Here is a 141,975-nt window from a genome sequence, read left to right on the forward strand (position 1 = left end):
ACACAAAGAATATACACTAAGTAGCCAAAACTTTGGAAAATCTTCAAAATGTGTAATTATGCTAAGCCAAAACTAGAACAGATTACGTCAGATTAGTTTAGCAGCTTTCTTGTTACAAAATATATAGGTATGTATATATATATATATATATATATATATATATATATATAAGACTCAGAGATTTTCACACCGCTAACTTTGAATGTCTGTAAATCTTAAGCCTAATCAAACTTACGGGACTTTAATGCGATGGAGTATAACTTTCAATTGTTTCTGTAATGCATTACAACTTTATCACCAAAATATTATTCAAGCATATTTTCGTTTAGCATCGTAGTTACAAGTTTTAAGGTATGTTATTCTGTTTTTTTCTTCCTACATAGGAAATATCGCATAAGACGACTGCAGTGTCAAACGTCAAGTTACTATCTTTTACTATCATAGAGTTAACGAATAAAAAATGCATGTTTTCAATATGCATTAGTATTGCCCGAGCAAATTGATTACTATTCGAAAGCATTCGAGTAACATCTGCAGTCCGACCTGACTGAGACCCTGGTTAATGTAAATTCATACATTGTTGTAATTCAACCGTACATACAAAGCGAGCTATAACGTAATTTGTATAACTATATTCTAAATTGATTAATTAGTCGTACTTTCACTTGTAACGATATTATTATTATTACTATCCTTCTCTTATCGACATCATAACTACACTATATTTACTGTTATTGTTAATATTAGCATTATCATTTTTATTAATGTTGTTGTTATTATTGTTATTGTTATTATTATTTCAATTGAAATTACACTATTATTGATATTCGTGTACGGGAAAAAAAAAATACTTGACAAATTTCATTTATGTACTTATTGAACTGGGACTTCCTACGGAGATGTCGTATTTATTAATTAGTTTAATGAATTTATGGTAGGCGAATCGCAGAATTTGATTCAGCTTGCAATTAGATAAACTTGCCATTGACTAGAATTTTGAAAGATAAGCTGGTCACCTCGCAGACCATCAAGTAATAATTATCGAAACAATTTTAATTGGAAAAAAAATTCACGATGTACATTGAAAAACAAAATTTGGCACACATCCGTTTGTGTGTGTGTGATTTTCTGACTTTTTTTTATGTGATGCGTGCATTCACATAATTACTATAGACATTTGCGTAATTTTTTGACAATCAATAAAATACGGTAAATATGACACCTTCCTATGTGTACCAGCAAGCAAGTCATTTCAAACTGTCTACATTCGTATTGCATAAATTTTTACTCTCTATTCTGATGATTTAGAGATTCAAGTCCGCAGTATCGTTTTTATTTTTCTAATTTTCTTTAGTAAATTTCATTTTCTGCTTTTTTTAAAATCACTCCGCCACTGAACTTATTTTTGGTATCGATATAGTATCTATATTAGCGCAGAACGTTCGGGAGTGAAATAAGATTAATGAAAAAAATACCAACATTTGCAGGAATGTCAAATCACTTCATCTTCCAACTCATTATACGTTATACACATAATAGTGACCGGTAAATGAAAAACAATTGCGTAGAATTGACACATTTCCCGTGTGAAAGAGAAAGTTTTTTCACCTTTTTTCCACGTCACAGCCCCTTGTGAAAAAGGAATGTAAAATAACTTAAATACGTTTAAAAAAATTAACAATAAGATAGTACGTAGACATAGCGTGTATATATTATGTAGCACGGAAAAACGACTGGTTTATTTTTTTCATCTCTTATTCTCTTAGCATCGATATATATTAAAATTTTTTAACTAACGTTTGTTTCGCATATTATCAGCGCATTCGATAATATCGCATTCTGGTGTACACGGATCTTTGGCTCGCATCTTATATTCCGTTTCTTTCTTATCATACTTTCTATTAACTCTCGAGTGTTGTACGTGAGGTCTCCGAATTGGTATGGAAAAAAGTGAAACAACATGCAACGTAAAACAGGAAAAAAGTAAATAAATAAATCAATAAATAAGTCGAACGAAACCAGCGATTCTATTCTCTCTTATATCGTATTTTCTTTTTGTTTTCCTTCTTCTTTCCTTCGCGGAATGAATTCTTCAAAGAGGCAAAAACTTGACAAATTATACGTCATTAATTGGATATATATATACATATATATATATATATATACAATACGTAGCAGGATCGATTAGTATTGTTTGCGACGCGTTTATGCACAATTTATTGGCGCCGAGACCAAGCTAATATACAAATTGTACCCTGATCGACCACCTCTAACTTTCGGACAACTTGTTCACACATTAAACTACAATATTAAGAAAGCTTCGAAAAGTATGTTTCAAGTAAAATTTGCATAATTTGCGAATCACCGTGCGCAAGAATTCTGATGATAAAAATTATACAAGTTACGCTAAGAAACAGGCCTATTTTTCTGTTCACTGTTATTATCCGGATTCGAACGAATTTTTTTCATCGTTAATGAGGTAACCGTTTAACGACACTCGTGAGATTGCAAGGATCACTTTTTCCCCTCTACTATAACCTTCGTTCAATACCGAAAGTAATAACGGAAATTGGCCAGCAACGCGCGGTCCTCATAATTGTGCAATCAAACATCGAGTATAAAGATCCATATTGGTTGGATATACTCTGGAATACGATGTAAAGATATAACGAACTGCAGTATTTTGTACTTGTTCACTCAGAGCACCGAACAACATAGACCAAATAGAAAAATCAAAGAAAAAAACAAAGAGAAACAATTCTAGACCCTCAATAGAAATATATTACTTTCACATGTTCTTCGTTAGAGTAAATATAAAGTTTTTAGAAGCCTGTATAGGGGCAATAGCAGCAGCCAAGGTTACCAATTAAATATAATAATTTAGATACATTAAAAAGCCATAGGACGTGATGATTGAGTCTATGATTGGTTTAAAAACCGATCACCGCGAAAAAAACCGTTGTTCGAATTTTTTTTTTTTTTTTTTTTTTTTTTTTCTTCTAACAAAAATTATGTGTATAAATAAATATTGTACATCAATAATTTGTAAAGATTATTTATATTCTTTGAAGAATAATAATAATAATAATAATAATCGAATCAAATCGAGGCTTTGGCAGTGGCAAAGGCGAAATTTTTTTTTCCTTCTTCTTTTTTTTTTAACTCTCTATAAAATATTAATACATCGGAAGGTAATATATAACGTATAATCTACGTTATAAGAGTATAAAAAAAAAACAGAAAAAAAAAAAAAATTATAGACGCATAGAAAATACTTCAAGGTACGCGAGAAGAGTACGTAGGAAACAATTGACGGATAAACTAAATAATTACAAATTAAATAAAAGTTAAATTAAAGCCTAGTTAAAAATACAAGTTGATTATAAGAATAAATAGGTTTAATTAAGTATATATAATTTAAGCAACCAAGGTATATAAATATACATACAACACTCGTATGTACATAGATACACAATGTATATGTATATGTATTTATAATCGTATATTGTACCCGCGCGCGCTGCAAAGATATGTATAATTACGTGTTTGGGACGAGCATTGTAAGCTGCTACTTTCCTTGGACCCCCAATATGCAATAATTAATTTGCGTAGGTTTACGGTGAATTAACTCACGTCGTTCATTGTATATCCAAACATTATATATCGCAAATTCATAATTATATTATACTTATCTACAATTTTTCGCGTATCTAAAATAACGTTATTATTTTTATTTGATAATTTTTTTTTAATTTTTTTTCTCGTCTCCTTTTTCATTTATTGATTTTTTTTTTTTTTTTTTTTTTTTACTTCATTTTTAATTTTTTTATTCGTTTAGTCTAACATTATTAGATAGTGATTATTCATTTACTTTTTTTGCGTGTGTTTTGTTTTTCGTTTTCGTTTTTTTTCTTTTCTCCCCAGTTTTTAGTTTTTCCTCCTTTTCCTCTTACTATCGTTCGTCGTGAGGTGTTTATAGTCTTTGGATCGATATATTGACGTCTTTGGTGATCTTACCTTTAGTATCATTACAAATATGCAACATGTGACATTCTACATGTGTATACACATTCAATCATATTTTCGCATTATAATATATTGTTATACGCATCTTGTCATGCTTTTTATACTTTCATTAATTGCAGTTCATAGATATGCATGATGTGTGTAAATTGCGTTGTTTAGTACATTACAAAAGTCGAACGGGCTAAAACCATATGTTGAGTAAAAATTTGCAAACAAAAAATCTTCAACCGAACCGCTTCTCAATTATATCGATAGAACGGATATACACATTATACGATAAAAATTCTTTCTCTACGATACAAAATATCTGATTGACATGCAGACAACTGTTCTCCTAGTTTTTATTCTTCTTCGATTTCATTTGTTTTGGTGGTTTTTTCCTTCCTTTTAATCATACTCCAATTACGCTAACCGTACTATATGTATATAACTAGATACCCCATCATCGCATGTATAGCTGTATATACTTTTTATGTCTATGTGTATATGTATATATATATACATATATATACATATATACGCAAATATTACCACTCTTAACGCTATTTAGCCGTTACTATGTCTACTGATATGAGTTAGTTCACTTGTAAAGCACTTTAAATCCAACCTATGTTATATATATATATAATATACCTAAATTTAATTCACTGATTGAATATATGTATAATTACTTTCCCTATTCATACGCTATTAATTATTGTTATTATTTTGTAATAATACATAAATTAACAAGTTATATGCAAGATACATATATAATATTGTTTGAATACAATATCTAATATGTACATATTTTTCTTTCACATTGTTTCAATTTTTTTTTTTTGTTTTTTTTTTTTACTTTCTTTCTTTCTTTTCTTTGCATCCACACACATGTACAATATTTACACGTATATAATGTACTTGTATTACTTATATAATTCCTGTCGGATGTATTCACATACTATGTCTATACTTGTACAAGTGTGTCAATAGTCTGAACACAACCTCTGAAGATATTGCTAATTTAATATACATATTTATATACGTGTACATGATATTTGTCCATGCGTGCGAGCTTTGTCGTTAATTGTGTGATGTGTTTGTTTTTTTGCGTACGGTTTTTCTGGTGTATTTACTTCCATCTTTCTTTGTTGAGAAACTTTCGTTTTTACCTCCGAGTAATCGTCTAGATTGTACATATGCAAATTCAGTCGAGCTTAAAAATGCAAGATAACAATAATTGGGTATAACACAGCGGTTAGCTGAACTCGAGTAATTAACTGTGTAAGTTGGAGGCAGGCCGAGTTCTCGCTTATAAGATATAGCTATATATATATATTTGACAGTTGTTTGTAATTCAGTTAATTTGAATAAAAACCAAATGGAGTGTAAGTGAGAGAAGATTGAATTATTGTTTCATTGCAGTGTACGTGAATGGTTAAATCATTATGTGGTATAATGTATATACCTGATTGAAATTTTATCAATATTGTTAAATCAATTATGTACTATCATTTCAGAAATAATTGTTATGAATTCTGCCATTCGGTGCTCTCGGTGTGTAATTAATTAAACAAAATGAAATTATACTTCGCGTGGTGTAACTGAAGCTAAACGTTTAATTGACTAAAATTGTACGTCTGCATAATTAGCTCGGATGATAGCAAGTGGCTGAAATTTATTTCAGCTCGAGGTACAGTTGAGCCTATATAATCGTATATAATTTATCGTGTATAATGTATAATAACTCGTCAGAGAATCACCTGCCCCGATAGCGTACTGTCTTGATTTTTAGTAATTACGATATGTAATGTAAAATTGTAATATTGTTTATAAATAGAATACATTCATATCCCTCTAAGTGTATATATTCTCTTTTATACTTGTCTGCCTGCGATATAAATGTCATAAGATCCGCACGCAACATTACCCAGCTGAAAATGGTCACCCGTTAAATCATAAAATATTTTGAATGAATACATAGTGTAATTTTTTTAATTGATAATCTTGTGAATTCGATAAAATATATAAGAATATAAATATACATCAGATATACTGAATAAAAAATCATACAATTCACTATATAGTTGAGTGTATGATTTTTAATCTAGTACACCTGGTGATTCGTGTTTTTGTAATTTATTATGTGAAATATTATACATATTATCGAATTTACAAGATAAATAATGTAATAGATTGCATGTTAAATTTTCTCAAAAGATTTTATGATTTAACACATGAACATTTTCAGTATGGTAAACTGATAGTCAATTTCATTATCGCTGCATCTTGGATAATAATAGATTAAAGTTGATATTTAATTTTGCTTTTTCCTTGTCTACACGTCACCGCGAGTATCCGAGTATCGTTCGAGTTTAAAAATGTTATAACAGAGCATACTGACATATGCAGATATCGTTTCATTCATAGGTAACAGCTAATTGTCTTCGACGAGGACTGATTCTCATTATTAAACAAAGAGAAAAAACAAACAGACCAAGAGGCATGAGTAAAAAACTTTCTACAGTTTTTTCTCAATGTCTATATGTAAAATGTTATCAGGAATAAGTTAGCTGCAAAATCATCATGTCAGGACTGAGCGAACGCACGAACAATGAGGTCTTTTGACATGTATGCTTTATCAATGCGTTCCATCAAGATATGTAGACGTATATTTATTAATAATTAACGCGCAGTGAACATAGGTGAAAAAAAAAATGATAAGAACTTTGGAAAAATATTGCAAATCAAATGCAACGAGTCTAAATATTGAGGACGGTATTGAAATGGAACCGAACAGTTGCATTGCATAGTTGGAATTTTTTTTTTTTTTTTTTTTTTTTTTTTAAACTTTTGTTTCACTTTTATCTCATTCTTCTAATTATTTTATAAATTTAAAAGTATATTATCAACCGATGCGATCCGCAACACGGAAACGATTCATAAGTATCACATTCGTAAAGATTGAATAAAAATTGTACGGACACGTATAATAATGAATGCCCAGTATTCTGCGAAGTCGATTCGATATACCTGTACAATATGTGGTGTAATTATAACACAGTAATGAATTTCTCTAAAATCGTTCAACAATTTTTCCCATTTTTCTGCCAACTTTCTTTTTTTAACTAGTTTTGAAAAATTCTACAATGATTCAGAATCATACGTAAAATTTCCGATGAAAAAAACTATCGACGCTAGAAATAAATATTCAAACCAAATTGACTATACATCTTGTAATATTGCTTGATCAAAATTTGTGAATTTATGTTTACTAGTATAAGGTAATAGCTGCACAGTTACAAACGATGTCACAATAGAATCTTGCATTTTCCCGTTACCTCGTGTATACAATAGAAGTGATTATGAAAGTTGAAAAAAAAAAAAAGTATCTGGTTAAGTAAAAGCGACGCTGTCGCCTGACACATTGGTATTTAAATATACGCAAATTACGGGTACCATGACTTCGACCAACAGGAAGGCACTTGGGCAAATTACGTGCCGAGTTGGCCATCGTTCTAATGTATAACTCTCGGGGCACACCTCTGCTACTAACATAGATCATATACAGTTATGCTTAAATACAATTTTTGCTACCCTTAACATTATGATATGTTCACATTCGTTATAATAATATAATTATTATTATTAATTCTGTAACCATCTCCCGACGTCATATTCCTCGATCGCGACGATATTACTTATCGATATATATATATATATATATATATATATATTTTTTATATATATATCTATATCGTCTTCGAACAGATACAAATTCGTACTATTCACTTTAGTGTTTTCAATCCTTGCTATTTTTTCTTTATCTTTCTTTTTCATTTTTTCTTTTTTTTTTTCTTCACTTCTGCTCCCTCCTCCACAATAATGCTGATGATAAACATAAATACACGTTTCTTAGGGCACCTTTGGTATTAAGCTTGTTTTTTGAATGTTAATATATATGAAGTGTATATATAATATACTATATATAACTTTATAATAATACAATGTGCTTTCGGTTAATAAGATCAATTGTTATTATTATTTTTTTCTTTCTCTCTTTTTTTTTTCCACCTATAATTTCATAACGTGTGTTTTTTTTGTGTTGTGATTTTAACAGTGCCTTTTTACATGTAAACTGAAGACTAATCGTACAAGATCCTCGAACCGTAATCGATATATCCTTATATCCGCGAGCCTCTCAACGGCGGTTATACTGATTTCAAAATTAAAATGAAAACAAAAGGCGGGACGCGTTAACTACGATCCGCAAAAACCTTTTTCAATAAATTAAAAAATTATAAAATTACACAATTAAATATTACACCAATGAATAAGTTAAAAAATATATATATAATATACATGTATATAACCTACATGTAAATATAAGAAAACTTATTCCCGTACACACGTATATATTATATATACATGTGTACGGATATATTATGTATAGAATAAAATGTCGCCGGGCCTTCCGCATGATATATAATAATAATAATAATAATAATAATAATAAGAATAATAATAATAATAATAATAATAATAATCGCTGTACGCATTTCTGCCCGCAGTTAGATACACCTTACATATCGAATGAGTTTTTCACGGTCGTTCATAACATCCGCTTTGCCGTAGCATGCCTGGTACATACATACATACATACATACATACATACATACATACATACATACATACATCAATGCATAAATACGGCATATCGTTTTACACCGTATATCCTACCAACGCGCAAAACCGCAACTGCGAACGATTCTATGCCCCCTGATTTTTCTCCACAATCATTTTTCATCAGTACGTCGATCGTTCGATAAATTTATCGACTTCACTACTGGCGTACCTGTCACATTCCGCTCACGTCAACTTTAAGACTGCCCATTTTCATCTCCCTTTGTTCCCTGGAATTAAGAAATAGAGAGAAATATAAAATTAGAGACAAATATCATATATAGGTATGTCTGCAGAATATTCTGCATGTAACGTAGTATGTTTAACAGTATAATAATATTAAATTAGAAAGAGAAAAAAAAAAGAAAAAAGAAAATTGCATTACATCTGTTTTCGGTTCAAGCCTGCAGTATAGTGAGGAGGTCGGACTTAGTTTTTCATATAGACGCAGAGACCCGATCGTTTTTTGGAAGCAGACTATTTCGTAAACATGTTTCCTTCGTGAATATATATGTGTACGTGATATATAAGACGACAAACGAGTGTGAGACATACACATGCAGCGACGAGAGACTTGGCTATCGGTTTGAAGGAGGCTTTTTTCCTCCCTCCCTGCGAGGTGGAGGAATCGAAGGATGCAGGATAAAAAAAAGGAACTGTCCTCTCCATTTTTCAACGCCTCTCGCATGACCCACTTGAACAGTCAAAGCGCGACCTCATGATAAATTCCGGTCGTTTCTTCTTTCGCAAACCTACGCTTCGACCCGTAGATGATAGGTGAGAGGATACTTTAGGACTCAAAGTTTAAATGCATAAGTTCAACTTTGCAAGCTCACTTATAGTATACCGACTACAATCATCGTTACATCATCAGGAGATCCGTTTTTTCGAAGCATGCAGTCAATTTGCCAAGTCGCTCGACTATATACAGCGAGACAGAGAGAGCGAGAGAGGTCCGTTAAATCAGGTGTATAGTACAAGGTGTGCGGTGTAATGATGATAAAATAAATTTCACACATAACAAGGTGTATTATACAATTAGGTATAATAATCGCATAGAGTGTACGTATATACGTATAGAATAATGTGGAAAAACATATAGCAAACAGATAAACATACAATGGGTATAAAGTGAAACCTACTTCCGTCCATAGGTTTGTAAAGCCCACCTCGGCCATTTTTGACTTTGCATACTCAATTCGAATCGCCCCCCGGTCAGAAGATAGGAGAAACGATCCCTGAAGCGTGGCCATCGCCTGGGCCGCGTAGCGAACATCTTGATATTCGACGAAGGCAACCGGCGAGCCTCCCTTGGTGTGCATACGGAGGCGACAGAAGCCGGGGAAACTGTGCACAAACAAGGGTTAGTTTACAGGCTGGGTTTCAGTGAATCTTTCTTTTCTTTTCTTTCTTTCTTTCTTTTTTATTTAATCGAGGTGTAGCTCGTTGCGGTGCGCCAGAGTAATTGGGTTCAGCTGGGTAACACGCTGCAGTTTTGCATAAAGATGATTCGAGGTGCGTGGTGCGTGTGCAGTTTATCTAGTTTAGGTACAGAGGTACGGGTACGTATGATATTATACATGTCTCAATGCAAGCGTGACGATGATGAAGATTAATGATGATCAACTAAATGGAACAATCGTGTGATGGGAATAGTTATTCATTGCCGTATAGTTGTTAGATATTTTTGTTCTGCTCAAGTTCGACTAGGTCATTCTGTTCAGTTGAATTTTGATGAGTAATTTCACGAGCTCATTTATTCGTGTCGCTTTTAAATTCCCTGATAAATCAAAGTCGGTTAGAATAAGATTATCCAAAACTTAAATATCATTTGAAAGGTATTTGGTAGTTTGGTACTCTTGGTTTCCAAAATTTCACTGAACATCGACGAACCTATGGAATTAACAGATTTTATATTTAGTCAGGGTGGTCGTAAAAGTTACACTGAGAAAAATTTCATTTGCCATATGGGACGTTGATAGATAATGTCCGTAAAATTCTGGGTTATTGCTGTAACGAAGGTTTAAATATTGTTAAAATTGCAAGAAAATGTAAAACAAGTAACTATTGTATAATTGATGATTATGGTGTCAATCCTGCATTTTCTGTTTACTCCAACAATAAACCTCTGTGTTTAGTTTACTACTTTTATTCAGTTGAATAAACCCTGAACACTCGACTTATCGTTCCACCATCACCAAATTATCCCAATAGCTACAAGAAAATATAGTACTAATAACCACAATGGAAAATAATAGTAACACATACTAGACATACAGACAAGCGCGTTAGTAATTTTCATTTTGTACCCATAGCTGTATTTTTCATTTATGGTAAGGAGTGAAAATAATCAAAGTACTTTGTGCAGTAACCACAACTAGAAATTTCTCTCAGTCTAATATTTGGAATTTCGTGATTTTTCCAGCTTTTCATTATTGTTCCTGCAGGAACAGTTCCGCTTCGATAAGAATTCAAAGGAACAAATGTTAAAGATTTCCACCTTCCATACGGCCACCCTGAACGATTCCAAAGTTTCTACGATGCCGTAGAGCCTGTTCCTCGATCCTGGCGATCGATTAGGTCACCTCCTCCTCACTACCCTACAGCTATCGTCCGATCCCCCTTTTCCGACACACGCACTCTCCAGCTGTCTCTCTCTGACTCATACCTAGTCATCCCACGTTCCGCGTCGGCATAATAATCAGCAACAAACCGAGTAATTAAAGAAGCTGATTGCGTATCCACACGTCGTTGTTTTCCTCGGTGTATACGCCTACTATACAAAGTGTATAAAAAAAAAAAAAAATAAATAAAACACCGCGATCAAAGGTATCCTACAATTTAACGCTCTTTGAATGGACGCTGATCAGCATATCTCGTAGATACTATATGAAATACGTTATCCGTTGCATAAATTGTCAATTTTCATCGTCGATTGTTCGACGCTCTATTTTCATATATACTTTCAACCTTCCAACTGACCTGTTGAATATCTCTTTGAGCTCGTGCTCGGAGACGAACTGTCCGAGGTTGGCGACGAAGAGGGTTGAGCAGGGCGCGTTGCTCACCGCGATGCTTGGCTGCGACGAGGACGAGCCTACCGGTGACGCCAGCGCCGGCGAAGGCAAGAAATGCGGCAGCGACGCGTGGATCGATGTCAGGGTGGTCGGATGTGGCAGGGATATCGGTGCCTGCGGTACACAAACACCATAAATCGGATTACTCCAGGTGCCTTCTGCGCTGCCGGTCATCGACTTCTTTGATACGGGCAGAAGTACATAAATCCGTGTAAAAACATTGTTAGAGAAACATAAATATACATACAGAGAAGGGCATGCTCAATTTTTTCACCTCACATTCATCGTGTATCGGTTCATGTCTGAATATCAAGGAAAACGTCCTTTTACCTAGACTTTAAAAAGTCAAAATACTTTTGCTTCGTCTCGTATATTTGACTGATCAGCCCAGTTATCATCAATGTCATCATCATCAAGTATCATGTATATCGATTGAGATAAGAACTATCGGTATAATACTTTAGAAAATTTTTTAAATCAAGTGTATAAATTTTGATTATGAAATTTCTTTGTCGTATAATATGGAAAATCGAATACGAATAAAAATATTTCAATCGCTATATTTCCACGAGCATCGTCGTAATTACAACACAAAAGCTAGGGATGAAAACAATTTGCGAAAAAACGGACCAGCTTGAGTTAATTTGAAAACAAGAACAGCGAAAATACGCAAATTCGTAATCGAATTTGAAATTGCAAAAGCTAAAAAAAACTTCCGAGGCGGTTGAGGTGAGGGCTAAATCCGTCGGTTGAGCCCGGAGGACAGGCGTTGAGAGTGGAGGACGATTTTGAAACCTCGCTAAGCCCTAATAGGAGGGAGTGTCGAGAGTCTCTCTGCAGGGTGCCAAAGTCATATAACAGTCGGTGCTAATCCGGCAAAGATTGGCAGTGATCTCTCTCGACCTTATAGAAAAGGTGCTCAGCTGCCGGAGTTCGTCTCGATGAAGTCACCGAGCGGCTGTTCTATCGAACCGGGGTAAAAACGTGTGTAGAAGGGGTGCACGTGTCGGGGAGGAATCGAGAGGGCAACCCAGCTGTGGGGGTGTCGAATGGGGAAGACGTTGATAAAACGCAAGGGTGTAACGCAGCGTCGAAGTTTCGAAATTGCAAAAATCCATTTCGCTTTATTTCAAAGCGTGGAAAGGTCAAAGTGTAATAGAAAGGGAAGATAGAGGATCTTTATAACAAATAAAAAAGTGGTACAATTTTGAAGGTTCTACGTTTTTGTTTTCTACACACAGGGTGGCCACAAATTTTTGGCGAAAAAATTCCATGACTTTTCTAAATTTTCCAGGAGCTAAAACCTAGTTTTCCCTGACATTTTCCCAGTTCTAGTATTTACTAAAACCTAAATCTTTCAGCTCATTAACTCTATATTCGGTTGAAATTCAATTCGAATTGAAGAAAAATATAATGTATGTACAAAAAAGTCAGTTCAAGTCAATTTTAAAAGTCCAAATTAAAAGTCCCCTGCGAATTTCAGTTTTTCCACGACCCCTTTTAAATTTCCTGACATTTCCAGGTTTTCCAGATTTTTCAGGTATATAGCCACCCTGACACACCTTTACCTACATTTTGATCAATTTCTCGTCCCTACTCCAATTTTCTACACAATTTTAAATCCTCTATAAAAGAGAAATTTTTGTTTTTCAAAATTCAACATTGTCGCACTTATCCCGTGTTTTTTGAACCCACCGGATTTTATCAGGGTACGGCCCTGAGCCACCTACACGTGTAGTGCATACGTGGGGCATATACAGGCCTATATCACCGGCAACAAGCCTATCCCAAGGGGAATTCCCGCAGGACGAGTATATACGTGACTTTTATGACAAGAGAAGGGTGCTAACAAGCGAACTCCGGACACACAGAGCCTGCAGCGCAGTGTAATAGAGGCTCGGCTTGTGATGCTGGATTCCGTGAGAATTACGACGAGTACGTCGTATGTACGGTGTACATACATATATATATTGCGTGTTACATATGTTGGCGAAATTTTATTATTATATACTACACGGACACCCGGACTCGCTGATTATAATTATCCAAGTCGACTAAGGGTTGGGAAAAAACATAATAGCCTCGGTTTTTTCAACCCCATTCTAACGGGGACTGGATTCAATTGGATTTTTTCTCTGTTTGCGAGATTAAATAGAATCCCGATATTTGCGATTCCATGAACGTTCTTTCTTTTTTCCCTTTCCCACGCTTTCATTAAGTAATTATATAATATAAATATATATATATATATATATATATATATATATATATATGTACATATACATATACCCGCATTAGACTTGAAGGTTCTCGAATTCCCCCGCACACGTTTGTCCCAAACGAAGAGTGTTTCACCGAGAATTAGACTTAGCCCGCGGTAATTAACTCAAAGCACAAGACTATCCGACTTTCATAAGGTTTCGATCCTGTTTAAATATACCCTGCTTAATATCTTAGTGGCCCAGAGATATTACCGTTGTAAAAAACGCTCCCATGTTTGAACAAAAAAGTTAGACTATAATGATAGACTGCATATATCTGATATACTATACGCGAATTGCAATTTGACTCGCATTGTGCGCGGAAAAAAGCTATCATAGCTGGATGAGAAAAAGAAAGAAAGAAATAAAATCAAAAAAACATCTATATATGGTATAATATGGCAAAAGCATACACGTCAATATCACACGGAGCGGGATTTTTCGCGTGTTGCAAAATTTATAACCTGTAAGGCAAGTTGTGCAGCTTGTGGATTAGACTGTTTGTATATTAAGGCAATATTTGCTTTTTTCTTGTTGTAACAAAGTCTAAACGCTGGTCGGTTTTTACCGGACTATAAAAAATCCCACCGAGAAATACAATTTTTAATTCAACAGTCCAAAAGTCTGTTGAACTGGCTTCGTTTCAATATAAATAATAACATACTCGTTTTCGTAAACCATATAGAAGGTCTGTTTCACTCCATGATTTTAAACAAAGAGTACAGAAACCCCTGATTTTTACGAGGTAAAAACACCAAACGTTCAGTCCTTCAATCTTGGGTAAGAAAAGAAATACCGCCATGATCCGAAACAGTCTGATAATTAGCCCAGTCGGAATGCACGAAAAAAAAACAACTAAAATTGCACTTTTAAGATACCACAATTTTCTTATTCTGCTCCTTGAAAATATCTTCAGCCGCCATTTTTAATTCATGATTTATGTCGAAAAATATCTGTCGTATATAAAAATTTGTTTTAACCAAACTTGTATGGAATGAAATTGAGTTAAATTAAACAAAAACAAAATGTCGGCCAAAGCTATTGCCGAATCTGGTCAAAATTCTGGACTTGGACGAAGAAAAGAAAATGACGGATTTGAAAAACAGCAATTTCGAATATATATTCCGAACGAGACTGAAGTTATAACGTAACCAAACATTGGCGGGGAGGGGGGAGGGGGGGGGAATAACTATTTCGCAAGTATATATTGACTCCGAAATGTTTAGGTTAGGTTAGGTTACTTCAGCCTCGTTATTCCGACTGGACTAGTGTGGTGAATACGTGTAAACAGACACAGGGCACTTACTTAGACCTATATCTAGAGTTAAACGAGGTATATAACGATCATGTATGACTAACGTGCATCGGGGCGCTCGTCGGCGGCTCCAGAGCTTTTTCTGCAGATAGTCAAAGATAGGAACGTACGGGAACCTGAGGATGTAACGCCGGATGAACGAGGGTGGCGTGTTGCAATGCGCCAGGCAATTCGCCGGCAGTTGAGTAGGCCAACGGATGATGCCAGAGCTCCGGTCCTCCAGGGAAAAACGGACTCCCAAGGTCTGAAAAGTAAATTCATCTTTATCACCACCACAGACTGACGATAATCAAACTTTGTAAGTATAAGGTACATACATATCGATACGATAATTATTCCTTATACGTCGACCGATAATTTTGAGTCAAGTTATTTATTACCGTATACGGTATACCACGGTATGATGGATCGTCATAATATGTGTCTCGCGTTCGCAAAGTACCGAAATAACGATCGTCGTTTCCAAAGTCATAATAAAAATACTCGCCAAAGTTATTGTTATCATTATTATGATTGTTTTTGTTATTATTTAGGTATAGAAACGGCGAACACACAACTTGATATACCAAAGTGTAATTTGACATGACAATTTCTACCGACGAATTTTATGCACATAGTTACGACATACAGAGGCTGCTGCTGGCTGCTGCGCAGGTGAATATCATCGTCGTGTGCATGACAGGGAAAAATGCAGAATTGGAATAAAAAAGAGAGTTCGAAGAGAGTCCTTCCATCCGAATAATTGACTTTCCCGGAGGGTTTCGTAAGTGCTGTCGGCGGAATTGCCAATTTCAAATTCGTCAGCCGGCATGCATTTCGTCTGTCTCACAAATCGATATATGTATATACACGATAATCTAGTCGACAAGGGAAGCAGGTGAAGCGATTTTCTGTCCAATATGGAGAAAAAAAAAACAAAAAAAAAACTGGTGCATAATTTGCGCGAAATGACATTAGCATGGATAGAAAAGAAAAAAAAAAAAAAAAAAAGAAAGAAAACAGAAGAGCAAAAACAATATCCATATAACGATGAAAAATAGGTCGTTCTAAATTCGTCGCCGGTGTTCAGAAGCGACGAATCTTTAATATGCATATAGAATATGCACAGAGCAAGAGTCGATTGACATTATTCCGTTTGACCTTTAACTGCAGGTAATTGGAGTGATCGTCTCTGTTCCGTGAATTTAACCCGTTTTATATTTACTTCCTGCAATGTATAATCGGTAACACTGTAACTCGTTGTTCGATATCCGCTGTGATAGAGCTGACAATTAAGTCTTTCTCATGCACCTGACGATCGACGTCATTGAAATTATTTATTATAACGTATACATTAATTGCAACGTACATACATACATGGAGGCATGCATATGCAATTACGTACGTATTCCGATACTATATATAAGCTGAAATTTTCCATCTCTTACAATTAATCTAATCTCTTTTGCAGGCTAACACGAAATGCGCAAATCACGCTGACAACGAGGCACAAAAATAAGAAATAATAAGTAGGATATAAAAAATAACAAAAAAAAATAAACAAACATCCACTCGGTGTCAAAATAGTGTTGGACACGGAGAGACAGGTACGTTTCTTGTTTCATATTATATAGTTATATAACGTACATATATAATACGTATAGGTATATCAACGGAGGTGCGACACGGGGTTAGTGGGTTTCAAAGAGCGAGGGGAGGCAGGGGGTCGATTTTGTGGGGTTGTGTACGAAACAGTGATTAATAATAACCAGCGAGTGTGATTCAGTGGCGGTGCATACTTACGTCCAGTTAGAGGGTGCATCAGAGCGGGGTGCGAGGTGGTGGCTGCTGCAGCGGCTGGTTGCTTAGGTTTGCTAACCTTTGTGTTACTCTTTGCAAATTCCAAACGAATGGTTTGAGGCATATCAGGGTCGAATCTAACTCCCTGCTGCAAATAGATCCCCCAGAAATTAGTTCGACTTGTATATAGATATGCATATGCGTTACATTACACATATCTATCTTCTTTTTCGTTATTTCAATTGTTATCTTTTATTTTTTCATTTATTTCTTTGGTTTTTTATTTTCGCAATTATTTAAAGAAAAGACAATGTCAAACGCAAAAAAGTATATACACATCCTGACCTAATTCTCTTATTCATTATACGCTGTGTAATATTATTATCAGTTACTTTTAATATCGAGAAAAGAAGAAAGAAAAAATTTATATGTACGGATGAAAATATGGAAAAAAGCAATATAAATTTAACGAACAAAATTCAAATATCTCCGTTCGCGTATAATTTTCATCATTTCACGTGTAGAATTATATTTAATATTCTCAAAACCATAGTCGGGGTGATCTCTGTGTTATACCACGTTAAGAATATCCTTCAAATACTTCTTCAAAAAGCGTGATGAGATTGATAATAATTTGAATCGCAGAAAGAAAAAAAAAGACATTACAAAAAAAAAAAATACAGATAGAAACATATTCGTTCATTCTACCGAGCCTGTGATATATCTATAATGCGGAAAAATCCACGCGTGTGTTTTTGTATTTGTGTGTTCCGTGTATAATTGTGTGTGTGTGTGTGTCAAAGTGCTTCAAACCAAATCAGTGATACGTTTTTCCTCACCTCACATAGATTATACCTACTGCACTATAATTTATTATTACACGTGCTGTGCCTGGAGTCTAAGACTCAATATTTCAAAGTGGAAAATTCTTGACAGACATACGAAGCGTTCGATTTTATGAATTTATAATAGAACTATACCACCTAGGTATATATGTATACGTAAATGTCGCGCGATTCCCAAAAATTTGAAGCTTGGCAGTTTCTCTTCGTAAAAATTTTGCGAATGTGAACATCGCGTAAGGTAAAAAATAATTTTTAGCAAAAAAAGAAATGAATAAATAAACAAAAAAGTAATAAATTATTTAAAAACTCTTGCAGGTTTGTTATGCGAGAAGAGGAAAAATGATGACTGATTTCTTAATAACATCCATCCCCCCCCCCCCCCCCCCCCCAAGTATACGATATGACCTATGATGATACTATAATCGGAAGAAAAGGTTTTACAGTATTGGTATATAGACAAAAGAAAAAAGAAAAATATCTTTACAATATGCCTGGGGATCGAAGAATCCGAACAATCGTATACACATGACAATGCGTGTATATATAATATAATATATACGTAATATATTAAAGGAAATTGCAAATTGCGTGACATCAGTTGCGTGTGGCAAATAGATGAGGTGATGGGCTTTTGGCAGATGGGTTCATTTATAGGCAGAGGAACACCATATTAATGTAAGTATGTATATTAAAATCACACGGTGCACCCAGCAGATATATAGGTATATAATAGGTTTTGTACCAATTACAAAGTTCCTTAATTAACAATAATCATACACCTATAATATGGATAGATAGTAACATTCTACATGACAATGATGATAATATTATATCATTATTCTGCAACTATGTAGCAAATAACCCGTGCCGACTAATCGAGGGTGGTCAAATAACGAGGAGGGAGGGGGTGGAGGAATCAAGATGGAAAAAAATATGCATGTTAAAAATTACAGGAATTAAAAATCGTAAGAGAGACAATTTCGCCTAGTTTTTCAACATTATTTCATGAAGTACAAATATTACCTGCAAGTCTTGTTTCGCTGCTTCGGCACCGGCTCTCGTATGAAACGTGACAAAACCCACCGGCTGAAAATCAATTTAACGCACGTTATTACTCACAGATATACATATAAACAATAACAATAATATTGAATTAATTCAGACTGGAGCACATCCCATTGGTAACCATAATACACCTATAAACCAAATCCCCTATGAATGGTTGGATTGTTTGAAAATAAGAAATATCTGTTTCAAAATTATTAACATATTATATACCGCATTATATTGTAGGTAAACAATTTAAGACAAAGTTCGGCTGCAGAAAGTGTTATAGAAATTGTCGAAAAAAAGCTCTATACATGTAAAAAAGATGTTTAAAATATTATTTCGTTCAATTTTTTTTTTCATACGGTATTTACATTTGAATATAACAATATGAAAATCCTGCGAAGCGTGCAGAGTCTGCATAAAAATGTATTTGAAAAATGCTGCGAACAACTGCGACATGGTGATATAACTCCGAGTGAACAACTGCGCGGCAAAAATAGTCGTCGCTGATCAGTAGAGCATTAAACGATAATTGAGCCCGCAGGAAATTGTATTTTTCCTCGACACGCCGTTTGCTCGACGTAAAACGTGAAACGAGCCCCCCGTTGTAATATAACGTACATATATAAATTATTACACGCGTATACAAGGTACATACATACATATTACCTTATTACTATATACCTGAATGTATGTAGTATAGTACAGTAACATAATCGAGGGGAGGGGGAGCAAAGAATGTTTCTGGAAGTGGATTTTCATTTAAAAATATCATCACGTGTCGTATTTATCATACGCGGCATAAAAACAATATTGATTCATTACAATAATAACATTAACGATTATAATAATAACAATGCTATATAGACCGTAGAAGGAAAATAGAAAAGGGAGAAGAAGAAACAGAGAAAGAAAAGAAAAGCAAGAGGACATGAATTTGGAAGAGGAAAAAAAAAAAAAAAACTACACACGAAACGAAGGAGAAAGCGTCGTTACTTGTGGAAACGTATATCTCTGAGGTTGTTAACGAAATTAACGCGAGAACAAAGAGCTTTGACTCGACCTCGCGGTGAAATCAAGGATTACAAGTAGCATAGGGGTGGGAAAGACTTTGACGCAGGTTCTGTCTCAATGGACTATAATATGTATGTATTTGTACATAGGTATATACAAATGGTATGTATGTATAAACCAGGGTGTTGCTGGAGAAAATAAGTTGCGAAGTTCCATCGTGGAAACCTCTGAAAAGTGTGTTTGGGTTGAAAGAAAGATTCTCTCCAAAGATGAGCGTCTGCGTTACGTTTGAAATTCATTAAAGGCTTAACATCGGATAATACTGAAGTTAGTAACGTTAATGTAACGAAATTTCATGGAAAAAATCATTATTGCGCAATTTTAGAACTCTTTTTAGACTCTAGTTTAAAGTAACAATTTTTCATAAAAATGTATCGTTATAATAGTAAGGTTACTAACTTCATTCTCATTATATCGCCTCGTTCCGCGTATCGATATATGGGGCATTCCACATCAAACCAACGGGTTTACTTTTGAATTAAGAAGAAAATTGAATTATACCAAGAGGAAGTTTTTTTTTTAATTTTTGTTTTTCATCTTATTTTTTAACACAACAAACCATCATTCAAAATAAATTCCAATAAAAATATTATTCAACATTTTCATCCCATTTTCAAATCACGATGAAAAGATGTGGTTTCGAGTCCCCAATTTACAAAAAAAGTTTCATAGATTTAAAAAATGTCCATCTTCATATCAAGGATATTTCACGTCGCCACACTTTTACGAAATGGTGGAAAAATTGTGAAAAATTATGGGTATCATTTTTGACCGAAGCAAGCAAAAAAATTCATTGGAAATCAGAATCCTAGGTGATCAGGTTGATAACCCGTTGGTTCGCCGTGGAATGCCCCATGTATATAAATATATAAATATATATTTATGAAATACAGTGCAAATCGAGTGAACTGAATCATCTCGACGTTACAATATATACGCAGATGCAATTAGCGTGCAAATAATGTACATCGTTATTGGTGTAGTAAATGAAAGAGTGCGGTTTTGTAGTTTATAAATGACTTACAAATAGATACAGTAAATATAATGAATACATATATGCATATGTACGATTTTACAAGACTCACCGATGCGGTTTTGCCGTTTTTACTCGTCACTTTCAGCAAGGAGCCCTCGTAACCCTGAAACGCGTATTAAACTTGTGTCCAATTAATTGTTACATATATAAATTATAAATGATTTATAGATATTATTTCTTATTATTATACCTGAAAGTGTATAAATGATGCGAGAGAAGCAGAGACAGGCGAGGGAAAGAGAGAGATTGAGATGTAGAAAGAGATAGATCTATATATATATATATACATAGAGAGAGAGAGAGAGAGAGAAGAAACTCGGAGTATCGATTAGGTGCAGTAATTACAGCGTGACTGACAATGAGAATACGGGAATGGATGCTGTAACCGTCGTTACATCCTGCCGCGTTGGCCTCTCCTTGTCCAGAAAACATGTACATACATACAATGTATATGTATAATATATACGTATAGATATAATATAACCGATTGCAAAGCCTCTCCTGATCCTGAAAAGAGGTTGCTTGTTCGCCGCGATAGGCGGACTCGATTCGATATGTTTTACACCAGCGGCCAGCTAATTCTCTCTCCGACTCGACATGGTTCGCTGAAAAATATTATTATCCGCTCTGGTTTACGTTCTCAGAGTCCCGGATCGATTCGTCCTGCCTAGGCACCTCTTCTGCTCCCCGCCATTGTACCAACGTTGGCTCTTCCACGTTTAAATTTTTCAAACGACGAGACTGGGCATGTATAAAGCATCATCAGGTACCTTTGTTTAACATTGTACAACTCGAGTGGAAAGAGAGTCTTGGATGAAATTCACGACGTTGGCGTAAGTTACACGATTCTTCAATTACGGAATGAATAATTTATCCGAAGTTTCGATCGATGAAACTCGATCAAAAACTTCATTTTTTTTTCCAGCCTTTTTAATTTCGAAATTAAAAAAAAAAGGGGTAAAACTGTTTTTTCTTCTCTGCGTAGTTATCTATAGCTTGAATTGGAATTGTTTTCTCGACAAAATGGCACTCTCACCGGCTTTTTTAATTTTCATCTTCGATTATAATACTTCATTCCGATAATCCCTGTTTAAATATAGGTTATACGAAACTCGTATAAATAATAATAAAATTCTACAATCGGAGGATCTAATCGGTAATAAGTGATCTGGCCTAGATTTTAAATATTAACCACAGTTCGTATCGATTTCCGAGCGGCGTAAAGCATGTCGGGAAATCCGACCGAGCTTCGCCGAGTTCTGTATGCGAATAATTTAAATAATATATGAAAATAATTGTTGATAAAAAATTAAAAGATTGTCAAGTATTCGTCGCATTTCTATTATAACATCGATCACTCGGCCATCTCGTAGCTAAAGTTAAACTGATCAGACGTCTCTCTCTGAATACTGCTAAAATCAATTTTCACACACGTACCTCGTACGCTCTGAAGAGAAGGTAAAGCTCTCGCGGTTTTGCATCCATTGGCAAGCCGCTGACGAATAGAGTTCGCACCTGAAACAGAACAATTTAAATCATTGAATTAATACAAGCGAGCATTGAAGTGGTTAGCGACTAATTGCCTATGTAATCGAACCCTCTCCCGAACAATATTATGAAAAATTAAAGGGTCGGGATGTGGGGCGATATTGAATTAGCATCGGCTCGCCGGCTCGGAAAGAGAAACTATATATACTACCTATAATGTTAAATTCAAGAGTCCCGAGTGCGCGATTCCCGGTGAACCGAGTCACAATTTTCGTCATTATTTCACCCAGTTTTAATCCATTAATAGCCCCTCGAAGCAACCCCATGATTTTCCCAGAAACATCAGATATCTCTCCGCAAATTATCGCGTGCACAAAGTCTGCTCAGAGAGGTTTCAACTACGTGCATAAATACCTTCCTTCAGGTATAATACAAAGGTCGAGAGTTTCATCAGTATATGTATATGTATATGTATTGCAGTTCCATTCGACGAGGAAGAGAAGGATGAAGAGACGGAAATTGAAAAACACGAAGTTATATCAAAATGAGAATCTCGAGTTTGAATTCAAAACCAGTCCTCATTGAGATAATTAGTGTACGCTGTTCAGAAGCGGAGAGGGAGGATCATTTCCTTTCTATATTCAATATCGATTCAACTTCACCAGCATAATTAAGGAGGGACTATAATACAAGAGTTGCTGGAGTAACGCCTAGCTTGATCGATTGGTAAATCTTCCCAATTGCGTTTAACCATCGATCTAGTATTGTACCGTTATTGAATCAACTTAAGTCTGAAGTTGCAGCTCTCAGGTTCAGGTTGAGCATCGTATCCCGCCACGATCATCCCAAATGTCGAATATTGAATGCGTAAATGCGAAATATTCTATCTCTTTTGCGCTGCCAAGTTCTTGAGTAGCGAAGCTTCTCTCTCCTAGTGAGTTTTTAACGCCATTTTCTAATTTCGGAACGCACCTTATACCGTCTCCGCCTCTGTCCTAGGGAGTTTGTAATGCTTCCAGTAAATTTCGAAACGCAGCCATGATTCATTTGTTCTGAAAACGTTTGGAATGTTCGTGGCGGGATGCGATGCTCGCAACAATGAAATGACAGCTGTAACTCCGGTTGCTTGAATAAGGCGCACGCATAGTTCCGCAGATAAAGAAGCTCTCTGTATACGTAATTCCGTTAGTCCTAAATGTGGATACCTTTATTAAATATCATCACGCCTTCTCGACGTAATAACAAATTTACAGCGTTGCAATATATATACGCGGCACTGCTCGTGACAAAAGCAGCGATTGTTCACGGACAATCAATTTGCCCACTCCCTGTCGCTGCATCATCCATCTGCTGGTTTCCTTTTAGATGTATAAGGTACTGTCGCGTTGTTCACGGTTCGACAGAGTCACGTCCGGCCGTAACGCCCGTTGAAATCCGGTCGTCTCTCACGGGTCGGATCGTCTATCGGCGAGAAGATGTCGACCCCGTTTTTTTCCCTCAATTTTTTTTTTTTTTTACTTCTTTTTACTTCTTTTTAGTTATTTTTCTCCTTATTTTACTCACAGCTCTTGAACTTATTCACGCCCTGCACCGAGTTAAGCTTACAATTAAAGATAGCTTCGCGGACCGCTAAATTCTCACGTTCGAAATTATGTAGACTCGATAATAACTCTCTGATAATCGATAAACGGATCGAACTTCTCGCAGATCGCGTTAATTAGTAGAAAAAAAAAAAAAAAAAAAAAAAATTTGAATATTAATAATCCCAATGCGAAGTGATTCGTCATGAGATATAATATGCATAAATTCGGATAAATGATATATTATACAAAACCATAGCGATTATGTAATAGCTGAATAGTTCGCGTCTGCCACAACGTAATGCGCATGCGCTAAAATCCGCGACTAGTTATTTCCCAGGGCAGCCAATCGTTATGAACATAAGCTCAATAATTTTTACAATTACCACTGACAGTTGTGTGGTCAACACCGACCAGTGTCAAAATTTTTTAAGTTACCTACATTACGGCGCCGATCATCTGAATACATTACACTGTAGCAGACGACGCGACGGACCATTCGGCCATTAGATAATCACTCCGTATGCATATTATAGGTATATATTACAGGTACGTAGGTATAATACATCATGGAAACGAGAATACCGGGCATCGTTGCGGAGGTAGCGTAAAATCACGATGATAAACATAAAATAAAAATAAATAAAGCAGGAAGATGAAAAAGCGCGAACGTAGAGCCGCGGAAGAAGAGGGCGCATGAAGATGAAAGAGAGATACACGCTCTTGGAAATTCATGAATCAGATGTTCGCTGAACACGCGGACAGGATGCACACGGACCGTGGAAAATGCTGCAGGGCTCTTGGTATACGATACAGCGCGCTTCTGCTGCATGGTACTTGGAATTTAACCAGAACTGCACATCAGCTTACATAAAAGTACTTGTCATAGTTTAACTTCGGCGCACGTTGTGAGTTTATGCAGCTTCACATTACGTACGTGCCGCCCATAATAAGATAACGAAGAATAGCATTATTCATTCAACTATTACTAATAGCCGCGAAAAATTAGTCAATCTTTACCGATTGTGAGTTTGCAAAATTGACGAAACCTACGTATTTTTGTTTTCTCCTGTTTTTTTTCATTTTCTTTTTTTTTTTTTTGTCTTAGAAATCAGCAAAGTTTTATTCTTTCTCGGGAGAAGATTGTTGACTCATATCATTTGGTTTATACCGGTATACAAGTCGATCATCACTGCTCGATAGAGTTGATTGACTTTCTGTTTTTCTCTCAAGAAATTATTGTGATCTAGCGCGTAAATCCCGTTGAGTTCAATTGACGAAAAGTTTCGTCATCCTACTGCCGCGAAAAAGAGGATAAAGATAGAGAAGAAAGAAAAAATGGAAAACGAAGACATGGGGAGGGGAGGGGAGGGGAGGGGAGGGGAGGGGGACGAAAAAAACTTGCCGTAAAAACGAGACTAGGTATACAGGTATATACATTATATGTATACATGTGTATATACTGTATGTATCCGTTCATATACCGCAAAAGAGCTCGGAGGAACTTTTACTTTGATTAAAGATTTCCCAAAGGATTATCCCCGAAAAATAACTACAAGACAAATTTCTATATAAAAATGATTTACGAGTAACTATTGTTGTTATTATTATTGTTGGTTTTGTTGTTGTTGTTATAGATCTACGTTACAGGTAAAGAAATTTCAAACTCGAAGAAAGATAATTGATTTACACAACAACGAAAATCATTTTAACTACGCAATTCGGACGATGATAAATGTATAAATTGAACTGAGTTTAACTGGAGGTGTCTGACGATAAAAACTCGGAATTCCACATCGTTGTAGAGCAAATATGTAGGTACCTGTGGGTATATGTAGTAAACTATATAACATAAGATCCATGCAGCGATTCGCACGAGCAGCTGACTTACGGGTTTCCATAAGTGATTTTCACCTGTACAAATTCCGCGTACTTTTCTCGATATCACTGTACCCCGTTATATTATCGCTGCAAAGTCTAATCAAGATTTATATGCTAATGATTTATACTTCGGAGTCACAGTTTTTCTTAACCGATCCTTATAATTGCTAAAATATGACAGATAAATGTCTTTCTCATTCGTCTGAAATTCTCCTACATTTGATAGAATTGAAAAGTATTTAGAAAAAACTACAACAGTGATTATCTTGAGGTGAATTTAAATAAAGTACGCTTGATAAAAGAGGAGAATTAAGGTAGGACGCCATAACCCAAAGGGGGCACTTAAACGTTTCAAGAGGCACACCCCGATATTTACTTCAAAGCATGGCATGGTTTAGATTTTTCTCATTTCGAATGATTACACAGGATCGTTTCGTCGTTATGCGGATTATTACAGAGAGTTGAAAGGGTTCGCTTTGTTCTACCTAATCGAGTAATAAATACCACGTTTCTCCTCGTCTAATGTACGTAGCATACATCATGCGTAAATTACGCCTCAGATTCCTCGGACACGGACAGCCGGGTTATTATCTCGAACGATTTTGTTGGAGCAGTTTAAAACCATTTTTGATAGAAAAAAAAAACTCATATCCGACGTTGGGAATTTTTATTATAACCGTGCAGTCAAAAGTAAAAGCACTAAAATTATTATCAAGCCTCGATCTAATAGCTTGAATTTTATTTACCGTCAGTTAAACTGAAGTAACTCACAGTGAAAAAAAATTATCAGCTTTTCACTTTTTACAAATCTGGTTTTCATGTATTCCAAGTGTTGAATGATATCAACAACGTTCCAGCCTTTATGCCGTGCAAATTATTATTGGAAAAAGTTAACGATTTTACTTATTTAAAATAAGTTTATAATTTTTTTCATTCGAGAAAAATAAGTGACAAGAACACATTGAGAAACCTCATTTGTTACAGTTACTGGAAAATGATTCTTACTAGTATAAAATGGGTAGAGTTATAATAACGGTTTAAATATTATTGATATTATAAGCAAGTGTAATACAATTAGTAACTATTCAGTGTATAATTATAGTTGTAAATACTAAATTTTCAGTCACAGTTTTTCTAGTAAAGCATATAATTAATAAACAGATTTAATGTTGTTATATATAACGCGTACAGATATCATTTTCAATTTATTACGCCCAGAACGATATTTTTCGGTTATGACAAAAAACAAAAAAAAAATAGATTATAACAACGATTAATTAGCGACTGGCTATAATTTTTCGCAAAATCTGCGGTCGTATTTCCTGCACTTCTTTTCTAATTATACGACGACGTACATACGTCGAGTATGAAACCGAGCTTCGACCCCGCGTGGATGTTTATAACTGACGGAGCAAGTTTTGCACGTCGTTATTCGGTTTAGCGGAGCGGAATTTGTCGCATTTCCGGAAACGAACCTCCTACGGCTAATCGCAAAACGGTGCAGCAGCAGCAACCACCCCGAATGAATGAAAAACGACCACCGCGGCGTTTTCTTTGTGGGTCTATTTTATGCCTGTAGTTACGTACATGAGGGGCTCGTTAAACGACCAAAGTAAAGCAAAGCAAAGCAAATCAAATCAAAGCAAAGCAAAGCTCAGCTCAGCTCATCTCTCCTCTCTAGTCGCTTTAGGATTATGCAAAAACGATAGATAGTTGTTTCATCGCAAGAAATAATTGTTAGAATGAAATTCCAGGCGACAGGTCGACCGACGACGACAATTGCGATACAAATGGAAGAGAAAAGCATTTTCGTGTCCCCAGTTAATGAAACAGTTATGTGGGTGTATGAATATCTGTTTATATCTACAGGTAAGTTCAAAAGTTATCTTTTCTCTGCAAATCTTGATACCCTGTAATATGTACGAAAATTCAAGAATCCCGCGGAATCATGAATTCCAAGGATAATGAACTTCGGAAAATAGTTCGAAAAATTCGAAAATAATCATATTCTCAAAATTCATCGTTTAATAGATTACATTATACATATCACACACACGAATCAAGGTACAAGTTTTTCTCCTCAGTTTCTAAATTTAACAATTATTACTAAATCGTTGTAGTTGAAAATGATACCTACTTAATAAAATACCAAAATCCGAATATTATTGTAAACAAATTATAAGCTGTGCGAATAAAAAACCATTCAAGCATCGACAAAGATAGAACAAATTGTATAAAAATTTGTCGCAGTATCAAACGAATAAAAAGTAAGTTTTCTTCGACGAGCATAAAGGTAGCGTACAAGAAAAAAAGCCAAAAAACCGTTCAAACATGCACAACGAGGAATTTCCACGACGAAAAAATTCAACACTAAAACCGATGGACGGAGCGGTTAGGTTTCACCCTTTAATCCCGTAGCGTATAAAAAACGGTGTAGGTATAAGTAACGATTTTTTAACAGGTATGTAATTAATTCTTTGGCCGGACTGTACGCTCACGGATATACTTACATCTTTAAAGCGGAACCCCGCGCGTTTTTCCTGAAAAATTAGCGAAACGTCGAACAGAGGGGTTGACGCGTCGTTAGAAGGCCCCGGCTCGCGGAAATGAATCTCTGGGGGTGCAGCGAGACGGGGGAGGAGGATGAAGAGGGCGAGGAGGGTGGGAAGGGTGAGGAGGAGTAGTAGGTCAGGTCGACGGAGATCATCTGCAAGGCTGTATAACGAAAGCTCAACGGAGAGAATGAAAGAAAGCGGATCCGTAAATATTTCAAAATTCAACTACTATATACTCGTGTTATCACGTGTTCGTAAAATATAGAATTTCCTACGAAACTCGATACGAGTCGACTCGACTCGACTCGACTCGACTCCACTGCTCGACCCTCCCCGCTTCATGACGTCGATCAATAATATCAGACTTGTTATATATGTGTATATACATATAGTACACCAGGCACGAAAATTGGAACGATCTTTTGACACGCGGCGTATATAGACCTGTACGTAATGTGTGCGTGTGTGTGTGTGTGTGTATACATATAAATATACATAAAGGTATAATATCCGATACTCGACATGGTCATTGTTCATTAGGCAGAAATTTGTATCGTTAATACAGTATCAACAAACTCAGATTTTGTAAATTCAATTTCATCAGGTATTCTAAAGATGCAAAATAGTAATATTTGTTTCAACATTTCGATACGTTAACGTGACTAACTTCAACCTCGTAATTGTTTATAATTTACAAAATCATTGAGATAACGTATAAGTCGGTATACCACAAGAATCTTATACACTTTTTGTTGATAAATTTTTATTTATAAATATTTAACGTGATGTCAATATGATGAGAATAGGAATTTAGTATTTCGGTGAAATAGTAATATATTTAAAATAAAATTCGAATAAAGTTGGAATAAAAATCGAACGAATGTATATCAGATTTTTTAACTCAAACTTAATTTCAAAGCGATTTCAACCGAAGCATCGATATCTATATAAACTTATATTTCTGAATCCAGTATTTGATATTTCTGTATTTTTGAATAGACTTTCCCAGTTCAAGAATAAAAATATGTAAAAATTTTACAAATACTCAATGTATACCGACTATTTCGTAATGTAATCAATTAGAAGTATCGATTCCTCGTCTAAGCAACATACTAAAACCGTAATTAACTTAATTCCGCAATGCAGCTGCAGCTGCTGAGAACTTCATACAGAAACCATACAACCTCTTCTAAAATCATGTATAAATCACAAAAGCTTCGATGTCTGGTAAACGTTTATTTGCTTTGGTCGTTATTACGATAATTTAATTAACCAGTATTATCTCAAAGCAATTTTACTGTTCTTATACGATACAAATATACGAATTTCCGTCCATTCCTTTTTCGCGTGTAGGCTGAACTGTAAAAAAAAATGAATTGATAATACGGAAAATCGTGATGAATAATAAAATTGGTTCACGAGGTATCTGCTGGAACCCAACGCCAAAGCCAAACGTGTCAATATGATATATCTACTATTTACACACGCATATATTGAATGTATAAGAATATTTGTATAACGATATAATTTCGGAATGTATAATAAAAAAAGGGAAATCAAATCAAATCGCAAAAAACTGTATTATATTCGCAATCGGTATCCATCTATTTTTCCGTTCTTAAGCTTTCCGGTATGGCGAGAAAAAAAAACGGAGAAGTGAAAATTTAATTCAATCGTGAACAATCCGACAAGCAAAAAAATTCGTTCAAATCTGGTGAAGAGGGAGCAGCAGCAGCAGCAGCAGCGCCCGAGTGATTCCACATGGATTTTCTCACGAAGGATTTATAGCATATATAAGGTATATAAATACGTACACATTATACATACAGTATAAGATATAATGAAATTAACAGAGATTTTTGATCAACCAGAAAACTACTTCTAGCATTCATGAATTATTATAAAAGTTACATCGATCAACACAAATTTTGAATCTTGATTTTAGATGTCAAATTTTCATTGCTTCCACGTAATTGATGAAAGAAAAAATATTTTTATTAGATAAAGTTGGCTTTTGTATAAAGCAGAATGATATTACGCATTCTAAGGATTATTAACTATTTTCTCAAACGTTTATTGTAAATAACAATTAATCAAACTTCAGTTCCGCATTTAAATCACAACTATTCAAAAATATGGGATTTAATTCATATTTCTTATATCATAATTGTGCCAACTTTAAAACATGCTCGGCATTTCTTTAAAATTTCTTCCTTGAACCGTCATTTCTATTGACAATTTATCGAGCTCGAAAAGTTTTATGGCAGGTGTAATCATGATGTTGAAGAGTGTCTGAACGAACTTTTGTTCGATTTACTTCACCGCTTTTGAAAAAATAACGTTAGCTGAAGGGTTTTCTGAATTAGAAAAAAAAAAACAAAAAAAAAAAAAACCTCAGAATCGTTTGAACACGTTTAAAAAAAAAAAGAAGTTCATTCCAGCTTTGGAAATTCGAGTCGAAATTATCATCAACTCCCATTCAGCACACACTAATTAAATTCACTTCTCTCCTTTTGCTTCTTGTTCTTTGTTATTGTTGTTTTTTTCCTTTTTCACGTAGGTATCGTTATAGATATTCAATATTACAATATTGCACAGCGAATATCGGTTATAATCAACAAATCCGACGATATTGAAACAAAGATAAAAAAAATTCTATACCATAATGTGTATCAGTGAATTTGTGAAAAGTATTATTCCGAAAAAAATGAGACCGTGCAGGATCGTATAAAATAAATTGAACATTATCAGATTCTAACATATCCGTTAGATGTTTATAAACTATTTCTCAACGATTTGAAAATGAAACGTATCGACGTATCTAACAATTCCAAGTTGCTAGTTATACATATTAATTCAAATATTCGCAGTTCAAGTATTATTAAAGGAATAATCTTCCCCTCTCTGGGGCACGTAATAAAAAAAAAAATGTAAGAAAATTTCTTACGATAAAATGAATAAAGAAAAAAAAAGCATCGACGCTCGATGAAACAATATGAAATTCACGGAGGCGACTAGATTATACGAAAGAAACACGCAAATGTATGCGAGGACGAAACACATGGCGGACATTAAAATTGCTTTGACCTCGCACGCTTTTATTATTGATAGGCACTCGCCTAGCCGAGGCGAGGAATAGGTATAATAAAATACACATGCATGCATGCAATGTACAGGCTTACACGGGGCAGCGATACCTGTACGTATAACATTACATGTATGTATCTACATTGTACCTACAGCATGTATAATAGAGTTGCGGCGGCGACAGAAAGTCTGTCCGTCGGAAACACTGTGCTTTTTCTATACATACATACATACACATACACGCATATGGGCTATTCCACGCCAACTCGAGCAGTGTTAAACCCTGACGATGTGAAAATCATTTCATATTTTTTTTTTCTAACATTCTACACGGTAAAATACGGGACCTGAATTTTTTTCCTATTTTTTTTTATCACCTAATTTGAAATTTTTGAATTTTCAAACCCGAAACTAGAGTGGCGCATCATCGAATTGGTAAAACTTTTTGATTCGATTCTGTGTTAATTTTTTATTTCTACCTCTATACATACACGATAAATTCTACGTAGGTATGTATAAATTGTAGCGCTAAAAATGAGTCAAATCGCGTCGTATATAAGATTGATTTTCGATTATAATTTTTTGCCACCATTTTTTCGCGTACAATCGATTTCCCCCGTTACTTTCTGTCAACTTGTAATACGTAAAATAATCTAACAATTAGTAGCGTTAAATTATGCATATTACATACGGTGCAGCATAGCAAAATTCGATCGAATACCGGAAAATTTTCTGTATATAGAAATAACCATATCACAGCCGTATCTTTTGTGTTAAACGAAGCGACGCGACGCGACGGAATAAATTGCTTAGAAATTCCACTACGTATAATAATAAATTAATCGGTCAAGATGTCGTATGTATAATTTAATTTGTCCCAACGCTCGAACAATTAGAGAAATTAAGCGACCTTCTATGACGAAACTCTGCCGTCCTGCAGCGGCATGGCAGCTTCATAATACCTACTTTTCTCCGACAAGTTCGCGCGTGGGTGAAACACGCATATATACTAATACACATGATGTACGTGTCTACGTATGTACGTAGATTTATATGCATAGGGAGGACGTGTATATATATATATATATATATATTGTATATATACAGATATAGGTATATAGGTATAAGCCAAGTGTAACAACTCTCGTGACGATGATCGCTTATACGCGACGATATAAGGAATACAAGTTACATATGTATAATATACGTGTCACTCAGGGTTATTAAAAGCTTGATATACATTTTAAAACTATGTTAGGTATTATAACGTTACATATACACGATTGGCTAACTGCAAACTGCGGAGTGTATAACAATAATAATAATAATAATAATAATAATAACAATAATAATAATATACCTAACACGAATAGAGACTACAGTAATAATTATTTTAACGGAAAAAGTGAAAGAAAACAAGCACAAAGGGGAACAAGAATTAAAAGGATAAGGGAAGAAAAAAAAAAAAAAAAAAAAAACTCAGCCACGTACTGCGTGAGTAAAGTAATTAGATGGAAAGTATAATATTTTCTTGGTAAATGATATAATAGGATTTCAATATACCAGGAATACCGTGAATGCGTAAAACTTTTTACGGGAATCCATATGTTTTTTTTCCCTTTTTTTCATAATTTTCGCAGAAAAAAGAAAGAAAAAAATAAAAGAAAAATTTCGCAGGTCGTTCTTCGGATACCTACGTCCTTGAACTTTCGCTGTCTAAGATAATATCGTGAGCATGGGATACACGTTCCGCATACCCATTATAAGGGGCGTACTTCAAGGGGTGAGAAGAAAAATTGGTTACACCGATATTACATTTTTTGCAAAGCAGATTTCCCTCTGATTTTCTCATGCCTGTTTATTTTTCGTTTTCTTCGCCTCCGACTCCCAGGAAACGAAATAACGGGAAAACAAAAATCGCACATGATTCGCAAGCCGTAAAAGAATCTCGGTTTAGTAATACAAATTACTGATTTTCAGATATGTGCTTTCGATAGTCATTATAATCATATCCCTACAATACTTGCTGACAGCGTTTTTCAATTTTTATTAAAACGGCCAGATATCATTTGTCAGACGGTTTAAAAAATAGATTTTTTACCCTTTAGTCACACATTCCTTTACTCAAATGTTATAACAAGATAATATTCTACGGGTTTTCAGATCGCTGATTAGGAATCTGAAACCAGAATTTGAAAATTCAAGATAACCGAGCCAATTCGGTGAACGAAAATTTAAAAATTGATAGAATAGGGTCAAAAAATTGATTTTTCGGGATGGCTGATTGAATTCGCCATACTGAATTTTCAAAATCTGACTTCAGATTCGTAATCAGTAACGCCAAAAAGCCATGCACAAAGTTTTTACTCCGGATTCGATCAAATTTAAAATTTTCGTCCGTCATATTGGATCCGCAATCTTGAATTTTTAAAATCCGATTTCAGATTCGTAATCAGAAACCCGAAAAACTTATAATTTATGTAAAACATATATTTGTGTAGAGGGATAACTTTTTCGGACATGAATTATTCCTTCAATTTTCACGTTTTTCTTCAAACAATTTGTATTTAACAACAATACCTTACATTATATCGCAATAATTACTCTCGAGTATTGAAAACCTATTAGCGTACTATCAGAAATAGCAAAAAAAAAAAAAAAACCGCAACGAAATATATTGAAAAGTTTTCTAAATATACACAAAAACTGGATATAAAATATGTGGCAAGTATACTTACCACTATGACTCCAAGGGTTAATAAATAAAAATAACGTTCTAATCGACAAAAGTAGAGGGCATGAATTATGCGTGAAAAAAAAAAAAACAACCGCAGAATAAAAAAAGAGAGAATATTTTCCGCAGATTTTCAAACTTTTCAAACAAACGCGACGATCTTGCCGAGGCCTAGAAACTCCAAAACTCCGAATCACGAATTAAGAACTGGGTTCAAGCATCCTGTAGCAGGTTTTTAGATGCCTAGGTAAAACCTGGACGATTCTGAAAACTGTGCCTGACACGTTTCAGTAACAGTTTCTCGGTATCTTGAGGCTGCTGCGGGCAGCCAACTGGTATGAAAGAAAGGCGAGCCATTTTTTGTTCAAGTTCATTGCTGCGCTCTCATTCGACCGTTCGTACTTCTACTTCACACAATATGATACAAGAACGGATAGAAGATCACTGGCAACCGGTCCAGAGTTACATACCTTTCGTATAACCTATTAAAAGTAAACCAAACCACATTTTTTACGCTTCGACATAATAAATTATTCGTCACGCAAGAGAGAAAAACGGACCGAAATTAAAAACCGAAAATCTGAGATACTGATTGTAAGGAAGGGAAGAATCAAACGCAGACGGTACGTTGTACGCGTGCATTAAAAAGGGTGAAACACTACACGCGTGAATTATTTTCAACGATTTGCACAGAGGAAGAGGCAAAATGTTACACAACGAGCCCAATTATCACACGATCAATTATAAACTTGGTCAACGTGTCTAGCGTGTGAATATTAACGAGAATTATAGCGATTTCTCGTTTTCCACACGACCATAATAATATATGTTTCGCGACTCCGAATTCGCAGCAGCGCAAATGTTCGCACGTGGAAAATCACTAATTAGGGAAACGATGCGAAAGACAACTTTATGTGGTATCAACTAAGTTTATACAGAGAGGGAAGAGGTTAAAAGCTAGATAGATGATAATTATTTGACCACTTGAATAGCATATATACATATATCGACTGCTTTCCGAAATGCAATTCATTCGTTAAAATGTTTGTAAAGAAAATATTGATTTTTTCCATTTTAATTTAACAATTTTTATGGTTTTTGATTACTTTGGTTACCCATAATTGTCATTAAGAGTGTCGAAACGATTAAACGAAAATTTCGTGAATACAAATTCACGATAGTTAAGTATAAAATTATACATGTGAAATATTGTAATCCTACGACACACATACGTAAATCGATTATAATTCCTACAGTGTAATTGACGATCATAAAAAGCTGCCAGATCTGATCTCTCATAACTTTTCAACGATATAATATCTATTTTTTGTCATCCCACTCCCGACTCTTCATAGATCAAAGAAACTTCCCGTCAACTAAAAATTGCTTATAAATAGTATTTTCCCAATTTGTCAAGATCGTTCCCCCCTTAGCGAATGACAGTTGTAACATATCGCTGATATAACAGTATCCGTGAGAATTGAAGGAAAGGGAAGGGAGGAGGGAGGAGGAAGTAGAATCGACCTGTCATAGCCACTGACGATATATTTCATGAATCGAGGTATCCATGGGTAAAAGGCTGGAGAGTCTGACAGCAGCAGGCTGGCAGGCAGAGAGGAACGGAAGGTACACACACAACACAGAAAAGGAGGAAAAGGCAGAAGCAGAACCTGCACAGAAGTAAAACAATCGCTGACTTTACGGTTTGCTGCTTCCACCGTTCCTCTTGGCTGCCTAACCGTTATACAACATCCGTTCCGCCATAATGCCGCTAGAGTTTTATTCTATTGTTCGTCAAACTTACATAACTATGGTAAAATAACACAGGTACAACGTATGTACAATTGTACACGTACGACACATGCATGTACCCAAGAATAGAATGAGTTTAAACTAATTTATAACACCATTAAATTTGTTTATTTTAATCAAAGGTGAAACAAATGGACGCGTACGAGGCTATAGCGACAATTTTATCGACATAGATATAAAAATTCGTTTGCTTAAGATCCCTATCCCTTCCCTATCTCACGATAATTTTTCCTTCTTTTCTCAACAGTACCTACTTTAGCCTTTACTTTGGTTCTTTGTTCGTTTATTCTACTCGTTAAATTATTGCAAAATTCGTTTTCACAGCAACACTTACAGGGATAAGAGATCGAACGTCAAGCCTGGACGAATGTTGTTGCGAAAACAAAAACAGAGAATAGAATCAAAGGAAGGTTACGGGCGTCTCGGGTCATTCGTCCGCATTCCACGGGCACTTTTAAAACCTCCGAGTCACACCGGAAGAGCCAATAATCCGCTGCGCACCCCGGTAACGATCTAACGCGAGGAAAGTAGAGGTAAAAGAGCGGATCACAGTTTCCTCATCGATAAAACTTCTCGACTCCTTTTCGCGAGGAATGCAAAAAATATATACAAATATAATAAATTATACATGTACCTGCATCGATATCCAATTAAAAAACAAATTCACCTCTGTCTTTCTCTCTCTTTAGTTGAAGCGAAGGGACATATATATATATATATATATATATATATGGGGCATTCAAAGTGAAATCATGGAGTCATTACCCTCAGGTAATCAGATTTTATGCCTAATTTTTTTTTCAACAATTTTTCTGTAAAAAAGGGATAGCAAAAAAAAGCACCATTTTTTAAATTCTGCCATTTTTTCCACAGATTATCCACAGACATTGCACTGTATTAAATTCGTAAGGTTAAAATTGACCCCCCTCACCCTCCACCCCCGGTATATAAAATTGTTCTTTGTCCTTCATCCCCAGCGTCGCGTCGTCGTCGTCGTCGTCGTCAGGGAACGCAGACACCGGACGGCCTGAAGAAAGACCTGTGTTTTAGGCTCGCGGGGTCTCTCATTTGTAAACCAGACGATGAAGCCCGGGATGCCAACCCCCGTTTCTCAGGTACCGAAACGGCGTTTCCTTTCTCTAGTTTTCGAACGAGAAACTGGCGAGAACTTTTCCACAGTATCAATAAAATACAAGCTGCAGCTCGTACCTGCTGCGAATGAATTAATTGTACCTTTACTTGACTGCATTCTGCACCGCAGGTTACACACGTGAACGAATTATCATTCCGTGAAAGTTTATACAAGACATGTTATAGGTAATACGTGCATTCTACTTGCGACCTGTCCTACGGATTTATTTATTATATTTATTAGCGGAAATTATTATGTGTAGAGAGGCGGTTTTCAGCACCAGGCACTCCACTCGTCACGTGATGTAATGCGAAATTTCATATGTAACATGTGCAATTATACTTTATATATTATGTACAACAGCTCGCCAATCGAATGCTTTTCATGTTATATTATTATATGAAACAGCATTCCATTCCAATCCGCTGCTATAAGAGTATAATATCATGATTTTGTAATACATTCACACGAAGTATAATTGATTAATGATAAGAATGAAAAATAAAAAATTTCTTTATACTTTTTATCATTGTAATAATGCTGTTAAAAGTGTTATTCTTTAGAATCAATCGATTTTTACGAAATCCATAACGTAATACTTGTGAGAAATGAGGAATTAGAAAAAAAAAAAATAAAGCAGCAACAACCAGCAAAAATCCTAAAGAACAATTATATTAAAAAACTGCAGTATTATAATACATATATGTAGGTACCAACATATTATTCTGAAATAATGTTTACATAATTGTTCACAAAACAAGAAGAAAAGCAAATTAAGAAACTCAATACTTATAACCAATATTCTAAAAAAAAAAAAATGAGATACGACTTATCTTCACGATATTCGATATCGGTGATCATAGATACAGGATAAGAGAAAAAAAAATATATATATATATATATATATATATACGAGCCACTCAGTGGTCAGGTTGCAGTACGAGTGATCCGTGAAATAGGATTATATAGTAACGGCACACAACTTGAAAATTCATTGCGATATATTGCAACATGGCGCCAGGTAATTGCAATGATCATGTTCAGGAAAAGCGATACCGCGTGCTTATCCCTTTGAGTTACAGTGGTAAGTATTTTAACCGCCTCTTTTATATCCTTTTCTTGTAGACTTAGTGAACTTTTCAACATATAACTTTGCGGTTTTTTGCTATTTCTGATAGTATACTAATAGGTTTTCAATACTCATGAGTAATTATCGCGATACAATGTAAAGTATTATTGTTAGAAACAAATTGATATAAAAAAAATCGTGAATATTGAAGGAATAATCATGTCCGAAAAAGAAAATTTGGAATTCCATCAAATCCGGAGTAAAAACTCTGTCTAGGGCTTTTTGGGGTCGCCGATTACGAATCTGAAAACAAATTTGAAAAATTCAGTATAGCGAATCCCATCAGTGACCTCGAAATTCTCTGCATAGAGTTTTTTGACCGAATTCGATCAAATTTAAAATTTTCGTCCACCATATTGGATCCACCACCTTAAATTTTCAAAATCTGATTTCAGATTCATAATCAATAACCCGTTTTTTCCGTAGAATACTATCTTATTATAAAAGTTGACTCATTGTCAGCATAATAATGTGTGCCTCAAGGGTGAGGTATAGTAATCGAATATACCTCGTCGAGATTCCAAAATTTCTGCAAAATGAATAAGTAAACAAAAAGATAGAACATATACGCTTGACGAAACGAATGGAAATTTCTTTGCTTTTCGTCCGGAACTCGTTATAAATTTTTGGGGGTAAAACACGTACGTTGCAACGATGATTTGGGGTGGCAGGGTAAATAGAACGAAAGAGACAGCTGCTCGAAATTATACATATACATAAACATATATATATATATATATAATGTATGCGTGCGTGTATATGTGTGTTTGTGTAGATAGAATACATTCGTTCGAGGACCGGAGAAGAGGAAGCATAGGCGTGCATTGAATACAAACAAACAATATATCGTAGAACCCGTTCTCTGTACAGGAGCTAATTACCGGTGCATTCAAAGCCGTTTTTCATCATCCTACGATTGTATTCGAGTATTTGTTCATGTTCTTTTCTCACGTTTAGCGTAAAATTTTTTTCCTCATCGGCCCGATACAACCAGTTTACGTATAACGTATACAGTATAGTACATCAGCTGTTCATAATGTAACGACGATATGCGCAAGGATATGCATAGTTTCATTATTATAATACAGTTGATAATTGACATTTCATGGCGTCTGACTATATCATCTTATTCCCAGCGGTCGAATCGTCGCGTTTCTAATTGAATCGTTGAGAAATGATCGCGATTAAGCTCTGCTCAAAGTTGTAACACGCGGTGGAAGCTTGCAAGCTGGGGAGGAAATCCAGGAGCGAGACACGTCGTAACAGTCGGCGAAGCTTTTGCCTGCAGGCGGCTGCAACACGTTATATATACCTTATGCCTACCTACCGTACCTTATGCCTGCCTTCCTGTCTACGTGCAGGTGTTACTTGATCAGGACGCAAAGCTATCGCGCGTTTTTTACAGTTAAATGAGTTGAAAATTTCCTTGCTAATGAGGAAGAGGAGGAGAATCGTGTTATCTCCCTTCGGCGCATTGCCATGCTGCATATATTATACGTGTATGTACCTACATGTATGTAGGTATAAGGTATGGTATGACACAGACATGCGGGCACTTGAAATTACAAATGTACAACGAAAGCAAAAAGTGCACTTGTACAAACACCGTGTACGTGCACGCATATTTACTTTGTACAAGCCTTATCCGCAGCTTGTATAATACACGCTGACTCGCTTTTTTCAAAATTCAACCGTCCAATCGGACATTAAAATATATGCTCGAAAAATTCTTTTCTCGTACTTATATCGACTCTATAGATTTCTGTGGGAACGTCGTACTCTTATTTCTTGTGCTAACTTGATATTCCGACTCCTCGAGTGAAAACTGAAAGAAATAATTGCACTAAAAAAAATTCACCGATAGATATTGTGAGGTAAAATCTTTGTTCCGTATCTCTTCTGTATCTGCATTTTACCGATAATACATAGGTACAATTGCCGCCGACAAACTCCGTGCCTGTTCGCGTACGTCCAATTAGATTAGCATAATCGTTTCGTTTGGCAAACGCGAAACTATTGTTTACGCATGTGCGTGTGATCTGTTTTTGGTATAACCGAGTCAAATTATGGTTAGGTTGCGGCTGTTCGTGTATCCACATAATAAAAAGCCTCCATAAGAATGCAAATTTCCTCAGTAGCTGGCAACAATTGTTTTTTCGAATTTCGTATATTATACCTGAAAGACATACACACAAACACACTCACACACACATGATATTTGGATCAGTGCGAGACTTGCGCGTTATATTATACGTTTTTAATGAAACTCTGATCTGCAGTGTAGAAACTCACATATACCAGCAAAAACGTTCCTCGCGTTTATTTTGCATAGCGTTTAAGCATAAGAATGAAGTTAGTAACGTTACTGTTACGATTTATTTTTAGGAAAAATTGTTACTTCGCACCTTTAGTATTGTCTGAAATTTAGTAAATCATAGCGAACGAGGCATACTGATATTTTTAAAAGCCAAATAACTCCTTTGAATTCATTCTAAAATTGCGCAACAATAATTTTCACCCCAATATCTTGCTAAATTAACGTCGCCAACTTCAGCCTCATGTTTAAGCAAATTCTGCGCTTCAATTATTGAAGTTGCTATATCTATTGATTCCTAATCGATGTATATACAAGAGATCATTAAATGAGGAATGATCTCGTATACCATATACATAGAGAACGAAGTAAGTCCATAATTTTCGCGTGTCAGGTGAAAGCTGCACGCGTCGTTACTCGTATTTCACATCGCAGTTACAGCCTGAACAAGTATCCGATAAAAAGAAAAACTTTAATTATAATCAAGAACCTTAACGTAAGTAAAAACATGTTTGTAAAATTTTTCGAACAACTTCCAAGATAGAAGTATTCCTTCTACTTCTTGATAAAATACGATTGACCATCTAAATTTCATACAAATCCCGCGTCTGCAAAGTAACGATTTTCCCAAACATGCATCGTTAAAGTAACGCTACCAACCAACTCCGTCTCATGTAATTTCGTAGCCATGCACGCATAGAGGCGCATGAGTTGAGTCGACCGTAATCCTCCACATGACGTGACGACACGCCAGCAGGGAGTTCTCGGACGGTGTTGTTGAAAAATCAATAACAAGCGTGGTCGCGCGACGCTCGTGCAGGTGCCCAACGACGTCTGCACTCCAGGGCGCCCGGTGTGTCTGGGAGTTCCGAGCCGCGTAGCCGACGCGTGGCGCGAGGGGTTCGGCCCGCCATTTCTCGAAAGGATAATGCGGGGGGGGGGGGGGAGAGGCCGGAAAGAAACAAAAGACGTTGGACGACGTAGATATTACATACGAACCTCGTCCTCGCCGGTGGCGGTGTTGACGGAGTCCATGCTCTGGGACAACGGCGCTTCCATGATGCAGTGAACGAGGTCCGCGGCGGAGGCGACAGGACGAGCGGGGGGCGGCGATGACTCCACCGGTTCCCGCCTCGGACGTTTTAAGGCGGGCGGCGTTATGGTTGATCCGGCGAAGACGACGCGCGCCTCCAAGCTGTTTCGCTCCAAGTCCAGCTCCCCTCCTCGTCCTCGTCCTCGTCCTCGTCCTCGTCCTCGTCCTCGTCACCGCGTACCTTGTGCCCCGCCGCCTCCCCCTCGTCCTCCTCGACGTCGACGTCGTCCTACACCTTCGGTTGCAGGATCGCCTCCTCGTCGCGGGGTTGCTTTTGTATACGCGTTATGCCGTCCGCTCGATTATTATAGGTATTCCCTTCGTCCTCTTGCTCCTCCTCCTTCTCTTTCTTATTCTACGCACTCCGCGGTGTGTCCCGTTTGAACAACGCGCTGGACGCGAGACCAGAGTGTCTACGAAATTCGAAGGAACGAACGACGACGACGACGTTGACGTTGACGTTGACGATGATTTTTCTACGATTATAACCGAACCATTGCACAAGGATAACTGTGCAACGTATCCCCCTCCCGCAGCGTTGGGTTTCTCGTTGCCTCAATTCTTTCGTTTATCTCTTTAGTTTCTTGTTTTCTTCTATTTTCTCGATTTTCTCTGATTTTCTTTTTTACTACACGTAGAGGTAGCCTGGCGCGGGTGCACCTGTCAGGTTACAGCAGGGCGTCGCGAAGCAGGTGATGGTGGTGGCGATGGTTGTGTGTTGTACACGTCTATTTTAAAATAATCGATACGAAGAAACTATATAAGGAAAGATATAGGATGTATAGTGTTTAGAGCTCGTGCCTCGGCACTTGAACTTGTGTATAATACATACGTACGTATATACGGTGTACGTTATACACGCACCTGCGGTACTGTATGTGTACGTATACTTTATGCGTGCACCTGTAATGCGTCGACGTGTGTACGTTGAAACCTGCGTGTACGATTGTGACCGGAAAAGCCTCCCGGGTTACGTGCAGCAACTTGCTTGCGTATATGTGTATAATATAATATATAATATCCGCGATCGAATTTATAATATGTGTGTGTGTGTATATAATAACGGAACGCCCGCGGTGTGTACGTGTAGTTGTTCGTTTTTTTGTCGTACTGTTTGTTGTTATTTTTATATATTTTTATTATTATTATTTATTTTTTTGTAGTTTATTTAAATTTTTTTTTCTTCTCTTCTTTTTCAACAAAAGTATACGTGTATCATGTATTTATAAGGCGATCTGTATACGCCGAAAAAGTGTAGAAAAACCGCGACCCGTGTATATAAAACCCGCGTGTCAAAACTGAAAACCGTAAAACAACACTGACAAGTAATAATAAGAATAATATAATCGTATCACGCAGTACCGCGATACGTCAGGTTCGCAGGTTGCCGATAGACTGACGCGGGGTGCTCCTGGTTCCCGTTGCCGTGCCTCGCTGTGCCTCGCGGTGAGGGAGGCAAGCGCCAAGGCGGGGCGAGGCGGGGGCTTCGGGTGTCCGGGGTGGGGTCAGGTGGAGCGGAGCGGAGCAGAGCGAGGAGCGAGTTTCCCGTAGCGCCGTGGATCGCAGGGATACGAACGCCCGACGAGGACGCACGACTACCCGCAAAATCGGTCTACATACACAGGTAGGTACCGTACCTACCTAGGTGGCTCCGGGGCATCGGAGCTGTGGTTAAAATAGCAGGATCAAAATCCGAGGTTTCGGGTTAAGAAGGAAAAAACGATACGATGAATGCGATTTGGAAAGCTAGCCTCCGTAGAAATTTTCTCAAATCTTTCTACTTAGCTCCGTCCACCTTGTCTATAACATACATATACGTGGTATAACAGCGGTACTTGAATTTTGAAAATTTTTCAGGTGTATCAAGTCAATCGAACGATCGAAGGAAACGACTGACCAGTTTTCACGTTCATTGGTATCTAAACTTGTTCGACTTATACATGTACGTTTAAAGTAACGATATTACAATCGCGTCAATGAAGATCGTGTGAAAAATAAATATCGTCGACATTGTATATTTTTCAGTTTATATTGATTCAATGTTATCGATGAATATAACCATTTTTTACACGTGAGACTAAAGGATATTGAATTTCTTCCTGTACGCGGTGAGTGTCTATGTGTACGTATGGCTAGAATATACATGGATATCGGAAACATTTCCGGCGTCACGTCAATTTCTCACGACTGTAGCAGCGGCGTTTGGTTTTTTCAGTCGACACCGTTGACGGTTGTCTTGCGCTCGCGCGAAGCTAGGCGAGGGGAGGGGAGGGGAAGGGAGATGGAAGGGCGCGGTGGTAGCGCTGGATATCGCCAGGTACGAACCCACATACTATTTATGCATGTGCAGATGTGTGTACGGATGTATGTGGGGTGGACGAAGTGTGCACCCGGCACATGACGCCGTAGGTGGGGGTACCGCGAGTCAGAAGGGCGTACGTGTACGCACAAGGTGGTACCGCAGCCCTGCGACCTGCATCGATTCACTCGGCCTTATCAATATTTCATCGATAGTGCACCTGTGACGTGGCCCTATAAATTTCTAGCCGAGGAAAGGTAAGGACTGACGATACGCGCGAGGGTCGGCGTATCGTCGTCGAGTAAAATTAGGCTGCGGATGAAAGGGGAGAATGCAGAAAAAAGAAAAGAGTCCTTTCAATTCATCCCTCCGCTCGCGAGTATATACTTCACTCGAGTTTTTATCTATTAACGAAGGGACTCGTCCGCTCTCGATCCTCCTTTTTAGGGGCTCGCGGCGACTGAAGGATCGACCCCGGGGGCGAGACGCGGGAAACAATAAGGTCATCGGTTCGATACAATCAACTTGGGCTCGAGTTTCTCCACGAGGCCACCCTCGGCTGCCAAACTTTTCGCACGCAGTGCCTGTGTGTTACAGAAGCCCGTGGCCCCCGGGCCCCGCCAATTGACCACGTGAACACCGACTGGACAGGAATCACCCATAGGTGCCACGAGTTTAAATCGAATCGAAGAATGGAAAAAAGAACACCGCAAACACCTGCCGTCTTGTACAAGTTCGAATATAGCTGCAACAATCGCCGTGGCAGGTGTACGTCGCGCAACCTGCCGCCGTTTTAATAACGGAGTGGAATCGAGCGACCGAGGAAAGAAGGCAAAGCGATTCACCGCGGATACGGACGTGGCAGCGGTAAAAAATATATGTATATTTTACATATAACTACGTCCAATTACATACATAATTTACAAAACGACCGCAACGTCACGTGGTTTTCCTTTCTTTTTTTTTCATTTTAATCGATTTAGAACAGTGCAGAACCGTACCCAATATTATAACTCTGTCAAGTTTTACTCCGATTCTTCGACCGAAACATCAAAGATACGCGCAGGCGCTGTATGTATGCAGAGTCTTTGTTTGACCGACAATTTTCGTAATATGACAATGAGCTTTTTTTGTTATCCTATGATGCAAATGTCGAAAAGCGCCGGTTGCTTTGGAAATACTGACTTTTAAGCTATTCGGTTCTTTTTCGTTCTTCATTTATCTCCAATTTCCCTTAGGGCATACAAATTCGCGTAACATAGCCCAATTAAATAAAGTCACATCACACCAAGCCTGGAAGTTGTTTCAGAGTATACTACATTGATGTATAATGTAATATTCATTTCTATTCCTACGAATCATCGACTCCCAACTAAAACTACGTCTCATTAGCTACTACAGTATGTGCATGCAACGGAATAGCATTCACCATCTGTCGTTAATGTACCCTTTAGCATGAAAATGACAAATTTTTCAGCTCGTTGAACATTTTGAACGTATGCAGATGCAACTTTTAAAAAGGGATGCGCGATGTTCTTATAGAACATTATCTATGATATTGATAGTCATGAAAGTAACTCCAAAACTGTTCGTATAGTTTAAAAATACAAACACACGTTGCAGCAAATCTCACACACAATTTATACAAGTATCCTCGAAGTATGACTGTTCAATACGAGTAAACATTCTCGTAAATTCGAAGAAGAGTGTTTGATAAAACTATAATTACAATTTTTCGGTATAAATAGATAAGATTCGCGATCATGTCCATTTTTTTTCTTTCCCTATACGATTATTAAATGATTTTACTTGGCTGATACCAACAGCTGTTAGGCCTTACCATCCCACTCGTACAGAAACTACACGCCTCTACATTCAGAAACCGTGAAACGGTCGCTACATTATCTTCAATAAATAAAAAGCAAAAAATACACGATCATCGTATAAGATTGACATTTACCAGCTAGAGTAAACTGCAGTGCAGATTCTTATCGAAAGCCCGCATACGATCAACCGATTATTATACGACGAAAACACGTGTGATATATATTTAAAGTATAAAATTTGTAAATACAATCGAGTAGCGCGAATCACAGTGCAAGCTTGGTTCGAAGAATGTTATCAACTTTGCCAATGTAATTTTATTTACCCTCTTATTGTATCGATGCAAACATTCACGCCGTCTTCTATCATTAATGATGTATTATATTCGACTTTTAAATTCTATTACAATACATTAGTAGTAATGACAGTATTTGCTTTAGTCTATGATTAACGATTTTTATCACTTATCTATCTATCACAAAAAACGTAACATATTTGTATTGTGTTACATTTAGCCAACTAACTAACTAACATACCAACTACCAGGAAGTGAAAGGAAATACTTCCTGTAAAACTACGAGAAAAGCACTGTGCAACTGTCGCTTCAACTGTCAATATTTTATTATTAAATAATCATACGTAAACGGTATAAAACGTAGGAATCACTCATATTGTAAAATTAAAGAATAGAACGATTAGATGAAAAAAATGAAATACACGTATAAAACGTAGTAAGGAATCAGTCATATAAATCGTTACGGGTAAAATTGCAAAATCAATTGATTGGAACAAAAAATGACCAAATTATACCTGACAGCAAACCTTGTCACAACAAGGTTCTTCATTTAAGAATATTGAAATCTTGGGGCAACATTTTAATTGGCACTTTTATTATTTTAGGCAATTAATTATGTCGAAATATAAATACATTTTGTACAAAATTCATTTCTCAATATTATGACGAGATTCTAATAGCAACTATTATCAGTATTCATTCCTGCCTCCCTGTTGTGAGAAACAAAGTATGTTATAAATTATTTTGTGTATTAATATAAGCCACACCAAGCATAAAGACATTGCCCTTAAAATCTAAATGCTTTGGTCAATATTACATAGTACAGTGACATTGAAGAAAGCAATTTAAGGTTTCCATTAATAAGCAGAATGAAGTTATAAAATTTATATTTATAATACACTTTACAGATTCATAATACCATTAACTTAAGGTGCATGTCACATTACCGAAGGGTATATATAACAATTGACAGGTAGCTTCTGCGTATAGTAACAATGGTGCAGACGTTATTTAACAGTCGTCAATATTAATTAGTTTCCTATCTTTTTGCCGTTGGGCGTATTCTCTCTTTTTCGGTGTCCCTGTCGTCGGCTACTGTCCATTCGGGATCATTTGGGTCCTCACCCTCTACGTCGCAGCATGCTGACTCGGTCGAATCAGATTCCGGAGTTTCTATCTCTGGCTCCTGAAATTCCAACAACACACTTTGTTGCTAAATAACTACTAATATAGATCCGATCGACAATACGTATTGAATCAGTCCATGTTGGACTATTGATATTTTTACATAGCACATGTGTCTTATGCTACTAAGAAATTACTACTCACTTACCTCCTCTCCTTTCTCGTCTTCTCTGGAACATAAAGATGCCGACGATGCTTGCCAGTGGCCGTCTGGCATTGCTTCGATCATTCTATCATAGGTATCTTCTGATAAAGGGAATGTCCGAGGCTCGTACGGTATGACCTGTATTTAGAATGTCAAGTATTTACCTTGAGTTAGCCGTGCGAGTCAGTAATCGACTTATTTCTGTTAACTCTACGATATGGATATTGATCACAATTGCCCCATTTGCGTCATTGACTACTTTCTTTTTCTAGTAGATTCTGAGAAAAAATTCTTCAAAATAAACGAACTTAGTGGAAACAATAGAGTAATGTTTACATAGGCCACCTCGTTATCATCTTCTGGCAAAGAACCTCCAATTTCATCTCTGCTTGGTCTCGAAGAAGAAATAGTACGACGGCGAAAACTATTTTGCAACGCAGATGGACGATGCATGTCCAAAAGTTGTTGCTGCGTGTTTTCACTATCCTGAGGCGTCAGAGGTGTGGCGGGAGGTGACGTTATCGGCGATACCACATCTCCGCCAAATTCACTTGGTTGAGGGGACATTGGATCTATGAAACGCATATTATTGAATCTTAGTAACGCTCGGATTGACACAATACTTTGTTCAATCTTGTAGCAATCACAGTTTGCAACTGCAGAGCACTGCATTAGTAAGACGTTGATATCAGGATATTTCAAGTTCTAAGTGAAAACTTGTTGGGTGAAATAGTGATATATTTACAGAGACAAAGTACCTGGAGTATTCGCGCCACTATCAGCCCTGCTATCTGCGCGACGAGTATGACGTAAGCGAGCCTGCGGTGGCATATTTACATACGTCATAAATCGTTTATTTTCTTCTCGTTCACTCCGTTCGTGCCTCAGAGCAATTGTTTCATCCGTCACATCTTCGACCTAATTAGAATATTTAATACGTCAGCCAAATAACTCATGTCATGATTAAATGGATGCTTTTCAGTCATAAAAGCAAAACATATGGAACACATCAACTTCTAGTTAGTTTCACCATATTGCAATGCGTTTGATAAGTCTTCTCAACTAGGGTATGACCAGCCAAAACCAAATTTGTATTCAAATTAAACTGCGTGGAATCACCTTACACCATAATATATAAGAAAAGTTTCTTTTTCTACTGGGTAAGCATCTTTATCCATGATCTTATGTCTAATAATTGTTTCAAGACATCGAAATAAAAAAAAAGTGCAACTTTGATACAGAAGTTCATGTGAGGAGTAAACCACTCGAGTTGAAAAATTCATACTTGTATCACGTTTGATCCGTGAAAATAGGTAATAGATAACATGGTACAGAGTTAAGAGACCAAGGCTTCACATAAAAATCGGCAAAGATGAAAAACGAATAACTACAGTTAAGATAGAGCTGCAGAAATTAGAAAGTAAACCCTTATGATCAAACAGTTTTTGAATTCAACTAGTCTGATGTAGGGAACAAAATTAAAGGCGCGTTACATAAAATTTTTCAGTACAATGTGTCTTTATGAAATGAGATGAACTAGAAAATCTAGGAGACATACTTGAATTAAAGTCTCATCATTAGGTAAAAAAAAAAAAATAATCAACAGAGTAGAATTTGTCAATTCAATCGTAGTGTTACACCGAAAACAAACTAGAATAATACTTACATCACTTTCTTGACTAGGCCTATGCATGATACCATTTTTCACCTCTACCTTTGTAGGATCTTCGCACAGCCTCCACCTAAATTCAACATGAGAGTTTTAATTTCAAATGAAATACATTGAACCAGAGTTCAAGCGTGAATCTTTATAAAAAATTATTAATGCTCTTCATAACAGATTCATAAATTGAACTTTTCAATCAATTCAATCAAGGGTGATTGAATGAACTATAATTACTATGAGATGTATTTCTATATATTCAAAATTACTCACTTTGGCGTTAGTATTTCCTTGTACTGTAACTTTTCCAACCTAGTTGCAGCAGCTACACTATACGGTATCACAATATTGTCGATATCGTACGAATTCTGCCTGAGGCGCCTAAAATTAAGTGGATAAAATTGAATGATCAGATCGACAATTGTTTGATGATAACATGCCAAGAGTTCATCAAAGAAGCAAGATGCTAGAGCAATCCAAGTTGACTCCTTAGATTGTGTTAGGCGCAAATGTAAGCTTCAAGATTCGTGATTGACTTTTGGTGGAGCAGATATATTAGTTCAGGTATTTATGCTATTCATTATACGTAATAAAATTTGAATTCAGTTATTACAAGCCCATATAAAAATTTCGAAATTTAAGAATCATGAAATTAGAAAAACTCTTTACCCATGGGTACTAGATGATTTTTCTTTGGGCGGATTTTTTTCTGCAGTGACAGTATGCTGCAAAGGTGAAGGTACCGGAGACGAATGTTTACTTGACCCTGAATGCGGTACATCATCTTCATCTGGAGCAAGTGGTAATTTTGTTACCTTCTTTCTAGTCAATCCGTGAATACCTCTGTCGTGGCTAAGCCTATTTCGTTTTCCCTTCAACATCTTTCTCTTGATTCCTGAAAGAAAATGGTGCACACGCAGTTGAGTATAAATTTCAAGTCACCGCTCAAACTACTCAGTTTTATTCAATAGAATATTTGTGGTCTATCGATATAATCTACTTAGAGAGGTGTATTTCGCCTTTTGCTCTTTTACTATACATACTGGCAGTGAGGATACTCGACGATGATTTCTTCAAACGAGCGGTATACTTGGCTCTGTGTTCAGGTAGCTTCTTATTTCGCCTTTCATTATGCTCTTTATCCTTCAATCGAGTTGTTCGCATATTTCCTCTCAACATTTTCTGCTGCCACTCCACAGATTTCATAATAGCCTCTAGATGGGTACTGTGTAGAATTTCTGGAAACAACATACATTATCATCCAGAATATGTCGAAAGTCAAAATTACTTATATGCAGTTTCTGGACTACATTATACTAAACTGACAGTTGAAATCATGAATCTGTTAAAATCAGGAATACTCACCATCGGAAAATGAGAGAACTGGATGGAAACCAGGGTCAATGAGAGCAACTCGTTGTTGCACAGAAAGCTGCTCGAATGGTTCTTGCGGCTGTGTTGGATCCTGTCTACCTGTGCACAAAGCACACGCAGGTAATACATGATCGCACCCACATCTAACTGTGGAAGCTTTAGCTGCCCTTTTGGAAACTTCGTGCAATCTATCGACTTGTAACAACTTTCTCTTTCTGTAGACATTCCACATGAAAGGTCTTGTTCTGCTTGCCGCTGGTTCGGTATCCGATGCGCCACATCGACCTGTCGATCCCGGTAAAACACCGCTGTAACCATTAACAGTTTCAGTGTTTTCAAGTATAACCAAGCCTTTGGTTGCTCTGATATGACGCTGTAGGTCATTGTGTTGCCGAATCCTATATTCCAGATCTGATATTTGTGCCTGAAGCCAAGTCCACCGTGATGCCACACCCGCACGATCCTGAGCATATCTCCAAGCCGCTCGTTTGGATCTAGCAAAGTGAAAATTATCTTTTATGTTTCAAATTACCGACAACAGATATGTTTACATGGTACAAGTGTTAGCATGATTTTTTTATGTCCTTAGCATATACATAATACTAGAAAATATAAGTATTTCCCAATTGTTTCCACGTAGTTTCAACTAAAGTTTGTGAGTGGGTACTTGTGCAGAGTGGGGAACATTGATTTTAAATGAAGAGTTTGCAGCTGATAGGACACCCAGACGATAAAAAGATTAAAATTGGAGACGGTATCTGGGAATATCCAGGTCATTGACACTGTGTTATGACAATACAGAGATATAGTGAATATCAATTCATTAAATTTGAATATTTTTTCACCTGTATATACTTTTACAACTCATAGAATGAAAATGAAAGATTCTACAGCTGAATAACCAATAACTGAATAACAAAATAATGGTGTAAGTAGTATTTTATATTGTAATGCTATGCATACAGCAGGACGTTTTCTGTGTCAATGTGCTCGTCTGATATCAATGCAAGGATACCTAGATGTTTATTATAGCATTACAAGATCATTGAAATGGTTCTGTTCAACCCCATGGTTCTTAATAAGGCTGAACTTGGAAATGTTATCTTGGCAAGAAATTGGGGTAAAAATCATTGTTTGCGCAATCTTAGAATGAATTCAAAGGAGTTACTTGGCTTTTAAGAATAATAGTATGTTTTGTTTATCATGATTTACTAAATTTCAGACAATACCAAAGGTGTGAAGTAACAATTTTACAATAACGTTACTTAGTTCATCCTCATGTTTCTTACATAATTTACTATTAATCTGAGAGAGATAAGAAAATATGATCTAGTACTATTTTAAGTCTCCAAACTAAAGATGGATATTTATATGTTATAATTTAAAGCAAAAACATTGAGGATTAGCCACTCTACTTTGAGTCACAGATAATTGATGCTTAATAATCACTGATTAAGGTATACACTGTCTTTTATCCAATTAAACACGATAATGCTTGTAAAATTTACTGAAATCGAACCAAGATAAGTTATATTCGTTCACCAGTAAATTCTAAAGCATTATAGAATTGTATTGATAGCATATTCATAGAAGCCTTTTTTGTTGTGACAAATGAATGAATTAGTATAAAATGTAATGAGTTTCATAAATCTGTTTGCACAATAAACAAAACCATTTGTTCATTCATAATTTTATGCTCTTAATGCTTATGTCGAAAATATTGTTCAACTTACATTGGCAATGGCTGTTGATGAGGATTGTTAAAAGTCTGCATCTCATCACAACTTTCACCACCGCTGCTCGACGCAGTACAATCTGAGTCTAGATTAGCTTCAACGGTATGGAGTTGGCTAGTCAAAGGTCCAGCAACACTTTCGACGTCATTTCTTTGAATTTTCACTTGAGGTGTCCCAAAGACTGGATGTCGATTCGTGGTACTGCTAGGCGAAGGGCCAAAATTATCCCGCGAACCCCCACCAAAGTATCGACAACAAACACGTTGTCTATTAATGCCATTGCTCTGAGCAACGGAAGTTTTTTCAAGTTTTTGCAAAAATGAATTCAAGCTACTACTAATCTCAGGAAAGTTCCTAACAGACGATTTTGAACTAATGTTAACCAACTCCTGGATGAAATATTTTTTCACCCCGTGATGGGCAAGCTCCAAGACTCCTGTATTCTCTTCGGCTACATGCCGGCCGATAATTCTGGCTTGAAGCTTCCTGAGCCTCCGCAATAAAAATGCGCATCTCCTTTCACTTTCGTGTTGCTTTTGAGCAACGGCATCTTGTTGGGTGCGAAGATTATTAAATTTTTGTTGCTCGACGGCGTCAATGTTCATATTTTCATTACAAAGACTCATGACATCGACGTCGTTAAGCAGATCTCTTTCGAAGGAAGAAAATCCCTCTGGTATAGGGAACATCTCCACACTGTCTGCGGCACTAGGTGCGGGCTCATTGCTTCCCCCAGGTATATTCTCAGCATTCTCAGCCCCTTCCATGGATTTAATTACTTGTAATATGTCCTCAACGTTCTGTCCGATATCACCGACACTACTAGAGCTACATTGTTCATTTTCACTGGGCATAACGCTGGCGAAATTAATTATTTGATCGACATCAAGATTCTTGTCGTTAAGATTTTCATTGGACGCAAGTGGCACGTCTATATTTGACTTTAAGAAACCCATATTATCCTGTTGATCACCCATAGATGGGTCGTTCATTATAATATCAGTTGCCTCTTGATTCAGGCTGTCAAAGCCCACGTTTTGCTCGCTTTGACAAAGTACAGTATCGTTACTCAAGTCCTTGCGCGATATCAAGTTCGGTTTGGTTTTAAATGCAGGCAATGTATCCAGGCCGTTGGCGTATCTCGAATTAATGACATCACGGATAAACTCTTTAGATATACCCCTGAGGCACTGCTCGTCTATCTTTGATGGCTGTACGTTAGCTGAGACAACAAATTTTGCCAATACTTGGCGGTTCTGACAGACCTGCGACGCCTGCGAGGGAGACAGGAATCCGCTGCTCGGCAGAGGGTTTAACAAGTTCTCAGGCTTTTGAGGACCACCTTCCGTCAGAGCAGGGGCCATCACTGCCAGTGACGTTGCCACTGCCGCAGCCTCCACATCCAGAGGCTCCCACCTGCGCCTGCTCTCCTCGTGTACCGCGCTCACTCCCATTCATCCATTCCTCTCCTCCACGTTCGTCGTTGCTTAATATCTTCACAGTAAGATAAGAATAAAGTCTTTATTCTTTGCTTTATATTGTTTGGTTTATAACCTTGTTGCCGTTGTTTTTTCTCTTATTCTTTTAAACACTTCTTAGTTGACACGATAAATGGTAAATAGTCACAGAGTGTTATTAAGTCCCTGATACATTCCCGCGGGAATAACGACGACCCGACGTTCTCTTCATGGGTACCAGGGAATCATAGGATATCACTGTGTACTCAGTGGTAAGCTGAATATGCTAGCGCTCTTTGTAGAGCGGTGCATTGTTATGTTTATTTTTATAACTACATTTACTTGTATTTAGAGGAGTTTGAGGAAGTGCTTGTGCGGCGCCTCGTTGATGGTATGCGGTTTAAACGGCACTTGAACGAGGTTGTTGAGGCTTCTTCGCGTATTTTCGGTACCCGGAGCAATACCGGGAATACAATATACTCTGACGCACTCCCACGTGATTAGGCGATGCGGAAAAGAAAGAGAGGCATTTCTCGAGGGGTGGGAAAACAAAGATAAAAACATCCCGCGCCGTCGTCGTCACCAAAGCCACTGAAGCTGCGTGTGTATTGCATAATAATATGCAAGCATCATTGCTTGATCGCGATGTTAGCCCTTGCACCACGCCAACGTTGGCTCCAGCCTCGTATGTATCACACCGCGAATAACTCTCGTTTCGCCGTCCAGTAGGGACATACAATGGCGGAGCAAAAAATGTTTCACGCGCTGGTTTCCAAGCTCTCCTCACCGCACACACGACGGGCTGCCTCAAAGTAAATCCACGAATAATCAAAGAGTGAGCCCACTACGCAACACGACACAACTATTGTATAATTTATACAATATATAATCCGTCACACCCAGGCCACAATATTATGTTCACTTTATTTTTCATTTAATAAATTCACGTGGGACTATTTTATTCGCACGTTCATACACGGATATATCACCATTTTCCACAGACTCCAACAACGCCTTTAATTTTCGCTAAAAGTCACAAGCTACGAGCTATTTATCAATACGTATGAAACTCGACCAACTTCGTTCTCTGGAACCTTAATCGACCAATAGCTGCAGCGCGACTGCCGGATGTGGCGGTCTGCTGCCACAGACCAATCGCTGGCCTTCTTTTTCACCCGGCACAAGTCGTCCAGTTGCGCTCCACGTGTACCGACATCAAAGCTAATGGAATTTTCCCGATATTTTTACGACTAGGTCGTTGCTTTTCACCGAAACCGTTCGAGCTACGTGTTCGCAAAATTAACGGTATATGTCTGCACCTTCGCGGTCGTCCACAAATCCGAAACTATTACGTCTTTATTCCACTCAAAGAGGGGAATTAAAACCGGAAGTGACCGGTGGAGAAAATTATTTCTACGGAAATAATTTCCCGCGATCGTTATGGCAACGCCATTTTATATTGCGTAAGCCTTGTCTTATTGGTTAAATTTCGACGTGAATACCGATTGGACTGAAATTAGACGCGCATATTAAGGCTAATATCCAACGAGCCGCCGGTCGCTCGCGCGCTTCTGCTTTTTATACTTGACTACTCAACACATGCGTCGTGCAAAATCCAGCAAAATCGCATGCGACGCGCAGCGTCCGGCTCCCCAGACACCCACCCGATCAAAGATAAGCGTCTTTAGGGTCCTTCATTCGATTCGCTGCGTCTGGCCTTATTTATCTGTCAAACACACTGTACTATGTATGTACGTAGGCACGTACACATGACATACATATGTGTAGGATGGTGTGTTGAAAGCGTTCACACATTCGAGTAGCGTGACGAGATTTACATACTTATATGTATTTATATACGCGTCGTTTACATACCAATGCGAATATGTGTGGACTGTCATTCGTGGATCATTAAGTGTGAGAACCAGCACTACTCCACGATTCTCTAACAAATCATACTTTCGCTGAATTACGATACAGCGAGATTTCATTAATAAGATAATTTCATCGCAGTTTTCAAATACTTTGCTATTTAATATGGAAATCGCGAAGTCGCTTTTTAATGTGCGCGATCACGAAGGTTATGTTGGCAAAGAAGATTACAATGTAAGTGTATTCCGTTTTTTGTCACATACGATTACGGAGCTCCAGATTCTCGCAAAACAAGTACCATCTGCTATATCACTCTTCCGCAAAGAATCTTTCGTTAGAATTCAATCCCAATTCCTAATATTAAATAAAATTTTCCTAACTCCATGAAGCTCTCAAATGCTCCTGAAGTAGGCAAACACAATCTTATTGTTGCGTCAAATTGTTACTTTTCAGCCCAGAATGTCACCAATGTATCTACAATTACTGGCTAGAAAAAAAAAATTACAATTGAACCCATGAAATGGAATTTGAGAAACATTTGAAATATACCGTTTATAAAAAATAAATACAATTTTATAAACTGTAGCGAATAATATACTCAAATTTTGCAGAAAAAATTAGAAGCTGGAATGTCCGATGATGAATATGAAGTGGGAAATGGTGACTTGAATGAGGCTACAGCATTGTCACCTGCACCGGGCGGTTCATTTTCTGCCCTGACCACGTCAATGTGGCCTCAGGACATTTTGGCAAAATTGAATCAACCAGAAGATCCAAATTCCCAGCCAGAATACAGGTAATATATTAATTATTTACCTTATGCTTCACATCTAATGATCCCTGTATCTTTTTATTACAGATTCGATGAGTTTGGATTTAGAGTTGAGGAAGAAGATGGGCCAGAACAAAATTCCAAGAAACTTTTGGGCGTGCCATTTGTGGAAGACCCTCAGCATCGGTAACAGTTTGATTAACAGTACCAGAATAATTTCAGGAGAATGCCACAGAGTTTTTATAGAGCACATAATGAATGTGAAATGGTTTTGAAAGTTTGTTCATTAAGCCCTAGCATTCTTTACTTCTCAGCAAATTCTACATACACTCTGAATATGGCCAACAGTCTTTAAAAACAAAAATAACTACCAATAAATTTCCTAGTTATGTCAAAATAATTGGATCCATGGTGAAATTAATTTTAGCACGTAGAGACACACACACACACACACACAAATTGAGATAATGGTTTAGAATAATAGAATATTTTTGTCTGGAACTTATGTGTGTGGAACCTTAAATGTAGATTACAGTGGGTGGCACATTTAGAATTTACCCATAACAAGGAAATATCTGAAGTATCTTGGCAAGATGTTGATCAACGATTACCACGCACAGATAAATTGCGGGACATGGTATGTCGTGGTATTCCACACTCTCTGCGACCTCAAATGTGGATGCGTATGTCTGGTAATGAGTAGAATCATATCTTAAATATAATCATTTTGACTTTGGTTATAGAGTGGATAGCAAAAAAGTGCAATGGCTAAATTTTTATCAGTATTCAATGAATTACCTTTCAAACTTTTAGGAGCACTTCAAAAGAAAACCGCGTCAGAAATCAGTTATCAAGATATAGTGAAAGCTTCTAGCAATGACGCATTGATGACTAGCAAGCAAATAGAAAAAGATCTACTGAGGACTATGCCAGCAAATGCTTGCTTCAGCCACCTTAACAGTACCGGCATACCACGCTTACGGCGAGTAATGCGTGGCCTGGCCTGGTTGTATCCTGATATAGGGTGAGGATTATTTCCATTTCAAATGCTCACAATCAGTTTGCCAAGTTATTTCACAGTTAATTGAATTACCATTCATGTGTAGGTATTGTCAAGGTACAGGAATGATGGCTGCTTCTTTACTATTGTTACTCGAAGAGGAGGATGCTTTTTGGATGATGGCGACAATAGTTGAAGATCTGTTACCTTCTTCTTACTACTCGTCTACACTCTTAGGTGAAAAAAAATTCGTTTTCAATTGCATCAACATGAAATTATAGATAACAAATCAGATGCCCACTCTTATTCATAACACTTATTCGCTTTTTATTTTGCTTTTCAGGAATACAAGCCGATCAACGAGTACTCAGGACATTGATAGCAAGTTTTCTGCCTGATTTGGATGTCGTTCTTGCTCAACATGACATAGAACTGAGTCTGATTTCCCTACATTGGTTTTTAACTTTGTTTGCTTCTGTTGTGCATATGAAAATCCTTCTACGTATCTGGGACCTCTTTTTCTTTGATGGATCAATTGTCTTATTTCAAATCACGTTGGGGATGTTGAAAATTAAGGGTAAGCAGTCAAATCTACAATCTGTATTACTGTTCCGATTTTCTTTGATCATACATGAACCTTACACAATGTGTAATGTATATCAAAAATGAGAATTGCAATCATAATTTTTTTTCAGAAACGGATCTTAAGCAATTAGAAAATTCTGCACAGATATTCAATGCTTTATCTGATATACCAGGAGATATCGATGATGTAGATCAGTTGCTGGAGGTAAATGGTAATCAGATGAAATTAAAGTCAAACTTAGGTGTGCAAAGTATAAAAGTGATATTACTAGTACATCGATGTTGAAACCAGAGTATCAGTAGTTTTTTTCTTCATAATTTTTTCTAAACTCATTCTGTCCATCAAATCATATTTCAGGTTTCCTTGGACGTCGGAGGTTCTTTAACAGATGTTCTAGTAGAAACTCACAGACGTCGACATTTAGCATACTTAATGGCCGATCAAGGAGGTCTAGTTGGAAACCCTGATGCTGCTCCGAATCTTCCCAAACAACATCTTAATAGGTATGTGAATAAAAAGTTGCACTTTATGTCGAGAAGACACCCAATATGAATTATTTCCGTAGCATGATTGCCCTTCTTCGAAATAAGATAATACTTTTGATTCGAATTAATTAATTTAACAGACGGCACATGAAAAGAAACAAGGGTATGCTACACACGTTTTTATTTGGTGATGATAATGGCGAAGACGACTCCAAATGTAAAAATATTCGTCAAACAGGTGTGTAGACAATGACAGCAGAAGTCAACTTTTTCAATATAAATTTATAGGATATCTTTCTCATTCAAATATAATTATTCTCATTTGACAGAGATCCTAGTTGACCTACGAGAAGCTGTCCTACAAGTTGCTAGGCACTTCGTGAACGTTGACCCTAAGCTAAGCAACATCACGCTTGTCGCAGATTACAACATGGAAAGCCATGCTAAGGATCACGATAATTACGTTAATGTATCTCGTACGCGTAAAAGACGAGCCAAAGCATTACTAGGTATTGAAGTTTTTCACTAAGCATTAATCCGCTATGAAAAGTCAATTTCACTGACAATTCTATAACAGATTTCGAAAGACATGACGATGATGAATTGGGCTTTCGAAAGAATGATATTATCACAATTATCAGTCAGAAGGACGAGCACTGCTGGGTTGGAGAACTGAATGGTTTACGAGGTAGGTGATTTTTTATTTTTAGATTTTTATTTTAGTACCACTTTTACACTTTGCAACCGAATTACTTCTTGAATTTATCATTTTTTCCTCTTATAGAATTTTCTAATCTGATAAGCAGATGTATTAGGCATTTGCAATATTGTGAGTAACAATGTAATTGCAGGTTGGTTCCCGGCTAAATTTGTTGAATTGCTTGATGAGAGAAGTAAACAGTACACTTGTGCCGGTGATGACGCAGTAAGCGAAGCAGTAACTGATTTAGTAAGAGGTAGTCTCTGCCCAGCAGTAAAAGCTGTACTGGAACATGGGATGCGAAGACCCTCTTTTTTAGGTGGGCCTTGTCACCCATGGTTATTCATTGAGGAAGCATCAAACCGAGAAGTAGAAAAAGATTTCAATTCCGTCTACAGTAGGTTGGTTCTTTGTAAGACTTACAGGCTAGATGAGGATGGGAAAGTTCTTACACCTGAAGAGGTATAATAAATTTAAATTATAAATAATATACACCTTGCTGTATAATTAATATTGATCGTAAATATAATTCGTTTAATTTTAGTTGCTTTATCGGTGTGTACAGTCAGTTAATTTGACACATGATAATGCCCATGCTCAAATGGATGTTAAACTTCGTTCTTTAATTTGTCTTGGACTGAATGAACAAGTGTTACATCTATGGCTTGAAGTACTGTGCTCATGCGTTGAAGTCGTCCAAAAGTGGTGAGCAATAATTATTTTCACACCACCTGTGTTTAAAAGTAGCGCAGAAAAAAATATTGCTACTTTCTACAATATAAATTATAAATTTCTTATCCTAATTTGTACTTTGTGCAGGTATCAGCCATGGAGCTTTATCAATAGCCCAGGATGGGTGCAAATAAAATGCGAGTTAAGAATACTAAGTCAATTTGCATTCAATTTGAATCCTGACTGGGAACTTCCTCCAAAAAAAGAACAATCCCAGCCTCTGAAGGATGGAGTCAGAGACATGCTTGTCAAACATCACCTTTTCAGTTGGGACTTGTAGTTGTTAGTTGTGAAAAGTTTTTCTTATGTACCTCAACTGAATTAACGATGAAACTGGCAGTCATAACACGTATTTTTCATAATAACCCGATTTTACAAATAGTCTTCTTTTTGTCATGCTGAGAATTATATTCAATTCCACAAGCTCCAGGCACAAATTTGAACAGTGGTGGAATTGGTACGACAATTATTGCTAGGCTTGAGAATATTTCTAATTGATTTTATTGACCATTTTTTCATGGTTGAAATTAAAGTAACCAACATCAACTGCCCAGACTGTCCATTGAATGTCTTGACTTAGTTTCAAGTCGAATACAGTGAGGAAAAACTGATCACCAATGTGACTAGCGTACAAAAATTGCATAACAGATCGATTAGCAAATTTATATTTATACATGTAGCACCATGAGAATATTGCGCGTTCCTAGTAGAATTCTAGAACCATTTATCTTGTGTCTGCAAAAGTGGCATCAGAATGTAACATATGTAAATAATTGATTTTAAAAAATGCGCCACATATTTAATTTTATTAATACCAATCATGTATTTATTAACTTTGAAACAGAACTTTATTTACCCGTCCATCGGTGCAATTACTATGCTTGAAATAAAGTGACTAATTATACAGTATAGATTTTGAAAGCCTAATTATTTAAGTATCCTGATATAAACATTTGTACATCTTACTCGATATATTGACCATTCGATAGGCATTGATATTTTTGATAACATCTCGTACGTAAAGATATGTGCTAATAAAAAGTAAAAAAGTATCATTAGAGGATTCCATAAATATATGTATGTACATCATCCATAATACACTAGACTACTATATTTTGCATCGATTATCGAAACAAATAATTTATTAAGTTTAGAACTTCTATTCACATTCTCTACATTTATGTGGAATTTGGCTTGCAAATAAATGGCAAATCTTTTCTCTCAAGCAACTTTAAGTTCTGCCTTTCATATAATATATCTAACTCTTTTTCTTGCAGACTTCCTTCTTGCATAGTAATATTTTCTGATACACATATAATGCATATTTAGCATTATCCTTGAAATGTTAAATAGCGTTGACTATGTTTGTACCTACATCGACTATGATCTGTAAAAACAACTGTGGCGCAGTTCTGCTTGGACAAAAAAATGATTATTCTTTATTTCTTTTGGTGCAACAAGACTCTGTCAAATTGGAGTCCAAGACTTTTAAATTTAGTAATTTTGTATCTTGTTCACAATTCGCAACTATTTCACACCTTTCAAATTCATCCGCGCCTAACAAAAATTCTAAGTTATGTTCTTCAAACGGATCTGGGCATTTGGATTCAGTCTCAAAATCTAGTCGACACCCGCATTCCTGTTTTGTTATACAAATAATATGCAAATCCATAACATTTGTGCCCGTAAGACCAGTTTTCAATAAATCTTTGCCCTTTTTGAAGTTAGAATAAAAATTATACGAGTCATTATCTTTTATAACATTTTCGGGGATCAACTTTTCTAGTGCTCTTAGTTTCAATGCTAGTGCATCACACTCTCTGTTAGTCCGTTCTTGTTTTGTATGTTTAGTACTGGAATGGTCCATCATTTTCTTCCTTGCCACTGATCGTGTTTCTGCTTTTGGCTCATCCATTCTTTGTACCATTGCTTGGTGTAGTTGAGCGCGTAATTTATTGTGCAGATCATGAACAATAGGTCCGATTGCTGGGTAACCAAATGCTCCAGCAGCATCAGTAGGTCCATCTTGCCCATCTGTTCCTGCACTCAGCATGATCACATCGTATTTTGATAATCGTGGGCTTTCTTTTATGTTTTCCAACCAATCGAGAGCAAAACGTAGCGCAAGTTCTTGATTACGACCACCGACGCCGTTACCTTGTACAATTACTGTCGGTTCACCTCCTCCAATCAACATAATTCCCTTTCCTGTAGCTTCTTCAATGATGTTGTAGATTTCATCAACTTTTTCTGCAGGCAAAGCCAGGATTGGATCTTTCTTGATGACATCAACAAATGTTTCTCTATCCAGCGATTTATCTAGGACCATACACATTAGATTAGCTACCCTAACGTAGGCAGAGCTAATATCACTGACATTGCCCTCTAAATCACTTCTTAATAAGATTGGACTAAAGCCTTTTTTAAGCGCCGCACTCTTTGCTGCTTCCACTGCGATTGAATTGTTTCCAATAATTATGTTCTTCACATGCTTAAACTCATCATTTTCATTCAATAAAAATTTGTCATCCACATCTTTAGAGGTCAAAACAGCCTTTATATTCCAATTCAGATCGTCAAATAGTTCATATTTTTTCAAAATGCTAATTACCTCTTCTGGTGATTTTGGGCTATATACTGTGGGACCACTAGCTATTTCAGCAATAGGATCACCAACAATATCAGACAAGATCAAACTGATAACAGAAGCAGGATATGCAATCCGAGCTAATCCTCCTCCCTTAATCATGGATAATTTTTTGCGTACAATATTCAATTCCTTAATATCTGCACCAGCTTGTTGTAATTTTTTACAAAATTCTTGCTTCTCCTTCAACTCAAGCTGTGGTCTTGGCATGCAGAGGAGCGCTGAGCCTCCGCCTGATATTAATACTATTAAAGTGTCATTTTCTTTGAGTCCCTCAACCAAGTCCATGATGTCATCTGTAGTCGATAGACTTTCTATATCAGGCTGATTGTCTTTTGCTCCTTCTCGATATTCTACAGGTCCACCAATATTTGGAAAGTTTGCAAAATCTTGTACTTTCCAGATTGTTTCTGTCGACCCTTTTGGCACACTGATTATCCCCTTCTTCAAACGATTTCCAAGGATCTTCTCGATTCCAGGCACCATGTTCATTACAGCCTTACCAAATCCAATCAAATATACATTGCTCCTAATTTGGAACATTTGGTCCCCAACAAAAAGGTTGTTGTCCGATAGTTTAATTTGATTTTCAATTAGCATACGCGGAAGCACAGCTTGAACGCCACTGAGAAAAATTTCTTTCATATCTTTTCTCATCTGTTCTAGCGGTGTAACTTTAGTTGACATATTGAAAATGAAATTTAGCTTTGAATTTTTTAATTTTAAGAGGTTATATCTAAAAGTATAACTTAGACTCATTATTCGCCGAATGGTAATTGTTTCAGAAAATCAACATCAAACTTACATGCGTGACTGTGTTTTAATTCACTTATCCAAACAGCAATACTTTTCAACAAACTCAAGCTTGTTTCGCGAACATCTCTTTACTACATCAGCATTAAAAATAACCTGATAAGAATTATCTCAAGTCACAATCACCAATTTCCCAGTGCATCGAGCTGAAAATACAAACGTGACGTAAATTCAGAATCACGATGTGCATCATAGCAGACGCCACACTTCGTTAATATTACATGTATACCATGTATACATATCGTAATTGGTATGATTGCATTCTACGGTGCATTCCGTGGAAAATATGCCAGCTCGTTGATATACATACTAACTGGATGGAGGATAGTCTACGGTAGCATAAGCTCTGCCGAGTGCCGCTTTATGGTAAAAAGCCTGCGGAAGCTATTTAGGAAGCCCAAAAGGGCGCCTCATTTGAAAAAATATTATATTATACGAACTCGAAGCGGTATTACATGCGATGTGTATAATAAAAAGTTAAAACAGTCAGGAAAATAAAGGTTGGTAAAAGTGTTTTGATATACAAATAACTAATCAAGTTATGAGGTAAGTGATGTTTTTTTACTTTTGTTATCAAATTTAGTTTCCAATTAATTTTTTAAATTCAATCTGATTTATTCAAATTCATAAATTTATATGTTTTTTCTGATAATTCTCATAAATTTAGGTGAATGATAATTTTTCATGTGTGTGTGTGTGTGTGTGTGTATGGGGTATTCCACGCCAACTGGACCAGTGTTAAACCTCGACTATCTCAAAATCATTTCATGTTGTCTTCTAACATTCTGGTCGGTAAAAAACGCGATCTAAATTTTTTCAACTGTTTTTATTGAACCGTTTATTTTTCATAAATATTTGGAGTTTGGAGGAAAAAATTCTCAAAAATCTGGTGAATGACAAAAAACACCTTCTGTTGAAGAAAACGTGGGCCGAATTTTTTGTCTAATTTTTTCATCATCTAAAAGTTTCATCGGAAATAGAAAAGATTTCATAAGCTGGGACCAGTGGCGTAACAATAGGGTGGCAGGACGGGCAAAATGCCACGGGCCCCCAGCCCGAAGAGGCCACTGGCCGTGGGCACAGAAGAATCCCAACATTTAGTAAAATTTATTAGTTTTATCTTCGATTAATTTAAGTTATCTACGTGCTTACACAAATTAAACAAAAAATGTATCAAAATTACAATGCATTCGTTGGAAAAGATATCACCTAGTCAGTTTGAGAACGTATCCGGTAGATAAGAAATTCCATGGGACAAGAAAGGTTACGCAACTTGGCTATTTTATCCATCAAACATTCCATGGCCTGATATTTGAATTTTGATGATGTCATTAATACTTTTGCTGAACAGAAAGCCCGAAAAAAAGAATTTTAATTATAAACATTATATACTGAAACAAAAATTGTGATTTGAATCCAGTACGATCTTCAAATTAAGAGTTATTAAAAAATCCACTAATTATAATAACGTTTTATGTACCTACTTCACGTACTGATTCATTATAAAATGAAAAAAAAAACTTTAACGTTGGTTGACCTTCTTTATATTGGGTGAAAAAGGGCCCCATCCGATTCATTTGCCACGGGCCTTCAACAGTATAGTTACGCCACTGGCTGGGATAGTCAAAAACTTTGATTAGCTGAAACAGACAAAAGGTAAATCAACTGAAACAGTCAAAAGATTCAATTAGCTGGAATAAACAAAAGCTTGATTAGCTGGAACAATAAAAATAGTTTGATTAGTTGAAATAGACAAAAGATTTAGTCAGCTGAAATAGACGAAAGGTTTGGTTAGCTGAAACAGACAAAAGATTTCATTAGCTGAAACAGTCGAAAGATTTAATTAGCTGGAATAAACAAAACTTGATTAGCTGGAACAGTGAAAAAAGTTTGATTAGTTGAAATAGACAAAAGATTTAGTCAGCTGAAATAGACGAAAGGTTTGGTTAGCTGAAACAGACAAAAGATTTCATGAGCTAAAACAGATGAAAGGTATGATTAACTGAAACGGTTAAAAAGTTTGGTTAACTGAAACGGACAAACGGTGTGATTGGCTGAAACAGACGAAAATACGATTAGCACAATGACAAAAGTGCGTACACCAACAAAAACAATGTCGTTTGAGAGAAGACTAAATATTTCTCGGTTTACTTTAAAAAAAAAAAAAAAATAGTCCGTTGCCCTGAAACAAAGGAAAATACATTACAAAAAAATTACTTTCATTTACCTCAGACGTGTTCTATACATACTTACGACAAGATTCTTCACCATCACTGTACACTCCGCGATTTTTATCCCCGTGAATTGACCGGCGGCTTGCAAATGCCGCGCTTTCTTTCAGAACCAATAGGTATCAAGTCAACGCGCAAAAGGTCAATTGAACTTGAAAACTCAATTGTTCGTAAAAAGATTGATTGAAAAGCCGAAGGCTTAACACATCAAGCATGATTGACTTTTTCATATACCGCCCACTGTCGCCACCCTGATTATCACTCGTCGCGCAAATGACGCGTCTGATTCCCGTGATTAATCTACGCGCAAAAAGGCGCGACCGATTAATCCGTCAAAAACTCTTAAATGTCTAGGACTTGTCGCAAAATTCTGTAGAAAACCAATCCGCATCTGCATCTTTCTGAATCCGACACATTGCGATGCGAATTGTTCTTCCGAGATGCGAGTCAAGTCCGGGAGGGAGGTCGGAGGGCATGCATTATTGTGTGGCGTGACGGTCGGCGGTCCTCTTCGACGCGAAGTCTTCGAGCGCAGCATCTCTCCCCATCTAGCGTACCACGGAACGCGATAGATGGTCCAGAGATGCGTTTTGCCCATTCAGACGATCACAGAGATCAATTGAATAAAATAATGATAGACAATGACTAAATAATTGAATTCAATAACGACTGGAAAATGATATCAAAGTGACAAGAAATGGGAAATTGAACCTCGTTAAAATTTGAAAGCTTACTAATAAAAAGTTTGGAGACTTCTATATTCAGTCTTTCACGTGTTTCTGGATGAAAATCACTGTGATCATTTGACGCTGTGGATTACAAAAGTTAATAACATCGCGATGCATCGCGACCTTCCTACCCTCGCCTGATTCCCAACGGAACCACCCAACGGAAATGTTGAAAAGAGATTCACACGCACATCCACATCAAAGCACGCGACGGATCCCACAACGACCACCTACCTACCCGATTACCTATATTCGCTCTAAACGATTCTCCATTTTTTCCAACACACATCATTCATCCTCATTCGCGCCGTGGTCACTGTGACTTACTTTGTCATTGATTACCTGTGGGGAGCAAAACGTTTTTGTACCATAGTCAGCGAGAGTATTGTTTTAGACATTGCTGGCGGACTATCGGTACATCAACCTTTTGTAAAATGGATTAAAAACATCCTGTCAGCATTTTTCTAAGCGAGCTAAGCCTGTAGTTCTTCCATAGTTTCTGGGCATTAAATTGAAAATGATTCAAGATGTATCATGCAAGCTAATTGCGTTACGTTATGCCAGACTTTGAAGCGTTAACAATTAAACAATCGTTTGAATATGTTTAAACCTCAGGTTTATCCACCACTTAAACGACATCATTGTAATTATATACTCTGTAGCTAAACACAATCTGTTTTCGCGAATGTTGAGTAAGCGATGGTAACCTGTCGCGATGCTCATTCCACTTTCAGCAACGTGCAAAATTTCTAAATTTGAGTAATTGTGGTAAAATAGGTCCACACCGATAAAACAGAAAAAAAATTGACTGTCAGTCAAGCACCGTTGAGATCGTGAGTGAGCCTATCCATGCAGCTAAGAAATCGAAGATTTGTGCAACAATTTTTACCGCCACGCCACGTGACAAAGGAGTCCCAGGGAATTAATACCCATAACCTAAACACATGCAAACTCACCAACGTTGCTGAGTAATGGAGAAGTTACTCGGATGTCTCTGCTTAACTCTGAAAAAATGAAAGAGGAAGCTCGAATTAATTTAGCCACCTGGATTTTCTATTATTACTGTTGTCTACTTCCATATTTGTTTACCGCATGTTACACAATGACAACAATTAGGTTTCAAATGCAGCACATTGAATAACCAAACAATAATTGAGATAAGTATTCTTACCTCCTCCGGGTTGCTCCACACTTTACGTGTATGTGTAGTAGTCCTCGTGGCTTCTCAGGTTGTATGGGGGTGACGCACTTTTCACACTGCAATGAGAATATAATAAAATATTACAATAAAACACTAACAGGCTAATAAAATAAGAACAAATATTGAATGAATGCATAAAATTATCGAGCAGCTAAAATCAAGTACGATCAAACGGGACATGGTAATTAAAAATTATATCGAATCTGTACCTTTCAGTTTTATTCACTGCATAGCGGGTGGTTTAATTTTTACTTTGTTGTCAGAGGCAGATTGATTGGATTACGTCATTTGGATCATCGCTAAATGTGGTCGATAGTGCTGCAATATAGTGTGCTCCTGTTGACAGGTCAGAAATAAAAACACTTTATTAGTATTTGTTTTGCAAAACAATATGCAAACATTGAAAAATGACCGTTATTTTTTGTAAATATAACGAAGAAGTGAATACCAATCAATTTTAGCTAACTGACAAATTTTTCCGATTGAAAGTAGCCCAAAGGTATAATCAAGAATGATCTCAATCGTGTACCTGTTTTTTAGTCTTCCACAAATTTGCGAGCTCCTCAGCTTGTGTATTTTGTTTTCCAACATATATTCCCAGGGTCACTCAATGCGGATACTTGCTAACTTCGTTCATTCCTGCAGTAGATCAATTCTGTAACCAGGTGAAGAACAAAACCATAACATTTTTTTAATATCTGATCTAATTCAACATCCATATACTCAGATTTGTAGGTAATGCGTTATGGCAAGTTTTGGAATATTTCACCGATTACATGAATTTGTGAAAAATGATTGGGATTGTTTTATACCTGTTGTTCATATCTAATAAATTCATCAGTTCCGCTACCGAGTGATGTCTTCCAAGATTTATTGACAGGCCCTTTCAATCTAGGTAATCACTAACGCCAATCAACGTTGTTGCGGTCTCTTTCTGCAATCAAGTAAGATAACACAATATTTTGTTAGTACTTAATGTATCTTCAATAACGATTTAAACAGTATTCAATATTCACCATAGTTATCCAAGACATAATAGGCGCGCATCAGAAATCAATAACAGTTGACGATTTCGATTCTCACTCGAAATTTCGAATCGATTAATAACGCCGTGATGCATCAACTTTTCTTCAAAGGTAATAAAGCACTACGAAATGGAGGATCCTTCCATCGATCGATTCCCAGAAAGAAATTCGGAAACGCATGCAACCGCTTACAGTTTTTTCTTACATAGGAAACAACGCCAAAATCAACGACGCGATAAAATTTTCATTCCAAAAACGTGTGTCCACGTGAGAGACGCGATCCACGAACCGAAATCCGAGACACAACTCGCGCGAAGGTCACCTTCCGAAAGGTCCGTTTTTTCAGAATGTTAGAAAGAAAACGACAACGGAAGATTATCAAGTAACGTTCTTGTCACGAAACCCTTGTGATTATATGCAGCGTAATAATTACGCTCGATTCCAAGCCCATTTACACTTTTTGTGTTGTAGCTGGCTGCATAAACAGACTGAGTTAACTTGCTAACAATACATCTACGCACTTACCGAAAATCAGCCGCACAAACAATAACAAACGACACCCGACGCTGAGAGTCGAGAATCGAAATCGCTACAAGCTGAAGTTGCACAAATGAATGAAAATTTGAGACACGATAACTCACCTTCGATGTCCTCGGCTGTTTTTGTTTCCGTAACTCGGCTCTTTTATGGATCATACGCCGCATGCCGTTCGTATATTATTCACAGTGAGTTTCGTGGGCATTATACACTGATCAAAAATTTGAGACACTATAACTCACTCTCGGTGTCCTCGGCTGTTTTTGTTTCAGTAACTCGGCTCTTTTATGGGTCATACGCTGCATGCCGTTCGTATATTATTCACAGTGAGTTTCGTGAGCATTATGCACTGATCGAATCACGATACACAGCCTTTTTTTCAACCGTAAGATACCGGTGCTAGGCCATGTTCCGAATAGTCAAAGCCTGTAGATGCAGATTTGAATTCGATCTCAACTCACGGATTGCGTAGCTCCACTACGGTTGCTCGGAAGCGACTGACACCGCGCTGCGCTCGGAAGTGATTCGCGTCCGCGACCGGTCCGATGGGAACTGCGTACGACGCGACGCCGTCAAATGTTCGAAAAATTGCCGTTGGTCGCGACGTCAGGCGTCAAGTAAAATTTCTGGCGACGTCCAGCCGAACGAAATACGTTGACCGAAGACATATTCGGTCATTCTTGAGGGACCACTTAGTGGAGAAAAAGTCCTGCAAAACAATTTTGAGACGAAAAGTTTCTGACCTCTGAAAATCGAAAACAAAGGAATGTAACCCCTTTGGATTTTTTCAGTCGAAACCTGGCCGATTTTGGAAAATACTTAAATGAATAATACATTATGTCGATGTAATTTGGCGAGAGGAATCGATTGCGCAGAGTCCGCATATTCCATCAGCTACTTCATTTCGCTTCTTTATTTTCTACATTTTTTCACACTTTCAGTTAACAATCCTAGATTTTTAGTTCTCCGAATACAAATGTAATTGAGATCCAATGACTTAACCACGTGGGTTTCGACGCAAGGCATCATGACACTGTTTTAGCTGGTGAGTAGGTCCAGGGTGCCTGGTAGTATCGAAGTTTTCTGCACATATCAACTGATTTCAACTCTACCCAAGTGCTTGATTAGGTACCGACGGTACCTACATACGTATACTAAATGCTTCGGGATTTTGTTTCACGCGCAGTGAATTAGAAAGAGACGAAATCACTACACATCTGGTGGTACGCGTTTCAGGTGGATCACATTTCTATAATCCCTGGCGAAGATTTCGTGTGCTGTTATGGAAGTCGTAGAGGGTTCAACATCAAACAAGTGAATAGTGGCAGCGAAATAAATATCTCATTATTTTCTTAATCCAGCCAACACCATGAGCCAATTCAAAAGATTAGCTACCCGAGTCAAGTACTTTTATAATGGCAAGTATGTGTTTTTGTGTATAACAATACGAACGTCTATAAAACGAACTAACCTGGTGTAATGTTAAATAGTGGGATCCACTACCAGATTATCATCGACTGGGAAAACAGGCTCAGACGAGGAAAGCCATAGGATGCAAGAGTTTAAGAAAAAACTCAGAGAACGCACTCCCATAGGTAAATATTGGATCATCGAATATTTACAATTTCCAGTTACGAATTTTTTTCAAATAAATTTCACAGGTAAACTGGAGGATCTAGAGGCAGGTAAACACCCTTACCAAGAAAAGGAACCCTTAGAACCCCATCCTAATAATACAAACCCAACAACTGGAGAAGTCGGTGGACCTCGCGGTCCTGAACCTACTCGTTATGGAGATTGGGAACGAAAAGGACGAGTATCGGATTTTTAGCAATAATACTATTTGTATAAAGGATCATGAAATTGTTAAAATGTACAGAACATTTACTGTACGAATCTACCTATAGGACACATATGGATAATTTTCGTTTGCATTGTGAGATAATAAATGAGATTCCAGTAACATTCTTATACCTTGTCACGAACGCCTCAAGACAATTGATTGTGTCAACCGAATACATTTACTATCAAATGCATATATGTGAAGTTGTGCACGAGTTTCTTATTGTATATTTCACCGTATCCTAGATAACTGAAAATTTGTTTTGTTTCCTTGTTGGGTCAAAGTAATTACAGCTTTCTCACATTTGTGGGATTAATTTTCAAACTATTTTTGCATTTTCTCCAATTTGATATGTTGCCAACAATAATGAATTTCAGGAGAGCAGCTATATGGCAGCAAGTTAGAAGCTTTAGCAAAAGTAAGTTGGCATGTCATTATATTGATGCAGTGAACACTAAGAAGATTCATTATGAGTCATTAAAAAAATTCTATCAGTATAGTACAAAATTGTAAATTATGTCTCTTTTGACTCAATATAAATAAATGCTAATGACTAGAGATATTGATCAGTATAAATATCCTTAGTTATAATAACGTCATATTTACTATGTTTTTGAAGGCTGACAATAAGCATAATCAGTTTTTATAAATTATGTTGATAATAACGAATCATAATTTATCCACGATTAGGCAGAATAAACATGGCTGTGGGAATTTCTCCATCGGATGAAGAAAATCAAACCAGTAAGGTTGTGCCATCCGAGCGCATGCAGGCATTTCGTAAAAAGCTAAAGTTGGAGCCAATTCCAAGTACGATATGAACTAGGTTTCTATGAAATACGTAATTACATACTGCTAATTTTAATCGTAATAATTCGAAAAAATTTCAATTTAAAAATAGTGATTTATTGTAATGGATTATTCGAGATAAATATTATCCAGCACAGGTTGTGATTTAACTGTAACAGTAAATAATTAAATGAGCATGACGTTCGTAATTAAACTTTCCGCGAACAGTGGTCTTACACTAATTAATGATACAAAATTGATTGATCGAATTGAAAAACAATACAAGACTTCAATGTCCTTTATATTATATCACGTTGAATGTAATGTCCGTTCGAAGATTTGTGCCCGTGTTAAAAATTAACAACAATCGTGATATAATTTTATAGATACTGTAAATAAGAATCAATTTTTAATAAAATTTTCATATAATGTAAAAAAGCTCTGTCATAACAGAAAAAATTTCATTCTGCAGGAGTATCCCCAGGCATGAGATTCATTGACCTCATGCTTGTAAAAACAAATCCAAGCACTGGAGAGGTAATTAGTGACGCCGAAAAGGATCCAACAAAATGGGGTGATTGGCAAAACGGAGGACGAGTATCCGACTTTTGAGTCCAGTTAAGATTTAGATATTATTTGTTTGAAGTATTAATTTGATTCATACATAATATAAACGTATATCCAAAGTTCAAGTACAAATAACAATCTCAATCTTTGATATCAAAAAGTTACTGCCAATCGTAGTTTTAATTCTACCTATGTAACTACACAATAGTACTTATGACAAACGATTTATAATTCTACTGCCACTTCATACCGTGAGACTTGTCAACGTTAGATAAATCAATTTTCGTGTTAAACTATCCATGCCGTCAAAATTATATATAACCTCTTGTAAGGGGTTTCCGTTAGCGTATATTGAGATTTGAAATTTATATGTAATTACTATGTCAAAATTCTTTTCCTCCAGCATATAAATAAAATGTTGAAGTTTGTTTAGCATTTATTCAGTGATAGAAAAAGACATAATTGTAATTGAAAAAAGTACTTATTGGTTGAACAATAAATTACTTACGGCAACATTTTTCAGTGCTGAAACTTTGTGATTTGGCACATTTTGGCGACACTGATAATTAGCTATTATGAATATTAGTCTATTAGCTCATCTAACGTTGACAGGCTTGAAAATTGTCATTCGTGTTGCAGCAAATAATCATTGGGTGGTATTATGTGTTGATGTATTGATGAATCAACTATAACGATTTGTTAATGGCCAGTACGTCACGCATCATCATATCTCTGAGTGTCCATAAGGCATTGACAACATTCCCGTGATTACCTACACCGTTACCTAGCCACTCTGCGGGTAACTTGGCAACATCTGGAATTTGTGTGTTTTCAGCATTGGCATTCATTTGCTTATCCCAATTTGATATATAACGATTTTCCGTATTCAGACCTTCGATATATCTGGAAAAGTGAAATATTTGAGAAATGTATGTTGAAAAAAAAGGAAAAAATCTCCCAAGATAATTTTAGTCTAATATACACATACCTCAAATAAGCATCAGAATGCAATACGCGACTGGGTCGAGGTGGAACCGTAATAAATACTGGTTCTGGCTGTTTAATAGTAGGGATAACACTTGTTTGTGTTGCAGCTGCTAAGGTTTCTGAAAAGGTATAAACATAAGTTATCGAGTTAAAAATACTTAAATACACATACAATTTCAAGCAGAGAATAAGCTTTCTTACCAGTTTCCATTGGCGGTAGTATTGTTGGACCTTTGGAAGCCATATAATTTCTGGAATATTAAAAAAACAATAACTTCAATCCTGAAATATCATGTGTAGACGTAAGCAACTTTACTAAGAGCATTTATTTGACACGAATAGGTGATCTATCAAGAATTATAAAATTTTCTACAATCAAGTTCAATAATAATATAGAAATAGAATGCAGACAATTCTTACTTGCTCCTTTCTGCCGGAGGAACAACTCGTCCATTGCTTTTGAGAATGTGAACTTCTTTGACGTGTCTTGCAAGACGCTGTACACTTGGGAATGGAGGCACAGATTTTTTCGTCCTGCCACAGCCACGCCACTGACATTGAAACTCAACGTCTGTAATAAAAAAATCAATTACATTATCCAGAATATCATCACGTTTACTAATAATACGAATTTATTCCTGGAACCATTAGTTCTTATCAGGTAATTTTATTATTCGACAGTCAAATTCAAAATAAAAAACTAACAGGATTGAAAAGTAAACATTTGAATATATTTCAAGGTGTAAGCAACTAGAATTTCAAATTAAAAAAAAAAAAACTTGAAACCATACCAGAACTAGCATTTGCAAAAGATGCTTGCACATGACCATTTTGTTCGGCAATACAGTGATCAATGCAGTCAGTCATGTCTTCAAATTGCCAGTCACATCCATCCCAGCAACATTCGAAAACTTGGTCAGGCTGTTGACCAACCCCTACGACAGTAACTGGTTTGCTACCAGTTTGTCCTCCATCTTCGTTCATTTTGATTGCTCGTTCTTCCCACGCCTGCTTCTCTCCAGCAGGTAGCTTCCTCCACTATAAAGTAAAATGCCACGCTACTCTAGTTTCCATTTTTTGTATTATATTGAGGTTTTTCCAGTGATATTACAGCTAAAAACTATACAATGAGCTGACTTATTAGCCGATAGGAGTAAACCACCAGAAAAACCTACGAGGCTTCAAAGAAGATGTGTCCATACGTACCTTTCAAGTTTATTTCAGTACAATATAGGAAAATTAATCACGAATTTTTGTTCAACAATAATTTCACTAGGAATTTACTTGCTTTATTACAATGGTCAGAATGCATCGAGATCTATTATCATCGGCATAATCATTGCACCAGTATTCTTCTTCTTTTTAAGTGAAAAACTCGTAGAATTTCCCAGAACCATTAATAATTTGACAGCAATTTCCCTATATTTAATGAAATATAAACTCAATATGACGACCTTAGAGAGTGAGCACCGCATGATTCGTACAATATAAATGACTTTAGAAGAGCCACCAGTCGCATACAGATACAGAGTATATAATAGTCATTGAATCAATAATACCAAAGGATGCGAGAAAAATAACTTCAGAATAGAGCAGTGAAAGTAAATAATGTCGAAACTATGAAATTGAGTTACAAAATTAGGTAGATGGACGTGAAGAAATTCAAAGGATATAACCATCTTGCACCTAATTGAACCCTCTATGTGTTCTTTGTGTGTAACATTTGCAAGAAAACACGAACATGTTCAATTCAAGCATATAAATCATAACTCTTAATTTCGCAAGCAGCACATCATTTGCTAGTGTAGCTATTTGCGTATAATTAATTCTGAACTTCTTATAGAAATAAACCTCAATAACAGAAAAATTTTATAATATGTAATACATAGTTGATTAAATATATGCTTGCCATGAGATACTAACTATCTTGAAGTTAATAAAATCGATATCTGTATTAGTACGACTATTGACCATTCAGAAGACATTTAAAGGTAGTTATGGATACTAAATAATGTCAAAGTGATGGGTAACTCAATGTAAAGTGAAAATACCAATTTAAAAAAGATCAGAATTCCAATTGATCTGCAATTACAAGTAAACATTTGACCAGTACACGGTCCCACATAAATGACAGATATAAATTCTAATGCTACAATTTCTTAGTCCTGTTTAAGAAATAATAATATGCCTTTTTTAATAATACTGTAGAACCGTTCGTAGAATAAACGAGCAATACTTCTCTTCTCTACAAAGTACGAAAATCCAATGCCTTATAGATGGTACAGGCATACTTTACATTGAATAATTATCAGCATCATGCATAGAATTCAATCAGATAATCAATTTTGAGAAGTATTCCACCAGGATTAGATTTAAATTGATATTTGGGTCTTTTTGTAACTATATAAGAAATTAAAAATATTATTAGGTATATTCAAACAAAAAAATTTTTTTATCCAGAATAAATGCAGTTACAGCCAGCTCGGTCACCATATTATAGTTAAAAGTGTAAATGACATCTTCTTTAGAACCCTCTGAACAAACCAAAAACCAATAATAAAAAATAAATAAGTACCTCGTTGCCAACAATTCTGCTAATCTCCCCAAACGACGATTCGGGATTGTTTTGCGTAATCTGCGTTCGCATTTTACTCGAATACAAAATATAGCCCGTAACTAATTTCTTACCAGTGGCTTTCTAAACAGAAGAAAACACAAATTATAATGTCACCGTCTTACAAATAAACATTGCTTGGTACACCTTTTGAGGGAAACATAACTATTCGTCGATCTAAGGATACAAGAAAACAATTAAATAGTGCAAAACGAAAAAATATGCTGGCATATTTCTGTAAATGAAAATAATATAAAATTAAGAATATAATAGATAAAAAATCATTAGGCTGGTGATTCTGTACACAGTGTACCTTTTTTGCAGAAACAGGTGTCTGAACGTTTGTAAGGATCGGTTGAGCTTCAGCAGAGCCAACGGACGGCGGTCCGCCAGCATCCATGCTGTCCTCCCCAACTCCTACACCAACTCCTATTCCGACTCCTAATCCAACTCCCATGTTTAATACATCGGACTCCAGTTTCGGCAGTAATGGTGATGCTTCCTATACCATTTACGTTATATTATCTTAAATTATCTATTGTCATGAGCTATACTTGTAACCAGCAATTTAATCCGTGTTCAACGGGTTCTATTTTTCCGTTTTGTCCAAACGGATATTTTAATTCAGGATAAGAAGCAATTACATAAATCCTGTATTATTTGATGAGCATTAACTTTGATGCACATTATATCTAGATGTCAAAGTTAAAGCCAAATCACTGTAATACTCATAGAAAAATTTTGTGCAAAATAATGAGTCCTAATAGTGAATTTAGTACTCAGAAAATGTATATGAATTGTGTGGAAAAAAAAATAGGAATTCATTTCGAAATGTGAATTATCCACTGCATTGAACTTGTAATAATAAAAACGCCTTTGAAGTACTCTATTGATACAAAAGTCTGCATTCGCAGTATCATCACTACATGGAAAAGCGGGAATTAACTGAATTTTGAAGTGATCGAAATCTTGATACTGGAAACCAACACACATTACACGGTATTTCCGTAAACCCGACTTATCAACTCGTGCGTTTAATCTTTATCTCTTATTGAAATAGCACATTATGTCATCAATAAGTAGTTATATCTTTCAAGGTGTCCTAGAAACCCAAGGTATGTACAGTTAACATAAATTCTGTGAATAGACAAATGTGATGTTCGAATATTGCATTTTTGTTAAGTAACGCCAAATAGAAATTGTCACTGAAGTTTGATAGGAAAATGTATCACGATGTAACTTACACCTATGCTAACACATATGAATATTTACACAGTCGAGTAAAAAATTAGAGAACCAAACATTGCGAGTAATAAGAAACAAAAATGCAAATATGCCGGCATGAAAAAAGAAACATGCATAAACACAGAATAATTTATAATCATGCTATAGACATGTGATCATGACACATTTTTTGGCGTAATCAAAATTTAGTCAATGTTTGTGTCAGTGAGAGTATTTTCTTATATGGGCTCCAAACGTTCTTCGTTAAAAATTTTAATTTAATTAACTGAAAATTGAAAGCTTGATAGATTGCATGGACATCAGCGTAATATTTTAAATCTCTCGATAGCATGAGTTTATAGTTTTACTCTGTGGTAGAATGAAAGAAAAACATGCATATATTTAAAAATCTTTCGTCTATTATCTACCACGCTGTATTAACTCAATTATTCATTACCATTTCAAAATGAGCTGTGGCAGGTATAACTGCCTTGACTTGGATTTGAGCCTGAGCCACCTCACTTGGCACCTATAACACACATGTCACATGCAAAGCCGTATAAATCTGAAGTTAGTTGCGGACATACAAATATTTAAAGTTCCACGGTTTCAATACTCTCATTATTACTAATGTGCATATAATTTGTAAAAACATAGTTATTCGCTATTCAAAACGGTTATTTACTTTAGCTGGATTAATTGGCCTCCGAAAGAAATAGATTTCGTCGTCCGTCACTACTGAGCTATGATTGAATTTCTTCAATCCTTCTGGGCCGAGCTTTCTCATTAAATTTTTCACTTCATCGTATGTAGATTCACATATAAAAACGTCATCTTCTGGAATTTCTGTTGGTCTGCCTATTTCATGATAATAATAGAGGTCTCGTTAAAAAAACTTAATACTAGTGAATAATACATCAGTATAAAACAATAATAATATTGATTGAAAAAAAAAATCAACATCTGCCTTAAGAATATATATTGATCACTGATGCACCTTGGTTTTGCCACTAAATGGTATAATCAAATTAAAGGAATACTCACTACATACATATTCCCCGTAATCGAGTACAGCGCATTTGCCAACAATAGCAACTATCGGGTGTGTTCCATCCACGGTAGATAGGAACAACTCTTGCTTGTAAAATAATTTTGTAGGAGCATGCGGAATTTCTGAAGGCATTAAAAGCCACGGACCTTTGAAAAAACACTTTCCACTGAAAAATGTAAAATGTATGTACTTCAGAATCCTCCAGTGACTAATGTGTATGATCTCGTCAAATGACGGAGCTTGTTAAACATATCTGTGTTCCTGATTATTGATTATCTTAGACACAAATAATATACTCACTCTTTTGTCGACCATAGAGCATCGACTTGTGAGATTTGCTGTCTACCTCCATCCGTTGCCACATAAACAAAGTCGCCCGTTTTGATAGGTCCCACGCAAGTATTATACTGTTCATAATATGTATTTTCTGTGTCGTCTGGATTGAACGTTATCACATTCTGTAATGTGAATTAGATTAGATAAGGTTGTAGGGATACATGTTTAAATTCAAGCATGAAATTGTCATGTTACATAAGATAAATTTATGTAGCCGTAATCCTGTTGCAAAGATCAATATTTTTTCATTGATTGTAATGTTGTGTGTAAAAACTTATTCAATTATTATAATAAAGTTGTTGGTTGCAGATAGGTAATAATTTTCCAAGTACAAACAAGGCCTCATAAAGATAAATGAAGATAATGGCCAAAACCACTTTGTTGATAACAGCTCTCTTAGTGAAACTAAACTTAAGAATTGAAAAATGTTGTCTTAATTGGAATTCAGTTAATTCAAGTTGCTTACCGGTTTTTCTTTTTCAATGAGCTTTTCGCCTTCTTCGAGTTCTGCTATTTCTTCCTTATGTTTCTCAAGGCGTTCTTTATACACAGAAACGACACGTTTAGGCTCTAAAGGTCTTTCCCTAGGAACTAATTTCAGATGATCCGGATCAAAGTTCCACACCTTAATTTTTTTGAAAGCTCGCGCCTTTGTGGAATAGCGTGATTCGCATACATATACATCTTTTTCAGGGAAACCTTCAGGTCGCATTCTGAAATAATCTTTTACGCTCAAGACACAGCATCGTCCTGCAACTTTGGACAAAGGTACTGCAAGGTGGGAGTCACTTTTGAATAACTCTTTCTCTATGAACTTCCTTGAGGCAACATGGTACGTTTCACTTGGTCGATAAAATACATTTCCATACAACATTTGTTGACCCTCTGCATTAGTCCAGAGACGTTCTATCCGTATAACACTTAATTCCATGCCACGCTCCGTGGGCTCTACATATGCAAAATCACCAGCTCTGTAAACTTCCTGGTTGAAACTCATAGTTGCACCTCCATCCCCAACGCTACTACCACCAACACTGCTAGCATTACCGACATCCTAAACGTAATTCCCAGTTAATATTAATTATCCTTTATTGTCTCACCTACATCTCAAAAGTAACAAATTCCACGAGATTTAGGACAATTGGAAAAGGGTGTTCACCTTAACATCAACAGCATCGCAGCTCTCTTCTTCTTGCGGTAGCGCTAACTCCTGTTGGAGTTTGGTACGTTTTAAGTCAGCAACTTGGGCAGAGAGATCTAAAAGCGTGTAGTTAAGGGCAGGTGAGTGCAAAAGGTCTCCACTGCGAGTAACGTCATCTCGCGTTCGCAGGAAAAATGCTTGGAGCTCTACACTATCCTCAAAAGGCTGAGAATCGCTACGGGATAGTTTTCGCGCTCTTTCCAAACACGAAAAGACGTCTTCTTGAAATCTATCCAATCGTTTGTAAACTCCTCTATCCAACCGACGCTTTATTAAATCCAAAGACAGTCCTCTCACTCTGTGAAGAAATACATTATCAATTCCAAGCACTGCATGATTATGACAACAATCCAGCTATCTTCCTAATCCACTTGTACGGAGGTCAAATGCTTTAATGAAAAAAATCGTTGGAAGAAGAAACTAATTGCTAAAGTTTTCAATACTTTTTTCCTTCAACCATATCATGCTCGGGGAGCTCAGCCATTGAATCTGAATAGCATCGGCCCTCTTCATCCTGGTGATTATATAATGCTGTGAATATAGTGGCTAATATCTCTTGGACAGCAGCCGCTACATCAGGAACGCTTTCATCATCTTCACTTAGCTGTACTTTAGTTTGAAGCACTAATCGCTGTAGAATCAGTGCATCCTGTACCATAAATGATTTAGTTAACAAAGGAATATTAAAAGTAAGAACATAATAACAGATGCAAAATCTTCAAACCTTGTAAATCTGAGAGTCTGGTTCGTTATACTTGCAGGCATTGTCAAACATAAGAATGAAATCTGATACCAGGTCATCCAGATTGTCATATCCGTTATTTTTCAAAGTTGAGGCAATCTTTTCCATGTTCATTGGTTGTTTGATAACTTCATAGTAATCAGGATACTCGTTTTTATTTGGAAGTTTCATGAATATTTGGGACAACTGTCTGCCCTTAGCATCATGATAGTCTTTTATTGTATCGTACATTGTTCGCAATTTTTGTACATGTAACGGTACAACTTTCTTTGGCCTTCTGTAAAAACCCAAGAAATAGTTTCAATTTTAGAAAAGGATTCCACCAATTATAAGAATAAAAATAATATGTATGATAATAAGTATTAAAATTCATTATAGAGATCTGTTATAGTACAAAATTTCCAAAATTACTCACCCTACATTCCTTGTTGGTGTAGAAGCTGCAGATTTCACTGGTTTAACCAATTCTGGTAAGGGCCCCAGTTCTTTGACTTTGTCCATCAAAACCTTTTCTAATACATTTGCATCTTCATATATAAGCGACCCTTCTTCGTTATATTGGCGGCAATTATTAAACATCAACTATAAATATCGTTAACGAATTCTCCCATATTATAAGTATTAAAAATTTTACTTTCAATATTTACGTGAAACAAAAGCAACTGCTCGTACAAAGTGTACACAGTGTATTACTCACCTTGAAATCTGCAATTAGTTCGTTTTCATTCTGATATTTTTCAGCCTTAATATTAGCTTCAATACCCAACATATCAATGGGCTCCTGAATAATTTGATAATAATCTGGATATAATTTTTTCGATGGTTTTTCCATAAACATTAGCATAGGCTGCCTACCATCTTCACACTGAAATTTCACCAATCATGTGTTACATTAATTGTCAGATGTTCAAACGCGAAAAATTGGAATTACTTACAACGTATTCCATGACACACTTCACAAGAACATGCAGTCGCTTTTTCAATGGCACATTGTCCTTGTATTTTCCCCTAGTCAAAACATTCGATGCCCGTTTGATCAATTTTGGTTGCTGCAGGTTATTCTCTGAATCACTGTCTGATTCTGAATCCTAGAAGAATCACTTTGAATTAGATCGAGTTAACGAGATCTACTGCAAGATAAAAATATAAAAATAATGTGAATTTAAAGATTCAACCCATATTTTTTAAATCGGCAAACTAGCAACTTAATGCTAATTTAAAAAATATGGTTTAACCATATGAAAAACTTTCCTTTTTACCTGATCAAATTCAAGAAGTTCCTGTACCTTCTCTTGCATAATTTTCTGTAACTTGGCGGCACACTATGAAAACACATACCTAATTTTAGTTCCTGTTTATTTCAATGAAACATATTTCTGTGTGCAAATTTACCTTGTACAAACGAGACGTGTGGACGTTATACTTTTTAGCATTTTCAAACATGATATTCATATCACCTGCAACCTCACTGACTGTGCCATATTCGCCCTTCTATGAAAAAAAAAACCATATATCTATGTAAGTCGATCAAACGAATATGTGTCAGCTCATTTATTGATGTTTTTGCATGAGAAAACGTCAGTGTATACATGCATTAGAATTGCAAGAAATGTTCCGTTTACGTGAGTTTTTGTATCTCACCTTTATTTTAGTCCGTATCTGATATAATGATATTGGATTTTTTATTGCTTTGTAATAATCGGGATATAACCGTCTGGATGGTAATTTCCAATAGTATTCACTCATTCGAATGCCTGTAAATCCAAAACGAAATATTGTCTAATTTTGCACCTTCACTCATATAAATAAATTTCGTATACATATATAAATACGTTAATTTACTAGGTAAATATTTACAACCAAGAAACCAATATTCGTGACTTGAGGATAATTTTTGAAGATATTCTACCTTTGTTGAAACAAAACGTAACACACCTTGACTGTTTGTGGCAGTTTTTATGGTCTGAAATAGCTGCCAGTGCGGGTTGTCAGACTCTTCTCCATCATTAGCTTCCTCCTCCTCGTCATCACTTTCATCTTCATCTTCATCTGCAAGTGCAGCAGTCGCTGCTACAAGGGACTGGCCAGCACTTCTTCCTCTTTTACTTCTAGTAGAAGTTGCAGTAGAGGTGAGCTTTGGTACCATACCAGTAGCGCTAGACTCCTGTTTTTTAGCTGCAGAAACGATTATCTTTTTCAACATTTTAGCATCCTTGTATATTTGAGAACCTGGCTCATTGAACTGACAAGCATTGCGACACATGAGCATGAGATCTCTTTCCATTTCAATCAGTCCAGCATATGCTCCTTCTTGAATCCTGCGTGCGATTGTCTTCAAATCCACTGGATTCTCAATTATCTCATAATATTCGGGGTACAGCTGCAAATCAAATTCCACACTATTCAATTTCAGTAGATTTATGAAACGATAAAATGTGTATTTGTATTTCAATTTTCACGGTGCACCATGGAACGTCATAATTCTCACATTTCAGCCAAATTTACTAACTATTTAAGAAAATTGTAAATGAAAAATTCAAAGCAGTGTAAAATTTTTAACAACAAAATTGGGATATTCAGTGAAATTGCGAACCTTCTTGGAAGGTTTTAACTGAAATGGAATATGCAGTGGTCTGTTATTGTCTTGTGGATTTGTTGCAACCATGACTGCGGCAAACAAATCCTCATATGGTTGCATAGACTCTTCATCGGGGTTGGTAGAGCTTTCAGAAGTGTCCTCAGCGTCATCCTGACGAGTCGTTACTTTCCGTGCCTGACAAAGGACATATTAATATTAAGCTTCTTTTCTATAAAACTCACGTATTTTTTGAATTATCTTACCAGTCTGCCAACCTTAAGAATTATTTTTCCCTTTGGTTCAGAATCCTCATATTCTTCCATTATGCGATTTTTAGTATTCAGACATAGTTCCCACAACTCCGTTGCATCTTTGTACTCTGGAGAAGTCCGCTGCACAAAATGACAAAAATTACTATATAAATGTATCTGTATCATGAAGCAGGATAAACAGTAACGAGTAGCAGGTTTACCTTGGGAGTAATGAAACTGTAAATAAATTGCTTAGCTCTAGGTAATAAATCAATCAGTGTTGTAATTCCTATCTTTCAACCATCAAATTCAATTACCAGTTGCTGATTTGAAAAAAATATATACCATGTAAAAAGCTTTGGCGTTATTGACCATGAGTTGAATGTCAGCTGCCAAATCATCCATATCACGATATTCATCGGTTTTGAGCTTCTGCTGAACTTTCAATAAATCAATTGGGTTTGAAACAACTTCGTAGTAACCGGGTTCCTGTCTGCGTTTTGGTACACGAATAAAAGCATCGCACAACAGTGTTCCATCTTCTCTTTTTTGACTACGAAGAACATCATATAGCTGCTGGCAAAGGTCGCTCTGCAAAGATATATTTCAAATTGAAATTTTTTTAATCCACCAAAATTACAATGGCATCGCATATTCAAACTAGAACCCAACTTTTAGAGGAAACAAAATATCAATGGAAATTGTTGAATCAGAAGAGCTAAATTTGATGATATAATTACTTGAAAGAGTAACAATATTTCTAGTAAGTTATAAGTAAATATACCACAGATAAGTATGTATGTGCGAATGTTTCATAAAGATATTTCTGACGTTTCACTTGTCTTTCGCACATGGAATAGTTAGCATTTACAGTCTGCGAATGTGAAATTACTTCAAGTATGTCTTCCGAACCATATCTACATCAATCTTCCGAGCTTTGTATGTTTTTTCCCTTTCTATTATATCAGTATAAATTGAATCTATGAGACACTGCTTATATATTGCATCTGTATCAGAAAATCACACGGCAAAGTTACCGGATCTAATTTCCGTCGCCGTTTCGTTGGTTCCGGTTGTACATCGTCGGGATCATCCTCAGTACCACGACTCGCAACGGACGAAGTTCGACGGCGTTTATTCATCGCTGTGAGCCTGAAAAGCGTAAGGAAATATTGTTTATTTTTACGGCATATGACGCCATGTTAAATACAGTAGACCATGTACACTACGCACCTTACATTGGTGTAGGAATGATATCCGAAGCTACTCGAATTAATGGATAAAAGAATAACTAAATCGAGCTAATTTATCGCTCAACACTTAGCGGATCCCGAAGTATTGATGTACGCCGTAATTACATGTGGGAGTAAATCTAAGGCAACTTTAAGTAATGTTACTTGCCTGAGTTTACAAGGCTTACAAATAGAGTGGTGGCCACCATGCCTGCCGCAATATCTACCTCCTGATCAGCATCAAGATTTCTATCCAACATCCAAGTTTACATCCACGGGATAGAGTTGGGGATACGTGAGGGGAAACCCACTGAGTATTTATAATCCATTTCAGTGGGGACTTCGAGGTTGCGGCCATATTACGTTGTGTGCTACTTCATGAAAGTTGCGGCCAGGATCGCATGAAAGTGAAGAAAACCAACGTAACAGGAATTCGTAGATTATAAAAATTGAATAACAAATTACGGATATCAAGAACAATGGGTTAGCGTTGGTTAATCATGCTCATACTTCATTCCCCTATTCCGACATCCGTGGTTCAAGAGTTTTCTGTGGAGTCTAGCTCGTGATGTCAGCCATTATTATATTCTTCAGTCAACGCTGGTCAACGCATTCTGTCTAGCCAGTGCAAAATCGCTGACTAGCTAGTGCTGAAAATTGGACAATGATAACAAGTCGTGTAAAGTTTCGCGCCACATGCATATGAATCACGTCGCACACGATGAAAGCCTTCAGTTATAGTTATAAATTCCTGAATCCCGCTCAAAGATTAATTGTTTATTCATTTTCAAGTAAGTATAAAAGCAATTCGATGAGGCAATTGAATGATATATACGTAAAAATACCAATAACATTTCAACTTTTATTCGTAAAATCCAATACCATTAGCTGAAAGATTCTAAAAATTTGTGAATACATTAAATTCAAGTTGTAGATTGATTATTTTGTAAATAGGTGTGTGTTTCAATAAATAGCTGTATTTAGCATCTTGATGGAGGATAGTGATTGAAAAAATATTCAGTCACTTGGAAAAAATACCAGAGTGTAATTTGTGCATTTATTTGAGCTCTTCAACTCTTCAATTGCAACTGAGTTAAAGCTATACCATGTATAGGTGATACTCGGGTATCTATATAGTACGGATTTTATCAACTATTATGAGTATATATAACAATTTCTTTGAACGCAAATTATACTCCTCGGATAGTTACATTTATACAATCTTCATGCATGTAATATGCATACAACTAAACTTATTTAACAATCAATTATTGCACGTAAAAAATACTCATGGCATTCCAATTGGTTCATATTTAGCTGATAAAAATGACAGATAAAATTAAAAAGTACAATGCCATAACTATGGAATTTATAATATTACAATGTGCAATATTCAAACTGTAAAAGATAGTGTGACTACTTAACGAGTTTTCAGTTGCAGTTTTAAATTAAGTGATTATAGAATAATTAGACTGTGTAATTTCATAACTGTCACAGTTTTGAACACTTCAAGGTCACAGAACGTAATTAAATATTAAAAAATAGTGCAATTTTGAAATTATAATTACATTAGTAACTCTTCAGGGGTAATTCAGTCTCTAAAACATCTTGATCTCAGATTATCCCTCTGGATAAAATCTTTTTACTTTTTATAATCTAGCTTTTTTTACCAGCATTCCTGGGGTTTATTTCGCAATGTGCCCCAAATAATTTCTCAAACCTAACTTGTCTTCAAGTTTTAGAAATTCCTTTAACAATAATACTTATGCCAGGAAGGGAGAAAAGTTTTCTCAAATTATTGTATCCCCTAGGACCAGTTGCCTTAAGTATATCTCTAGCCATAACTATATCTGTTTTAGTAAACCTTGGCTTTTTAGACGTCTTGTTAGAGTTTCTCAATTGTGTTTCTATAAATCGCTTTTGAATAGTCGATAGATTACTGATACCAAGATATTCTCTTTGCTCGATTGCTCCCAATGCTTGATATCTATTCTTCTGACTTCGAAAGAGCTTTTTCCTTAGATTGTGGATGTAGGATAACATTTCAGTTTCTCTAGAGGTAACGTCATGTTTGTGAATTCGAAATTGTTTATAGAGATCCTCATAATCGGCATACTTCTGTCCAAATCGCATGTCGCCTCTACTACTCGTCTCAGTCAAACCATCACCATCAGGATTATGTTCCTTCGTGCCCTTCACAGATATTTTACTCGATGCTGAACAATTGGTTGAATCTTCCGAAAGATCACCGCTTTTTTTTGGACAATAATTACTTTCGGGATTTAGTTCATTATCTAATTTCAAGTCGCTGGTATTTTTATTTTTCACCAAGGTAGCAATTTGGATGTCACTGAAACCCCCCATGGGCGAGGTGTTACATTTCAAATCAATTACGTCTATCGTGTGAAGTTGTTTCATTTCCAGAGCATTTTTAGAGTCATTATCATTTTCTTCTGCATTTTTATCCAACAAATATTGAAACGAACTAGTCTCTCTGCTTAACCCATCAATGTCCAACGGATCTTTTTCCAATACCTCATCGCTATCAAAGTCCTCTTTGTCATAGTGACAATTCAGTTTATTGTCATCAAAATGTGTGTCAGCTAGTCCGTCTATTTCATCTATAGCACAACTCCTCACATCCACTATTTTTGGCTGTGAAATAAATGAACTTCTTGACTGAGTTTTTAGAAAATTCAGCTTGGTATCCATTCCCCATTGTTCTAAGGGAATTAGTTTAATATTGGTTCCAGTTTGACCAATACTGGCAATATTTTCATATCCTTTTAGGACCAAATGGACTTGTTTCTTTGGCTTATCATCTGTTATTGTTATCAATTGATCATCAGTATTTTTTACTCGTGTAACTACCGTTGGCGAAGCTGTTGCAGTATGTTTAGCAGTAACCTGACATGTAGAGCTAGAATTTGCTTTTTGTTTTGATTTCAAAATTTCCCCGAATTTTTCAGCTGCAGCAGCATTTGCTCCAATTACCTTTTCGTCTAGTTTAACCAATTTGTACCCCTTTGACCTTGTATTTTGCTTGGATATTTCATTTCTTAAATTTTGAACACCAATATCTGAAACAATTGGTGGAGTAGAAGCAGAAGCAGGAGTAGGATTTACAGGACTCAATGTATTCGGACTAATATTAGAAAATTTTCCAAGTGGAATAAGCTTGCCCATTACTTGACCAACTTCATTCTTTACAAAAGTTGGTGTCTTTTTGTTCAGCTGATTTATTGGCAAAGCCAGCGGCACTGCTTCGTGACTTCGCTTCAATGAAACAACTCTGCTTTTGTTTTCTCCAGCCTTTATCATAAGCTGACTGTTATCAACTCTAAGCGGTATCGTCCGTTGCTTCATATTCACAGTACCATCTTTTAATTTGACAGGGGTTGACAGAATGAGTACCCTTTGATTGGGTGATGGTGATTCAGAGTGCTGGCCTTGCTGCTTTTCTACTTGATGAAATTGCAGTGCCTTAGTACTCGACGGATTCTTAATTGGTGGTCTTTGAGCCATTCTGACACTTTACTTCCTAGAAGAGGTGAGGATTCTGCAAAAATAAAGCATACATATTCTAGCATGAGTTTTTAATTTAATGTATTAATGTAATTCTATCCTTTCTAATGGTAAATTAGATATTGAAATACATTTGAAACATTCTTTTGCTGGCAACATTGTTGAGTAACATGCACATAGGATTAGATATTTACTGAAAATTTTGAAATGCTGCTAACCTTAAACGTAGTTATAAATCTAAATGAAATATAATGTAATAGCATTCCATTGTTGTTAGTGAAAATGCTTTTTTGTAATTCTTGGGTAATCTGTCAAACACGTATGGTTAGTTATTTCATTAAATTTCTGGATTCAAATTCAATTAACGGAATTATTATTTACAAATAATGTATTCAGTGTTTTCATGAAACGTCCAGTACTACGTGAATTAATTTTTTCGCTGATACAAATCGAATCCAACAAAAAATTTACAATTACGTGTTGTCCAGAAGACTTGGGTTGTGTATGGTGGAATTCGCAGTGGAGAGCGCGTGCGCATTAAAATCTCCGTTCCGTAGACAGCAAATAAATTTCCTGATAAACTCGTAATGATTTAAGTTTAAATCGTTGATCTAACGATTTATTATTGATACGTTAAATATCAACCCAGTGTCCTTTACAACTATTCATTCTCCATCGCAGATGAAACTGCACCGTGCACTCTAATTTGGTACCAGCCAATTACGAAACGACTTTGGTTCAGCGCGTCGATGAAATGGCTTCGGCTATTGGCTAGAAGGTAGGAATTATTGAGAAAATGGAGCCGCGAAGAGATTCGTGAAGCTTGATTGGTCGAATATTCTTACCGAAGACCATTTCACCACATTGCCCGTCTGCCGTTCGTTTGAAATTATTATTTGACACTCGTTGATCTGTGAATAATTTTTTTAAAAGTCAAATATCAGTATTCTCAATTTATGATAAGCAACCATTCGTACGCGATTAAAGTTACTGGTGGTAGATTGCTACCATAAAAACTAATCATCCTCGCGTGTATGACGTCAGAGAATGGACTGATAATGCTGTTGTGCAACATGCGGAATTGTTTGTAGAGAAGCCATGACTATTTACAATCTAGGTCTAACTGTCCAAGTAACACTTCTGCTGATCGAAAGAAATTATCTCAACCGATTGAGATCTACACTCGTTTTTTTTTCTACGGCTTTTCAGTACCCAAAAATTTCATGTAAGCCATTTGGCCCAATAAAAATTCAAGTGGGATTGAAAATCGATAATTAATTCAGTTTCTATCTTTCCCAAAGTACGTTTCAGCAATCAATATGCGACACACGCTCTACGTTCATTCGGGTTTTCCCGATGCGTATTCCGGATGGAATCAATGAAAACCTACGCCGAGCTGCGCTGGGACGTCATGTCATGCACAGCCTATCAAGTTACCTTTTCACCTTCCAGTTACCACTAGCCGGAACTAATCGTTGTTTCCTTCTCATTGTCAGTCTTACGCATTATCCAGCCTCTCTCTTTCTCTCTCATTTGCTGATTGCTACAGAATACTTCCAGAAATAAATGCCTTACGCAGACCGACGACTAACAATGCGTCATAACGAATAAAAATCACGGAAAATTATTCACCTCCTGGACGCATAGCCGCAAAGACAGGATCTATCGCGGAAATGTGGATACGACTTATTTGAGCTGAATCACGAGTTAAATTTGATATGAACAAGACATTAACCGTGAACGTATGAATGGAATTATAGCACCACCTGCAACGTTTTTTAATATCTTATTACCTGCTGTGTAAGCAGCTGTCTTCCTAAGATAAAAATACATCTACCCCGAGCGTCAGTCATGTAGGTGAAAGGTGAAAGTGTTCATACACTTTTCAGGCTTGGAACGCGTTTTTGATCAATGTAGCAGTATTGTATTGGAATAAGTAGATTACTGCATGCTGATAGATATTTTTTCAATATTCATTGTGCTCATAGTTACAAACGATTAATTACTTATCCAAAATTGAGGAGACAAAACTGTGACGTAAATTCCTGATTCAATTTGGTCGGTTGTCATAACAAACAAAATTACAGGAGTATAATAAACCATGAGAAACGAGGATACCAAAGTTTTGGGTGAATTTATTACCATTGCACATTTTTTTATGCTTCTGAATGTATTTATAAAACAGTTTCTTTTATTGCTCAAACGCAATATATATACAGGCATTTCAATATGCGTAAAGCATACATGTAGATCCACGTTTTGCGTCGTTTCGTAATGGCTCAGCTACTTGCAAAGTCCACACATTCTCTCCTGTACACGAGTCCTCTTGTAGCATGGACGATGTATGTGGTAGGAACTGGAAGTTTCAAACAGGTTCCAACTCCCTATGCTATAGAACATCAAAGTGGGACACAGCCCAGCATTTACAGTTATGTCTTGAAAGAATATCTTTATTTGTCAGATACTGAAAGGGTATAATTTAGAATTATTGAGTGACATAAATTTCAAAATTCAGAACTTATTTCAACCTAACTTCACCAACAAACTCCCTTTGTTCACATAAATTAGTTAAAATTTAGATGTCAGATGTCAATTCAATTTTTTTTTAAACTCAATTACCAATTATATTAATGAATACTTCAGTTTTATTTTTTTATAGCCATTCTTACGAAACATAAATTTGAGGGTATTAACTGTTTTTAGTACTTGTTTATATCTTGAATAAATTTTATGCAATGCCCAACATCGATTTATCAATTCTGAAAAATTTCTCCAAAAACCATATTTTTCGTCACTTTTAACTTTTTCACACTAACTCCCTCAATTGTCTTACAGAGAGTAATTTTCTACATTTTAAAGAATCGTACACTAGTGAGAAAGAAAATACAAAAATTCCAGGACACATACCCAAATTCTCTGACATTCTCCGGTTCCTTCAGACACGATCAAATTCCCCAACAATTCCCAGTTTTCCAGATTTTCCTGATAGCTAGACCCACTGTTAATATTCAATAAATGTAGGTATGATGATCAAGATGTCAATCTTGATGTTTTATAAATTTTGTATCACTAACTGAACCGACATGAAATGTTCAAAGTTTTATAATTTTTATCTTCATTGTTTAGAAAATATACTTTACCTTTGAAATGCTACAGTGAGAATTTTATACTTTACCACTCGGTTGAAGTAAAGTATATATGAACCAGGTCTCAAGTTTTACAAGTGCTTAAACAAGTAAAGACTGGGTCATCGGTTAGTCTTATTTCAGTGTTGCCTCTCTTCCTTCGCATGAACTCCAAAGTTGGATGAGCTTCGTTTGTGTATTCCAAACAGATGTGTGGAATTGTCCTTAAAAGGACAGTTTGACAAGTGTTTAGACAAGAAAACACTAGGTAATCGGTTAGTCTTCCTTCAGTATTGCCTCTCTTCCTTCACATGAACTCCAAAGTTGGGTGAGCTTCGTTAGTGTATTCCAAACAGATGTGTGGTATTGTCCTTAAAAGGACAGTTTTTGCACTTTTGTGCAGGTCACACAACGTGATAGTTGCGATCGTTCTTTGCATAGAATCATTTGCGGGCCCTGAAAAGGGCCCTGAAGAAAACAGGTTGCAGAGGGATTTCGATGGAATAGGTAAAACAACAAAGGTTCTAAACTTAAATGGGCTTTACAATTTTTCAACAGTTTTGGAAAATTTTCGGGGGAAAGGGGTGATATTTGTTGTGGATGTTTGTAATGAACAATGTGGTCAGAAGTTATTTGGTTGAGTGATAATAGGTACTAGGCAGATATTGTAAAAATGTGATTTCTCTTTGGATAACCAGATTATTTTTGTATCTATGAATCATGTATCTCATGGCTGGATGTATAATTAATGAATCGTCAAGATGCAGTTGCTCAATTTGTAACATCACATTTGTCGTGGATGGTTAACAGAGGAGTGTTCCATGCATCATTTCTATGTGTAGATATTTTTGAAAACTTATGCTTGTTTTTACAAAATGTGTGATGTATCGTTTCTATTCTTAAATGTCATCCTCTCAGAGATTTAACGTAGTTTTAAAATGAAAGATTATTTTAGATTTATGTAGAACTTAGTTTGGGTTTTCCGATTAATTTGTTTCATCACTGGATTTTTTTTTTTATAATACAATTGATTTAAGATCAATGCTCATATAGCATTCACATATCACATATCGCACTGCGATTTCAGGTTCGTATAATTTTTTGATCAGTGATGTTTAACGATTTTTGAATATACTGCAAAACTTGAGTGGTTTTCCATTACTGTAGCTTCAGTTACATGACAGCAGCAAGTTGTAGAGCAGTATCTTGAAATTTTTGGAATAATGATTTAGTATTGCACGTCGATGGAAGACACTTGCTGCTTTTGATGGTTCACTTGACCTATTACACATCTCTTATTTTACAATTTTTTTTTTTTTTTTTTTTTTTTTTTTTTTTGTTGCTTTTCAAAGCCATTTTTTCTGTACTTTTCTTAGAAAGTGTCATCGCAAGTGGCCTTTTGAAAAGTGTTCAGTGTGAACACTTTTAGACGTGGGACTGCTTTTTTTATATATGTTTGCGAATCCCACGAATCTAGGCGCATATTGATTTCGTTAAACACTCTTGTTTTTCACTTCTTTTCTTCTTCTCTTTTTCACATATATTTTACAGAAATACATCAGGTGCCTCACATTGTAACCCATGGATCCTCGAATTATGGCTTTTTGGATCGCACTTCTTGGTTCAACGCTGAATTCTGGAAATTGTCTCTCGTAATCTATGCGCTCCAATCCATTCAATCCTTTGAGATGATTCGTTGAAAATGATGAATAATTTTGTACATGATTTTTTAAATGCACTATGTGTTACGCTTCGCGTTGATTAAAACGTGCTGTAGATCCATCTTGCCTGCCTGCTGCTTTACGACAGTGTGTGGAACGTTGTGGCATATTAATGAAATACTTAGAATTTAGTATTATTTATATTATAAAATATTTCCTATCTTTAAACTTCCAGGGAGTATTCGTCCTATTTTCCAATTATTCTGGTAAAAATACGTTTGGTTCAGCAGTCTTGTACAAAACATTGTCTTAAGTCTAAGATACAACTTTTCTTATGACTTGTATTGATATTCATTCACCGTTGCAGAATTCAACTAAATGATAGAAATACATCCTACTTTTACAAAACTGTTTAAAGACATAACAATTCAGTTTTGGTGAATGATCTTTTGAATAGATGGGTTCTCTAATTTTTGAGATGGTATTACAATTGCACAAAGTATACTCGTTATTCATATTCATGCTAATTCAATTCTTCGATATGAATATTGTTACATAAAGTACAACATAAGAATTTTTGTTGATGTTCTTGACGTATTGAAGTCCACATTGACGAAATCTGGATATTCCTGTTCAAGTCATCTAATATTGCAGTTTGTTAGAAAGCTTGTGGTATTCCAATGTAGATTTAATTAAACGAACGGTGTATCAAATCAAATGTATACTCAAAACGCAGACTTTTCATATCCATGTAAAGCACGTACGGCGCAAACACAGAAGTACTGTTTTACTCTCAAAACAATCCGATGCGCTTGGGGCTCGCATACTTGCGCATAACGAGCCTCTCCATGAGTAGTTTTGTCACCCGTGTAGTAAGTCCGTTTTTTGCTTTTCTTCTTTTTTGTTCTTCCTTGCAGATTCTCGTCTCAATGATCTTGCTTTACAAGTTTGGTTTTACAGATCCACGTGTATAGGCATACATATATATATATAATACATACAGAATTTTGTTTGTTTCAATACCCAAGTAGTTCGACATAAGGACTGTAATTAAAAATAAACGGTCATAGAAAATGTGAGTTTAAAACAGGTTGCAATATAAACTGATTTAAAGCATGTTACGACAGCATTATTCCCATGGGGAAACTTTCTTTCTTTCTTTCATTCTTTCTTATTCATTTTACTTTTTACAACGCTACTCAAACAATGCTCTGTACAATGACGTTTTCTCAAGGAAAAAAAACCATAAAAAAAAAAATGGTTCAATCATGTAATAATTGGTTAAAAAAACTTAGCTAAGTGTTGTATGTACTTATGTATATAGCATAGAATGAACCATATTAAATTCGTAATGTAAATTATGACTCATTCTATATTTTTACTGTATCTTCTTGGATATATTCTCTAAATGTTTCAAGATAACGTCTTCACACAAGAACGCGATATAACATGTATGTAAATATATATAATATATATTTCAATGTGTATATATATAGATATTATATATATATATATATATATATGTATATATATTACACAATCAAATCTTAATTATTAAAATAATCAGTACATTGCCTATTGCGCAGCAGGCAAGAAACCCTTGTTCCACTTTACTTAAAGCTTCTTAATCTTAACCACAGACATGTCCATTTACATAAACTTAAGTTATTTTATACGTAATGCCTAATAAAAACATTGGTATTTTGGTTGATTTGTCCTCAATGCAGCAACGTTTTAAATCATGCGTTTGCACACAAAATCTGAAAGTGAATAAAATACTAATAATTCAGAAAAAAAAAAAATAGTTAAAAATAAATATACTATAGAATGGCGAAATTGTTTCAAAGCTTTCCTCCCGTAAAATCTCTTACACGTACGAGTCATTTTCAGAATTCAGTTGTGGAACATTCAACACCTTCGATACATATACATATATATTAATACATTTTGTTGGAAATGTTGTTCTGAATCTAAAACCATAGTTTTATCTCAAACTTAACCTAAATTTAATGCTTATATAATAACCAGTGTATTGTGAGAGAATTATGGCCCACATTCAGTTTTGCAAATCAGCGTTTCTGATTATATCGTATTTGAATTTTTTTTCTTCTTTGTTATCTGAAAACATGTTTTGAGTTTAGTTGGCTGATGAGTACAAAACTGAACATAGACTTTGTTTTGTTTTTCCATGTAATGTAATGAATACAGTACTGTCGCTTGAACAAATTGTCGCTGCGCATAGATATGCAAATTTATAATTTATGAAGATACATCGAATGTTTGTTTTTTAATGCGCCAGTCTCACGAATTGAAATCAGCACATCTATTTTCATTACACCGTAACTAATCGTATTTTTTTTCTCAAATCGTTGACTTCCGCGATTCACAGTTTCCGATAGATTACATTAAAATCAAGCTGTTCAAAATCTGAGCCCTGGTACAAATTTAAAAACAACAAAGTAATTTTGTCGTCAACAACAGTCGAGATACAGAGTCGCAAGAGGTATGTGTAAATTTGGTATTGAAAGAAAGGAGAAATGAAAAAAAAAAAAACATTTACTCGTCATTCTACTATAAGCGCAAAACACGTTTATAGATTAGAATGATATGATATTGTAGTATCGTCACAAACCCCCATTGAGCGTGCCGTCTTTAAAGCAAATACAGCTTTCACCTACCCATATTTCTATAACTCTGTAACATAATCAAGACATATTTTCTAAAAAAATTGAGACCCATGTAATTAATATTGAAAGTCGTGGCCTAACTTGCTAATGGTAATGCCAAAGTTAACAGCAAAATAGCACCTGTCTCATTGCAAATAGCCAATAACTAATTTTTATTAGCTTAAACTATCAAAAATACAGTGCTGTTTTGGCGGTAACTCATCACCTAGCATGGTTAAATTTAGCAAATAAGCCTGCGAATTATTTCACAATAAACTGAACTTTGCAAACGAAAAAGTACTTGATTTGTTTTTTTTTTTTTTTTTTTTTTGCTTTCTTTGTAATTTTACACTCAATTTCTACCACATATTCGTACAGATTGAAAAGTGATCGTTAATTCTCAAAGATATATTGAATCTGACTATTGGTTTTGGTATGCTTGAAAGTTGAGAAAAACTTTCGATGCATTTCAACACTTTCGTAGTTTCATTCTCGATAATACTAAAAATTACAGCTTGAAGTAGGGGCTAGTGACAATTAACAAGAGATTCACGGCGTGTTGAATGTGATTCTCTTGCAGTTGCGAGTTCATTGCGATGAATTGTTTGTACGTTACAATATCACATTAATATTGGCTTTGCAAACTGGACCTTAGTTTGTTACAGTGCTAGTGCTACCTACGATTTCATGTTTTCTTTTTTTTTTTTATTATTCACGAAAAATGATTCAATTTCAAAGGAAAACACCAATAGTCTTGAATTTGTAATTTAAATTCATTGTAGGAACATTTGAAAGACATAGCTATAATACATAGTACAACAGCATTCAATGTGATTTACATGGTCCATGTATAATCACCCACATTATATCCTTGTCCGACAATTTTCAAGTCCTACCTCAAATATTTTTAAATAAGTTTTAATGTCGTCAGGAATTGAATTTTGAACCTGATCAGAACTACGCAAAAGCATATTTTGTATGTTGACTTGATCAAAAATTTCCGTCCAATAAGTAAATAAGAGAATCCAAGACTACTGAAGTTATAGATGTTTGACAAATTTGTGAAATATATCGACTCAGCATAAGTTTCGATAAACATATCTGTGTAAGTTAAAAATGAATATTTGTTGTAATCGTAATTATTTTTGGGAACCAATATTGTAGTCGCACTTGTATGGTGTAATGGCCCAGAGCTTACCAATGCATATAAACCTATAGCAATTCGGAGGTAATTATGAAAAAGAAAGCTTACCAGTGATGTAAAAATTGTCTGCCAGCTTTCCTTCATATAATTACAGCCAATTATTATCAGCTAGTTCATTATTACAGCTTAAACTCTCCTTTTTAACATTCGCACACTCCGTAGTGTGCCTTTAGCGATTAGAACACGCACAGAAATCATCATCATCACCTTATATCCAAATATTAAAATTATTATCATTATACATACATACTTAATTACTTTTGTTATTTTAAATCGATCTGTTATCAATTAAAAATTAGTAGTACCTATAGGGTCATCATCACAGCTAATTTTCTCATTTGATCGTGATTCAATAGACCTTGGCCAAATGTATATCGGGGACCAAGTGTTGGGTACGATTAAACAATGGGGCCTGAGAATCAGTTCTATTACACATGCAATGGCAAAATCTGCCCCTGCACATTGACACCGTTTGTTCAATTTTAGTAAGCTGTACAGTATAGTGAAAATTGCTCGTTTGTATCAATTTACTCAGTTTTAGAATTGAGAATGCTTGTACAATAATCCTTGTTCATTGACGACACTGAAGCTAGTAAATGATAGGTAGAAGGTGAGACCCACTCGCATCAAGAATTAATCGAAAGATAATTATAAAGTGCACTACATAATGTGTTACTTCCATTTTGACAATTTTGTGTTGTTACTAGAATAATTTGAAACAAAGATATCGAACTTTACGATTTCACAGGCAGAGTCGAGTATCACCTGCTAACTAGTTACAGCATCATCGTTCATTCAACAGCTTACAATACAATGCCAGTGCAGGAATCATATTTTACTATTGCAGCGAAGAAATAGCGCAACAATAATCAACCCCAAATTATCGTTGATACCAACACTTTCTTTGTGTACCTAATACGCTCATTGACATATCAATCACTTCAGTGAAAATAGAAATTTTTTCAAAAATGTCTCTTTTCATTACTTCTCTTTGATTCCATTATTTTAGTTAATTGTTGACAGAAGTAATGGTAAATCAATAATATTCGTTTTTTTCGACTAGTGGGGTAATTAAGGTCTCTGATCGACTTGAAGCACAGAACAAATCGTTTGTCTCTTTACATTAGCCAGATAAATCTGGTGCTGCTATGTTTTTTTTTTTTTTTAGTAATTCACAGGATTCGATAATAAATGACTGTGCCAACATTTAATCCAAAATAATTAGTACAGTCATTTTTCCACAATGTCAAGTAAATTTCCAGCAACTAAGAAAGACAAATAACGTGAAATTAAACACTTTAATCCATTATTAATTCATTAGAATCATGAATAATTAAAATTTCAAAATTAATACCATTTCAAGGCTTAGAAGCAAATAATTTCATCGACTGATCTGCAAATAATTCATGGAGAATAAAGTGAGAATAAGAGTAAATTCATAATCATTATAAATTGCTGGAAATTAACCTGCCTGATTTTATTTGCTGGTTGGCTGATTGCTTTTAAGTAGTCAAATTTTGTAACAGGATTGAATAGAGTAAATGAGATTTGGAAATAGTCAATGTATCGTACGTGTGAATATCAGATACTATAGATACCCTTAAAAATTTCACCCTAAAGAATAAATACTGTGAACCAAATTTTGCAAAACCCAGAATTGCATCTTTTGACCTAATAACTCAGACTCGGATAAATCGGACACAAATATTTATAAATATATGTGTATGTGTATATACATACATACATATATATACACACACACATACAATTTTATAGAAGACATACAATCAATATCAATTAAACTAAAAGAATTTAGCCACATTACCTTGGAATAAAAAAATGGTGAAATTATAGATCAACATTTACTGACAAATTTAAAAAAGAAAAAAAAAAGAAAAAAAAATAAAAGGAAAAGAAATTAAAATTCAGATGCTCATTGTAGTCATTACCGTAAATAAGAAATTTGCGTGATAATATCGTATAATATAATTATAAATAATATTTAATATATAAAGATACTATAATAGATAGTTTTCTTTCCATCAACTAGAATAGAGAAAATTGCAATCAGTTTTCCATTGAGAAGTCTAAGGGCTAAAATACTCATGCCCTGAGCAAACCAATGTTCAGTGGGCTAGTGGAGCTCCATAAATATCAGTTCCAAGCATTGACATAACGCGTCATCCGGCATCACAGTTATCTGTATATATATATATATATTTTTTTTTTATTTTTATTTTTTTTTTCTCACATCATAATCTGTGAACGCCGCAATATCACAGTTAGCACGCCACTTACTTGAATTAACGCCCCACCCTTATTTATACAATTCATATTTTTTTTTCCTCATGCTATCTACAAATTTTCAAATTTTTGGGTAAACATGTTATTCATCTAAACATCTTTATCCAATATTTACCCTCAAATGCTCCCCTAAACATGGATCTGCTCGCACGATAACTTTTCTCTTATACAATTTATATGCCTTGCAAGAAATTTTGCAAATTTGCGAGAAGAAAAAAAAAAAAAAAATTAAATAAAAATATTTCAACAATGTGAAGAAAATAAAACCGAAAAATTATGAAAAAAAAAACAGAGAAGTGTAATGAGAGAAAAAAGAATTTCGAGAAAATCTGCCCTTGTTGGTACGCTTCTGCTTAGAAATATCGTCTGGTTCTTTCCGCCTCTAGCGCATGCAGGGTGTTCCAAAAAATGAACGGTTACCAAAATTAAACAATAATCAAAATCCATGTTCATAAAACTGTATGATTTGTACTTTGTCTCTGAAAATAAAGAAAAAAAAAGAAGAAACGCAGAAAGAAGCAAAAACACAAAAACTAAAGAATATATAGAAATAAAATAATTCCAAACTGAATGAAAAGTGGGTTCAAGCAGTGCTCTGTGAATTTAGGAAAACTTTTGAAACAAAATCACACGAAATCTGAATATTCTGTAATAAAAGGTAAATAAAATGGAATTTGACCATATCGTAGGTACTACGTGTTAGATCGCAGCAGTAATTGAAAATATTGTGCTTGAGTAGATGAAAAATAGTAAATAAATGGTTCAATTGAATGATTGCTTTCAACCAGTTTGGAACACATAAATAATGCAATTTTGAAAGACCCTGCAGGACTTGAATATATGTATGTATGTATGCATGTATCTACACCATCTCAAGACAATAGAATAATGCGTTTAAGTATAGGGTAATCTAAAATACATATGTTTACATCTTTATACACGGTGTGATATTAATTAATGTTATTATCATTATGAATATGCGTGTAATGCTTTTTGTTTCTTTCTTCTACATATGGTGTGTCGAATGTTCTGTAGTGCATATATATATGTATGTATGTAGTCAATGCATAAATATAATGCAATATTGTTCATGGATGAATACGATGTACATATTTTAATATAGAGTTCGCGTGTTATACCCGTACAGTAACATGTAACACATGTTCGTAACCGTATGATAACTTTCGCTTCGTTTAGTTTGTTTGTTTTTTTTTGTTTTTGTTTTTTTTTTTTTTGCTTTTCAATCGTCTGTTCATTTATACAAGAAGTTTGATGTCGTATGTATGGACGAGTTGCATTCGACCCACGGCATTATTTCGTACCTGTTCAGCTGGTGTGCCCATTAGAGTCTCTCGGTAGAGTATCGGAGTGGTTCGCGATGGTACGGCTATTTCCTGGATTGCCGTAACCCTTTGGGATTCGTACGAAAGCGACGCCGAAGGCCCATGTATCGGGGGATATCAAGCTTGGACGTTCAAAATCATCTTAAGATGATTCGAGATATCGCAGCAGTGTTCTGCCTGCTTACAGGTGGAAATCAATCTTGTCGTCCAGTGGCTTGGCGGTTTTGGGAGACTCGCAGGTGACGGTGGTTCGGAAAACTTTGCCCCAGCATAAAAATTGTTGGTCGGACTACCCCGGGGACTCTCGTACTGAGATTGTCTTAACGGGGAGCCTCTGGTTTTGGCAGGGCAAGGTGGACTACAGCTAGAACGACCGTTTGAATTTCGGCTGGGTCGATTACTGCTCGAAAAATAAGTTGAGGATTTAATTGAATTGTTCCTCGAGTGTCGTTTACCACCGGCATTCGGCGAGCCTTGCCGCTCGATCTTGTCGCTCATTTTTGGCGTTGAGTTCGTCATCGGGTATTTTATGGAATTTCTTTTTATGGTTTTTGCAAAACGTCCGAAGACTTAAAAATAATATCGACAAAATTTACACGCTTGACACTAGAACACTCGCTCTACTAACTGCGCAATACGGCGTATCAGGGCTGGGGGGAGTGGCGGGGGGAGGGACTCTCGGAATCGCGAGAATCACCTTCGATTCGCGTTGTGCTACCTCTTGTCGGTTAGCTTCTTTGTCCTTGATAATCGTCCACACAGAGTTCGCCTCATTCGGCGATCTTCTAGCACCGCGCGTGATATACACCCTGAAAACTGACTAATTTTCACAGAGAGAGAGAGATTCTTCCACAGCTGGAAATACAAGATGGCGAATACGCTGTTTGTTTTTTTTTGTGTTTTTTTTTCTTTCCTCTTCCTCCAAACACTGAACAGCCTTCCGGGTCTATCTGATGCTGCTTCTTCGAATTTCACCAAACCACTATTAGTTCTTTCCGTATCGATACTCTTCGATTATTCTGTACGGTGACACGCAAATGTAACAATAATCTCTATATACACTAATCAAATTATACTCCGGTTATTGTACGCTTGGTCCTCTCTCTGACCGTATACATACACGCGCTCGCTACACCTCTCCTAGCGTTCTACTTCGCCTTTGTGACGAACTTCTGCCCTGCGTCACGGATTACCAGGCGGTAACCCCACTTTCTCGACCAATCAACGTCCTCCTCTCTCGGCACGTGACCAATTTCAGTCAATCGCACGTCTCGACGTTCGTTCAATTTCGTAAATCTCCGTCGTCGACGAAAAATCGCTTCTTTATAAGTACCTAATCAGATATTTAGCATGGAAAGATATCCTTCGAGGTTTTTGAAATTTTCCGCGCGTCAGAAATAGTTCGAACTTGCTAATAGGACCGCAAAAGACTAAATAAATTAGCTTTGTTTATAACGATCGAGTTTTTGACGCGTTTCGATTGGTCGGCGGACGACGAGGCCGAAGACGGCGACGCGAGCGACCCCGAGTGGGTAGTGGCGATTTGCAGCCATCACCAAATGACGGTTTCGCCCAGCGTTTCGACTATGACATCGCTCTGAAACCCGATAAAAGGTAGGATTTCACCCTGGTGCGATGAAATTTCTATCGTCTTTTCTGCTTCTGTAGATAATGCAAGCTTCTCTGGTGTTGGGCGTGATTTTTTCCTGCTGGTTAACTGCCTCCTTTGTCCGTTTTCATTGTATTCGTCCCCCAGTCTCTCCCCCTGATTTTGATAAGTGCTTGACAAATAGAGGATGTACACTCGGCTGAAAAAGTTTCGTCTCGACGATTACACAATGCTTCGTGTGAAATTAAAACCGTGCCTGCATCTGGACTCTCTTTCGCTTTTTATATCGTTACAACTGGTTTCAGTTTCCTGTACTTCGACACTTGTTTATTTACGCATATAGATTTCAATTTTCGTATAATAGGTTATGTTCGTCAATAAATTCTATGCGGGAGTCTCTCTTGCCCACGCATACGTGTGTGTATACAAACCCAATACATAAGTGACTCCCCGAGTTTATTCTCCATGTGATCGGTTAAATGTCCAACCTTAGGGTACAAGAAATGCGTTGAAAAAAAACTAGCCAAAGAAATCCGTTCGTGTTTCAACACCGAAGCAACTCGGATACCGCGTATCACGTCGCATTTTATTTCTTTCGAAAACTTGGCACTTGTCTCACGATGTGAATATGCAAGATAGAGAGTACGGCTATTTAAATCTGTTGAACGTAATACTTTTGCAGTGTTCGAGTAGTGCTATTCAATTTAGAAAAAAAAACACGAAGTAAGCCCCCCCCCCCTCACCCCTGGAACAATTTTTTTAGGAATCCTTTGATACGCTGGAACAACTCAAAGATCATTAATATTTCTCCCAGTGTCAGCTGTTAATATTAATTCGCACGCTTTATACCTAGGCGGCGTCATTTTCTTCGAATTGCATAATTTCTAATGCCTTGCGAATCCTGCACATCTGATTAACACCCTTCGAGTGACTGCAGCTCCGTTCACTTCTGTTTTTTTTCCTGCATTCCCTGGATTTTCCGACAGTCGCACTAATCGCCGCAGCGCAATCGCATCAAAACTATCGCACGTAACAAGCATCTTACTAAAAACGAAGCTGTTCTTATGATTTGTATTTTTAAATTCAGTCGAACGTTAGAACGAGTAGTCTTGAAATTCAACTGTATTTCGATAGTTCACAGAATCACGCTAAAATCTTTGACCATCTGTACCAATAAATTTGAAGTAAAAATTCTGGCAAAAAAATGTAAAACCTGCAAGTTGTTCGACGATTGCTCGTTATTATAAAAGTGCACCTTGACCACAAATACATCGCACATAACAATATACGTATAATGCTCAACATTAATAGTAATAGTTGTGACAACAACGGTAATGGTAGAAACAATACTAAAACAACCACAGAACGTCCATAAGTACGATTATAGTATCATCAAATCTCAAAAATCTTCAAAAAAGTGTGCAATCTCTAGAATCATCGATTGTTAGGAATGAATATTATAGTCATAACGTTCCTTTGTTGCATTGTAACACATATATCTGGATGGTTGGGTTGTCGTGAGTCATGAGTTGTTAAGCATTCACAGTGTAGCCTTAAGTGCGGAGCTTACCCTACGATCTCAAAGAGATTGTACACTCAGATGCTACATTAGATGCGCATACCTATACACAGAAATGCATCGTGTATCGTCGCAAGCAGACAACCCAAAAACCCGTTGAATATTATCAATTCCGCGTATACCGTTAAATCCTTGGAGAGAAATTTTGGAGTCACGCTCCTGCCTTTTTCTTTTACACACATTCCGTCGTCTGTGGCCCCGTGGCTACGGCCATGGATATGGACTACGGCATGCCGTCGGCGCTGGCTCCCTCGGTCGCATGAGGGTTCTCGGTCGGTGCCCATATATTCTCTCTCTTTATCTCTCTTTTGCTCTCTCCTTCCTACTGCAGTTCTCTCATTTACTCCCCTCTATCTTTCGCCCTCTTTGCGAGGCGTTGCTCAAAATATTAAGCCCGACGGACGTGGGGTAAGGGCCCGTCTTGGGTTTGCGACGCCCCTGACGTCCCACCCCCTTCCTCGTCCCTACTCCAAGTCCCCGCCCACCCCCACTCCCCCTTCCCCGTCTAGTAGTCGTATTTCGTTTCAGTCGGCCGCGCGCTGCCCGTGGGTGCGGGCCTGTGTGTCGTAGTTTCGTGTGGTATTATTTACGTTGTTTTATCATCATCGTCATCTTCTTCTCCGACCTTCGATACATCATGGCGCAGACGCGGGATTGCTTCGCTATACGGTACATCATTTGTTTATTTACTTGTCTCGCATGTTTTTTTTTTTTTTTTTTTTTTTTCTACCCACCATTTTTTACATATTTTTACGCGTATGGTAATGGCGAAGGCACATACACACGAATAGGATATACATGTGCATAATGCGATATGTAGCAGGCGACTGACTACTCGCCGCTGCGCCAAGTGCGTATGGACGATGAAACCTCTCCGTGTGCTGCTGCTGCTGCTGCTGCTGGCGAGAAGGACTCGCCCGCAAATGTTTTGTCCGAATCGATATACACCTACCTACGTTCTCGGAGAGTTAGCCGTCGTGTTCGTACATACATACGTATTTACGTATTTACGTATGTGTTTGTACGTGTATAATAAGCAAAGTAAGCGATGCTGACATTGAAAAGTGTTGTTCGTTCGGGAAAAGGGTTTCTTTTCACAATCTGAAACTCGATATTGGTATATACGGATAAATTTATATCATACCTAAGTATTTTCCCCCGTTGTCCCCCCCCCCCCCCCCTTCCCTACGTATTTCTTATTCAACTTTTGTTTGTTTTCCGGCGTATATTTCGCTTCGGGGGCGAAACGTGTGCTTATCTCTAAACGTGTCCTCGTGTACGTGTATCCGCGTCGATGTCACGCCTGATGAGTAAACAACGAATGTCTCGGTATAAACTAATGTAAGAAAGTTTCGTTCCCAATTTCGTAATCTTCATTCTCGGTTAATCGCTTGAAGGAGGAAATTTCTTCTTATTTTATTCCAAGAAAATACGTGAGAAAATGCACGATGAGCAATAGAAGAAACTCTTTCCATTATATACGTTACATTCCTTGAGAAAATTGTAGATTACGTTATTTTCAACGGTATCACCGTACATACAGTGATTCAATTAGACTTTTTTTTTCAGTTTTCCATGTATATTATATACACGCATTCAGAATTATCATGATGAAATTTTACATTGTTTAATACCGCACACATAAAGTTGGGCTTTGTACGTGAAGCTGTATCATCTAAATTGTTGAATCCCCCCCCCGCTTTCGCACTGTAGTGCGTTTGCTTTAACAATTTTACGTTGCCGAATGCAATGGAAAGCAGCAACGGGTTTGCATCGACGTGCCTCACGTAGGTATGTACGGTACCTACCTACCTACCTATAAAATATTGACCATGTGAATAAAGGTGTGTAAACAACGTTCCAGCTTAGATAGTTATTGCCGTTTGGTTCGCTATCCCTCGTTCTCTGCATTTATCGTTCTACAATTATTGACGAGCCAAGTTTTCGAACCGAAAACTCCGCAAACGGTAGAATAGAAAGTCCACTTCGAAGTCGCCGCTGCTTTTAAAATATTTGGGCACTCCAAGGCTTGCAGTGTTGCACGGGGTACTGAAGTCTAAGGTACCGTTTCTACGTGGGTACTTCCTGAAAAACCCAGGTGCCTTGACTCACCTACGTGGATGGGGGAACACCTGCTCCTTCGGCGTATATTCATGCTTTAGAAATAAATTTTTCCTTTCAAAAAAAAATTGCTCCATTTCTTTCGCTCGAGATCTTTTTGTTGTACAACTTATCGTAGTTTACAACTGCCAGCCCAATATATTTCATGTTCATTGTAGGTATATATATATATATATACATAGAGGATTATATGTATGTATACATGTATAATGTACATGTACAATTTTTAACTATGAGGCGTTTAATGCAAGGCTTAAGTATCCGAAATAATTATCGTGCTCCAATAAAACCTCAGCGAATAACGGATATTCAACGTATATATTTTTTACAATATTATTGCTAGTTTCACGAACTTTTGTATACGTGAATATTATAGACATTTTCATTGGGGGTTTCAACTTAAGAAACAACGATCAAAACTGATTTCTCTAGTGTTGTAAGTATCGTACGACGAAATCTTGAATCGTCAAGGAATATCCCAATTCGGACCGTGTTCCGCGGTGAAAACGATTTCACTCAACCGCGCGGCGGACGAAATTCGTAAAAATCTCCTTTAGTTCCGAACGTTTATAGCGCAATACATTCATACCTACAACGGCTAGATTTATACGGAATGAATGTACTAGCCGTTGATTTTAATGCTCAACGAATGAACTTTCAAATGGAATTTTCATGTCACCAAAAAGTTACGTCAGATTTATATTAGACGAAACCGCACTTATGATTATAAATTTATAAAAACATTTAATTTCATATAATCCATAGTTTAAACATTTCTCAAGTTTTCCAACCTTCGGATACGATGAATTATTGCGAAGACTTGTATATACCTGTACATTGGCGATTAATAATTCCTTCGATGGATCGTCTTGTCCCGTCCATTTTTTATCTATTGAAATGTAGGAGAAATAAACATATGTAGGTAAACTGTTAGACGGAAAAAATTCGTTGAATTATGTATTAATTAATCGTTCCGATTTTCTACTGCAAATTTATTTGATACGGTCGGTTGGTTTAAATGCCGAATTTATACTTTATGTTGCAAAGTTTCCCACAGAACTTGAGAGTCTCCTCTTCTTTTTGTCTTGCACTGCAAGTTTAAAGGTAAACTGGTTTCACCGGACGGCCAAAGGGAGGTTGCTGTATGTTGCGAGAAGGAAAAGCAACGGGTCCCAAGCGTTTAATTGCCTTTTTACCAAACAAGCTGGCGATAGTTATAGTTTCTTCTTGTATTATCAAGGCAACACGTTATGCACATAAGTACGTTCGTATACACCGTTATAGTGATACCACGTTCGTAACGATAAGAATAGGTCAGACGGTTGGAATATTTTCAAAACTTTTACGATATGCGCTAATTATTGTCTCATGAAGTTTCAGCCATCTAGAAAAGGTATTACGCATGTATGTATATGTACATGTAGCATGCTAAAGTGCGTATATATAGGTATACAGTTACACCCCCCCCCCCCCCCCCCCCCTCCGGCAAACTCGCCGTCGAAGGCATAACGTTAGTCGTCTCAAAGGACGATCGACATTGTCGATATATCGAATGTACGTAGCGTTTTATAATCTAGTTACGAGATACAGTAATTTACGAAACGTGGACATAAGGTGGTGTTACCCTTCGCATTTGTTTCTACTTCTCTCTGAATATGTAACCCAATATGTCTATAATTATAATATGAAAGAGCTGAACTTTCTATAGATATATAATATTGATGAGACGCGATTTGCATCCCTTATATCTTTGCCTTGAATTTAATTTCCCCTTACGTATCAGTCGACTAAAATATAGAGTCTTCGTTGAGGAAAGATATAATTAATATACGCGCACCTCTTGTCGCGCAGTTACGAATTCTTTTATAAAAGATCTCATTTCTATCATATACGCATACGGTGTACTTGCTTATAATACCGGAATAGACTTTTTTTTTGGGCAGGAATTGAAAATTCTTGGTCACTAAAATCAATGTAGACTATTTCTTGGCAACCTTGAGAAATTTGGAGTAATAAAAGGATACAAGTTTAGTTTTTACATCAATTCTGTGGAAGTATTTTCTACTATAGGGCTAAAGATTTGCTTATAAAGCTAAATTTGCAAAGGTAACTAATGACTGCTTGAGTTGAGCCGAAATACTTTGTATATTGTAATTAACGGGTACACTGGTCAAAGATTTTTTCGCAATTTAACTTACACAAGTAAATACAGCGTAGTAGATATTATATCACGTAGACTGTTTCCAATCCTTTCGAAAATGCAAAATTTAGAAAATTCTTCATCAGGTTGCATGGATCATTTATTTATAGATTTAGCTTTCAAAACATTTCATGTTGGATATCATTTCATTCGACATATTAATCTTCAGCATTGACTTCTTTTTTCTATTTCTAAATTGCAAATGGTCTTTTATTGAATCTAGTCATATTTGTAAAATTAGCAAAGTTCTCGGTGGTAGTCATTTTCATGGGAATTTGCACACAGATTTTTGTATGTAGTATGCTTTTACTAATTTACAGAATACTCTTAAATTATTATCGCATGCATGAATTGATATTTAAACACATTTTGTAATTTGATGAATTTGCTTCGTACATTATTTAACTTTATCCTAACTTTATTGGCTGTACACAAGTTTGGTTGGTATAGTAGACGACAGTTCGATGTGTTTGGCAGTTGTATACCTTTAGTGTGTGGGTGGTATATGACAGAACTATATCTGGTCTTTGTAATCCTAAAAAAATTTGTTGAATATCTTTGGTTTATCAATGTATTCATAATTATTGAATTTTCAAAGCTTCTAATGAGAATGTTCTTCTATGTAATGATTTCGATATTGTGAAAGTTTATATCGCTTAGGATTTCCTTTCCCAAGGAAACTTATTTATCGCCTCTTTTTACCTAATTTATATAACAACCAAAACTGCAGGTTCTTAGACACGTTTTTAGAAGCTTGATTAACTGTAGATGGAACTAGCTCACCAATGGATGTGCTCTTTTAGTGTTCACTTATATAATTTTTTCCAAAAACTCGTTCATTGTAAAAATACTCACACCTAGTCAGGAAATTTTTTTCCCGCCCCCCACGTGGTCTGTATCATGAACACGTCTCAATTTCCGGTTTGACCGAAGAAGAAAACGATAATCGGTAAACACCATTCGACAAACAGATACTATATACTTCACAATTTCGCAAAATCTTGCTCCTTGTATAACTTTTCACAAAAATGGTATGAAACAGCTGGATTCATTGTTTAAAATAAATGAATATCTTCTGCATATCTTGTTAGGCATTTCCGCATAAGTCGTTGAAGATTATAGCCAAATATTTGAGAACTAAACTCATGGTCGAAATATATTTCAATGGCGTGGAAAGACAAATATAAATAAAGAAGTCTAATAGACACTCTTGGTATGTACTAGTGCTTTGCGATTAATCGATTAATCTGCTGCTTCGATTAACCGATTAATCAAGTTTTTCCAATTACGCGACGATTTCGATATTCGTTTTTCCAATGAATTGTTTAATCGACGGTTTTGATCAATCGTTTTTTCGATTAACCGATTAATCGAAATGGCCTCATAATAATTCTGCAGGTCAATCGGCATACGAACCGAAACCGTCGATTAATCGATTAATCGGAAAAATTATCAATCGAAATCGTCAATCAATCGATTAATTGTAAAAACGATTAATTGAAAAAGTTATTTAATCGATTAATGGAAAACACCATAAATCGAAGATATCGATTAATTTTACAGCACTAACATATACCCATACTTTTGTACTATAATATGCTTAATGTAGCAACAATATACCGAGTAACCATTGATATTTTGACAAAAAATTTTGACCAAGAGTGAAAACAAGTTTACATTTAAATTCACACGCAAGAGCATTGTCTTTAGGAAGCTTGATATACCTTTTTCCCGATCTTATCTTAATAATGGTAGAAATAAAATTAAGAAAAGACAAAAGAAAAAAAAAAAAAAAAAAATGAAAAATCGTGTGGCTGTGGATAAAGCGAATTGAATCACCGTCTCAGGTTTGGCCATACTGACCGAGTCGTATATCAGATCTCAGCCAAACTCCAACTAAAGTCCTAAGACGCGAAGTCGTAGCCTCCGACGCTCGGAGCAAATGAACGTCCCTGGAAATCACCAGCACCGCAGTTTGGGCATGCCGGGGCGCTACAGGGGCGGAGTAGGGGGTGGGGTACCCCCGGGGGGCCATTCTCGGGGGTCTACGCCCCACAACCGGGTCTGGCACAATCACAACCAGCACCCACAGCACGCTCACAATCAGCTTAACCAACAATACAAGGAATATCCCCACCGGCATCTTCAACCTCCGCGCTTCCATAATGGGTATAATGGAGATTTTTAAACAATAAAAGAAAAAAAAAAAAAAAAAAAAAAAGAAAAAGAAAAATAAAACAAAAGAAACGAAAAAATTGGGCTGGATGTATGATCTGCATTATATATGACTGTCCTGGGTCTCATGATGACAAAACAGTCATTTTTAAAATGGTCAAAGAAACCATATTGGACGTTGAACATTAACGCGGCGCAGAAACGGGAATTTATGCACTATCAGGATCTCAAGTGCCTTAATATATTTTTATCGGCTAATTAATTCGAACTGAATCCGACATGTAACGGCACGATTTTTCCAACATCTTTATTTTTTAAACGACGTTGTCTTGCCTGTATATTTTTTACCATGGGACACCGATGTAGATTGTCTAACTAAATTAAAGCTTAGCAGCTGCCTGGCTTTGCGGTTAAAACAATGACGAACAAGCTTATTTGTTCCCAACGTCGACTTCTGATGCATAATACTTGCTATTTTTATTAGATAATTCGATGTGCATAACGATTTTCAGTAAATTTTCAAATACCTCGATATAGGATGACGAAGCCAAGCTGGAACATATAAACAGATGATAAACACCAACGAATGAACGGTACACCATGTACCGTATGAATTGTATCGAAGAGCTCATTCGTTGGCCATGTTCATTTATTGGCGAAATCATCCTACAAGGAAAACTGGTAGTCGGATGATAGTTGTCCTAGTAGCTGGCTTGATGATAGTTTCTTTTTTCCTTTTCTGACCCTGAATCACGATGTTAGATTTATCGTTATTGGGAGTTTTTTTTTGGGAAGTATATAAATAAAGATTATATTCCAGATATTTTTGAAATTTGTGTCACCGACATATCAAATACTAAAAGCTTTTGTGTACATGTAAACGTGCTGAAATCATAAGTCGGATACGCGGAATTCAAAGAACAGAATACGAATGATTACTTGCACCTGCTACAGCTGTCTAGTTTCAGCCAAATCGAAAATACAACTATTTTCATTATTAAAATTAGTGGGTATTGTGTTATAGAGTTCGGTCAGCTTAGATCAATTGTTGGGTTTGTGTGTATAAATTTTAGGTTGATGTTTCTGCATTCTGACCTTAGCCTCTTAAGTGTGGACCTCAATTTTTCTACCGTTACTGGCACACTGCAGAATATTTTTATTACACATAAAATTTCATTGTTTGAATTTCACGTAGTACACGTTTATATTTGCATCCAGCCCAAAACTCATGAGAATTAAATTTCATCCAGATTTATAAATAAAAAAAAATATATCGATATGAATTACTCTTTTACCTGAAAAATCTTTACTCCAAAAGTAATGAACTAGTGAAATGATTTACTTCAAAACAGTATTGAAAGACACATATTTATCACTTACGATATTCACCGCATCATAAAACTAGATCACAGCTTTTGGATTATATATTCAAAAAATTAACATGCATATTTATTACATCTAAATCATCATTGCCCGACTAAAAAGCATATGTAATTTCCGTATATTGATTGGCTACGTACTTTGTAAATATGTTGTATATTACAAAGAATGAATTTTGCAACACTCATATTTCACGTTCTTATTTATTGGTTTCTTGATCTCCAAAAGTTCTTCGTTTTATGTAATGTAATATGTTACTATAGTTATCTTGTTTGGCATGTACCTTTATATAAAAGTTTTTTTGTGAAGTATATTTTTGGTTTATAAACTGTTTTTCACAGTGAGTACAATATGTAGAACTAATTGGTGGCGGTGGTGTAATTCAAACCTATCGGATGAAGTGCTGCAAAATTGGAACAAGCACCTCATATTTGTTGACATATTTACTATTATTAAATTATATTCGTAAAATTCACAATTTATTATTTCATATAAACGTACAAAGTGAAGATTTTTTAATAAAGGTTATTCGGTCAATCATACCAATGGAACTGATCGCAAATAACTAGGAGTCGACGTATGGACAGTAATAGTACACTCGAGTAAATGAAGTAAGAAGATGTGAAGAGATAAAATGCGACTACTTCATTGTACTTGGTTTTTTATTCTTATGGGTAAAACAATGTAGAAAATACATGGGTCTTTTACAATCGCAGCCATCTCTTTCTTTCATAAACAGACTCAATTCACATCATTACTGTTGTGTTTCAATGCCAAAATTTTATCAGCAGGTTTATAAAATGAAACTGTTTGTTGAAACTATATGATTTAACTCTTAGGTTGCGTTTAACAATTTTTATTAAATACCCAATTTATTCTCCACTCCTAGAGATTGTCCAGGGGTAACCGCGTCGTCAGGCCCAACAGGAAAAGAAGTTTCTTATCACGGCGCAGTTGGTGGTTCAAGCGTTGGCTACAAGCCGCCTCCGCAGCATAGTCCACAACCAAGAGGTCCACTACCCCTATTTCCACAAGAGTCTGCAAGCCCTGCGACCCTTTCGCCTCCTTTGCATATTAATATCTGTGGTCAGGTAGGTATTGAGTGAGATAGGCCTGGTTTTGCAAAGATTATTAGAAATTGTGATAGCCTTTGCACATAATAAAATTCTTGGACTAATGGCTTTTTTTTCCTATCGATGAAGCAGTACGTAATCATTGCAGCCTTATCGGTCAGTGCTGATAGATGGGGTGAAATCATACCATCATCCGCAGAGTAAACTATACAACTGGTATGCTAATAATACCTAATCGGATTTCAGGAGAATGCAATGCGAGGTCCTCTGATTAATTTGAGCCCAGGTCTAGGAGCCAGCAGTGTAGATATGGAGTATCGCAGAAATTCACAAGGTATTTAACATAATATATCTCGTAAATTTATATTCAAACCAGCTGAAAGTTCAGTATCACATGGTTTATATTTGATAAAGCGATTGATCATTCTTTTCACCTACGTGTTTCACAGCTACCAATCAGATGCCTTTAAGCCCTGTTCAGCTACAGCCTTCTCCTACCTATTACAGGCAATCCAGTCAGGATGATGGCAGAAAGGTTAGTCTTGTTAATGTAGAATTAGATTATCATTTGAGAACATAGAATAACAAATGCGAAAGGTGGGTTGCAGTTCCGACGCTTGACGAAATATCCTTCTACTTGCCATATTTCTTGTAAGAAATAAAGCTAATGTTATACGCGATTCATGCTAAGATATACCTAACAAATTTCAATATGCTAATACATATTCGTACCATTATGTAGGTGTATAATAAGACGCTCTCAATAAATTTCATAGAGTGAATCTCCGTCGAGAAAACGTCGCCGAATATCTCGGAATGGGACAGTATCCGGAATAGAAGTGCGGGAGACTACACCACCTGCTCCGACTCCACCCCTTCATACTCCTCCTGCACCATGGGAACTTCCTGCCGCGGCACAGCGTAGATCACCGAGAAATCATATATCGACTCGTGGCAGCCCGCCAATTAGAAATCGATACCAACGTTATCCGGACTCGTTTGCTCTGTCCTATCCTTTTCTTCACAATCCAGGGATTCACAATTCTCACCACAACATGCACAACACGCATCATACTATCCACAATTCTCATCATAACATTCAGAATTCACATCATAACATTCATAACACTCATCACAATATCCACAATACCCATCAATCCCATCCACATCATCCTGCCGGTACCGCTCATCATCCTGCTCAGGGGGCAACTGGACCGATGGTTGTCGAGGTAGGACAAGTCGGTGTTTCGAGTCTTGGTGTCGCGGTTGGCGGAGAACCAATATGGCACCCACAGGCAACAGGATATAGAATTCCGTGTCAGCTCCATGGGATTTATACAACAACTGGTGCTCACGCATTTGCTCACACGTGTCAGGTAATAATTATGAATACTTCATAAATTAGAAAGGGTGCTTTTTTCTCAAGAATTCTCATGAAGTAATGCATCAATTGTTCAATGTATAAAAGAATTTTATTAATTCATATTTTAAAATTGAAATTTGATCATATTTTTTCTGTTAGTTTCTTACGGTTTTTATCTTCGTTTCTACGTCACATATTGCAAAAAATAACGTTTTCCATTTATAATTTGAATTTACTGTTTACTGTTTAGTATTACCAGAAAAGTTTTTACATTATTAGCTTAATTGAAGTTAATATGTTTAAGCTCATATCAACCAGCAGGAGATTCATGGAATCCGTGTGCTGGTCTGGTGCTAACTTAATTACATATAATATATTACATAACAAAAGGATTAACAGGCTAGCAATAGTAATTTAAGTTATTTAATTTTTTCTTGGTCACTTTTTAACCAAACAGTCGAATAGAGGAAAATGTATTTTTTGTAACTGTTTTCATACAATCATTTGGAACATGAATATCAGATTAGTCATCAACATTCTCTATTCGAATGCAGGAAGTCACGGTAATTTATTCATTGCACAGTTGTTCGGTGAAAAAGATAAGGGCTTGTGCTATATCTTGCACCTGTTTCCTAGAGTAAATTACTATGTGTACATGCACTTGATGCAATTATTCACAGGCATTTTGTGACCATAAGTGGAACGAAAACTTTTTATACTGAAGAATACTGATTAAAAATTTACTACTGTAGAAAAACTGTTATGTTTTAGTCAACTTTAGATATGAGTTTGCATTTTGTTGATTGAAACATTGATCATTGAGCAGTGTTGAAATACTTCTACTGGCTTTATTTTCAATATTATGTTATTTCATGGTAAATTCAATTTGAAACACCAACGTTCTGTCTAGTCATTGTAGAAATTAGTGCACAGATGCTCAGTTTCAAGTATACAAAAATGAGCTACAGTCTTCAATGACTGATAACTTTTCTTAGCAGAAGTAGACTTTTTATTTATTACTTTATTATATTACTTCAAATTCCTACAAAATGCTATCTTATGATTGACCTGATCCACATGCGCTATACGAACAATTCAAATTTTGAACCAGGTGGCTCACCATCATCATCATCACAACCACTATTCGGCAGCTCATCCAGGACATCCAGGGCACCCAAGCCATGGCTTGGTTGGTTCTATAGTTGGTACCGCCACCAGAGGTTATCCTACGCCAGCCGGTGGTCCTGTCACTGCGCTGCACCATCCTCATCCTCCCCCACCACCTGTCCATACTACTCACTATGCTACCCATCATCAGTTGTCACAACAGGTATGAACATTCACGTTTTGTTTATGAGAAAGTGTACTCACATTCCACATTTGAGACCAGATTAACAAAATATCGCTAAAGTGGTATTCAGTAAGATTTCCATTAATGGCTTACCTGCGGGAGATTACCTTGAAAACTTTGATTATCACATAAGCTTCGTGTGCATCTGATAATGAGACAAGATAAAACTTAAGGATGTTTCAAAGTCAATGTCAGTCACGTTCTAGGCGTGTTCAGATTATTTTTTGTTATTGAATGTTGAATATTGAAACGAAAGACGAGCGAGATTTTTATTTTTAACGAGATACGTACTCATTTTTCATCGTCAATACTGGCAAAATGAGTCCAAGAATAAAAGTGTCGAAAATATCTCGCAAATTGCCTGCATATCACGTAAGAGCTTTTCCATGATTTCTATTTAATCTTCTGAATAATTTTACATTTTTCAGCGAGAAGTGGAATTAGAGTTGATCGAGTCTCACCATCATCATCGTGTAGGCGGGACTGGTGGTCCACCACTATCTTTACCACACTCATTCTCACCGCCAGCTTTAGCTCAAGTCACTACGCCGCCACCTATATTTTTGTCCGATACCCGAAGTAGTCAATTAGAAATGCTTCAATCAAGGACACGTCGACCAACTGCAAATGTCAGACGACAGAGACCTACACGGTGGCGCGGTACACCACCTTTACCACCATCGCCTTACCCTGGCTTATTACTACACTTCCTGTAAGTTTTCATGTTTATAATGAGATGAATTAATCTAAAATTTCAAAGTAATTGTGTTGATTCTTTATTATCTTCTGTGTCTTAGCTGCGATTATAATTCGTTTTACATAAATATTTTATAAATAAATTGAAGGAGAATATCGTACCACATTATAATTTAAATTCTACCTAACGTAACTTGTATTTCAGAGCAATGTTCAGCAATCCACCCTTGTCCCCATACAGTCAAGCTGAATTATCTTCGCCCGAATCTACAGAAACTGAGAATTACGAGGCTCTGTTATCGTTGGCTGAAAGATTAGGAGAAGCCAAACCAAGAGGTTTGACTCGTGCAGAAGTAGAACAGCTGCCTTCGTATAAATTTAATGCAGAAACTCATCAGGGTGATCAAACTAACTGTGTTGTTTGTATGTGCGATTTTGAAGCGTTACAATCTCTTCGTGTATTACCTTGCTCACACGAGTTTCATGCCAGATGCATCGACAAGTGGCTCAAGGTAATTTTGCATACTCATCATCTTTGAATACTATAGAAAGTGCGAACAGTATGAATATTAATCGGTTGTTATTTCAGTAACTGTTTTATCTATCAATACATCATATCGATGACATACCTGTGCTTTGTTTGCAGTCAAATAGAACATGTCCCATTTGTCGTGGAGATGCCGGAGAATATTTTGGAACTGGAGGTGGCAACAGCGACTGACCTTCTGAATCGTAGGCCTGTTAGTGCCGTAACCAAAATACAGCTTCACATGATCATTTTTCATCTTCACCATTAAATATCACAGTGCTGATTTGCACCAATGTGTCGGTAAGCGCAATGTTTACCCTAATATTATTCAGTTATCGATAGAATTATTCTCATAGCAATAGCATATTTTTCATCTACGTGTGGTTCCCACAAATAGGAGTACTCGTTCAAATTGCAGTGTTTTACTGAAAATTTGAAAATACACTTTGAGCATTGTAAATTAGAAGTGTGGTAAATATTCAATTTGTTCGACTTATTACTGGCGTAACAAGCTTGTGCTAAAATTCAACACAAATTTGCCAATAAAATCATAATATATTTTTTTGTTATTATTTGTCTGTGTCAATTAATTCTATGTGACGGAGACAGATAAAAAAAAGCGGAAGCACTGAAAATTATTTAGGTTTTGTTCCCTGTGAGGGATAAATTTTTAAAAATTTTTGCAAATTATGCGATGGTTTTTTTGTTTAGTTTTTTAACCCTAAATATTTCATTCGAATCTCTGTATAAATACTTTGAACTTTCACGTGTATTTGTCTCGATATATGATATTTGTGCTGTGTACTATAATAATTTAGAGTTCATCACGTTCCACCATCACGATTTTTCCTTCCACTTGCGGATGTAAAAAAGAAACAAAGAAATTTCTCAAGACCGCATCCAAAAAATAAAAAAAATAAAATAATAATTGTATATATTCGTTATCCGTACTGAATTAAAAATCTTGTAGAATTCCTGTTGGTTACTCAAAGTTTACAATGCTTTCAAGTGCGTTTTTCAATGCATCTAATTGCTTTTTTGAATAGTTGTAAATCATTGGACTTATAGTTTAAGTAATCGAACTTGCTACTTGCAAGCCAAAGCCGTTGGTAAAAGTATGCATAGTTTTCTGCCCTCCTCATCATATATTGAAAATAGTGTTAAGTTGTTTATCGGGCATTTTCTTAAGGCGATAACTTGATAATTCAACAGTTGTTCAAAATGTTGTCAAAAATGTTTAAATTTGCAATTAACGTGGATTAAGTTACTGTTTCATCTAACGTTGTTTAGTTACATATATAAAGATATGTATGTGTATATATTATATACTGCTTTCCATTAATTGCTTAAGTTTTTAAACACATCATTTGATATAATATAATTTGTAAATATAAATCTTGGTTTCAACCTTTAACCAAATGTAGGTTTTAAGTTTTGCAATAAAAGCTATTACTATTACACCAAGTCATTGGCTTTTAGTGTTTAACTAGCTACGGGGGTGAATATGTTCAATGCAATTTTTCGAATAAGTAATTAATATATATATAGCTTCATTGTTGTTTTATTTTATGATTGTTTATCAACGCAGTTGTTAACCGAGATAATAAACCCAATTCCTCGTCAAGGAACAAGTTCCGTTATTAGGATATGATAAATGCTCGCTGTCTTTCATTCATCCAACAAAACTCACGCAACTCAAATGTATGTACGTATATATAGATGACAGTTCTGGATGCTAGAAAAATCCAAGCATCGTGTAAAAGATCACTCAATGCAGGGGTTTATTTTATTTTGGTTTATAATCTTGCGTTTCAAATTTCGGCTTTAAAGCTAATTATGATATCAGCACAAACTGTAATGAATTTGGATACAATTCCGAATCCTTCTATCTCTGTATGACTATCTATATACGTGTACCTTGAAGTCTGCGTGCATGGGTTTTGTTGATGAAAGAAAAGCACCTGCTATATGAAAATTGCAAGCAATAGTTGACTACAGAAAAACGAGAAAAAATTTAAAAAATATATAAAACAATTAAAAGTACCGCTTCTGTTTCCTGCATAACTACCTCTGAAGAATGAATGGAACAATGAATACTTTTTTATACACCGATAAACCGTAATCTTTATAATAAATCACCTAATTACTATGCCATGTTAAAAATTGATTGGTTGATGAATTATCTTACATTAATACCTAATGGTAATATTAGCACACTGTAGTAACCGATTAGCATTGGCTGGATGGAATGGTATGCAGAAGGTCTTGTAAAGAAATAGTGCTTTTGAGATTTTTTTTTTCAGCCTCTTATTGTTAATGATTTAAATATGTTAATCTAATAGTTGGCGCGAAGAGAAAAAAAAACATTCTCAGAGCTGGAAAAGGGTGGGATGTTTAGAAACTTCACTTTGGTTGCATATAGTGATGCGGCCTCTTTAATGCTATTATGGCGAATTGAGGGTTCAGTCCCTGGCAGCCTGCAATATTAGCACCTCCTAGCAAACTTTAAGCCATTGATATAATCTTCACCTCACCGAAACTTCTAGAGATAATCCACTGATTATACTTTATAGATCGATAATTTAGTTAGTTTGTTTATTCTTCTGCTAAAAGTAATGTTTTTCATACTTATGTGGTAGTCGGTAGCAGCGATTATATCTACTAAGAGATGTTGGAATTTTTTTTGTTGTCCATTAATTTTAGGAAATTTGCATAGCACATAAAAATATTAGTTAGGAATATTTTCAATTACTTATAACTCCAAGTGTGATTTGCAATGAAGTGCTGGGTATGATTAACCGAAATTGACAGGATGTTAATTAGGGGAAAAGGGACAGATTCTCGTTGGAATTAGATCCGTTCAAAATACGGAGCAAAAAGTTTTGTACTGTACAATGAAATTTTTTTCCATTCCTACACCTTACAATTGATATGTCTATGCGTCAAATAGTTATTTGTTATATTTTACTGATAATTAGCACTTATTTTTATTGTACGAACTCTGAAGTTTAATTATATTCACATTTTCTATTGGAAATTGAACAACGTGCTTGCTCAAACCATTCCATTCCTGCCCCTTTTCTCACGTAGATTTAGATAAATAAGACAATTCGAGGAGCTGAATTTGTGTAGTTAGGCAATTATCGTTTTGTTAATCGATCGAATCTTTTACGTATAATTATGCATAATAATTGTAACATTAATATCGTCATTGTGGTTGTTATTATTATTTAATGATAATGATAACAATAACGGTAAATAACAATAGCCAATAAATACTATTTGTCACTTCGATTTAATAACTAATTGTAATTAATGTTGTTTAAACTTGTTAACGTGTAGAGAATGGGTGTTGAGTATTTGCTTTTTCAATTTGCATTGTATAGTTTTTTTTTTTCTTTTCAATGTTTACTAGGGGACAATTTTCGGTCAAGTTATACATAGATTATATACTATGCATATGTAATTACTCGTATTAATAATTGGTTAGCTTTTCAACGCTCCTTCCGTGATTTTGCGGTGTCCCTTCACCATGGTATAAAAAATAAATTTTTCAAACAAAACCGTATATACGTAATTAATTGAACAAAAAAGAAAAAATAATGTACATCACAAATGCACACTAGATAATATTAAACACCTTGTGCAAATCAATTCAAATATCAATTTATGGTACAGAAATTTAAATATTAACAGTTACAGTTGATCCTAGAAGTGTAAGAACACATATCATTTTGATTACGATAGTGTTTATATACCTATGTAATAGTTGAAAGAGAAATGTTTAAAAATTCATTGAATTTTCTGGAATTAGTCCGTTGTGTTTGCTGTTTATTGAAATAATTTGGTCTGAAAGAAGGGAAGAAACAACAGAAAAAAGAAGAGAGAAAAATTATTTTATTATCAGAAAATATGTTCTCCTATATGTTTATTTGGCTTTTTTCTACATATACATATGTATACACAGGCGGACTTAAATAATCTGAAAATTATTATGTTTAACTAATTTTAAGGTGACCTGTGTTATATTTGGCTAGTTATTATGTTATGCTTGAGTTCAATAATTTTACTTTCGATGGAGTGATGGGGGAAAATTAAGTCATCAAAGTGAAGTGTACAAGAAATTAAATATGCTGCAGTTTTTTTTTCGTTTCATTTCGATGCTCGTGCAGATGAGGTTAAGTAAAAATCTTCACACGGAGTAGATACATTATTTTCATTCGAGTGCATTTGAGAAAATAATATAATTACATAAACAAATTACTGATTTCGATTTGGACAATAGAATATAGATTGCCATTACCGTCTGATGATTTTTCATGATTTTCATAGTAGTAGATAACAATAAAAGCAAAGTACAATGCTTATATAACTAATTGTAAAAAAGTGCAAGTTAAACGTGTAACAAATGTGATTATTGTGCGCAGGATGCCTATGATTGGGACAGCATAGCAGCCATATTCTAGAATTTTCATTGTAGTTTGATTTACTCAAGAGAATAGTAAGATTTCTATTTAAAAACATAGTTTTAACATCGGTGAAAATCCTACATTATTACAAACCTGCCCAATTAATGTTTAGCCACGAAGAAAAATATATATATACATATATATATATATATATATATATATATATATATATATATATATATATATATATAAATATATATTTAATTTGTGTAACTATTATTGATGAATATATAATGATAATTGAATATTAATCGCTTGTACAACTCACACATTCACACACACATATATGCGCTATATATGTAATTACAAATAATTAACAATAATACTGCAGCAATGGAAGTGTAATTGTACAGACGCGAAAGACGATGCCAAACATTATATTATTATTAACTCTTATTATTAAACAAATTACACAAAGGTTTTTCTCATTTACTTTTTAATCGTTATTTTTACAAGTTGTCCTCGCTGTTGTCAGTGGTTGTCGAAATTAGCGTTTTTACGTGCATTCATGTATTCTACGTATGCACTTCATTGTAGAATTTGACTGAGCTGATAATTTACTTCTCCGTTCAGTTGGATGATACCTATATTACACCTGATCTAGATTATGCAAGTCATCAACCGCCGCAGAGCCAAAATCGTTAAATTTAATTTGTGGACAGAATTGTGTATATAGTTTTTTATTTTTATTTATTTAGTATTAACTTTGATTTGTGTACCATATCATCTGAAAAATCTCAAAGTCTGACCTAACAATAGCAGTCAACACTTTTTAGCAGTTGCATTTGAAGTCCTCCATCTAACTATAACGGTATATCTTACTCCGTAACGGAACTTTATTGAAATTAACATTCAAATACGTTGCATACGTTACTTAACAAAATTATATTAAAATCTGTTCATAAATATATTTATCACACGCATTTAGAAACAGATCCGGCTTTCCTTCATTATCTTATACGGTCGATGTATGTAACATACATACGGGTAGTCACGCAGGAACTCTTTCAAACCGCTCGATGAGAGTGAAATATGCAGAACAAATTAAGTATATTTCAAAGGCTCAGAGGTAGCAAACGCCAATTATTGTACAAGTCTACTTAAAATTCCAAAGGTGAGCTGTCATTTGCGGCTCCGTAATAGTAAACTACGTTCATCAAATTTTCCTTTGAAAACAGCGTCACGGACTGTAAGCTCTGCAGCTTAAAAGTTTCGTTGAAAGTTAACGCATGGACTCGTGACGTGGTACAAAACGGAACAGCTCGAGAGTTTAATTGTACAGTCCCCTATGCATTCCCACGCATACATATACCTATAGGTACATTCATGCCTCTATCTTGATGCGGGCTGTAAGAGGGTTTATCGTAAATTCATGCGGGGTGAGTTTTCTGAAAACCTTTTCACGTCGACGTTCGAGTATTTTCACACATCTCGCGCTTCAATATTATTCATTTATACATATAGCAATTAAAAGTTGCTTCAAGTTATGTGTACGCAAATTACTGACTTTTAGCCTAATGAAAAGTTTTTCGGGTAAGAGGTGAATATTTAAAATTTTCATTCGTACATTTTATTTTTATAACGTAGAGTTACGATATTTAACGGATTTAATGTTACGCCTGCATGATGGTGTAGACTGTAAGAGCATGAGATGAACGTTATCATCCGTGCTCTGGTAACAAAGAACTGTTACTTCGTTCAATATATTCATATGAAATATCTTATGATATTGAAAGATTCTTTGTAGTAGGTTATAAACCGAAAATCTTATACTATATCGCTCATTATTACTCGGCTCACTCAATTTCATCAACCCTCGTAGATCGAAATGTACACGTACGAGTATACTCTTCTCCTTCTCTGTCACTAGTTTTGTGTCCAATCTGCGACTTTGGGTTTGGTATCTTTAGCAGCGAGTTAAAATGAAGAATGAATAAAACACACGGAAAAATAAGAATTACCATCGGTGATCTGTAAGTACGTGGACGGATGACCGCAACGGTGGCAGTCCGCCAACGCGCTTTTGAAATCAGTTCAAGAAATTCCTAAAGCTACTGAACTCTTTCACACTTATGCATTTTAATACAAATATTCGTGTAAATAATATTATTATTTCATAAGTACTGCTGGTGTACCATAGTCTTCGCTAATGCTAATATGCGTAAGAATATAATTTTTGATTCTAGCCATTGTGTATAATAAATGCATCATTGTTGAATCGTTAAAATAACGTCAAAGACGCGTTTTACCTCGACTCGATTGTCACGTAGAAGTAGTTAAAAATAAACGATATATTACTGCAGAAGAACTGAACCAATATATCAGCTTTAAATTGAACGTGCGCATAATGCCTCCATCTCCTTTAAACCAGCATCCCTCCTAAGGCACGATTCGCCCTTTGGGAGCTCTATCAGCCACCCTATACAGCTTGAGAGGCATGTACGAGAGCCGAAAGCCGAGCTGGGTTAAGCCAAAATCAATTCGTAAAGGAAAATTAACACAATGAAGCCTGCAACGCGGGCCTCGGCACTGAGAGTCTTATGGAACCTCGATCGACTACCTCTAACGAGTGAATTCATGCTGGCAGAATGCAGAGTTAAAGTCCAAAATTTGAATACGTCGCGTAACTATAAGCTACCGCTACCTCTTTCCACCTCTCGAAAAGGGAAGAAAACACAAAGACAGAGGTGGTAACGCAGAAGCAGGAGACTAGTTTTCCCACGTCCGAAATTTCCGTTTATTTGTATTATTTTATTACACATGACATTACTGATTACTAATATACAAGGTAATTTCTATACTTATTTTGTTTGGCTGCATGTCATTTTAATTAATTTCTTTTGTAAGTTTCACCTAAGTATGCATGGGGTACTTTTAAATTCTACTCTCGCACTTTCAGCCGTTTACTAATTACACTTTTCCACAATAGCATTTGCTGTTGTACGTGTACAATAATTATTCATACACAAAACATGATTTAAGTCATTTACATTAATATTCATTCATTGGACATTTCGACAAATATTGGTGTAATGTTTAAACTGCAGGGCTGAGTTTAACGTGTAAGAGGCCCAGGGCTATACAAATTTTTGGGGCCCTGTGTGGGGATAATGTCTTTGCAAATAGAGGTAAATTATACGAATACATTTAACAAGCATAGGAATTAAACATAGTCTAATAATGAATAAAAGAATAGAGAGCATTTATGAGATAGTACTATGTATTAATGCATTTTTATTTACTGCACATTTTTTATGTTTGTAGAATATTATTCAGTACACCCGGGGCTATAGTCCCCGTAGCGCCCCCCCCCCCCCCCCCAGCCAAAATCTAGGCCTGTTAAACTGTTATAAATTATGATCTACGAATCACCCATCAGCAAAATAACTGAAAAATTATATCGAACAATTATCTGATGTTGAATGTTGATGTGACATAAACTGTAGTGTTTGGATTTATAATTCCTGCCCAGTTTCGAAGTTTAGCAGGTTCCTTATGTAGGGATTCTCCATAAAGTCATTGTCAGCCAAATTTTTTCAACCTTTATCGATATTTCCGATTAGTCATCGGTTAGATTTTAGTACTATACCTAGTACGGAGTTGCACATGGTTTTTCATAAATATGGATTCAAAAAGGGATAAGTCACATCAAATTATCTAAAAAAAACTTTTCTTTCATAGGAACTTTTGAATGTAACATGATTCGCATTTTTTTTCAAATTTGATTTTAACTAGACTTTCAGATCGAATAAAGATGGAAACATGTAGCACCAAAATGGATTGGTAACGAGCTTCCAATAAAACCACAGAACATATTTTCAAGTAGCATTAGGTGCTCACCAATTAATCAGAAATGTCAATGTGGTTCGGAAAAACAGTGCATACTGAGTTTCTGGAGATTCCCTCGTGTATGCATAATGCTCTTAATGCGTAGTATTTTTTTAATCATGCACATAATAATGTTTAGCACCATTTTTCGTTCTCGTACAGTACATTCTTCAAATGTAAATCTCATTTGGAACATAATAGCTACGGGAAGTTGGATTGTTGGAAATACATATACAAATGACTCAATGATCTAATAAGTATACCGGGTGATCGCGAACTATCGTCCCATAGGCTGTCAATGTGTTCTTCGTGAAAATCATTGACTGAAATATTTTTCACTTTCTACAGAAAACTTGTTGTTCGTTTGAAATTGGTCAATCCTGTAGCATCTAATGGCTCGGGACATCTACCGAGCCTATCAGAGATAAAAAACGTTTCAGTCGCCGATTTCCATGAGGAATATATTGGTAACCTGTGGGGCGATAGTCCTGCGTCACCCTATATACAAAGAATGATTCTATATTCTATGTATGTATGATGATATTTTAATATGTTGCCACTATAAATAAAAGAACTAGAAATCTACACAAACAATACGTGTAGATTGATAAATGTGCTTTATGTCGTGTATTGGCTGTTAATGAATCCGTATATTTCCGTATATATGATTCTGATACATAAATATACGAAAAATTGAAACAAAAAAACATTTTACGTGTGTCAGAAACGTGAATCGTCTACATGTACAGATGTGTACCTGTAATGTTAAGATTTTGAGTTTTTTCACACAAGGAAGGATTAATCTATTATTTAACACAATTTTTATTAGCATAGAACAAAACATTGGTAAATATAATCTAAGGGATATTAAAATAAAATGTACAAAAAGCAATATCTTCGATATAGCATGTTAATCGTTCTAACATATAACACTTATACTTGCAGCTATTTGCGTGCATCCTTTGTCGAATTGTGAGTTCGTAGTAGAATGAACTCAAAAAAATTTTTAGCGGAAAAATGTGTCTTATGTATTATGAAATCTACAGAAATATCCGTTGAGCAAAAGCGAATGGTCAAAATGCCCATTCACAAATATTAATGAATATTACGTAATTAGCTGAAAATAATAAATTGTAATTAGTATTAATTACTTGACACTGTATGATATCTACCTGCCAAAAGCTCTGTTCAGGAGCATTATTAAGTACATCAGAGATACCTACTCCACTATATCAAGAAACATTAAAAATAAATTATATTAAGTGTAACCGATTCTCTTTAATCAAAATAATTTTTCTATTTGTTAGTACAACGTGCGATTACTGTGGTACAACTGATGAATGGAAAAATGATTGTAATTACAGTATGATTGTAACATACGCAAAAAATTACTATTATTATATATATATATATACCTATATCTTGTATATTTGCTCGTACTATTGCTATGTAGCGCATACGAAGACTTTCAATATACTTGTTCTAAGAAAATCTGACGATCTAGATCACTCCTCTTTATACGTAGTGGGAAATATGGGATTATATTGTTTCTAAAAAAAGTTACGCATATACGTTTTTGAAAATACTTCATTCACATATTACTTTCTTTGATATACACATATTATGTATACATAGTACATCTTTTTTAAGTTTGTTCAGCAGTATCCGATGTCGTCGCGTTATTTGCAAGGATATTATAACCGGTAACACTTATAATATATTCGATAAAATATATGTAAGAGATAAAATTTTCAATTTTATTCTGTTCTGGAATTAACAACCGGAAACTTTAATCCACTTTACAGCATTCGTTTTCGTTCTTTTATAGATTGCTTCGCACCACTGTCTACGATTTTGTAACTGTCACACATACTTTAATATGTATGTACATATATACTCATTTTACCTAAGTACGGCGCAATATACATATTTTATAAGGTCAATTTCAATTACGTAATTTGAGTTATCGTATTAGTTACTGCAATGTGGCAGCATACGTATATTTCTATAACTACAAATTTTGGAATGTAAGAGTTTAACAAATTTATACCCTGATCGAAAAATATTACGTGCATAAATTATTGATTCATTACTGCTTATTTATGAAAAAATATAATTTGAGTATAAAACTAATAAATAAAATTAATATAACAAAACAAAATTTATACAACTAAACGTATCTAAAATAAATCGGTGCTCCTGTTCCTAAAAGTTCTTAATACAACACTTAATTATTTTTTTCCAAATCATATTGCATTGAGATACAGCTATACATGAAGTTTCTTTCAAAAAATTTAAACAGTTATTAAAAATTATATGCATCATAGTTGACTCCAGCAACTTTTCATTTCCATGCAAACACAATACTGGTTAACTGCGAAATATTTATACTTTGCCATAAATAACGAGAATCATGACTAGATATAGTACTTTGACCACCCTGTAAATTATTTTACGGTAATTAAAAAATTGCAATGTTACGATAGAGAACCGCTGGATCAGTTATAGAAATCTATGGTTCTGGTTTCGTCCAGAAAATTTTTAGCACCAGAATACAATCATTCAAGGTTAGTAGCATTGCCAATATTTTTACTTCAGAGTATGGTTGACTCATTCCGAGAACAAACTTGATTTTCTAAATTTTACTATCTTGGCTTGTTTTGTATGGTAAGCCGGGCAATTTCTCCACCCAATGTGTCAATGCTGTCCTGTTTCACAGACAAAAAAAAGATTGTATAAGACATATATAAATTTGAAAAATAACTTCGGAATGAGGTAAAATGTTCTGAGCAACAATATTCAATAACAAATCAAGAACTCACCTTCAGAGTAATATTCTTAAGTAATGTATCTTCCAGTACAGCTTGCAATTTCTGATTTATTTCTAAAGACAGTTCCAGTGTCATATTATCATCAGAAACTCGTTGATTATATAATGATGCCATAATACCACCATGTCTAGCTAGCTCAGCCTGTAAAGTAAAATAAAGTTTCTTAATTATTCTGAATAGAATTTTTTTACTTACATAGAAAATTATAATAAAATTTCTTATTTACTAATTTCTATATCTAGGAGGGGAAAGGTGAACAAAATGTATTGTTCATGTCTTGTCTGAAAATTTTTTGCAAATATTTAGCAATTGAGATGATGGTCGAAAAAGAGCAGATATTGAAAAATAAATGACTAACTATTAAGAATAAAAATGCGAAACGTAGTGGAAAAACTACACATTTACTTTTTTCATGCATTCCCACTCAATCTTTTATGAGCTTATGAATAACGTATTTTCAATTTATGTCCCTTTTGAGCTTCAATAATACACGGTGCAAATGATTCATGGAGAACAAGTTTCTAGGGTCTAAAAAATATGAATGGTGACTTACAGCATTGCGTCTGCCTTTGATATGCTAGCATACATAATAAGATAATGAAATTCAGTTTTGAAGATAATGTATCTAGAAAAATTGAAAATATTTTGTGATTTACCTTATTTCTATCACGTTCATTACTGCCCATTGCATCCGGATTTTCATGCAGGATATAATTTTTTATAATTTTTGATTTCTTCTGCAATTCGTTAAGTAACGTTCTAGTGTGTTCTTCCAAGAAATCCAACTTCTCGGCTTGTTTAACACGAATTTTTTGTAATTTCACTATTCTATCTATCAAAGTTTGTCTGTCTGGTTCGGTAGACTGTAACGTATGATCTCCACTATTACTGTTATCTGATACTGCACCATTAGGTGTTTCACCTAAAAATAAAAATAGGAAATATACAATTACTAGTTGATGACATTTACGAATGATGAGGCGTATAAAAAGCTTAAAATGCTCAAAGAATTCATCAATTCTTTACAGCAATTCTCGAAATCGAATCAGCTATATTATTGGGATCAGGACAATATCATACCGGTGCTCAATGATGAACTAGAACCAGTTCGGGAGGTTTGATCTAGAGAGTTACTTGGTGAACCAATTTCAAATGCATCTAATTTTTTTTTGCAGATCTGTAGTTCTTTTGTCATTTCTTTAACAGAAATTTGTTGTTTTCTTCGAAGGACTGCGTTTTCTCCTTGACTATCTTCTAATTTTTGGGCTAAATTTCGGGCGAGTTGTGTTTGTTCAGCCACGTGTCTAGCCAAGAGTTCACATTCTTCTGTTCTCTTACTCTTCTCTGACGACAAACTTACTTCCAGTAATTTCACTTTAGAGGAGAGTTCTTTGATTTGATCATGCAAGGGACCTTGTTCTAGTTCCAACTGTTCATTCTTAGCTTCAATTGCAGTGAACTCAGATTGTAGACGAACATTTTTATCCGTCAGCTTTTGGGTAAAATCCAACATATGTGCTTCACGCTCACGACACCATTCCATGTCAGCCTGTAACTCTGTGTTTGATTGGCGTAGTCTTTCGACTTCTGCCTCATTTGATGACAATAACTGCTCTTTGCTGAAAAATAATGATAACTATCTAATCACAAAATCAAATGTCAGGGCAATACCAGTGATTATGAATGGTTTGACATGTGATTGTATTTATTTTATATTATATAACCAATGTAATGTGGCAATATAATATAACCTAACTGAAAATTATGATTATGGACATAGTTACAATTAATTTGTATGATGTATTGCAGAACAAAATGACTTACTGTTTCAGCTGTAATTTTAAAGTTTCAAATTGAGATACTTTCCCAACTAAATCAACAATTTCTTTCTGTCTTTCGTCAGCAATTACTTTTAAATTGCTCAAGTTGTTCTCATAGTTTAATCTTTCTTTCTCAAGGTTTTGAACTTTTAAACTGAGTGTATTATTTTCTTCAATCAACACAAGTTGTCTTTGTTTTAATGTTTCCACTTCTTTTTGCAGTTGAAGTCTGGACATTTCTTTGTCTTCGGTAACGTGGCGTTCAAGAATAAGACGCGCTTGCTGCTCTTTGAGCTGTTGGTCCAAGGTAACTACTTTGTTTTCTTCAGATTGCTGAAATTTGCGAATCGTTTCATGCGATTCCTTACGTACCTGCTCACATTCTTCTTTCATTTCGTTAATCCGAATCTGCCAAAGAAAAAGAATCACAATTTCTTTCTCAAAAATGCACTGTCTAAATTACAAAATATACAGAAAAATTTTTCTGATAAACAACAAAATGAGATTTGCACAGACAAGACTACAAAGATTTTCGATCAACTATTAATAGAGTATAATCACACAAATTGAAGTACCATTGCTTTATCTAATTTCTGTTGGTTTTCTTTTTGGGCTTCTAATTCAGTCTTCAATTTATTTTGTGTCCACTTCAATTTAACATCTCGCGTGCTCAATTCTTCTTTCAATCGATCCACTTCTCTCTGAACATCTGTTAGCTCGTGACACTTCCCATCTAGAATGTTGCATATTCTTGTACGTTCACCCTGCACTTGTTTTAACTTGGTGTGCAGTAATTCTTGTTCTTTAAAAGCCTCGTTAATTTTACGCTCTGCATATTCTCGCGCTCTGTGAAAATATACAGAAGAAAAAATTAACAATACTATAACACTAATCTGTAAAATCCATATCAAGTTCCGAAACTCCATTATTTTAATGTCAAGTGAACAGAGACGATATTCTTATCGCTTCTATATTTTGTGAACTCAAAAATGATCAAACTTAGTTAATCAGCTAAAAGTTTACCTTTGCGTTTCTATAAGCTGTTTTTCGCTAATCACATATTTCATGACCATGCTTTCCTTTTCTTTGTTAGCGAGAAGGTATTCTTTTTTAAGTACTTCTTGATTAGCAGTTGCTTGCTTCAAATCATTTCTCAGTTTTTCAATTGTTTTCTCAAGAGTTTCTAGCTGCAGAACATATAATTCACCGCTGTTTTCAGCAGCCAATCTTTGATTTTCCATTTCCAACCTTAGCACTGTCTCCGACAACTTTCTGTTTTCTTCCTTCAAAGTGCGATAATCTCTTACAAGAGTCACATAAACTGGCTGGTCAAGCAACCCAAGATCAGTCACTTTATCTCTTTGGCTCTCAACAGCATTGTGCTCAACACTTTCTTGCTCCCGACTAAAGTGTTCACTTGACACTTGTCCTGAACTAGGTGGAGTATCAGAATTGCTGTGATTTCGGGTAAATAATATTTGATCACCAGATGTGTTCTCTTTTATCAACAGTTGATCATTAATTTCTATGCTACTTGCACTGTTACAGCTATTAGTATTGTCAATCTTATCCAGCATATTGAAATTGTCTGCATGAATTGCTACTAGTGCCTTATTAGACAAATGGGAATCAGTTATATCAACTGAACTGAGTGTGTCTCGATTTGCCTGAGCACTGTTGAAATCCAAATTGTTTAGCGATTCTTCAACAATTCGATTTTGTATCTGAGGATCGTGATTTGGTTCACTATTGTTGGAAGATGAATCTGCAGGTACATTGGGAGGTGATGCTGTTTCAGTTTCTTGTCCTTGGGGTATAATAGTAGGATCAGGCTCATGTGTTTTCATGGAACATTTATGGAATGAATTTCCATCTTCACTTATAGAATTATCTTGAATATAAAATTGTTCCGCAATGAATTCATGTTGGTGCACTCTGTCACACAAATTATTGGTGTTCATATGTTGTGACTCACCTGTTAAATCACACATAATTTGACAGTTAACCTGAGTGTTATGCACTGATTTATCGTCACTATTCGGTGTTAGATCGATTCCTACAGAATTTGAACTAGTTCCACTCTCTTCTACATATTTTTTATAATGTGTAGGGTTGTTCTCAGTCATTCTCAGTATGGTGTTATATTTTGCAGCTAAATTTTGAGGTAACAAAGTTTTCTCCATGATATTTGTCGACTTTTCTGTAATGAAATTCAGAAAGTTCTTGCTTTTGTTCAAAAATTGAGCATTTGACTGCAGTATGTTCATTGTTTTAGTAGGTACTGAGAATTTAACAAGCTTTGCATCATTGGCAAGAGAGGATTTATTAAAATTATGTATTGTACTTAAATCAGGAGTAGGGTTTTTACAAATTAAGTCACCAGTGGAATTTAGTTCTGATACTTGGTTATTTTTTGGTTCACCCAAGACAACAGATGATTCTATAGACTGGCCATGACAATAAAGTGGTGAACTCTGTGAACTTTTTTCTTGAAACGATACTGCGTGTGACATCTGATCACTATTATTTAAAATAGTATGCTCTCTGTTGTTATCGGAAAGCATACTTTGATCATTGCAAATAGCTTGTTTCTTGTCGTCTTGAACCTGACATATTGAATCTTCTTTATTTAGTGTTATATCACTTGTTTGTCCATTATTCATTTCATCAAGTATAACTCCAGAAGTATCTATACTGTCCAATGCTATTTCAAAATTATTTCCAGGCAGTGCTTCCGAAGTAGGTAATTGGATTGGTGAATTTTCATGTTTATGACTGAAATTAATTTCTTCTTCATTATTCCTGGATATTCCAGAATCATTTGTAAGTACAATGTCATTTTCGGCACTTGTTAACCCATGACCACATAAATTTTCAATGTGTTGATTGTCTACCTCTGCGATCTTATTTGAACTGTGTACTTTCCGAACATTTGAATTATCGTCAGGCATCACCAATGAGTTATCAAGGTAGTTTGATGAATCTTTCGATGCGTTCGTGGGTAAAGTGACGACTTCTTTTTGTGAACCATTATCTGGAACGATTCATTAGGCTTAGAAGAATATTTATAAATTTTACTGTCGGAATTTATTGAAAGTAGGAAACTTTTAGGCCAAACATAGTAATTATTTGTTACTCTAAAACCTACAAACAAGAGTTGCCGGCAGGCTACATTTACATAGCATTTTTTTTATCTATTTGAAATTGAAGTAAAAATTCGAAATAGAATTGTGCGATACTTGCACACAGCATAAGCAGTACCTAGTTGCAAACATACGTCATTGATGTCGATTAATTTGACGAGTGACAGATGCAATGAAAACAAGTGTGAAAAATAGTTTCTCGAATATTTCAAGTTGCTTGTAATGCATTTATATAAATCGACGAAATTGTCATCAAGAAACATTGTGTACAAAGTACGAGGAGAATCGTATAAGCAAAGCTAACATTTTGACATGCGATATATCTAAAAATCTTATGTTTATCAGTACGTACCGCATTGCGAACTTGAATCCATGTCAGCTGGTGTCACGTTAGCGAAACATTTTCCCGAATCTCTAGTAATGTTCTCCAGCGATCCTGTTCCTATTTCGTCCATTTTTCACTTGGGTGCATTTCTTCGTGAGTAATCGAAAAATTTGATTTCCTTGCAGGAAATGCTACTCCTTGGATTATATACAAAATGTTCCGTTCACCATTTTCTTGAACAAATTTGATATCACATAGATAAGTGGTAACCTTAAAACAAACTGCGCCCATTTATATTTCCCGTTCCCATGTTGCTTTGCTTACTGCTGCTTACTGCTGCTTACTGCAGTACAGTATGCCGAGTACGCCAGCATTTGAGACTGAGACAGTGTACTCGTACGAAAGAGATAGCACTATCTGCGTTCCAAAGAGCATGCTCTTTGCTGCCTTCTACGTTATCGGTAGAGCGCGTGGTGTCTGTTCGACTTTATAAAATACTTTGAGCATATACTGGAACAAATTTCCCGAAATTTTTCAATCTGACAAATCATGTTATATGAATATCCTAATGATGTTACACGCGTATTATACCACAAGGTTAAAAAAAAATACTAAAAGTATGAATCAGTAATTATTTTTCAAGTGCAATTTATTGTCTACAATATTACACCCTATCTTGGCTGAACTAATTACATCTGATTTATATATTTCTTATCCTATATCTAATTAGAATCAATCTTATATACAATATTAATATAGATGCTCATTGCAACCCAGGGTAAATAAATACAAGTTTCATCAATATTCCAGCAAACTCATCATGCAGAATAAAAAAATATTTATAGCTTTCAATTACTTTCATTTATAAGTACTAGGTATTTGGATTTCTTTACAGAGCTAGAGGAGATACGTTTACAATTAATGTCTATTCTCAAGTTTTTTCACTCTTCGTGAGAAGTGTGACTTAATTGAAGCATATTTCGTTAGTCTTTTTCGTGTGATATTAGAAATTTCGTTTAAGCGGTATAAAATTTGTCCAGGTACCATTGATGATCATTCATAGTAGCCATTAAACCGGTATTCAATAATGTATCATCTTCTGGTCCAAATCCAATTGGTGGTGGACCTGAGAGAGGAGTCATTTTGCCACCCAATGCACTTCGTCATGAAAGTATAAAATATCCATAGGTCAGATAATAGTGAAAATTGTATCAGCGTTATACAGATCTCGTAAAATTCATCCCCTGCCAAAGATTGGTCGATCCAAAACTTTACAATTGTCACACGCTTTCAAAACACAACAAATCTGATTTGAAGTAAAGACTCTCCAAAACAAAAAGGAAATATTGTCTCAGATCCTAAATTCGAATTGAATAAATGATATTTGGAACAAAAAATCGGTTTCAGTGATGGTAAATTATTATACCTAATTATGGCAGCTCCAGCACAAATATCCCATTTTTTTATCGCAGTCATGTGTACATAAGCTGTTGCGTTTCCAACGACAACTTCTAGCGACTTATATCCTAAAAATATTTAATGTTTGATATAAATTGACTATTTTTCAAGAACATTTTTTTTTAAATTTAAATCCAGAATCAGTTTGCAAATATGCATCAAGTATTGTCTATTTACCTGACCCTGCTGCTGATACAACTTGAACATCTTGACCCAAAGCACTTTTCGAAGCATTATAGACACGGCCAGCATGAGATCTCGATACTATAAGAACTGGTGGCTTCCCTTTCTTTGGCTATTAAAGAGAATTGAATATTATGAATAAAAATTTTTCTCTGATAATTATTAGGTTTAAAATGACATACAGTAGTTGAATATACAGATGTAATAATTAGAGATATTTTAAAACTGTTTACGGTAAGTCTTAACAACAAAGAATAATTGCCAGTAACCGTTTCAACATGCAGGTTTGCAGATTGACCGTGGCCGACCCAAGCCCAATATGTCTGTTTATTGTCAAAAGGCTTATGAATGACCCCCATTACCGGCTGACCCTTTATGGCAACACATACCATGGTAGTAACGTATTGTAAGAGATTTTCTAAAAGCAGTAATAAGTTTATTATTTAAGCACATTTTATAGAGGAGGTAAATTAAATGGTATTACTGATATAGAGATGGTAAGTAGATTGTAAAATTCATGTGAAAAAGTTTGGTGTGACTAATCTAACGATACCTGTGTATTCTTTTGTAGCATCCAGAGGATCAATCCATACTGTAATATCATTAGCATTCACAGCGCTGTCATAATTATTACCGAATGGTTCAGGGTTTTTTAAATATTCCTTCAAGTCTAAAATTTCCACTTTGTCACAGCCTATGGATTTTTCCTCTGATTTTATAGTTATTCTTGGAAAGGCATCCAGCAAAGCGTGATACATTGCACAATGTGATCTATAATCAGCAGCCGTCACTGGATCATTGACACCTGATGAAATTAAAATTTGTTGTTTATTTACATCTTCATTCAGTTACTACATACAATAGTTAATGTCTAACATTGGAATCTTGATACCGAAAATTTTGCACTACGTACCTTCTTTGGTCTTTCCTTTGCTCGCTAGATTTAGAGAGTGTAAATTATCGTGAACAGAGATTACCTCAAGACCACCAATTTCGGCCACCTTGATAGCACCAGCTAATAAGGCTTTCATTGAGACAACATCTCTGTTATCAATGCTAGAATATGCAGGTCCTCTATGGGAATACAGATAGAACAAGCATATGAGACCTATGGTAATTCCAATGCCGATTTTGTTAACACGTACATTAGCTCCCAAATGCATTGTAATAGGATTTTTTTTAATTTTTTTTTAACTTCTAAGAATATTTCAGTAACTTAGGTCCCCTATCTTTAAACTTTCGTGGATGGACTATTTATTCTTAACATACTCAAAGCCATTCTATCCTCTTCGGGATTAGTTAATGCTCTCTTGCTTCTAAGCTCTGTTGGCACAGTTGGCACATGTGATATTGATAATTCATACGAATGTTTCGATTCGATCATAGAGAGAAAAAGAGAATGTTATGTTGAAATGAGACGGCAAATGTAGATGTGCTTGTGCATGCGTAAGTGCACAAGTGTGTATCACTGATCAGATCAGTGATGTGTATAAAACACGTCTTAGCAGTAGTCCATAAAACTGATATATAACTGCACTGAATAGAGGACAGGCCTCTGGTACTCCTGGTTTTAGCGTATCCCCGTTAGTGTCTCATGCCACTACGTAGCGCTACGTAGCGCTAGTATTTACCTGCTCTACCCCCTATGCCGGCCCCACGGCACTCAAATCTGCGCGCTCAGCGTTGTTCCTACCTTCATGCAACCAATAGGGATGCGCGCATTGCGGCAGGTGACTACTCGTGCTATGTAGTGCAGAGGGACATTAACGGGATGGCCTGCTCCAGTTATCTGTGGCCTATTCGAGCACTGATATTAAACTCATTATAATAAAAACAAATTTCGCCAAATATAACTGATAAATAAATGAAATATTCCCAGTGTTTTTACTCAAATTCATGCGCAAACATATCTTTCCCACACGGTCCCCCTGCATACGTGGCGATCTGCGTGGCCGTTAATGGAACTACGAATTTGGCCACTAAATAAGGACCTTTCGCACATCCGAAAAACTAAGGGTAGTTTTCAGACTGTATACAACACCGTGCTCTGCAGTGTAACAATCTGGTGCAACGAAATACTCGTAGATGGAGCCACAAAGAGACAGAACAATACGTGCTTGAAAATGTGTGAGAGTTGCCGAAAGCATCGAAAGCTCAGTTGAGTTGCGGTCGCCATTTTCTCGGGAGTAATCTGTCTGTCGTGTTTTTGATCCTGAAGTGTTTTTCGAAAGAAGATCTGTCGAAAATTAAGGCCCATCTCTCAGGGGCGTCCGTCAAATGGCTTGCTTGAACACTTTAAAACAAGAAATTAAAACTCTCGAGTCCGTGTTTCCCAAGAGCCATGAAAGGTTTCAGATAATGTCCGCGAGTGTCGACGAGCTCAGCTGCAGGTTCGTCGGTAAAAATGGGAAGAAATACGACATTCATGCCAATATTACAGTAAGTAATTAACTTTATGAAGCAATATAATCTTCTGCAAATTTATTCAAGCTTACAATATCACCTGAATCTGCTGAAGACATAATGGATACTCGAAAAAAATCTAACACGAGTTTCCAACGGATCAGACAAAGAAACAATAACATTTGTGTTGTTATTTGATATTTCAATTTGTCAAGTGATACCTTTCACAACGAATCATCGTCTAGAATTAATTGATTTACTTTATTACGCAGTCGAGGTTTCATTTATCATCCAGATACATTGATGCACACGAATTTCAACAATTCGTTTCAATTTTGTTTTTGCAGTTTACAGTCCAATCAATGTTAAGGGTAGAGGTCAATGAATGTCTCAAGTTTGAGGGTGAAGCTTTGCCAACAATAGCAGCAAAAGTCATCATTCACTTATCCACAACTTCGTTCGTTTTAAATGTCAAAATATTGCTTTCATTCTACCCGATTTTTGATCTGAGTAAACTCTTGCTTTTCTTTTACTATCAAACTCAAGCCACTTTCGAAATTTGACACCTTTTTACAAAATTACAAAATGTCCTGTTACTCATTTTGTCTATTGTGTGATAATTGTATGCAATACTTGCATATGAAATAAAATTGATCAAATATTTTGTAAATTATGCTTTACGATAATTAAATGTTAAGAAAGTCAATTCAACAGTCGATATAAATAAAATTTTCATAACCTTGACAGCCTTAGAATTGAAAACAATTTTTATTTGTCACAAAGACTTGCACACACGTGGTGGTGAGTTCAGCACTAGTGTAAATTTAGTTTGCGTTGTTAAACATGTTATAAACCTTGTTACATATTGTTCACGGACAATTCAGATCTTTGTGCATCAATTACCGAATATTCTGAATTCAAAGAAAAAAACTTACTACTTAAAATTACTATTACAAAAAAACAAACAATGAAAAATGATGAGAACAATGATTTAAGTATGATGCTCAAGCTAATGAACAGAATTAGCAGCCACGTGCACTAATATTGATTGTGAAAACACAGAACAGCCGAAGAATTGAAAATTTGATTAAATCTTTTGAAAATCTAACAACTGCACGAAATCAGTAATATTGAACTAGACGGCATTATTTTTTTTATGAATTTTAGCTAGTTTCAGCTTTGTGATGTAAATCACGGTGAATAGTCACGAGAGTATTCATTCCTTGATGCGATCAAAAACATTGTGTGCAGCAAAATAATTATTCCCAGTGAATTACTACTTAACATGATTAAACTTGTAGGAAACCTACCCTTCTACGCCACCGGTTTGGTTTGCGGAATCGGAGGAAACAAGCGTGACAAATGCAGTACAGATTCTAAGTAACACAACAGGCCGAGACAACCATGTAATTAATCAGGTGGGAATACTTCTGAAGGAATTATGCCGCTTGCACTCTTTGCCCGAACCACCTGATGTCGAGCGATTAAGAACAGCTCTAGACCCGCTTCGGCTAGGTGGAGCAGCTGCTGCTGCACAAAGGATGGAAGCTGAGGATGTGGAAGATATAGAAGATGATGAAGAAAGTGAGACTGAAGAGGACCTCCATTTAGATATGGATGAGGGAGAAGCCAATGCCAAAAGCAAGGTAGAAAAGATGGCCCAAAAAATGCTGATTTTCTTGATTTGTAATTTAGCTACGATGCTGATAAAAATCATCAATTTTACTAATATGTTGTAGAAATCTCATTATATTCGTTTCAACACAGTGGACCTGCAGAAACAGATAATAACAAATGTAATGTAATAAATAACAAAGATAAAACTTGGTATAGGAATCTTTAGCAGGGACTTCATTCAATTTTTTCCACTATTGTGCCTGCTTCTCTGGCATTACACTTAATTACCAGCAGGGTCGGGATGCTTTACTGTAGTTTAAGCAAGCGATAAAAGTTAAGATGTTTGGTATTTCTGTCCATTCGTTCTTAGTAACATTGCCAATTATCTTCTAGGGCGATGAGATGGACCTGGAGCATCTGGCGACACTGGAAAGGTTGAGACAAAATCAGAGACAAGATTATTTAAAAGGATCAGTATCGGGTAGTGTTCAAGCCACCGATCGACTTATGAAAGAACTGCGTGACATATACCGAAGTGATAGTTTCAAGAAAGGTATGGTAATATTCACAAAATGATCCAGGCAAAACTTTGCATGTTGTATTCACTAAAGTTATTTCGAAAGTTTTTTTCACGTATCAACAGTTTGATAGTAAGATATACCGATCCACTCACTGTCCTCACTCACCCAAAAATTACCTGATTTATATAATTCATTAGCCAAATTATCAACTGCGCGATCAATTCACACTATTACTTTTGGAGATATTAGTACATGTTTATTGGTGTGTGATTTTTACTTCTCAAATGTATTTTCTTTTCAGGAATGTACAGCATAGAACTTGTTAATGATAGCTTGTATGAGTGGAATATCAGGTTAATGTGTGTCGACCCTGATTCGCCACTTCACAATGATCTTGTTCTTCTCAAAGAAAAAGAGGGCAAAGACAGTATTCTTCTCAACATGCTATTTAAGGTAAGTTATTTCAGGTAGATCTTCACATTGTGCTCACATAGTAAAGTAACTTTGGGTTAACCCTAAGTACTGATTGTTACACAAGGAACCTGTTATATCGAATGGAAGAGTGTTAAATTTGAAATTAAATAAAGAATCATATTAAAAAGTCTAAAATACAACCTTATATAAATAATTATTTTTTTTAGGCACACATTTTTTCTTCAAATACTTAATTATGTATGAAATCGTTAATATATTAATTGTACGTCTTAGGAAACCTACCCATTTGAACCACCTTTCGTGCGAGTTGTTCATCCGATAATTTCGGGTGGCTACGTACTGGTAGGTGGTGCGATTTGTATGGAATTGTTAACGAAGCAAGGATGGAGTTCAGCATACACGGTAGAAGCCGTTATAATGCAGATTTCTGCAACATTGGTAAAGGGAAAGGCACGCATACAGTTCCAAGGAGCAGGTGGAGGAGGAAAAGTTTGTGGCAACCAGGGCCAATACAGTCTCGCACGTGCACAGCAGTCATTTAAGTCCCTTGTACAGATACACGAAAAAAATGGTAAGCAAGATTAATCAAATATTTTATGCACTGTGATAGCTGAAATTTTCTTTGCTAAGGAAGAGATAGTTGTTGATATCTCTGCCTCAATGTTACCAAAATGAAAAACAGCAATAAATGTTAACGAACAATACAATCAAAACATCGAAAACTATACCAATTCAACACAGAGGAGTGATAAAACTTTGATATACGAGACATAGGTGATTAAAACAATAAGCTCGAACTAAATAAAAACTATTTCGTCCAGATCAAACATACTATAAATATTTAAATTATCTGGTATGTCGACTAGAACTGTTACTTCTTTGTTTCAACCCTGTAGTTGGATTATATGACGAGTTTTGATAATACAGGTGTAATAATCTATAAATGACATCTTTTGAAAGAATAAGTTTTCGAATGTATTTTAATACGTCGTAATTTCTAAAAACGACTGTAAATTGTAAAAATGACTGAATGCATTAACACTGAGACCATTGCCTTTCAATAAAGTGCTTTGGTACTATACCGAGCATCCACTGAAAGTTAACTTAAATTTGTTTCTTCTTTCTACTTCTTTTATTACAGGCTGGTTTACACCACCGAAAGAGGATGGCTAATAGAAAAAAAAACGAACTAAAGTAAAAAAAAAAAAAAAAAAACATCAAACGATTACACGACGCGTGCTTACAGCTGAGACTTTAATTCGGTGTGTGGCCAATAAATAATTGTTATGATAATGATTTGATACAGAACCACATCATTAACTAGGTAACTCTTAAGATACTGATTAATCTTATGCATAACTTCTTTCATCGCTAATATGGTTGACGTGCAAACAGTGAAGTGTTTGGGACTCGTGCGATATGTGTCTTGTACACACAGATATTGAGGCTAACAGCATAAGCAGTTGTTAGATGTAGATTTCGAGAGCCACAGTTGATTGATGTCTGAGAAAGTTAACAGAGAGCCACTATTGCATGCATAAGTACAGTGCATATTCGTTAGAATTTCATGCGATATATTCTTCCATTGGATTATATTACTTCGTCCGTAACAACTATAGCAGGAGGTACTTTATTTATTGCCTTGTTGAAAAGAAATGTCGACAATTATAATAGTATTTCAAGGATTAAGAGTAACCTGAAAATTAAAAATTTTGCTGTTAGAATTGACATCTGTGCTTGTATGTCCATATTTCAGAAGTATGTGCATTGACTTGTTTCGTTTTTTGTGAAACACCTTGTACCCTCGCGTTAAATTACCATTTAATTTATGAAATATTTCAGCGCAACTATATTACATAACTTAAAGTAGTGGAAAACAAACGAAGTCCAAAATGAAATTGCCAAATTTCATCGTGAGATCGAACTCTTGTATGTATTTATTATGACTATAAATTTAGGCTGTGCTACGCTGCAAGCCAGCTACCACCTATTGCGGAGGTGGAAACAATTTGACACAGGCCGGTGTTCCAAGTGCAAAAGGAATTGGGCCATGTCTTGTATAAAAGATCCAAAGTTTATAGATAGGTAGTTTGTAATCGAATAATGAGCTCCAAACTGCCCTTTGCACAGTTGGACTTAGATTTCTTTACAGATGTACTATATAAATGTGTGTAAATTAGGTACTTATTGTCGTTGAATTATTTTTATATGTTGAGTGAAACTAAACATTATGTGAAACCGAAAATTCTAAAATCTGGGGATATGTAAAAAAAAATTAAAAACTCTTGTCGGATCGATAAAACTCTGGCTAAGTCGGATAATGCTAATCATTTGGAAGCCTGGATCTTTTTTGCACAATACGGTCCAATTATTTTGCAAAAAAACA

General features: G+C 35.7%; 12 protein-coding genes across 34 annotated transcripts; 4 read left to right on the plus strand and 8 right to left on the minus strand.

Annotated features, from left to right (window-relative positions):
• Positions 1 to 8,718: 8,718 nt before the first annotated feature.
• Positions 8,719 to 43,037, minus strand: LOC124413598 (protein couch potato). 4 transcript variants are annotated; one of them, XM_046894308.1, is made up of 10 exons: positions 42,767 to 43,037; positions 41,837 to 42,658; positions 22,563 to 22,640; positions 21,175 to 21,228; positions 18,989 to 19,051; positions 17,124 to 17,268; positions 15,452 to 15,585; positions 11,671 to 11,945; positions 9,831 to 10,035; positions 8,719 to 8,918 (listed from the first exon to the last, which is right to left on the minus strand). In XM_046894308.1, exons 2-10 carry the CDS (start codon positions 41,894 to 41,896, stop codon positions 8,886 to 8,888), a joined length of 1,047 nt encoding a protein of 348 aa, XP_046750264.1. In that variant the 5' UTR covers positions 41,897 to 42,658; positions 42,767 to 43,037; the 3' UTR covers positions 8,719 to 8,885. The 4 variants fall into 4 exon arrangements, with proteins under 4 accessions (XP_046750264.1, XP_046750265.1, XP_046750266.1 ...); XM_046894309.1 differs by having other exon boundaries at positions 17,124 to 17,265; positions 41,837 to 43,037; XM_046894310.1 differs by having other exon boundaries at positions 11,671 to 11,879; positions 41,837 to 43,037.
• A 4,181-nt stretch (positions 43,038 to 47,218) lies between these two features.
• Positions 47,219 to 55,314, minus strand: LOC124412959 (KAT8 regulatory NSL complex subunit 1). 3 transcript variants are annotated; one of them, XM_046893214.1, is made up of 10 exons: positions 52,449 to 55,314; positions 50,707 to 51,209; positions 50,383 to 50,579; positions 50,011 to 50,249; positions 49,615 to 49,722; positions 49,345 to 49,420; positions 48,437 to 48,596; positions 48,024 to 48,250; positions 47,678 to 47,816; positions 47,219 to 47,534 (listed from the first exon to the last, which is right to left on the minus strand). In XM_046893214.1, the coding sequence occupies exons 1-10, from the start codon at positions 53,903 to 53,905 to the stop codon at positions 47,506 to 47,508; spliced, it is 3,135 nt and encodes a 1,044-aa protein (XP_046749170.1). In that variant the 5' UTR covers positions 53,906 to 55,314; the 3' UTR covers positions 47,219 to 47,505. The 3 variants fall into 3 exon arrangements, with proteins under 3 accessions (XP_046749170.1, XP_046749168.1, XP_046749169.1); XM_046893212.1 differs by having other exon boundaries at positions 47,682 to 47,816; positions 52,449 to 55,306; XM_046893213.1 differs by having other exon boundaries at positions 47,682 to 47,816; positions 50,011 to 50,236; positions 50,385 to 50,579; positions 52,449 to 55,302.
• Positions 55,315 to 55,618: 304 nt separating this feature from the next.
• LOC124413102 (small G protein signaling modulator 3 homolog) lies at positions 55,619 to 60,959 on the plus strand. Its single transcript, XM_046893465.1, has 15 exons — positions 55,619 to 56,014; positions 56,392 to 56,576; positions 56,640 to 56,738; positions 57,081 to 57,244; positions 57,366 to 57,576; positions 57,659 to 57,789; positions 57,896 to 58,129; positions 58,248 to 58,342; positions 58,496 to 58,641; positions 58,764 to 58,861; positions 58,953 to 59,132; positions 59,201 to 59,311; positions 59,475 to 59,785; positions 59,868 to 60,028; positions 60,143 to 60,959. The coding sequence occupies exons 1-15, from the start codon at positions 55,946 to 55,948 to the stop codon at positions 60,333 to 60,335; spliced, it is 2,388 nt and encodes a 795-aa protein (XP_046749421.1). The 5' UTR covers positions 55,619 to 55,945; the 3' UTR covers positions 60,336 to 60,959.
• A 527-nt stretch (positions 60,960 to 61,486) lies between these two features.
• On the minus strand, positions 61,487 to 63,684 carry LOC124413332 (glycerate kinase). Of its 2 annotated transcripts, XM_046893853.1 has the most exons (2): positions 63,508 to 63,684; positions 61,487 to 63,200 (listed from the first exon to the last, which is right to left on the minus strand). In XM_046893853.1, the coding sequence occupies exon 2, from the start codon at positions 63,192 to 63,194 to the stop codon at positions 61,488 to 61,490; it is 1,707 nt and encodes a 568-aa protein (XP_046749809.1). In that variant the 5' UTR covers positions 63,195 to 63,200; positions 63,508 to 63,684; the 3' UTR covers position 61,487. The 2 variants fall into 2 exon arrangements, with proteins under 2 accessions (XP_046749809.1, XP_046749808.1); XM_046893852.1 differs by having other exon boundaries at positions 61,487 to 63,684.
• Positions 63,685 to 70,504: 6,820 nt separating this feature from the next.
• On the plus strand, positions 70,505 to 71,636 carry LOC124413560 (succinate dehydrogenase assembly factor 4, mitochondrial-like). 2 transcript variants are annotated; one of them, XM_046894237.1, is made up of 3 exons: positions 70,505 to 70,655; positions 70,728 to 70,832; positions 70,899 to 71,636. In XM_046894237.1, exons 1-3 carry the CDS (start codon positions 70,607 to 70,609, stop codon positions 71,066 to 71,068), a joined length of 324 nt encoding a protein of 107 aa, XP_046750193.1. In that variant the 5' UTR covers positions 70,505 to 70,606; the 3' UTR covers positions 71,069 to 71,636. The 2 variants fall into 2 exon arrangements, with proteins under 2 accessions (XP_046750193.1, XP_046750194.1); XM_046894238.1 differs by having other exon boundaries at positions 70,506 to 70,659.
• A 94-nt stretch (positions 71,637 to 71,730) lies between these two features.
• LOC124413528 (protein polybromo-1) lies at positions 71,731 to 84,936 on the minus strand. 8 transcript variants are annotated; one of them, XM_046894168.1, is made up of 27 exons: positions 84,822 to 84,936; positions 84,458 to 84,572; positions 83,766 to 84,011; positions 83,433 to 83,561; positions 83,185 to 83,364; positions 82,527 to 82,971; positions 82,233 to 82,345; positions 81,984 to 82,082; positions 81,851 to 81,913; positions 81,527 to 81,679; positions 81,289 to 81,456; positions 81,007 to 81,173; positions 80,574 to 80,868; positions 80,293 to 80,498; positions 79,808 to 80,147; positions 79,115 to 79,702; positions 78,613 to 78,770; positions 78,306 to 78,478; positions 77,947 to 78,119; positions 77,719 to 77,790; positions 76,351 to 76,539; positions 75,999 to 76,121; positions 74,215 to 74,461; positions 73,844 to 73,994; positions 73,625 to 73,674; positions 73,425 to 73,542; positions 71,731 to 73,339 (listed from the first exon to the last, which is right to left on the minus strand). In XM_046894168.1, exons 2-27 carry the CDS (start codon positions 84,560 to 84,562, stop codon positions 73,123 to 73,125), a joined length of 4,968 nt encoding a protein of 1,655 aa, XP_046750124.1. In that variant the 5' UTR covers positions 84,563 to 84,572; positions 84,822 to 84,936; the 3' UTR covers positions 71,731 to 73,122. The 8 variants fall into 8 exon arrangements, with proteins under 8 accessions (XP_046750124.1, XP_046750127.1, XP_046750126.1 ...); XM_046894171.1 differs by having other exon boundaries at positions 83,445 to 83,561; positions 84,458 to 84,573; positions 84,746 to 84,912; XM_046894170.1 differs by having other exon boundaries at positions 81,530 to 81,679; positions 84,458 to 84,573; positions 84,746 to 84,912.
• A 676-nt stretch (positions 84,937 to 85,612) lies between these two features.
• Positions 85,613 to 89,040, minus strand: LOC124413539. 5 transcript variants are annotated; one of them, XM_046894206.1, is made up of 2 exons: positions 89,023 to 89,040; positions 85,613 to 88,211 (listed from the first exon to the last, which is right to left on the minus strand). In XM_046894206.1, the coding sequence occupies exon 2, from the start codon at positions 88,175 to 88,177 to the stop codon at positions 86,384 to 86,386; it is 1,794 nt and encodes a 597-aa protein (XP_046750162.1). In that variant the 5' UTR covers positions 88,178 to 88,211; positions 89,023 to 89,040; the 3' UTR covers positions 85,613 to 86,383. The 5 variants fall into 5 exon arrangements, with proteins under 5 accessions (XP_046750162.1, XP_046750161.1, XP_046750160.1 ...); XM_046894205.1 differs by lacking the exon at positions 89,023 to 89,040 and adding an exon at positions 88,655 to 88,969; XM_046894204.1 differs by lacking the exon at positions 89,023 to 89,040 and adding an exon at positions 88,372 to 88,969.
• Positions 89,041 to 99,038: 9,998 nt separating this feature from the next.
• On the minus strand, positions 99,039 to 101,704 carry LOC124413559 (proline-rich nuclear receptor coactivator 2-like). The gene has a single exon (XM_046894236.1). It carries the CDS (start codon positions 100,997 to 100,999, stop codon positions 100,598 to 100,600), a length of 402 nt encoding a protein of 133 aa, XP_046750192.1. The 5' UTR covers positions 101,000 to 101,704; the 3' UTR covers positions 99,039 to 100,597.
• A 248-nt stretch (positions 101,705 to 101,952) lies between these two features.
• On the plus strand, positions 101,953 to 120,216 carry LOC124413538 (E3 ubiquitin-protein ligase RNF38-like). Of its 3 annotated transcripts, none has more exons than XM_046894198.1 (10): positions 101,953 to 102,094; positions 109,837 to 110,158; positions 112,434 to 112,635; positions 112,864 to 112,951; positions 113,067 to 113,152; positions 113,394 to 113,993; positions 115,092 to 115,310; positions 115,760 to 116,043; positions 116,233 to 116,539; positions 116,674 to 120,216. In XM_046894198.1, the coding sequence occupies exons 2-10, from the start codon at positions 109,932 to 109,934 to the stop codon at positions 116,746 to 116,748; spliced, it is 2,088 nt and encodes a 695-aa protein (XP_046750154.1). In that variant the 5' UTR covers positions 101,953 to 102,094; positions 109,837 to 109,931; the 3' UTR covers positions 116,749 to 120,216. The 3 variants fall into 3 exon arrangements, with proteins under 3 accessions (XP_046750154.1, XP_046750157.1, XP_046750155.1); XM_046894199.1 differs by lacking the exon at positions 101,953 to 102,094 and adding an exon at positions 104,188 to 104,337; XM_046894201.1 differs by lacking the exons at positions 101,953 to 102,094; positions 109,837 to 110,158 and adding an exon at positions 104,186 to 104,337.
• A 6,206-nt stretch (positions 120,217 to 126,422) lies between these two features.
• Positions 126,423 to 133,295, minus strand: LOC124413531 (coiled-coil domain-containing protein 186). 3 transcript variants are annotated; one of them, XM_046894180.1, is made up of 9 exons: positions 133,000 to 133,295; positions 130,528 to 132,538; positions 130,080 to 130,350; positions 129,509 to 129,912; positions 128,765 to 129,303; positions 128,341 to 128,606; positions 128,238 to 128,261; positions 127,676 to 127,825; positions 126,423 to 127,561 (listed from the first exon to the last, which is right to left on the minus strand). In XM_046894180.1, the coding sequence occupies exons 1-9, from the start codon at positions 133,100 to 133,102 to the stop codon at positions 127,499 to 127,501; spliced, it is 3,831 nt and encodes a 1,276-aa protein (XP_046750136.1). In that variant the 5' UTR covers positions 133,103 to 133,295; the 3' UTR covers positions 126,423 to 127,498. The 3 variants fall into 3 exon arrangements, with proteins under 3 accessions (XP_046750136.1, XP_046750137.1, XP_046750139.1); XM_046894181.1 differs by lacking the exon at positions 128,238 to 128,261; XM_046894183.1 differs by lacking the exons at positions 126,423 to 127,561; positions 128,238 to 128,261 and having other exon boundaries at positions 127,726 to 127,856.
• Positions 133,296 to 133,605: 310 nt separating this feature from the next.
• LOC124413553 (putative inositol monophosphatase 3) lies at positions 133,606 to 135,918 on the minus strand. The gene is made up of 6 exons (XM_046894229.1): positions 135,527 to 135,918; positions 135,167 to 135,418; positions 134,883 to 135,031; positions 134,608 to 134,725; positions 134,399 to 134,498; positions 133,606 to 134,130 (listed from the first exon to the last, which is right to left on the minus strand). Exons 1-6 carry the CDS (start codon positions 135,774 to 135,776, stop codon positions 133,989 to 133,991), a joined length of 1,011 nt encoding a protein of 336 aa, XP_046750185.1. The 5' UTR covers positions 135,777 to 135,918; the 3' UTR covers positions 133,606 to 133,988.
• Positions 135,919 to 136,739: 821 nt separating this feature from the next.
• On the plus strand, positions 136,740 to 140,764 carry LOC124413550 (ubiquitin-conjugating enzyme E2 Q2). Its single transcript, XM_046894226.1, has 6 exons — positions 136,740 to 137,052; positions 138,318 to 138,662; positions 139,027 to 139,186; positions 139,456 to 139,607; positions 139,863 to 140,160; positions 140,731 to 140,764. The coding sequence occupies exons 1-6, from the start codon at positions 136,891 to 136,893 to the stop codon at positions 140,760 to 140,762; spliced, it is 1,149 nt and encodes a 382-aa protein (XP_046750182.1). The 5' UTR covers positions 136,740 to 136,890; the 3' UTR covers positions 140,763 to 140,764.
• The last annotated feature ends 1,211 nt before the right edge of the window (positions 140,765 to 141,975 follow it).

Source organism: Diprion similis, chromosome 12 (genome assembly GCF_021155765.1).
Source record: "Diprion similis isolate iyDipSimi1 chromosome 12, iyDipSimi1.1, whole genome shotgun sequence".
In the NCBI taxonomy this organism is placed as follows: domain Eukaryota; kingdom Metazoa; phylum Arthropoda; class Insecta; order Hymenoptera; family Diprionidae; genus Diprion; species Diprion similis.

Coding starts and splice junctions, on each gene's coding strand:
- LOC124413553 (XM_046894229.1), bottom strand. CDS start 135,776: ATGCATTTGGGAGCTAATGTACGTGTTAACAAAATCGGCATTGGAATT. Junction 135,419..135,526: donor CAAAGGAAAGACCAAAGAAG/GTACGTAGTGCA, acceptor TAATTTCATCAG/GTGTCAATGATCCAGTGACG. Junction 135,032..135,166: donor TGCTACAAAAGAATACACAG/GTATCGTTAGAT, acceptor TACTGCTTTTAG/AAAATCTCTTACAATACGTT.
- LOC124413598 (XM_046894308.1), bottom strand. CDS start 41,896: ATGGAAGCGCCGTTGTCCCAGAGCATGGACTCCGTCAACACCGCCACC. Junction 21,229..22,562: donor TTCTCTTCAGAGCGTACGAG/GTACGTGTGTGA, acceptor TACGCGTTTCAG/GGTTACGAGGGCTCCTTGCT. Junction 15,586..17,123: donor GATGCACCCTCTAACTGGAC/GTAAGTATGCAC, acceptor TTTACTTTTCAG/ACCTTGGGAGTCCGTTTTTC.
- LOC124413332 (XM_046893852.1), bottom strand. CDS start 63,461: ATGAGTCTAAGTTATACTTTTAGATATAACCTCTTAAAATTAAAAAAT.
- LOC124413102 (XM_046893465.1), top strand. CDS start 55,946: ATGGAAATCGCGAAGTCGCTTTTTAATGTGCGCGATCACGAAGGTTAT. Junction 57,245..57,365: donor AATGTGGATGCGTATGTCTG/GTAATGAGTAGA, acceptor TCAAACTTTTAG/GAGCACTTCAAAAGAAAACC. Junction 58,862..58,952: donor TAAAAATATTCGTCAAACAG/GTGTGTAGACAA, acceptor CTCATTTGACAG/AGATCCTAGTTGACCTACGA.
- LOC124413560 (XM_046894237.1), top strand. CDS start 70,607: ATGAGCCAATTCAAAAGATTAGCTACCCGAGTCAAGTACTTTTATAAT. Junction 70,656..70,727: donor AGTCAAGTACTTTTATAATG/GCAAGTATGTGT, acceptor AATGTTAAATAG/TGGGATCCACTACCAGATTA. Junction 70,833..70,898: donor CAGAGAACGCACTCCCATAG/GTAAATATTGGA, acceptor TAAATTTCACAG/GTAAACTGGAGGATCTAGAG.
- LOC124413539 (XM_046894206.1), bottom strand. CDS start 88,177: ATGGCTCAAAGACCACCAATTAAGAATCCGTCGAGTACTAAGGCACTG.
- LOC124413528 (XM_046894168.1), bottom strand. CDS start 84,562: ATGAATAAACGCCGTCGAACTTCGTCCGTTGCGAGTCGTGGTACTGAG. Junction 77,791..77,946: donor GGCCAATTAATCCAGCTAAA/GTAAATAACCGT, acceptor TGTGTGTTATAG/GTGCCAAGTGAGGTGGCTCA. Junction 74,462..75,998: donor GCAGAATTGTTGGCAACGAG/GTACTTATTTAT, acceptor TTTACTTTATAG/TGGAGGAAGCTACCTGCTGG.
- LOC124413550 (XM_046894226.1), top strand. CDS start 136,891: ATGGCTTGCTTGAACACTTTAAAACAAGAAATTAAAACTCTCGAGTCC. Junction 137,053..138,317: donor ACATTCATGCCAATATTACA/GTAAGTAATTAA, acceptor TTAAACTTGTAG/GAAACCTACCCTTCTACGCC. Junction 139,608..139,862: donor TTCTCAACATGCTATTTAAG/GTAAGTTATTTC, acceptor TGTACGTCTTAG/GAAACCTACCCATTTGAACC.
- LOC124413559 (XM_046894236.1), bottom strand. CDS start 100,999: ATGACGAACTCAACGCCAAAAATGAGCGACAAGATCGAGCGGCAAGGC.
- LOC124413538 (XM_046894198.1), top strand. CDS start 109,932: ATGAACGTCCCTGGAAATCACCAGCACCGCAGTTTGGGCATGCCGGGG. Junction 113,153..113,393: donor GTCAGGATGATGGCAGAAAG/GTTAGTCTTGTT, acceptor TAAATTTCATAG/AGTGAATCTCCGTCGAGAAA. Junction 116,540..116,673: donor GCATCGACAAGTGGCTCAAG/GTAATTTTGCAT, acceptor CTTTGTTTGCAG/TCAAATAGAACATGTCCCAT.
- LOC124412959 (XM_046893212.1), bottom strand. CDS start 53,905: ATGGGAGTGAGCGCGGTACACGAGGAGAGCAGGCGCAGGTGGGAGCCT. Junction 50,250..50,382: donor CGAGTATCCTCACTGCCAGT/ATGTATAGTAAA, acceptor CTGCGTGTGCAC/CATTTTCTTTCAGGAATCAA. Junction 49,421..49,614: donor AAGGAAATACTAACGCCAAA/GTGAGTAATTTT, acceptor TGTTGAATTTAG/GTGGAGGCTGTGCGAAGATC.
- LOC124413531 (XM_046894180.1), bottom strand. CDS start 133,102: ATGGACGAAATAGGAACAGGATCGCTGGAGAACATTACTAGAGATTCG. Junction 128,262..128,340: donor ATGAACGTGATAGAAATAAG/GTAAATCACAAA, acceptor TATGTATGCTAG/CATATCAAAGGCAGACGCAA. Junction 127,826..128,237: donor TCAAAGGCAGACGCAATGCT/GTAAGTCACCAT, acceptor TTTACTTTACAG/GCTGAGCTAGCTAGACATGG.